General features: G+C 44.9%; 1 pseudogene across 1 annotated transcript; it reads right to left on the bottom strand.

Annotated features, from left to right (window-relative positions):
- Positions 1-21,745: 21,745 nt before the first annotated feature.
- On the bottom strand, positions 21,746-87,119 carry LOC308059593 (E3 ubiquitin-protein ligase rnf213-alpha-like; annotated as a pseudogene). Its single transcript, XR_013931967.1, has 69 exons — positions 86,363-87,119; positions 85,141-85,318; positions 83,958-84,040; positions 83,489-83,585; positions 82,899-83,026; positions 81,196-81,259; positions 80,557-80,596; positions 80,163-80,231; positions 79,873-80,049; positions 79,046-79,260; positions 78,034-78,326; positions 75,494-75,699; positions 74,456-74,629; positions 73,633-73,831; positions 72,693-72,757; positions 72,112-72,307; positions 71,593-71,712; positions 71,396-71,494; positions 71,052-71,180; positions 70,646-70,847; positions 69,669-69,848; positions 68,038-68,169; positions 67,144-67,721; positions 65,949-66,114; positions 65,537-65,754; positions 64,219-64,356; positions 63,513-63,692; positions 61,099-62,566; positions 60,078-60,271; positions 59,290-59,445; positions 54,787-58,353; positions 53,673-53,806; positions 53,433-53,528; positions 52,046-52,161; positions 49,092-49,220; positions 48,340-48,404; positions 47,740-47,884; positions 46,369-46,510; positions 45,974-46,147; positions 45,176-45,309; positions 44,807-44,964; positions 44,330-44,533; positions 42,979-43,175; positions 41,953-42,073; positions 41,436-41,536; positions 40,699-40,872; positions 39,996-40,171; positions 39,821-39,917; positions 39,624-39,738; positions 38,799-38,982; positions 37,410-37,612; positions 36,688-36,789; positions 36,265-36,480; positions 34,274-34,355; positions 33,848-33,882; positions 33,655-33,749; positions 33,128-33,278; positions 32,804-32,975; positions 32,552-32,643; positions 31,875-32,129; positions 31,536-31,662; positions 30,481-30,564; positions 30,060-30,228; positions 29,734-29,929; positions 26,906-26,983; positions 26,173-26,373; positions 25,889-25,978; positions 25,332-25,492; positions 21,746-23,982 (listed from the first exon to the last, which is right to left on the bottom strand). The product of XR_013931967.1 is annotated as an E3 ubiquitin-protein ligase rnf213-alpha-like (transcript).
- Between the last annotated feature and the right edge of the window lie 35,379 nt (positions 87,120-122,498).

The following is a 122,498-nucleotide window of genomic DNA, read 5'->3' as shown; positions in this document are numbered from 1 at the left end:
TGTCTGCTGTTACTCAGAGTGCATCACTTAAGTGCACCGAAAGTTTCAGCTTAGTTGTAGAATTTGCATCATGATGTGAATGGAGAGGTGGCAGAAATGGTTTGCCAGACATTGCAATGAGCACATCCCTTGGAAGCACATCTGCAGAAACTGATTCATTGACTCACTGAATTAAATCATGCTTTCAGCATTAAGCTGAAAACTGTTAAGCATTTAAAAGAGGTGCCTATTCACAGGTGCTGATAGAAAGAATATGGTCAACATCTTTTAAAAATGTACTATTATATTTGTGACAGGTTTCTGTCCCTTACACTTCATGAATTGTTAGCAAGTTTGACAGCATAGGAAGGCTTTGATCAAACCAGTCCAGTGCTTCAACATTGCCCCAAAATGGCAGACAGGAATTTCTGGAGAAAAATGAAACAATTTTCCTCCCTGTTTTGGGCCACAGTACGTGGGAGTGTAATTGCTGTTCCCACATCATTTTCAGCATTCTTCTGTTTGTAGTAACAGAACCTTTTTCACTTTCTCTCTCTTTTTTTTTTTTTTTTTAAATTAAAATCACAAAGGAGCCAATACTTCAAAGAGACAGTTGTTGGTAGGCATACCTTTTGTACAGGCTGATTAGGAGCCAGACTCTAGTTGCTGAGGTCGGTGCAAAGCCTCCCACTGAGCCTGGTGTCCTGCACTGGCACACGAACCTGAGCCCCAGCATCACCCGGGGTTGACCAGTGCCCCCTAACAGGCACCCACCACAGACACTCCGGCAGCTTTTTTGTTATTGACGACTTCAATCGTGGGGATGAACTTCCCAAACTCAACACATGCTGGCAGCATCTTATCTAGCAGGCAGACAAGATAACGGGTCTGTCTGCCTGCTAGGTCCAAGATAAGTTTTTTCTACTAATTTTCAAAATGCCTTACAGTAATTGTGCTTCTTCCCTTCTCTCCTCTGCCATTTCTTTGGTGAAATAATAGAGTCTGTAGCTGTCTGTTTGAAGAAAACACCTTCTCTGCTTCTGAAGACAAGCAGGCAGTACTTTTGGGATAACTTTCAATGTTAAACCCTAGTTTGCAGAAGCTTATGATTCACAGGATGCATTTAAATGCTACCCACTGTTCACCACCTCTCGCTGTTATACAATCTTTCAAATCTCGTAAACACTTCCAGGGCTTTGTCATGTTCTTTTTGTTCAGGTACGTGAACAGTCTTCTGTAGGTTAACATGTAATTGATATAGTTTGACTTTCATTGTACTGCAGATTTAAATCCCCACGGAGGACCCTAGTTTATCAGAGGTGAGAAGTCTTCCATTTGGGATAAAAGGGGCTCAGCTCAGTACAAACCACTCTAGAGCGAGGCTAAAGGCAAAAAAACCCCCACCCCTATTTTAATGAGAAACTAAAGCTGGGAATAAAGAAAAAGGTCTGTCATCAAGACTTTGAGGCAAATAATAGAAAAATCTCACTTCCAGGCCAGCAGACCCAGGCTGTTGCGGGAGAAAACAGTTTAATGGCAGAAAGGCAGCAAGCTGTCAGAGGGAGAAATTATCCTTTTAGTAGACCCCCTCTGCCAAGTGAGGACTCTGTACCCACTTGCATTGGAGATATTCCCTCTGGGACTGCTGTAGGGAATTTCTCTCCATGGATGGGAAGAAGCAAGTTAAAATGGAAGATATTTTGCTTGCCAAGCATATTGGTAATTGGGTTTGTGATGCCAGCTGGATGCAACAGTGCGAGATCTTGTAGACCTCTGCAGAGGCTTGTAGGGAGTAGCTGAATGGTGGTTTGCCTTTTCTCGTGGCTGTCTTTGCTGAAATGCTCCCAGTGCCAAGTGGCAGTGCAGAAAGACTGAAAATCAATCTCAGGTTGTGTTTTAGGAAATGAGGAAAAGAAATAATGCAGAGTTCATACTCATCATAAGCTTTTGAAAATCTGGGTTCTACATTTAGAAATGTTAGAAAGTGGTGTTCAAAACAGAAAAAGTCTGTGAGATTAATAAAGAACTGTGAGAAAGCAAAGAGGTGTAGCATCTGAAAAGGCACGTCATCTGGGGTGAAGGCATGAAAAAATCTACATCTTTGGATGAGTGGTAAAGACTGATAACCCAGGAGAGAAACAGTGATGATCAGTCTGAAGATCAAAGTTCTATTTAAACAAGGTGCATGTGCGTACGCACATACAAACACACACACAGAGGTAACTGTATCAAGGGGTATGTGCTTCCACTGCAAGCTGAAATCAGGGAATGGGTATGCTTGTTTTTAAATTTGGAAGCTGACATAGCAGACATCTCAGAATTGGAAAGGAAAAACTGATAATCATTGGGATATTGTGTCACCTAGGAAAAATGATTACCAAAAAAAAAAAAAAAAAAAAAAAAAGTGGCTGCCAGCTCTAACAGTAGTGCTATATGTTAAATAAGACATGCAGTCAAATCAGATAAATGTTGATCTCCAGGAGACAGTGTCCCCAGCATGTTGGTACACATGGGGTTTAGAGGTTGTTGAGATGAGCATCCTGCTGCGAGGGCTGCTCTCAGGTGGGTGCTGTGCTGGGCAGAGCCCGTCATGCCCCAGGCGTTCCAGGGCCATGGTGCAGAGGCCCCTGGTGCTGAGGTCTGGTGGGCCACAGCCCGATGCCTCAGGGCTCACAGGACACTCATGCTCATTAACGGACCCAGCTTATCCTCCAGCTGAAGGAGCAGTGGCAGGAAGCCACTGATTTGGGTATTTGGGACCCATTGGGCTGGCTGGTGGTGCGGTGCTCAGAAATACCATTTGGGCATCTTCCACAGGTTGAAACAGGAGTTTCAAACTCTGCTTGGGCGCAGAAGAGATGAGGACAGGGGACCAAAGTTACCTCCTCAGTGCTGAGGAAGCTGCAGTGGGAGGCAGAAGAGCTCAGGCTCCACTGACTTCCTTGCTGCAAGCTACAATGAATGCAAATCAGTCATCTCTCAATGAAAATTTTAAGAACAACTTAAAAAAACCCCAGATACATGATCCATTATTAAAATAAACCCATGAAAAATTAAAGTATGTTGTGACGAAAACTTTCAAAATGCGTTCTCTTATTTTGTGCAGCCTACATCATGAAGCTAAAAATGATACTTATATTTCAGTGTTACTATGGTTACTGATACTATTCTTCTGAGTCTTCAGAGGAAATGAATTGATTGTGTTAAGGAGGAGGCTGTATACAGGAGATAACCTTAGACCTTCATGATGGTTTCATTTATATTGTTCTGATTTCAAGCTTTCATGGCCTAATCTGCACCTAACTTAAGCAGCTGTAGTTTCATTTTTCTGTCTTTGTACAGACAAGTTTAAACTCTAACAGACAAAGTTGAAAGTTTTGGCCTGAACTCCCAATACACAGAATCTGTTCATTTTCTATTGCTTCCCAAAGCACTCCGTGAGCTAGCTGCATCGTTGAATGTCCTGGTAGACTTTCTTATTTGGTGAATGTCATATATTTAAGAATGCAGAAGGTATTTTTTGTAGTAAGGATGATCCTACAGCCAAAAATATTTGTTCTTTGAAGTCTTTTTCTGTCTCCTTTCTCCCAGCCCAACACTGACTCGTGTGCTATTTGCTGTGAACCACAGCACTGCGGGGTAGCTCAGACTGGGGGGGACCTCAGGAGGCTTCTGCTCCAACCTCCTGCTCACAGCACGGTCAGCTCTGAGGTCAGACCAGGCTGCTCAGGGCTTCATCCAGTTGCAGCTTGAAAACTTCTGAGGATGAAGTGTTTGTTCCCACCCCAAAACACCTCTGACTTCAGTGCACAGGAGAGACAAAAAGGCAGAAGAGGAGCCAAGTCACAAGGAGGGGATTAGGGCCATATGGAGAGCTGGTGACAAAGCCAGGAGCAAAGGCCTGAGCTCTGGTACTCAAGTCAAGTCAATAGAAGTCAACAAACTGTTCCATAAACACTGATTTTATGTAGTTTCCAATTTCTTCAGAAGCAACACAGCTGTGCAGCCTTCACTGCAGGCAGGCCTCTCCCTCGGGTGCTGTCTACTAGCGGCACATGCGGTCATGTGACAGTTAAGAAGACCATCTCATAGCTTTGAGGCCAAGAACCCTCAGGCATATTTAGCTTGTGCCTGTGCTGGGAGAGGCTGAATTCATTAAAGCAGACGTGGTTCTGCATTAATCTTCCTGCCTGGTTGTGCTGGATGGCATGGCTTGTGGCTGTTGGCACGTGATGGTGGAGCAATGCCCCCAGGGAAGAAAGATGAGAGATGCTCCTGCTTGGTAATAATGCCTTTCAGTGATGAACTGCAAGTGGTTTGAGGTGAGTGTGTGGATGATTTAAAATAAGGAGACATGCAGAACTGGCCTTCTTGTCAGTATGTTTGGTGTAACTGTGCTGTGCTGAGGACACTGATCTTAAGCTAACATGTTAGCTACGTTTGGAGCCTACTCAAGGCAGTTTAAAGCTAATACACATCTTGTCCTACAGTCTCACTAATGAGACCATTTGTTTCTCAGCTGGAGAAAGTGAAAGCATATGGAGTGATTTAAGACTAAGACAATACTGTAGGGACAGCTTAACTTTGTCTAAACCTAGTTTAGCTTAAATCAAATGGGTGGTGGTTTGAAATCACACACACAATGCCACAATGCTTGTGTTGTTTCCGTTAACTCTGTCTGGAAATCACTCCAGCTACATCAGGGCATCCCCTGGTATAATGAGGTCTCTCCTCAGATGAGTTACACTGACATACAGAAGCTATACAGTAATGGTCAATGCAGCACTAAACTGTCTGTAAACAAGCCTTAAGGCACAGCTGATTAAGATGGCCTGCTCAGGGATTTGCACTGGTTTAAGGAATTTGGTTTGTTAATTGAATTCCATTAAACTACAGAAAGTTTTGATTTTAGACAAGGCCTTGGGCCCTGATTTTCTGTTTGGACCTGTCATTAGCACTGGCTGAACTGCTTCTGGTGAACACTTCATTTGCAACAGCGCAGTGTTGGTCATCGCCAGACTGTTAGTATGACTCAATTTGCCAAATGGTTTCCCTGAAAAGCGGTTCCAGGGGCTGATGACGAGGTGGTCTCTTACTTGTGATCTCTGAGCTCACTAGGTACAGCACAACTCAGGGTAAGACCCAAGTTCACTGTGAATCATCTGTCTAAGGGGATGTGAACTGGTAACTCTTTGGCTGAGCAAAAAGGTGTTCTTCCTCTGCCTTGAGAGTCATGTGCCCTGGGCTCACCACAGTAACACCATTTCTTGTAGGATTTTTTCACTCAACAGCTTGGAGTATCCTGGTTGTGGCTGCTCCAAGACAAAGGAAAATTAGCGGGCAAGAGTGGGAAAGCAAGAGGAACATATTGGGTGAGGTCAGGAAACACAGATTTGTCAGTGCCCCTTCTGGAGACCGTGTTGGTTAGGTGGCTGTGCCTTGTCTAAGCGAAGACTGTGGGCTGTGCTGGCTCCTCCTTAGACATGAGGTGACACAGTAATCTGGACTGAAAAAGCCATAAAAAGGGGTTTTCTCTAGAAACTAATGTGAAGGTCTGGTATGGAGGGAAACCTGCGTGTTCTAACTTGTTGGGTCACCGTGTTCCCAATGCTGTTTGCTTGTGCCATGTTAAAAAAAACACAACCAAACAAAAACCTAGGAGCTTTGGACAACAGGGTAAGTCACTGTAACTGGGATGGGTGTGTGGTACAGAGCACAGCAGTTATTTCTGTGAATTGCATACTTACAAAAATGCCAGAAAGGACCTTTACACGGTGTAAAAGCAAACAAATCTAATGTAACTTAAGCTTTGTCTGAATGGTCCGTATTTTCTTAGAGTGCCAAATATGAGCAAAAAGAAATAACCCAGTGAATAAACTGCAGCACTTCTGAGGAAATGCTGCTGTGTGCTGGCTTCCTAATTCCTGCCCCGGGAGGTTTCACTGGCGGTGATGATGGTGCATCTTCTGAGGGTGTCAAAATGATCTGTGTCTCATGGGAGTAGCAGTTTGGGTGACTGACTACCTTTCGATTTTCCTCCTCAGCTGTGCTCTCTGCCTAAGTGACACCTTCCCAGGGCAGCACGTGTCCTGCGACACCTTGTGGTGATGGCACGGCTGCTTGCTGTCGGGAAAGAGATGTGATGCATCCCAGGCAACACAGCCCCTCTGAGCAGCCTGGCTCAGGGAGAAGGGAGCAGAGGGCTTCATCTGGGGAAAGGCTGTGTCACCTCTTGGCGTGGCATGCTTGTTTGGTGCAAAGTGGGAAATACCTGGCATGAAGTGGTTGATAACCATGTTTCATGTGCTTGCAGCTCTGAGGTGCTGCCAGGATGATGTGAAACCCTTTCCCTGCCCTGGAGACAGACCCTGTGTGAGGAGGGAGAGCCCTTCATTTCACTGGTTGAGGGAGAGATGGCGTTAAGATGCCAGGAGGTGTGTAGTGGGTGGACAGGTTGGGTGTCACCTCCTCACACAGCTGGTGCTGGCTTCCCCTGGGTCAAGGGCTGGACTGCACATGGGGCTGAGCTCCGCACCCTCAAGGGGGTTTGCGCTCTGCTGGCGTTGGGGCAAGGTGTACTTTTGGCCAAAGCATGTGGGTGCATCTGGGTGAGAAAATACGTCAGCACTTCCTCAGAAATTTTGCTAATCTGTGGTGGGTTTTTTTTTTGTTTGCTTTGTTTTTGGTTTTTGTTTGTTTTTTTTTTTTTTTTTTTTTTTTTTTTTGGGGTGTGTGTGTCTATTTGGCACCCTGTAAGAACACGTGCACCTGGCTGCACCCACATGCTGCTGCTGCTGCTGGGGGCACCCAGGGGTCCCTGTGCCTGCTGGTGGGGCAGGAGGGGTATTTCTGCAGCACTGCCTGTGGCTGAGCATATGCCACGGGCGGGCGGGTGGGTGCTCGGAGTGGGCATCTCCGGGCAAAGGGCCGGCAAGGTGGGTCCCCCTGCGGCCACGGTCGTCGTTCCCGCTGCTCAGCTGGGGGTCCCCTGTGCACCGGCAGGGCACCTCGCAGAACAAGCAGATTTGGCATCCAGCAGGGTGGCTTTTCCAGCGTTTAGGCCGGCACCGCCTAGCGGGCTGCCCGACTATTGCTGGCTGCCGGGGGGGCTCCCGTGCCGGCGCAGCCTTTCTACCAGCTGGTGGTGGAGGGCAGGCAGCGCTGCAGCACCGCCCGCACCCGCCGCCGGCCCCGGGGTGCTGGGGTCCGGCCCCGGGGTGCTGAGAGCCAGCCCTGGGGTGCTGGGGTCCGGCCCCGGGGTGTTGGGGTCCGGCCCCGGGGTGCTGGGGTCCGGCCCCGGGGGTGCTGGAAGCCAGCCCTGGGGTGCTGGGGTCCGGCCCCGGGGTGCTGGGGTCCGGCCCCGGGGTGCTGGGAGACAGCCCTGGGGTGCTGGGGTCCGGCCCCGGGGTGCTGGGGTCCGGCCCCGGGGTGCTGGGAGCCAGCCCTGGGGTGCTGTTGTCCAGCTCCGGGGGTGCTGGGGTCCAGCCCAGGGGCTTTGTGGCCTCAGACCCAGCTAATGGCCTCAGCACAAGCACTGCTCCCCAGCCTGCTGCAGGGCTCACTGCTCCTTGTATCCCGTATCCTCAGGGCGATTTTACTCCATCATTCAAACTGGCATAGGGCAATATTAACAATTCTCTCCATTTGTGCCCCCTTTTCCTTTTTTTTTTTTTTTTTTTTTTTTTGACCCTGGTGGCTTTCTAGTGCTGCTCTCAACTCACCCCATTCTCAGCCAGTATTTCGCTCAGGTTTTTAAGCTCTCCCCAGTCCCCAGAAGGCATGGAGAGGAGGAGAGGGAAAAGAAGAGGGAGATGGAGAGGAGAAACTGAAATTGTCGATGCTGATTGAAGTGCAGATGCTGCAGAAGGAAGGGGGGTGGTGGTGGTAAGTGCTGAATTCCAGAGGCCTGTCCCTGCAGAGGTGTTAGGCAAGATGTGGAATTGTAATTTCAGAGTCAAAGGACAGAAGAGGTGAAAATTACTCACTGAGAAAAAAAAATATATTTCTGAAAGGCCTGAGCTACAGAATGTTATTTTGAAGTTGTCTCTGCTTTGAGTGGATATTGGACTACATGACCAGCAGAGGTCCACTGCAGTCTAAATTATTCTGTGATTCTAGTTTTCCTCTGTGTCTGCATTTTAAAACAACAAAATTCTCCTTTGGTGATGTATAGTCTTTTGGGAATCGTATTACTGACATTAGCTTCATAAAAATGACCAGTTACTTGTCTAAAGTACTGACACATCCATCTGCAGTATGGGCACATTTCAAATGTTACTGGGGTCATCTCCCTGCCTTGGAATTACAAAATGTTTTCTGACAGCTTTGGAAGAGAAAGACTACACTGCAGGGTCCACCTATCAAATTAGGGCTTTGCACATTGGCTGCACTCTTGAAACTATATTTTGAGAATTAGATAAATTTATTTGCTGATCACAAAACTGACCCTGCACGGGCCAGAAATGAAATATTTTGTATTTGAGGGAGGACACAATGGATATTTCCCAGCTGTGCAGAGTTTGTAGCAGCAACATTATCCCGTATGAGCAGGAAGAAGATCTACAGATTTCCAGAAAGACAGCAAGTGTATGTTCCAGGAACGCTTAAACTGAGTAACAGTTGAATTTCCAAAGAAAAACTGCAAGGTCAGTTAGTGCCTTCTGCTCGCACAAGCAGCATGTAGAAGAAAGCCTTAATTAACTTTCGAAATCAGTTGGACTTGAGAGCACAAAGTGGGGGTGACATTGTTTGTCTTCCCTCCCTGCTGGAGAAGTGATCCTACCGGTGATTCTGTCCCCTAGCAGGGGTTCAGGGTTGCACACGGCTTTTTGAGGGTGCAGTGACCGAACAGCTATCAGTGCAGATGAGAGCTAACAGCAGCAGAGCTGGGCCATGTTGCTCAGTCCCGCTCTCCTCCCCTGTGCCCAGGAGTGTAAGGTTTACTGCTCCACCCCCCACTACCCACCCCCCACCCCCCCCCATTTCACAGCATGATTTGGAATAGCTGCATATGCTTAAGTTTACAGAGACATCAGAAAAAGGCACCATTGTGCTTATTCTGTGTAACCGAGACATATGAGGTGGAAGAAGGAAAAGAAACCCCAAGAGGAAGACCACATCTGCAGCTGTCTGCAGCATTACACAGCCATGGCACTCCCTGCTTACTAAAAGCACATTTTCCCTTCAGTAGTTTCCACATTATTAATGCTTAGGAGGACAAGGATGAGCTTTGCAGCAATTCATGTGATGTGGGACATGGCAGATGCCCAGATGTGAGACCACACTAAGCATCAAGGCAGGACCACACTGGACCCCTCAGCCCCACCAGCTCTGCCCTGTCTCCAGTGGCTGGATTTTCCTTGGGGTGAAATGTGTCCACCTCAGCATCACCCTGTGTGCCCCCCAGGGCAGAGCAGCTCCCTGAGAAGGTGGTCAGGGAAGGAGCTGGCGTGACATGGTAGCTGGCACCTGGTTCCCAGTGCCGGCAGTGACACGGGACACACAGCCGCACAGGTCATGATCCCACATCCTCTGTGGGCTGCTGAACAGAAAGCTGGAGAAGAAACAAAATTACTGAATTAAAAAAAGGAAACCCCCTCAAAGCAATATAAAGAAAAGGATTTGCACTCCCCCGTGCCTTCTAATATAGCCACGAAGTGGAGCAATTTTGCATATTTATACTTTTCTTCTACAGGCACCTGCTGAATATTTATTACTGTAACATCTCTTGTGCCTTTCTGTTCATAAACAGCTCAATACCAGTGATCTGAGCATTCATCACTTTAAACTGAAGCCAATAGCTACTGAAAGGAAGTGCTTATTCCACACAAGTTCCCCACATCATCCACACAAAGGGTGATTAAGGGACAACTGTAACTCAGGGGCTTAGAATATGATAATGATTCCTTGCCTTCGGGAATGAGCCATAACTATTACCTGCCTTGGAGTGACTTGATTGTTGCTGGTGGGTTTCAGACAAGCCACCTCCAAGTGCATATCATCTTTTCCTCCTAAGAGGGGAAGCATCTGTGTAGTTGAACACTGCATTTCACAGCTGGGCGTCCTGGAGCTCTGCTGGTCTGTAAAGTGTAAGGCAGTGCTCTGCAAATTAAGAACAAGGACTTTACGTGTTTGCATGTAGGCAAGGAAAGAAACCAAATTAATAGATATAAAAATAGTAAAAAAACTAGTAAATAAACATTCAAAGCTCAAGCTTACTTCACCCCCCCTCCCCCTCCATTTTTCATTGCAAATCAGAACTGCACAAAAAGGTCAATTTTCTCTCCAAAAGCAGCTGTGGTCTTGATAGAAAAACAACTTTATGCTCAGTCCTTTGCTTGGGCTTCATAGTTTTGTGAACATGCATCATTAAGCCTTTCTCTGTCAGATCTGCGGGATGGGGTATGCTGATGAAGACACCCATGGAGAATGTGCATGGAGTTGAAACTGGATACCTGCCCTGAGTTCCTGCTGATTCCCAGGGAGGCAGCGCCTGAATTCTAGAGGGGAGCTGGCCATGGGAGAGCTCCTTGCTCTGGTTCCTGCTGGCACAGCCCCCATGGGATGCTCATCCTGGTCACTCCTTCAGAGCTGTGACCTGCATTAGAGTGGGGCCTGTAATCCGGAAAACTCCATCTTGGCCAAATTTCTGTTGTCTCAGAATTCATTTGGCTTTTATTGGGGGTTGTTGTACTGGGTTTGCTTGTGTTTTATTTTCATACAGGATGGCGAGAGGAATCTCAATCCCAGGTGGCTGGGATTGAGGGGGAAATGCTGGATACTGGGACACACTGTTTCTGCAGCTCACAGAGGCATTAAGTCGGTTCAGCAGTGGGGACACATAACCCAGACCACCTCCAGTCACTTGCCAGCGGGGCACTGGTATGAGCACTGGGTCATGGTCGCTGCTGTAGTTTGTGGATGGGTGCTTCAGGTAGCAGGGATTTAGAGGAAGGTCTGGTACCACTGCTTTAACAGGAATGGTCCATGGCTGGCCCGGCAATGCCTTCAGCATCTTGTGGGAGAGACTGCTGGACCCTCACAGGGTGGCTGGATGGTGCAGCTGCCCCACTGCAGATGTGGTCCATGGCGGTGACATGGCTGTACCCATTTTGCTTAGAAGGGAGATGGAGGCAAGTGATAGCAGAGTGTCTTTCTGTGCTTCGGAAGGGATTGTCCAGTGGGATCCACAATGTGTTATTGCAGAAACAGAAACAGCGCACCAAGCTGTTAATTCTACCACTGTGTTCAGAAAAAATGGGATATGGTTTAAATATGATGTTCACCTTTTTCCCGGGTGCAGAACTGAGCCAGATGGGTGCAGTCTGTATTGACAAGAGCACTTGCTTTCTAAGAAGGAGTTTTGTTCATCTATCCATCTGCTTAGTATCCATGCAACAGTAAAACGGAGCAGCTTTTGCATATTTATACCCTTGTTCAGCCTGCAGCACTATGAGAACCAAATAACATGATCACAGGGATGTTTGCCCACTTAGAAACACTCCAGCAACCATAGCAGAGTAAATGTGAACTGAATGTTATAATTCAATTATTTTTAATCAATAGTAGAGCTTGGCAAATTCTGCGAAGAAGTACTAATCAGTGTTAGCTCAAACAAAAATTGTGCTTTTGCTTTGATGTTCACTCTCCTTTTTAATGGTGTTCTGAGAATGTGCATACAAATTGTTTGTGCTCAGCTGCATGCAAGTGTAGTGTGGAGAAGCTGTTCTCCAGAACGGAGGGTGGCCTTGTGATTAAAGTGCCATGACTCAGGAGTCTGGGAACAGGTACCTAGCTCTGTTGCAAACTTTGCTGGTGACCTTGAGCAAGTAATTTCAGGGAAGAGTTTTGGAGCATGTACTGGATCAGACACTTGCCCATCAGTTAGAATTTGGGTGCTGGATCCTACCTTGTGTCTTTGAAAATTTTTGCCCTATATGTATCTAAATAGATTCAATTCCCCTTGTGTAAAATTTGGATAATCATATTTCCTTCTTGTCATCTGTAATTTGTCTTGTCTACTTACACCATAGACTCTTGCCAGGCAGGGGCTGTCTCCACCTGTGCACTTCTGGGGCTCACAGAGCAACTCTGAGACCTCTGGAGCCACTGTTGCAGCGCAGAGTGAAAAATCTTTCCGAGGTTTCTGAAATGGCTGTCTTCAAAATCCTTTGATTTCCTTCTAGCCATGTGTCATTCTGGGCAGGGAGCAGAGAGCACAGGAGCATGCCCTGCTAGGTCTGTGTGATCCCTGTTGACTCCTCCCGGGCTTCGGGCTTCGGTGTCTAAGCACCACCTCCAGGCTATGCATCCACCATGGCTAGAAGGTCTGAAATCCTGGAGGTCCAGAAAGATCCAAACACCTGGCACAGAAGTTTTTTACCCCACTTAGACCCAGGAAGCAGCTCACACACTATATTGAAGAGGAAAGTACAAGACCAGGCTTAAGACAGGACAACCTTTGGCAGGGCGAGAGTGACTGTGAACAGCTCACCGACAGTGCAGAGATGGCCAGGGATAGTCTTGGGGCTTTTGAACCATTCCCATTAAGTGACAGATTAAAATGACTTATGTGGATAGTACCCAGACACAGGAAAGGGCTGTCTGAACCTGCTAAACCACTGGATAATGGCCACTACTGTGTAAATGGGCACCATGGCTAAATGGGCAGTGTCTTTTCTTCATGCTGCAGCAGGATACGTATAACACACCTTTGTATGTGCCCAAGGTACTTGCCCGTATACATGTTCAAAAGAGATTATGTTGGGCAGAGGCAAAGTGAACACAGAACAAAGTGAACACAGTAAAAAGAACAAAGTGTAGAGGCAGGAATGGCACATTTTTTGGAAACTCCTGTTTTCTTAAAAAGAAACCCAGGATTATCTGCCAATTCAAACAAAATCTGTAAACTCTCCTTTTCTCTGCAGGTTCAAAGGCCAGTGCAGGTCAAGGCTGAATTGAAGCATACGGGTTTCTTACAGCAACACATTCTCAGGCCAGATCTACCGGTCCCCAGGCAGGGGACCTGGGCTTCAAGACAGTGACCTCAATGCGGTTGTCACTTCTGCTGACTGCAGTTGCCATCCCCCCAGCTTGCCCTGTCTGGGCAGCATTTGGCACACGCAAAGACAGCCAGCGAGTAGGGCACACGCAGCTTTGCAAATTTCCATGCTGGGGTTTTCCCCCTAACCTTTGAGCTTGTAGTGATGGATGTCAACACCCTGCCCCTGCCTGCAGTGTCGCCTTTGTGTCTGTATTGCGTTTGCCTGGCAAGGTGTTGGTAGCAGGGTGGGCACAGGGCGGCTTTGGTGAGAAGCCGCTGAAGCTCCCCCACGCCCGATGGGGTCGGTGCCAGCCGGCTCCAGGACAGACCCACCGCTGGCCGAGGCCGAGCCCCCAGCGACGGCGGGAGCCCCCCGGGCTCGTGTGTTGAAGAAGGGGGAGAAGCTGCAGCGCAAGAGCCGCCGCGGCGAGCGGGGAGCGGGACCGTGTGAGCGCAGCAGCCCCGCAGCCCCGGGCGGTGCGGAGGGGCCGGGGGGCTCCGGGCGCCGCAGCAGCGGCTCCCCCAGCCCGCGGGGCAGCCCCGGCGGGGCAGGCCGTGCCCCCAGCCCACGGAGCCCGCGGGGAGCAGCTCCCCCCCGGAGCCGGGCTGCGGGCAGGGCCGGGGCAGGTGTTCTTAACGTTTGGGTTTATTTCTGGTTACCCTGCTCTGATCTGATTGGTAATAAACTGGACTGATTCGAGCCGAGCCAGTTCTGCCCGTGACAGTCACTGCAGAGCCATCTCTCCCTGCCCGTACCTCCACCCAGGAGCCTCTCCTTGTATTTTCTCTCCCCTGCCCAGCTGAGGAGGGAGCGATGGAGCGGCTTTGGTGGACATCGGGCGTCCAGCCAGGGTCAACCCACCACAGAGTCCTTGCCTGGCTCTGCTCCGTGGGTGACCCACAGCTGCTCCCTCCTGGGTGTGCCGTGGCCGCGGCAGCCGGAGCTGTGGCTGTGCAGGCACAAGGGCTGTATCAGACCTGGGCTTTGGGTGCAGGCATGGGCCATGGGTGCAGTTTGCCCTGGCTAGGAGTGAGGAGATGACAGCTGCAGTTGTGGACAGTTTGCAGCTCCCAGCATCTGCTCATGCATGCCATCACCATCTGATATCATTTGATTGTGGAAGCCACCCCCATGCATGGTATTAGGGCTTGGTACCATGTTGAGACTCATCCGGCACCTCTGCCTAATGTGCTGCAGCCACTGGCTGGGATAAAGGTTCCCGCAGGTCCGTGGGAGCCATCCTTGCCCAGCTCCCTCGTCCATGCAGGGCATGATGCTGCTCTGCTCCCAGGCCTGGAGCTGTGTCATGTGCTCTCTGCAGCAAGCTGGCAGCATGAACATCTGATGTGATGTTCGAGGAACTGTGACATGGTGGATGATGGTGCTGAAAGTCACATTAGCTGTTTGGGGTGTGTTTTTACAAAGACTGACAAGTGTTTCTTTACCTGACAGTGCAACCTTAGTGCTGGCGACATGAAGACATCAGCTGTGAATCTTTCTTTCCAGCTTGAACATATACAAATCAAAGTACACATAATGCAAAGCATTATACTACATAACAACTTCAGACATATAAAAGTGGGTTTCACTGATGTTTAACACTTGCCCTTCAGTGACAGCAATGTTCACATTTGTGTATTTTCTAGTAGATATGTAAAATATATATCTCACCTTGTTATAATCTATGCAAACGTCAGTAATCTATATAAACTGCAGTAGTTCGCAGTGTCAGGGGATGGCACCAGAACTGATTATCCATAGAGCAAGTTATTCTATTGTAAGTTAATTCATGTAGCAAAGCAAATATCTTATTCTAAGTTATTAGCTAATATTCCAGCCAACAAGGCACTATTTCTCTGTGATGTTTTGATTGCTTTTGTTCTTTATTTGCTCAATGTCCTTCAGTTCCATCTTTTTCCACTAGCAAACAAATTTTCTTTATATTTGGCATAAATAAGCAAGTAGTAATGCCAGGGTGACATTCTAGTGCAGCAGAAAGACAGCTACTGAAATCCTCATGTTTTCTAGGCATAGTCAGTCTCACCGCAGAGACCTTTTAATGTTGCTTCTTGATGCTTTGCTGCAGCTTGGACATGAAAAGAGATTTTTAATGGCTAGGGTGTTCAATACTATTTAAAGCTGGTGTCTTTAACTTTCTTTCCTGCTAAAAGAGATGTTGATTTAAAACTGATTAAGGATTAAGTTTATCATATACCAGCTAAGTTGTTCAGTTAATCATCTGCATTTGAACAATTATGTAAATTGCCTTGGGTAAGCCGTGATTACTAGACAGGTATAAATGTCCTCTAATAGCTATTTGTACTCTGAGATTGTTACTTCTGTCCCAATTAAATCATAGTGTTTTATTATTTATTACTCATCTGTCCTAGATTCTTTCCATACTTACACACTTGCTTGACAGGACTTACTGGAGCCAACAGCAATATCAGTAAGCTGAGCTGTTTCCCTTTGAGTTCTTGTCCCATGGTGGACCACCCTGTAACACTACCCAACAAAACTCATCAAGGTGGTTATTATGTTTTTGAGTGCATTTTCCCAAAGCTTGAACTAGGATTGATGAAATCTTTTTTTCCAAGATAGGTTTGCTCCTTGCAATGTTTGGTATTTCTGTGTGCTACACTGTAGGGCTGACAATTTCCATGGTTACAACTGGATCTTGCCCTTTCTGGGAAAGCCCCTGTGGGGATTCACTGAAACACTGGCACACAGCCTGCCCTCCTGCATTGCACTCGTTGTAGTTATGTGGTTTCCCAAGACTGCCACCTTTCCCACTCCCCCCCCCCCCCCCTTTTTTTTAAGTTGCACCCTAGCTGGATAGCTATCTTTTGATTTTTTAAAAATTATTTTTATTTTTACAATTTGTTTTATTTGAATATGGAGCTCTTGAATACTTAATATTTTTATCTGATAATCATCTGGTACTTCATTATCAATGCACTGGGACTGAGCGTCTTATTTCTTGGCCAGTCATTGCCATGTGAGAAGATCCATGTATGACAAGGACAGAAAATACACTATTAGAGTAACTGGAAGTTTTTTATCTCAGACTTTTCCTATGCTGCTGGCCATCTTTCCAAAGTCTTGCTTGAATATTCAGTTCACTCTGCCCATTGAGTCAGAGCTTTGGGAATGCCCTTTTATGTGAAATCATTGCTTGACTCCTAAAATGTTGTTCCATATTAGAGCAGCTGCTCTTCTCTGTGTACTCCATGGCTCTTAGGGCTGCAGACTTTGCTAGAGCATCCACTTTGTTACCTCAGTCCCCTTTTTCTATCTGATTTTTGGTGGGCTTTCACTTGTATTACTTGTTTATCACCATTTATTTTCCTTAGGGTTTGGGCCACTTGTTCCCAGAGGGTAACATGTAACTGTCCTGAACATGACCCTTTGTTTTCCCATGTTGGTAGTCAGACAGCTTGTCAAATCCATGAAAAAAGTAGTTTCTCTCAGTCCTCATTTTGTAGTATTTCTTTAGCAGCCCGAGTTTCAGCTGCTTGAACTGAGTGGAGGAGTGCTTTCATTTTTGTGTACGTTTTTATGCTTACCCAAATAGCTGCAGTGTTTTCCCTGATTTGTTAGGGCTGCTGTCTGCAGCACTAGCTGTGGTTTGCTACCTGCTGTTGTGAGCTCTTCTGGTGCTGTGCATTTGCTAGGTCTGTGCTGGGGGTGACTTCCCTTTGTCCCCTGGCTCGTACATGTTCCTCCACAGAGTGCGAGAGCTGGCTGCAGGGCTGTCAGAGCTCTTGCCCTGCACATAGTTTTTCCTTTTGCATCAAAGCTGCCCACACCTTGCCAGTGATGGGCTACTGAATATGCAACGGGTCTCCTATGCTGGGGTGTGCCAGCGCAGGAACCTGAGCAAAATCTTCCTTCAGCTGCCTTGGTGCCGTGCCTAGTCTGGGCCCCATGGTCACCATCTCTTCTCCTTGAGGGACATGGTCAGCATCCAGCTTTTGCCTGCTAACGTTGGAATAAAACTTCTGGAAAGCTAAATATTCTTTGCAAGGTCCATAATCCTGATACAATTTGGGTGTGTTGGGCTGCATGTGTGTATTTCAATGAATTCCACCTGTTGTTTATCAGCGACCTCTTGAGCTAAAATTATGCCCAGCTCTTTAAGTTCTCGCTGTACTAGTTGGATCTTTGGTCACCTAAACTGAAACGCAGTTTCCTCACCTGCAGAACTAGCTCTTAATTTGCTGTCATGGTTGCACAAGAGGGTCCATAGATCAAAATACCATGTACAGAATGTGCAACTGAAGTTTGGCTGTTTTCCAAGAACTCCACATTTACCATAACGCACACAGGGCAGGTTGCCAGAGCATTAGGATCCCTAAAGCACTGGCTGCACCGTCTGAAACAGTCCTAAAATCTGTGTTTCTACTTCATGTCCAATATAGGTCACGGCTGTGTTCATAAAACATATGAAACAGTCCTAAAATCTGTGTTTCTACTTCATGTCCAATATAGGTCACGGCTGCTTTGCTTGGTGGCTCTCTGGGCTCCCCAAGGGCATCTTGCATTGAGCCAGCTGAGGCTCCTACACCTGTTAGCTCTTTAGGACTATGTGTATTCGCTTTGTTGAGAACAGCGCTCTAGTTGCTGCTTGCCCCCTGTAAAGTTTGGATAGCTCTGGGCAGGACCAGCTGGAGGTTTTTAGGAGGTGGGCACCCCTAATGTGCAGAATTGGGTCTGTCTGGGTCAGGCCTTACAGTTTGTTCCTTTTACAGCTCTTGTTGTTTAGTTAATTCAGTTTGTTCTTAAAAGGCGCTGAAAGGTGACCCTCTCTGAGCATTTATGTTTTCTCCTTCAGTCCTCAGCTTTTTGACCTGTGAAAATCCCTAGTCCATCTCTGTCTCTGGTATTCCAGCAAAATCACTGGCCTTTGCCTCAGCTTTGAAATACTGGCTTTTCTCCATTAACTTTGTTTTCCGTGGAGCAGACAATTAGCAGCAAATGTTACTACTTGGAGTGTTTCACAGACCTTCTTCTTTCTCTTTACATTTTCTATCTGTGCCTGGTAAAATTGTTCTGCCTGAATGACTTTCCTCTTCAGCTAGAGCTGAGTCAAATGATGTTGATTTACGGGTTCAGTAATTGCCCTAGCAGCTGGTACCTATCCATCCGTCATTGCAGGTTTAATTTTGAACCTCAGCATTAGGTTGCTGTCTTCGTCCCTCCTGCGTGAAATCTGAACCTGTATTCAGTACCTGCTTTCTTGATTAAAAAAAAAACCTGCCTCTGGTCCTTCCTCAGCTCTCTTTTATTCCAAACTGAGCAGCTGCACCATGGTTAGGGAAAGCAGCAATGCCTCTACAGTCCTCTGCAGAAGGCCTGGTGTTCTCCCCCAGCTTCTTCCTCCAGTGCTGCTGATGCTGGGTTGAGGTTGGATGATGCTGCGGTGGGGTTATCATCACTCATGGCTGTTTGTGGGGCTCCTGCAAGTCCCACTACCACTGTACAGCAGTATCTACACAGGGTCCTAGCAACCATCATATAGCTCTGGCTCGTTCCAGGCCTTGACTCAGCTTGTCTCAAGCTTGCTCCTGTATCCCTTCACCAGCAGCTGTGTGCCAGTGGTGACAGGGGACATGAGAGGGGTCAGGGGTCCAGCACTTTGCTGAGGAACAGTCAGAGGGGAGGGGAGTAACCTGGTGGCTCCTCAAGATCCAGCCTGTGATCAGACCACACAGCCCCCTTCCCTGGCCCAGGGATCAATGTCTCACCCAGGAATCCCTCTCGGAGGGTTGCAGCCACAGCCTGCTGCTGCATGGCTCTTCCAAACACTCAGTCATCCTCTGGCAAATGCTGAGTCTCTCTTGCCATTGTCCTCACAGGTGCTTGTTGCTGATCTGGATGATGGTCTCAAGTTTCTGCTGTGTTAGCTCTTGTAAGCTCCATCCCATCCTGCCTGGCCTCACCCCACACCGGTGTGGATGGCAAGAACTTTGCTGCAGAGGCACAAGTGTTTCTGCCTCAGTTCCTTCAGCAATTCAGTTCCCTATTTTAATTCCATTTTCCCCTTTTCTAGACCTGCAATTTTCTCTCCAGGTCCTCACTTTACCACTTTTAGTGGACTAGTCAACGTAGCTGCAACTTTCCACAAAGCCCATAGCCAGCAACATTAATAAGTCTTGACTTTGGTGCGCTCCTAGCAGACTGTAAATGCTTTTCTTGCCTCCCCCGGGACACTTTTGCCTGTGCAGTTAACCGGCTGCCATGGCTGGGCTCATACTGTGTGACCCAGATCCTAAACTTCACTTTTTGATGTATATGTATATGTATATGTATACGCATACGCATACGCATACGTGTATGTATATGTGTATGTATAACACAGCATGCCAAAAGAGAGAGTCTGTCTTTCCCCCTGCAAGCAGTCTTCATTTGTGTCTCACTTGTGGTGCTTAGTACAGGAGCCCCAGTGAGATCTGAGCCTCCCCCCAGGGTCACTCTGTTTGGGCACCCTTCAGCATGTGCAAGGAGGTGCTGCAAGGACACGCACAGCTCCAAAGCACAAAGCTAGTATTTGCTGGCTACACACACAGGATAGCCAGGGCTTAACGAGCTGCCCAGCCGAGCACAGGCAGCTCACTGCCCCCGTACAGCACCGGCGCCTTTGCCAGCTGCACAGGCACCACCTCGGAGCGAGAAGAGTTGGTCTCTGCAGCCCCAGGGCACATCCTCAGTGGTGATGAGTTTCCTTATTTCAGGTCCCTGTTAGCTTCTTCAGGGTTTTATACCTTCCCGTGATGGGTTTTTCTTATGAACGCTTGAGCTGGTAGTGATGCCACCTCAACCACGTTACCTCTGTGCCTGTGGTGTCACCGTGTCCCCTTTCCTGGCTCTGCTCTACCCATGTCTCGTGGCTCCTGACAAATGCGCAACACTCGCAGCAGCCTGAGCTGCAGCTGCGCAGCCAGGAGGGCTGTGTCAGAGCTGGGCTTTGGGGCCTTGGGCTCAGGCCATTGGCCCCAAGGGGATAAGAAGGCGATGACTGGGATTGCAGACAGAGGTTTACATCCCCAGCTACTGCTGGAGACAGTTTCATCTGTGTATATAGGCTGGTACATCACTTTTGTAGCCATAAATCAAGCCCATCTGTATGATTTACTTTCTCCTCCTACTGTTTGTCTTTATTAAGTTAAATCAATCATCCCACTGCTCTGTGATTTATGGCTTTTTGTTTTGCTGTGAATGTGTCACAAAGTGAAAACTGGAAGTTTTGATGTATTGGTAAAACCAAGCTTGTCTGCCTAGGGTGAGATTGGAAGAATTTAGTTTCCTCTTGAGTGGATTCTGACAGATGATATAAATTTCCATCCTTTCCTCTTCTTCCTCTTCCTCCTCAACCCACACCTGGCTGCAAAGAAAGGCCTTGAAATAGGTGGTGGCCAAGGCTCATCTGTTTCCCAGTCTGTCATTTTGTCCTGGAACACCTTGACCTGCACCCTGCAGTACTGGCAGCACTTCAGGGATCTGTGGCAGCTCTGCATAAAGCCATGGATGGATGGATGGATGAAGGTGAAGAACTCAGCCCCATCCCAGGTTGCCCTGATGGCCTCCAACAGCTGAGTGTGGCTTGTACTGGCCATGGCCAACGGAGCATTCAATGACTCCAAGGATGGAGATGCCATCAGCTTGCTGTCTGGGCAACATTATGTGGTATGGTCAGTCTTTGTCTTCACCAAGGTTCATCCAAGGAAATTCTGGCCAATGTGGGAGACCTTGTGCTGGAAGGGAATGGAAAAGGAGTTTCCCATTCAAGCAGAGGGTGAAATGGCTGGCTAAATACCAAAGACATAGTCTGGGGAGCACTTCAGTCCAAATGCTGGCTTCTCCACCACCCGCTGTGCTCTCCACTCCAAACCTTTTGTGTTGAAGAAAAAGGCAGAGGGGCAGGTATGGCCCTACTACGGCCTTTTTCAGAAATGGGGACATCCTCTCTCCCCATCTCTCCCCATCGCATCTCAGTGATGAGCAGCTCCTATCACCCCTGTTCGCTCTGCTATGCCACAGGATATCTGTGGCCATAGGCCCTTAGAAATCCCTGTGAAGGGTTTACACCTCCTTAGACCTATTAAAAGCCCTTTTTTGCTGAGAGAAGGTCCACTGTGTGTCTCAATCACATTTCCTTGTCTTCTGTTCTTCCCAAGGGTGGAAAAGCAGCTACTCTCTAAGCCCAACTTTTGTCCTTTCAATTGGAGGCTTGTGAGGTAGTGGACTGAGATGGTAATGATGTTTATTAATTAAGCAAAACACACATCTACAAATCTTTTAATACCTTAACTACCTTATAAATGCACCCCTTTTTAGTAGCATAATTCACATTTGTGTCACTGCAAGTAATACAGAGTGATTAACCTATTGCTTATTATTAGTATTAGTACTGATACATAATTATATTACTCCCAAGAAATCTTACAAATCAAGCACTTTTTAACCTGCAAGTCTATTGCCTTTCTGCCTGCATTTAGGTAACAAGTCTATCCTTCCTTATAAGTTTATGCATCTTTACTGCACCCTCTCACACCAAGTCTTGTGGACCAGCCTGGTGGAGAGACCAGCATGTTCTCCAAGGGGGGTTCCCTCCAGCATCTCCCGTGGTGTTGGGTCCACAGCTCAGCTTCAGCATCCGCACTCCTTCCATCAGAAGCTTCTCACCCTTCTTTATTCTCTACCCAATCTTAAACCTCATTGCCCCTTTTTGCCCTTTTCCTGAATCCACATTTTTGCCTCCCTTGCACCTCTTTTTTGCCCTTCTGACTCCTCCCAAATAAACAGTCTAAGCTTAATCAGTCATTAGTCTCAACTCTGCTACATTCATACACAAATCCAGGGTTTCTGACACTGTCACTTGGCCATTTTAGGCCTATTATGGTATTACCGATACAATTCTTTAGATGAAGGATATCTTACGTTACAATACTCCCTTCTGACTGTGTGGTCCACACTGGTAGCATTTGATTTACATTTTTTTTGGGGGGGGGGGGGCAGAATTACTGCATTTTAGCCTTACCTACCTATGCTGATTAAGCAAAGTCTGTTTCTCATCTCAGGTGCACGGTTTGCATACCACAACAATGATATTTGTGCATTTTGTTCTTACATCCTATCTCTGTACTGGAACAGTTTTCAACACGCTTCCAGTTCCCATCAGAGGTCTTGGCCAGTTTTGGAGCCTGGAGCAGGGCCCCTGGCTCTCAATCCCCAGACCTATAGCAGACCTCACATCCAAGTCTCTACAGAGCTACTCCAAGAAGACATACTGTGGGAGAGCCCAGCTTGTTTATATCCACAGAAGCCTGGCTCATCTCCCTGTGTCATCCTCCACTGGCTTCGTGAAAGGAGATGAGCCAGTTATTCTACATTTTGCTGCTCAACTGCTAAGTTGCAGAGGGGAGAAGTGGAAGCCCAGGTTTTGCTTTGCACCAGTAGAAGGACCTGTCCTTTCCTTGCTCCATGAGCTTATAGCACCTAAACTTGTCTGAGCTTTACAGCCTGTGCTGTACGGTTGTGTGTTCTACCATGGCAATAGTTTTTGTGTGTGCACATGTGTATATATATTTATATATATAAACATATGCATGCATATATACATACACATCTATATTTTTGTGTATATATATATATGTACACACACACACATATATAGTGACTAACACTAGTAAAAAGTAGTTACTATATGCAGAATAAAATATGTATGACCCTAGAATAAAAATGCAAAGAGGAGTAAGAGCAGAGGCCTTGAAAATACAGGCACAAGACGATATTCGTAGCCCCAGGACTATAAATTACTCACCAACTGTCAATCACTCATCACCAGAGGAATTCAGTCTTGGGAACTGGGATTAATTTTGGGGATACCAAAGAAAACACAGTTGGGACCAATAAGGAAGCACAACATGTACTACTGGGTCAGGATGACCTGAAGACCTGATCTGGGCCAGCTGAAAGGGTGACTTATAATCTCTTTCAAAGTGAAGAGTCCCCAGATATGGGTATAAAATATGGCTCTTCACCACAGCTGTGAAGTGCATCATTACTGTGGATGTACCACTGCTGATCCATTCTGCAGTGCTGCAGCTGCTGTAGGTTTCTCGCTTTTCCTTTTATTTCTAGGTGTATTTTTGCTTACATTGCTTTTGCTGCCTTGAATATGCTATCAAAGCTATTAGGAAAAAGCACAAACACAGTACTAAGCATTAAAATGAGATTCCCTTTCCCTACCCCTTTCCAGTTGATTGGATTTTTTTTTTGGTAACCTGCTCTGAAACTTAAATGCAATAAATTGACAACAAACTGAATGGTTTATGGGGAAATTTTTGTCAGGGAGCAGCAGGCGTGGGGCTGTCCCACACAGGAAAGTGAGCTGGGAGAAGAGGGTGACCCAGGCAGAAGCAGGACAGTGTCCCCACCAACCTGGCACAGTTCCACAGAACATGGGCAGAACCAGGTTCTATTGACTGCCCAGTGATCACCAAACAAGGTGAGGTGATGAGACAGGTCCAAGGTCAATGCAGGAAGACTAGGGAGCAAATCAGGATTGTCAAGGCTGGACACCAGTGCACCTACAACATAGCTGAGGAGGGGACAGAAGGCCCAGGGCTGAGATTAAGTAGAGCTCCTGGACCAGTGGACAGTGGGTGTGTGGGTGGAAATCCTGCATGAGGTCTGTCAGGACAATTAAGGCACTCAGGGTGCTGAAAACTGGGTTGGAGAAGCTGCAGGTGAGTAAATTCCTGGAGGAGTTAGCCAGAGTTAGGTTGGTCATTCCTGGATGTAAATAGAGCTATGAAGTTTGCTGGTCCTCACAGCTGTCTTCCAGACGGAAACAACATCCTTCAGTAGCAGATTTGGACTCAAAGTGCCTGTCAGGTTTGCAATGGAGTCATCACCTTGCCTGTCTTCCAGGAACAATCTGAAAGTTTCTTTTAGCCTGTGGGTGAGACAGATCATAATTTTAAGTGTCTGAAAGACTGCTGGGTTTCCAAATACCCTGACCGTGGCAGGCAATGCCAGCAGTCAATGCCATTCTGCACTGGTACACCTTAGACGGCCTTGCAGCTGGAACCTGGGCAGTGTTCTCTGGGATATCTCCAGTGGTATCAGACAACAATGTGGGCAACTGTTGGTCAACATTGTCAACAGAACCCATAGGCTGTGGCCTCCTCAAAGCTGAGCTCTCTTGGCTTCGCTGGCTGCCTCTCCCATCTCAGGTATAACACAGCATGCCAAACCTATCTGCACTCATCTCGATATATGCCCAGCTCCCTCCTTCATGGGGTCTGTCATGCTGTCACTGTGGCGTTAGGAAACCTTCCTCATGCAAGAAACAGGGAAAGGGAGGTGGTGTGGCCATATGCTCACATTAGGGTTTCTCAGTGGTCTTGTATAGGGGGCACCTTTTTTGTTCCCTTACATGATCCCTCTTTTTTTTTCTCCCCAGGCGAAACACACACTGAACTGCATGAACAAGAATGTAGCTAGTCGGTTAATTTTTCTCTTCTGTGAAATCCCATCTGGAGGATTGTGCCTGATATTGTGCTCCAAGTGCAAGAAAAACATTGATCTTTTAAAGTGAGTTCAGTGGAGTGCAACCAGTATGATTAGAGGTCTGGAGCACAGAACATATGAAGAGAAGGTAGAGAACTGGGTTATTCAGTCTTCAGAGAAGGTAAAGGGAAACTCTAAATGCATCTTTAAGAACGTAGTGGGAAGGTTGCAAGAAGATTAAGCCAGACTCTTCTTGAACTGCCCAGTGAAAAGACAGGAATTAACAAACACAACATACAACAGTGGAAATCCTCACTAAATGCAAAAAAAAAAAAAAATAAAAAATTCTTCACATGGGTGATGCAGCCCTGGGACAATGCAGAGGACACAATGACACAACTGGACAAGTCCTTGAACAGTCTGCTGTAGCTTTGAACTCAGACCTTCCTGAATCAAAAGGGTAGACTATAGACTTCCAGAGGGCACCCCCAACCTCAGTCTCCATGACCATATGATTTTTAGTGGTTCTTTTGCTTCCCCATGACATGCCAGATGAATTGAAAGTACTGGGGTTTCTGAAGTATTTTACTCCCACTTCTCTTTACTTGGGCATCACAAAAAAACCTGATGGTGCTCATCACAGCTGCAGTAACTCCCACTTTTGGAAGGCATGGCCCTTCCCTCTGGCAAGTTTCAAGAGCCCACCTTAAAAAGGACTTCAAGACACCTTTCATCTGGGTCTAAGGAGTTGGTAACTACCTCAGGAACAAACCAAGAAAAATCTGCTCTTACTCCCACTGTGGATTAAAGCTATCCAGAGACACAACGATCATCTCATGGAGCTCAACGAGGAACAAGTCCAGGTTCACTGTTGAGAGTGCAGTAGTCAGAGCCTTCTCCATCTCTGCACTCAACTCCTCATGGTACTGCTCAGGAACCAGGCAGAAGGGATTCTGCAATGACAGACAACATCAGCAAGACGATGGCCAGGGACTCCCTGCAAAGACCATCTCGGGGCTACAACTGATGGAAGAGGTGGAACTGGAACCCTCTTTGTTCCTGACTCTTATGCCAGGGACACCAGAGACCACAGCACCGGCTGCTGATGTGACCCATGCCAGAAAGCACCACTGCTTCTAGCACAGAATCTTGTGGGCGACCGTTTTCCAAGGGTCTTACGTAATGTAAGTCACATAAGACTGCTGAATGGAAAGATACAAAACCCACAAAATATTCCTGTTATTTTCCTACCCATTTCCAAAGTTTTCCACAGAAAATCATCTTTGTAAAAATTTCTCTCCCTTCCCCTAGCTCTTGTGGACAGTTTTGTGAACTGAGCTCTCTTTCACCTGATTCATCTGCACCAACAGCACAGATCTCTTTGCTGACAATGTCTGCCACAGAGACAGGATGTGCTTCAGCTGAGTGTTCAGTACCACCTGGAGGAGGAGAAAACAGATGGACAACTAGTCAACCAGTTCCTGCTTGTCAGAAAGCCTCCATTGGCCATGTTCTGGGTTAGCTCACAAAAAAAGTGACTTAAAAGGTGGTGTCTTAATTCTTAGGGGAGGGTATGAAGGATGGAAACATTAATCCAGTTTCTGATTCAGTACAAGCAAAGCGCCTTGCTTACCGGCATGTCTCTGAACTGTTCTACACCTGCATCCATCTTCAGCTCATTTTTTACATACTCAGACAACTGACGCTTTGGGTCCTCACCGGTCACGGCCAGGAACTCGGCAGCCACTTTTAAGGTGGCAAGTGTTTGGGAAATAGCATTCACTGATCGGGCTTCTTCCATGATCTGTTTCAGCTGGTTCACACTTAGAGATTCCTATCAGGAGAAATATAGCCAGACTGTGACTCTGACACGTGAAGTCTGGGTCCAACAAGTGTGTCTGTACAGCAAAGTGACGGTATAAACTTTGGTACCAGTTCTGCCCTCTTATCAAAGGGAGAGTTAGGTACACCTGGGTGATGTCCAGTGTTTACGTGGGAAAGACACAGGCTGTACAAGGACATGGGTTCCCCAGCATAGTTGTAAGCAGGAACAATAACCTTGAAGCTGGTACTTGTACTGATCCACCATGCCAGTGCATGGTGTGCTGTGGTCACCATATCCCTTTGGTTTAGACACTTGCACAGATAACTCCACCTGAGCTGCCTGGATTCCCTTTAGAGCCAGCAAAGAAAATTGGCTCCTTATGAGGCTCCAGCCATCTGTCTGGTTTGGACTCAGACCTTTTTACACATCCTGCAGGTGCCATATTCTTTGTTGAGCTCTCTGTCCCTTGGGGTGGCTTATTAATAAGTATTACAAGGCAGAGGAAAGCTTGGATGGAAAAAATTGTAAGCTCTTTTTGTACCTGTGCCAGCTGTTCTCTCACTTTCATTTTTGTGTGCTGCAGAGTCTTCATGCTGTTCAGTGCAAAGGATGGAGCGGTCTGGAAAGCAAATGAATGGCTTTGAAGTATCACTTGGCACAGGCCAAACTGGAAACTTGTGACCATGCAGTAGGACACAGCTACCCATGCCTTGGGCTGCAGGGCCAGTGGCAGTGATAGCCTAGCATAGGAGGTATAGTGGAGGCAAAAGCAGGGAGGGGCTACCCAAGTGGAATATAGAGACACTACTTGGGCATGCAAGGGTGGAGTTAGGAAAGACAAAGCTCATCGGGAGCTGAAATTGCTGAGAGATGTGAAGGCCACCAAGAATGGCTTCTACATCACTATGTCATTAGCAAAAGGAAAACCAGATAAAAACTAGGTCCACTGCTCAACAAGGAACGGGACCTACTGACAAAGGGCATGGAAAAGGTACTCATTGAGATACTTGGTGCTTCCTTTGCCTCGTTTTTTACTTTAAATGTCTGGTTTCAGCCCTCTGTGTTTAATGGCAAAGTTTAAAGGCATGTCACAAAAAAAAGAGGAACAAATTAGGGACTACTGAGATAAGTTGCTGTTGTGGCATCCAAGTACCACAGAGCTCCTCACTCACTTCCCTCCATTCCTTACCCCCAGTGGGACAGCAAAAAAGGAAAATAAAAATAAAAGTGAGAAACAAGTTATATTAAAGGAAATCGCTCACCACCTCCCATGGGTAGACTGATGAACCTCTCTAAAACCCCTTTGTCTCCATTTTATTGCTGAGCATGACGTTATTTGCCATGGAATAATTCTTTGGTTAGTTTGGGTCATCTGCCTGGCTGTGGCCCCTCCCAACCTTTTGCACATCTCCAATCTATTCACTGAGGGGGAGCAGAATGAGAAATGGAGAAGGCTTTTGATGCTGTGCAAATACAGCTCAGCAATAGTTGAATCATTGGTGTGTTATCAGCACGTTTTGGTCACAAATCTAAAACACAGCACCATATGAGCTGCTATGATGAAAATTAACTCCATCTCAGCCAGACCCAGTGTAGCTGGATTTACACAGGCCCATGGAACCAGACAAATGCATCCAATGGTGCTGAGGGAGCTGGCTGATGTTGTTAAGATACTTCAGCAATAACTGACATGACATTTCAGCAAGTTTGTGGATGATACCAAATTGAGGAAAGGGGCTGATATGCTAGAGGGCATGGCTGCCATTTAGAGGGTTCTCAACATGCTGAAGAAATGGGCCAACAGGAACCTCATGAAGTTCAACAAAGACAAATGCAAAATCCTGCATCGGGGATGGAACAATCATATGCAACAGCACAGGCTGAGAGCAGACCAGCTCTGGAGCAGCTTTGCAGAAAAGACCTGTGTGTCCTGGTGGACAGGTTGAACAGGAGTCAGCAGTGTGCATTTATGGTGAAAAAAGTCACGTGCCCACCAGGCTATATTAGCAGGAGTGTGGCCAGCAGGACAAAAGAAATGATTTTTCCGATCTATTCATCATCTACCAGATTATGCTTGAGTACTGTTTCAAATTTGCGATTCTTCAGTACAAAAGTAATTGAAAAATTGAAGTGAGTCCAGCAGAGACAAAAAAGATGATTGAGGGGCTGCAGAACAGAATGCAGGGGATTGTTCACCCTGTAAAACAGAACTCTATGGGGAGATGCTAGTTGCTTATCCACTACTAACAGAGGGATTGCAGTGAAGACAATAAGGACAAGGGGCAGCCAGGGATCTCCTACTTAAGCATGCAGAAAACATTTTCACGGTGAGCACGTTAAAACATCAGAACAGAGGGGTAGAGAGGTGGTGAATCTCTGTCTTTGGAGATTTCCAAAATCCAACTGTACAACACCCTGAGCAATCTGCTTTTGCTTTGAAGTTAGCCTTATTTGGAGAAAACAATTGGACCAGAAACACCCCGAGGTCCCTCCAGCCAAACTATTTCAGTTTCTGTGTGACTGTATGTCAGTTTCTCTGTTATCTTACTCTACTTCTGGACAAGGATGTAGACCTGAATGACTATGTGACAGCCATGTTATAATGCCCTTGAATCCCTTTTTCCCACTTTCTTGTGGCCAGATTTTCACATTTCACACATCCAAACACCCAGTAGGCGCTTCCTCTGACATAGGAAATAGCTGGGGCAACCAGCAGTCATAGGAGAACCTCAGGTGAAGTTTACATAACTGCCTGAGAGTTATGGGAAGTTTTTTAAGGGGCTGAAAGGACTTAGGTACCTAAATACATTGCTGTCTTGCAAGCCTTAATTTTTGAGGTACGTATCTCTGGCCCACTTTTTCAGATGGGAATAATTATTTGCAGTTCTTGTCCCTTGAGAGCTTCCAGAGAAAAGCCAAAGGCTAATGTGGATAAGTGAAGATGAATAGCACGGAAGAAGGCTGGCTTCTCCGATACAGTTCAGAGACTCACATTAGACTCCAGCCCTATACTATGCCCAGGAACTCAACTCTCTTGAGTCTTTTTAGACTGTATCTGACTCCTTGTTTATAAGAAAATCCAGGCCAACCTCCCCTGCAGGCTTTGAATAGAAAAGCTCACAGTGCCTTTCATAGATAGCAACAAGATTTGCTGAGCACAGAATGTTTTTTGACCACACAGCTGTTAAAATCCGTGGAATGCAGATAGATATGGAGTGGTGGGCTGCCAAAGGTGCAAGCACCTTAATTTGTGTTTGCTCCAGCTCTGGAGAGGGGAGTACTAGGTGCTGGAAGTAAAATCCTACACTCTCTGCTGGCCTGGAGCACTGCAATTTGGCTTGTGCTGAAAGGGCATCGTGCTAAACTCACCTGAGCTTTGATGATAGGTTTCCCACTGATAAAACGTTGGATCACTTGCCGCTGCAATGCCTGGAAGTCAAAATGAGTTGTCTTGGTGCCATTTTCATCTATCACATACTGGGAGTTGGCCAGTGTTGCAATGATCAGATCATTCTCAGTTATCTTCAGCACTGAAGATGGTTTCACTTCTTCTGCAGAGATGGTCCTGGGAGAGAAGTTACCCTTTGCTGTTAAGGATAGCAGGTTGTTTCTTACCTCATGCCACTTTGCAGTCAGTGACACGTGCAGCTCTAGACAACTCCTGAATTGCTCCAGAGAAATGGTTTGAAATGTACCGTTGCTTTTCCTTTGTGATCTGTGTAGCTGTGTCCACACAACTGTTCTGGAGCTGTATGAGAAGGCTTGTCACAAGGTGACCGACAGAAAGTGGAGTTGGGAGGAGTTTCAGGACAGCAGTGCTGGCATTGATGTCCTTTGGCAAGAGGTCCAGGGGGACTCTGACATCTGTAACAAAATGGAGGGTTTCTCTTCTGCTAATGTGGTGTTAGGAAGAATTCTTCCCAGGGGAAAACTCTGGCTAGACTTTGTTAAAAGCTTTTCGAGGTTTTTTATATTAGGTTTTGTCATTTTGGAAGGCTTTTAGATTTGTTTTCAGCTAGAGGGTCAAAATAAAGTGAGCTCAGCAACTGGCATGGATTCCAGCCTTGATCAGTGGCTTAGAAAAGGGAAGTAACAATACCTGGGAAGTCAAAATACCTGAGCACAGTGGTTTCATTCTGATATTGCTCCAGACTTTCTGGATGGTTCCTATAGCTCGGCAAAAAGTTGAACGCTGGTCCTCTTCAGGCACAGATCAGGGAGAAAAACAGCAGTGTCAATGCATGCTCCCAAGAGAAAATAACTGAAAAAGGTTTAGTTTCCCTGAAAGATATAGCTTATAGTGTACAGCTGCTCAGTAAACTGTGTTAGGCTGCGCCTTGGTTGCCATTCACAGCTGTGGCTCCAAGCTTAACCAGAGTTACTTTTTTTCTAGCTCATATTATACCATTTATAACATACCTGGCATCCAGGGGGTACCGAATGCCAGTTCATGTACACCACGCTAATATACCTGCCTACAGTCTTAAAAACTTGTCTCGTGTATGTAGCCCATTCATGGGTGAAACAACAGGACAAATCTACAAGTTTCTCAAGTCCTGCTGGCTATACCTACTCTGAGGGTGGGAGGCAATCTGCCCAAGATGCGTTCCAATATTTCAGAGATCATTCCAGTATCTCAGAGTTCTCTAGCCTCTCCCTCAAACCCCAAAGATGGCCATAAAGATGGAGATGACTGACAGTCACACTGTGAACTTGTGTCAGGCTTTACTATCCCTGAGCAGCCTGATGTGGGGAATCCACCTCATCCCTTCTGCATGGGCCCAGGAGATACATGTAAGCTCACAACAGTGCCTGAGTTGTAAGAATTCCTGTCTCCTGGTCTCACAACTTATTGACTGGACTTCGGGATGACTTCTGTACTAATTTCCTTGCCTTGTGCTATGATCACTGGGCTGTTGACAGAACCTGGTTCTGTCAGTACCCTGGCCTTGTCCTGATGCTGCGGGACTGCACCCTGATTGCTGCCTGGTCTGTGCTATGGTCACCCTTAGGTTCTGGCTCATCTTCCTTTGGAGCAGTCTTGTGTTTGCTGGTCCCTCACAGCTTGCAACAGAAATCACAGGTCCTGCTATAACATCAGAGCAGAGCACGTGGGTGTTGAGGAGTAGTAGAGGCCAGTTTACTAGGATTAGAATATGTCCATGTCATACCTGAAAGTTCTAGAAACTGTTGTACTGAGTATGTTTCCCCAGCATGGCTGTTCTGGAAGAAGTGGATCAGAGCTTTCTGCAGACTGAAAATGTCAGGCAAGTGTTGAACATACTGGATGTTCTGGAGCTGGAAGGGAAAATGCAACATGACTTTGCTATCCACACACTTATCTGAGGAACCAGGATTGTGTCTGGCATTGTGTGGCATTCAGGAGAAGGGCACTGTGCTGGGAAAACCAGGGAAATGAGTCACCTTAGTGCCACACTGACACCAACAATGGTGAATCCACATGGTGCCTGTCTCTGATTTGAAAAAGGAGGAATGTTTCTACAACACACCTTAGACATGAGCTCCAGAAGAACAGGATAGCATTTTCCTTTGCCTTCTTGTTGTTCTTGCTGAAGGAGATGCATCAGGGTTTGGATGGACATCTTCTGTTCAAATCTCCACATGTAGGACAGGCCGATCAGTCCAAGGTTTGGCTGGTCTTCAAAAGGAGGAATCTCACCATAAGCTATTTGTAGGAGCAGGCTGGAGCCCTGAGGATCTCTTATCCTCTGCTGTTTGACAGAAGTAAGGCTCTGCTCCCAGGCCTGTGGAATTTGAAGGGTTGTTAGGAGCTGCTTTTTGTTACAAAAGTGTTTGGGAGAATTTACAAGTCTTCTCACGAGGGAAGATAATGGTGGCTCTGAAGAAAGGGAAGACACAGCAAAAACTTCATGATGAAAAATGAAGCTTGGACAAGAACAAAATTGCCCAAGAAGAAAACAAAAGGGTATTTTCTTGCCCTCCAAGGCAAAGAGCCATATTTTTTTTTTTAAAGGGGATTTGCATCAACATATAAAAAGCATCTCAAAAAGAGGTGATGAACCTGTTCATTGCATGTGGGAATGTCCTAGCTCATTGGATCACACCACATCAGAGCCTGTGTGGGCTCTGCAGTTGATAGTTGTACAACAAAGTGATAGTTAGTATATGGGATCCCTGAAAACACAGTGACTAGTCCCTCGCATACCTGGAAGAATGGCTGAGTCAGTGTTTTAAAGCAGGTTTCCCACTTCCTTCGGTCTTCTTGTCTAAGCAGAATATCGAAGGCCATGTTTTGCCCTGTAGGAATTGCAAAGCAAAATATGAACCCTCACCCAGTAGACACTGGAATCTGTAGAGAACAGCTGCAGTCATGGGATAAGAGTCACCAGTTCCAGTGGCCATGTGAAAACCAATCTGAGGTAAGCCTGTTCGTACCCTCCCATTGCATGGAATGTACCTTTAACTGTTGTACTGTTGCTCAAGTGCTGGAGAAACAGATGGACAGTCACTGTGGCATCCTCCATGTTTCTGCTAAGTGCCACTGCCAGGCATTCAATATCTTTTTCAAGGTGGTCCCAGAAGAATTTTGCCACATCCTTTGGCTTCTCTGTCATTAGACTTAGAATTGCCTGGAAGACGGTATGTTTTTTTAATTTAGCTCTCAAGAAAGATTCCTCCCAGAGTAGGGAAGAAACTATTCATCGTGTGGAAGCTGCAGGCTTAGTGGAGAGGACAGGCAGACAGGAGGTAAGGGAAGGAAATGAAGCAAGGGCTGTCGCACCTGTTTATCTGTATAGATCCCCAGCAGCATGGAACAATGCAGCAGAGCTCTTGCAAGACAGACAGAGGCAGGTGACAGGTCCCTCTCCAGTTCAATTCTCCGTATTGAAGGGCTTCCAAGGATGTATCCTTTTCCTGTTTTATCTTCCGTGCTGTGTTAAGGAAATGTAATTCAGTTTACACTCTCAGTGACTGGGCTCTTCTCATATAAGTTAACATTGGTGGAGGCTTTGCCAGCATTGGTTCAGAACAAACGTGAATGTGGCACGAGATGAGACTTTTGGAAGAAAAGAACTGCTGCGAAGAAATGCTCTTTCTAGCTGTTTCATGCCACTCACGCTTTCTTTCCTTTCTGTTCCCCCCAGCAGGTATTTCCAAGATTTCTTCCTGCAACTGGACCCTGGGTCACAAAGACCTTGCTCTGCCCACCTACAGTGTTTCCCCTGTGCCCAGAGTATAAAAAGAGGGTCAAGTGGCTGCAGCTCTGTTGATCTCTTTTGGGCTCTAGGCTGGAGAGCACCAACTTACATTTCCTTCCTCACAAAACCTCTCTCAGGTATGTGATTAATTCCTCCAATTTTGGCACCACATAGGCATTGTTTGACTTCCACAGGATTCCCACACTGTAGGTAAAGAAATGACAGCAGGGTAAGATGTAGGGCAAAAAACTTAACAGCAGACAGAAGATCCTCAGCATTACAAAAAACCAAAAGACACTTACGTTGGTGATGATCCAGTATGATCCGCACTGACAAACTGTGTATGAAAAGGAATTAATCAGTCAATTTTCTTCCAATTACCAAATCATTTGTGATATAAGCACAGCCAGAAATTCACTGGGAGGGCAACAGACCAGGCTCCTCGCAAGTAAGACCTTCTTCCCATCTACTGGGATCTGGTCTCACAACATAGTTCTCACAAGAATTTGCTATAAATGGGCCTGGAGTTGCTGCAACCAAAAGGAGATTGGTAAAGCACTCAACAGCAGCACAGAGGTAGCTTTGAAGAAAGGCACCCTTCCCTCCATCCACCTGTTCCTTCTTTCCCTTCAATCCCTGGCCAGTCTATCTCATGGCACATTTATAGCATGTTGCCTGTGTCTGCCATCCATATAGCTGGACAGAAGCAAAATTTCCTCAGCACTTACCCCAAGGTGTATCATATTGACCAATTTTCCAGTTCTTCTGATCAAAAAGCAGGTCTTCAGGCATGGTGGGAAGGTAGGACCCCTTAGAAAGGAAACACAGGTGTAAAGAAAAAGTTGAGAAATTATATAACAATTTTCCTAGTTCACTTGTCATCTACTGGAGAAATAATTTCTGGAGATAAAAACATTAGGTACAAATGAGTACATGAAAAAGCTTGACAGAGACATAGACCAAGGGACATAGCATTATATCAACTGGAGATACATTGGGGATAGCTGGGTTTACAAGAACAGCAACACGCAAGTTAACATCTTCATCACTTCTTTGGTATCTGCCTAACAAACTGAGGATTCAGGGTGAAAGAAGATAACCTGATACCGTCTCCCACAACATCCTTATAGGTAAGTTCATGAAGTGTGGACTAGAGGGAACAGTGCGGTGGATTGAGAACTGGCTGAGTGGCAGAGCACAGAGAGTTGTGGTCAACAGCACGGAGTCTCGCTGGAGGCCTGTAGCCAGCGGTGTTCCCCAGGGGTCAGTGCTGGTTCCATCCCTGTTCAACTTATTCATCAATGACCTGGATGAAGGGACAGAGTGTGCCCTCAGCAAGGTGCTGATGATGCAAAACTGGGAGGAGTGGCTGATGCACCAGAAGGCTGCGCTGCCATTCAGCGAGACCTGGACAGGCTGGAGAGCTGGGTGGGGAGGGACCTCATGGAGTTCAACAAAGGCAAGTGTAGGGTCCTGCACCCCGGGGGGAACAACCCCATGTACCAGGACAGGCAAGGGGCTGACCTGCTGGAAAAAAAGTTCTGAAGAGAAGGACCAGGGAGTTCTGGTGGGCAGCAAGTTGCCCATGAGCCAGCAGTGTGCCGTGGTGGCCAAGAAGGCCAGTGGGACCCTGGGGGGCATCAGGAGGAGCGTGGCCAGCAGGTTGAGGGAGGTGATCCTCCCCTCTGCTCTGTCCTGGTGAGGCCCCATCTGGAGTGCTGTGCCCAGCGCTGGGCTCCCCAGTTCAAGGGAGACAGGGAACTACTGGGGATGGTCCAGCAGAGGGCTGCAAAGCTGATGAGGGGACTGGAGCATCTCCCTTATGGGGAAAGGCTGAGAGAGCTGGTCCTGGTTAGCCTGGGGAGGAGAAGACCGAGAGGGATCCTGTCAATGCATACAAGTATCTTAAGGGTGGGTGTCAAGAGGATGGGACCAGGCTCTTCACAGTGGTGCCCAGCGACAGGACAAGGAGCAATGGGCACAAACTGCAACATGGGAAGTTCCACCTGAATAAGAGGAAGAGCTGCTTTACCTTGAGGGTGACAAGCGAGCACTGGAACAGGCTGGCCAGAGAGGTTATAAAGTCTCCTTCTCTGGAGATTTTCAAACCTCACCTGGACGTGATTCTGGGCAACCTGCCCTAGGAGAACTTGCTTATTTGACAGGGGAATTGGACTAGATTATCTCCAGTGGTCCCTTCCAACTCTGACCGTTCTGTGATTCTGAAACCTGGACACTGCCATTGTCTTCACAGCCAAGAGATGTGCAATGCATATCTCAGTTGCTTTCTGCACTCCTCAAATAACAGGAATAATTTGTCCATCATTAGATGCAAAGTGGGGTATAGTCTAGTAAAAAGTTTATCTTACCTGACAGCTGGCATGTTTGTGGTCTAGAATGAAAATATTTGGGCTACAATTTGAGTCATATAAGCTCAATCAACAGCTGATATTTGTCTGGCCTCTAGGCTCCCTTAGATTCAACCAGAGAGAGATGGGCATCACCAGCAATTTGCATCCCTTGCTTTCAGTACAGATAGTGATGAACAGTCTCAGTTTGCTCCTGGTGGACTGTCGGGAAGGGAGCAGAACTACAAGGCTCCATACGTGACCTAAACCAAATCTGGCTGTAAGCTGACAGAGCTGGTTGTGTAAAAGCGGGCCCAGCCCAATGATGTTATCATGAAGGGAAGTATCTGTATTCCCACATCTTGACTTACCTTTACCACATGAGGCTTAAAGCAGATATTCCTGAAAAGTTGAGTGAGGGGACTTTGGGATAAGGCCAGAGTAAATGCAGTGTGAAAGACCACCTCCATCAAGACATTGTTTTTGTGTCTGCACAGAGCATCCATGATTTTCTTCATCTTTTTTTCCAGAGTCTCTTCTGGGAGCATTGGTGTTTGGAGGATGTTTTCCATTTGTTTTATGACAGGCTAGAAAACAAATTGAAAAAAAAACAACCCAGATGGAATCTAAGGAGTCCCATAAGGCATCTCTTCATGAGGTACCCACTGGTAGGGTTAAAAAGTGGGGTTTTTTTATATAAATGTGATGATCCTTGTCTCCAACTCAGGAAGAAATTCCTATAGCTTTCTACAAACACCCCATAGAAATCTGTGGGAGACACAATGGATACTCACCACCAGTCTCTGGACTTCCTGGAGATCTTTGTTATTTATTTGACTTTTTGCTCTGTCCAGCACTGATAACATCAGTGTTATATTTGACCAGGTACTCATATGCTGTGAAACACAGATGTAAGTTACATTATTATAATGAAGATACCACCAGCATGTAGAAGGTTATCTCAAGCTCACTGAAGCATTCAGATGGACCCCTCACAAATGATCATGTTATTTTTATGTTATGAATATTACAAACTGGTTTTGCATTTTCTAAAATTTGTATTTGTATCATGGGGGCAAGCTCGGGGTGCTGCAGAGATACGGAGTCTGAAATCTGTTCTGCCTGAATTTTACTGTGCAATTGTTCCATTTCTGCAGTCTTTCAAATACACGAATAGTCACATGCTACGCAGGTTTGAAGGAGGAATGAATTGTCCTCTAGAGGAGGTTTTATCTCTCCTCAGATTGGAAGAAAGACTCTAAGAAGATATTTTTCATTACTTGAACTGAATGAAAATGATTTTTCATTACTTAATGAAAAATTACTTGAGTGTTTCCTATCTCATTGTCTCTGATAAGGTACACAGGCTACAACGCAAGATACATTTCATCAGGCAGGGCTCAAGTTAGCCAGCTGTACACCCTCAGAGCTGGCTGCAAAGAAAGCCTGGGTGCATCTGCATGCCTGGATCGCACAACTTCAGTGACCTGCAGATGGGCTTTCAGAAGACACTCACCTGTGAAATTTCAACCCCTCTAGGTAAAATCCATTTTTCTGCCTGAAGAATCTCCTGCATTGGCATGAAACCGTAGTTGTTATGGAGATTTTTAATGAGGAATATTTGAGGCCATGGTGTCTGTGCATTTACCACCAGCTTCTTCATTGCATTCACCAGGTCTTGGTCCTCTTGCTTGTTCCCACCAGGAGATCTGTTTGGATCTGAAGGTACAAGTGAGATTTCCTATTAAGCTCACTCCCATGCAGTTGTACTTCATAGAACCTTTTTGCAAACACATAGGTTGCAACAACACTTTTTCCCCAAGAGTAGAAATATGGCCTGCAACCATAGTATCTTGGGCTTCTCAATACCTACAGCATGCAGGGAAGTAGAATACTGGGCAGTGAATATGAGGACTGAATGGCCCACTGTTTTTTTGTGCTTATAGGTTCTTGGTCAGGTAATCTTCTCTAGCATCTATCTTAGGTCAGAGAGGAAAGCTCTCAAGGCTGTCCAGAAGATAGAAAGCAATCTCATGGATCTATTCCAGGTAGCTGAGAAAAGTGGGAATCCTCTGGCCTATTTTACATCTTGGCCTTATAAAGGGTCTCCTCTTACCTCCGTTGATTATATGGGTTGAGGTAAGATTGTGCCAGTCTCTTCACTCAGACTTGAACACTCTTCAAAGCTGACAAAGATCTAAGGAAGTGACTCAACAGAGTTTAAAGTGCAATACAGTCACTTCTAAACCAAGAGACTCACGTGTTCAGTGTGAACTCCATAGATTCTGCATGTCATTCTCAACAGACTAATGGGAGAAGGGAGTCTTAGCACATGCACCTACCTGTAGCCACTTAAACGATTATCTTGATACACTGCTGCACACCACCCCTTAAGTCTGGTGAACTACTTATTCAGGGGAAATGACAATGTTCAGATAAATTTATTTTAACGCTGACCAAAACCTGGATGTTTCAATACTGAGAAAATAATCCAGTAAAAAGAAAATGGTTTCAGAGGGAATCAACAAGTTCTAGGTAACATATATGTTTTGGGTGTAACATACACATCTTTGGATGCGATCTATTTATATAAAAATGTAGCTAGATTAACCCTATTCAGTTTCAATATTGCCAAAAAATAGTTTTATAGTGTCAGACTAAGAGGGTAAAAAAATTATCTAGATCTAAAAGAAATAAATTAGGCCTTTTGATCCTGAATCACCTCTTGAAAAATCATCTGTTAAAACCCTTAAATTTAGACAAAACTTACTTTTTTCTTTTCTTTTCTTTTTTTTTTTCTTCCCCCAGAAGGAACCTCCTATACTAGTGAATGTTTGGCTTGTTCTAAACCTGCTTATAAGAAAACAAAAATCTCATGCTCTCTGTGGCTAGCAGAAGGACTCACCGCAGAGCACCTGTCTGCCAAGCACAGTGGCCACATGGCTGATGGAGAACCGGAGGCGGGCTATGAACTGGAGGGTGTCAATTTTTGAGAGCCTGCATGAGCAGAAAGCAGAAAGGTCTGCAGTAGAGAGGTACCTTTCAGCAAGCTGGCTGGCATCATCTTGGGAGGAAGGATACATACAATCCTGTTCAACAGAAAGAGAGAGGGAAACTTAAGAGTCCAAAGCTGCCATAGGTTCTGAATAATCCCTTCTTCTTTCCCAAGCCTTTTCACCAGGTGCAGACTTATTTCTGCTGTGATGTTGTACCATGTGAATCTCAAGTCCGTAGCAACGCTCTGCTTTACAGGTGGGGTATTTTTCATCACCTTTGAGGGTAACCCCAACTCTGCTTCCCTGGCAGGAGAGGACTGCCTCCTCTCTTGCTTCACTTGGTGGAGAATCATATGTTGAACAGGTGTGCTTGTGCATATCAGTAGTGCTTCAGTTCAAAGTGGAGAAGAGACCAGGGACAGTTCTGCTCAGAGTGTCACTTATGCTGCAGGGAGGCTCTTGTGGCTTACAAATCAGGCCAGGGCACCCCTGGACTTCAAGAGCCACAGCTCCAAAATTCAGACTGTACACTGGACCTTATTAACTCAGGCCTGGATTCTTCCACACTACACTTAGGCACAGAACCAAGGCGGGTCAGCAGCCTGTTCCAGACAGCCTGAGGAGCCAGGGGGGGGAAAGATAGAGGAAGAGTATGATCTGCAAAGGGCAGGACAGGGAGTAAGGGTTAATTTGAGTATGGATTCCAAGAACAACTCAAAGATACTTGCACTTACCTCCAGACAATGCACCACCATGAAGTAGAAATAGTTCCAGTTAATTTTGTTGAAAGTTATCTTTTTCTCCATCTCAGAAAGGTATTTTTCCAGGTGAACCTTTATGTTGTTGAACCTATGACAAAAAAAGACAGCATGTGAGCATCTGTGTAGCCTGTGTGGCTCAGTGGTCAGGCCAGGACCTAGCTCATGCTAACCCATGTCGCAGAAGCAGTTTCAAGAGGGAGGACTTGATTGTTGGACTGGTGTCAATGCACTCTTCAAAGGGTGACAGCTCACTTTTTGACTTGCACACTAAAAATGAAGGATGACATTAATTATTTTTCTTCAGTACAAGATCAGATCAGGGTGCTAGTGAAATCAGGCTCTTACCCCTTTTTACTGCCTGGTGCTCAGGGCTGGATGGCTTGCAGGCCACAAACTGGATCAGTTGAGTAATGACTTCTGGGGATGGTATGCCTCTGTCTCCCAAGATAGAAGTGGTGACAAACTCCACAAAGAAGGAGTTACATTTCCTCCGGAATTTGTTGTGAGATGCAACAGCTTCCCTGTAGGAAAGAAAAAAATCAAGATCTACCATGAAACACCAACAAAACAAAGAAACAACTTGTCTTTTCTGATTCTCTGTATGTGACCAGATGATCAGGTACACCTAGACTGTGGAGAAGAAATAATTTTTTTAAATAGAGAGGGGAATTAGCCCCCAGAAAACCCACTAACAGCATTTTTCCTTGAATACTGAGGACAAACTTTCTCCTTCCTTGTACTCTCCCTTTCTCCTACTTCCACTCAAGATAGCTACAGAACAAAGGCAAATGAAGTCTCATGTAGTATGTATGCCTGGATAGACCACCTGTTGAGATGGAAGCAAAAGGGCTGGAACTGAATCCAGATCTCTTCATGTGAATCCTTTCAGCACCAAGGGCTTGCTACAGGTGGTGAATAATGACTTTTCCATGGAGCTCATGTGTTAATGATGTTTGTGTAGCCTCTTTTCTGGTAACTATTTCCATATTTTATACAAAGTGTAGAGACTGACACAACAAAACTAGTTGTTTTACAGGTTGCAGGATACCTTGTGGCCACTGTAGCAGTGGGTGTGTAATCTTCTGGGAAGTTAGCCTTGCAGATCTTACAGTGCTTGCTGCTCCACTCACGAATGCACTGCGAGCAGAAAATGTGTCCACAGGGCAGCTCTGCCGGGTCAGTGATCTCCAGTAGACAGCTCTTGCAGTCCTTCACACCCTTCCTGAAAGATGTCACCAAAGGAAGATACAGCTCAGGGCTGATTTTACACTGGTGCCAGACCTGAGACTGGGCATGGGATTCTCATGCCCAATGTTTGCCATGGGCATCAAAACTGAATTGCAACTTTTAACTAGCCTTACTGGTGAGCACAGAATAGGGGCAACATCTGATAGTTCATTAAGGGGATGGCTCCACCAAGGACCATCCCACCTAAGAGATGTGGCCTGACATACTAAGGCTTGGCTGGGTGAGGGGGCTGGGCCTTATTCACAGTCTAACTAGTGAGTACCTTCAGTTACACCGTGTTCAATTCCAGGGTTGTCTCTGACACCAGCCAGACACAACACCGCATGGAAAAGGCTTTGCTCCATGGTCGCCTGAGGTTGGGCATTACATGCCTTGGCATTAGTAGTCTCCAGGGGGATCCCTTGGCCTGAGGAGATTAATCTCCATTGGCTAGTGACAATCTTACCCCACCCCTTACAAAAAATCATTTTTTGTCCCCAGAAAGAGCTTTTTTGTTGTTGTTGTTTGGGTTGTTTGTTTGTTTTGGCTTGGACTTACACAAGGTACACAATGTCAGCTTTTTCATTGCATTTCTTGAGCACTTCTGTCACCAAATTCAAAGTTTCTGCTGGCTCAAAATTTTGTGTTTTAGTCAGGCGCTGTAGGAAAGAAAGGATGGTAAAAGCTCAATGAAAACATCTTCCTGGCATATGAAAAAAGACCAATATGTAATGTCAGCACCACATTACATAATAAACCACCAAAATCAAACAGGCCTACAAAGTGTCTTTCCTCATGTAATGTCAGGGATAATTGGCCTGAAATATGTCTTAAGCTTTCAAGGAAACCTTCCTTTACATAAAATTCTGATTTTGGGGGGGCTTTCATGATGATTCTGAAATCTCAGTGTTTTTTGCACTGGGTGGTGCTTCCGCCCTCTTTGCATCCTCTTCCTATTTCTATGCCCTCTCTCAAGCTGGAATCAGAGTAATCCCTGGAAGATAAGGCTCCTTTCAAACTCTGCTTGTCTCCAAGGCTATAAATTGTCCAGGCAAGCACTACACTGAGCACGTACATTCCACATGAAGATGAAATGGTTCCCAAGAAGTCTCAGAAGCTTCTCATCTATTTCTGTCTCATTGTGCAGCATGTGGTCAAAGAACATGTAGACAATGTTGGTGCAGGTCCACTCATGTCTGGAAAACACACACACACACACAAATGCCAAACAAAGATTCAAGACTTGCCAGAGAAAGCCACAGGTGACCTCCTCTACTGTTGGTTAATGGTGTAATTTTCAGCAGGAGGCTGGCCTACAGACTTCTGAGGTCCCTTCCAACCAATGTTTCTATGACAGGTCTTGGGTACTGTGAAATGATTTCAGGACACAAGAACTCCTGGGCTTGCTTTGGTAGACTAAACCAAGCAAAGAGAGAAAAAAATGGCATGGTCCTGTCTACCTCATTTGTTGGAGTGTCTCCAGAACCAAACTTCTTGAATCATTACTGGGTTTTGTCTATGGAGATACCTACACTACTACAGCAAATATCCTGGGCATGAGAAAGCACGAAGTCAGATGTTCAGGAAAACAGGTCTTACTGTTTAAGAATGCTGGGTGCATGGCCATGATTAAAATGTGTAGTTCTTAACACAGCTTTTTTGGAGTGATTTTGCCAATGCTTTTGTGATAATCAGACAACAGAATGAGCAAAGGATTAGAAATGAGCCAAGAGTTTCAGGGATCTTAAGGTTCTCAAACTAACTATTATGGCTTCCCAAGGAAAGGATAGATTAAGCTCACAGTGCAAACAACCAGCTCATGGAAGAGGTGAGATAAGGCCCTATATATTTGCATGAAACCTTTCAATTAATTGAAACACTGGATTAGGAACTCCAGGGAAAAAGGGTAGATTATGTGAAATCTTTCTCCACAGATTGTATTTTTGAGCTTCAAGCATTTTAGTTTTCAAACCTTCCGGTGAGAGTTGACAGAATCTTTAGCAGATACACTGAGACAATTTGAAGAAAAAAAGTTTTGCTTGTCTGAAAGAGAACCTCTTACTTGAAAGACGAAGATATGTCTGTTGAGGGTTGGACTTACAACACACTCCTCAGGAGCTCCCTTTTCTTCTCGTGAAGATTAAGCTGGTAATTGTCAATACTGATCTGTTCCATCCAGGGCATAATGGACTTGACCCTTCTAAGCCATTCTGTACAGGCTTCAAATGACCGAAGATTACCTGTGGGCTGCACCTTCTTCAGGAGAATGTTCAAGGTGTCAAGAGTGATAAACTGAAACTACATTTAGAGAGAGAGAGAAAAAATCCAGCTTTTATAGCTGACCTGGTCCCATTGCACCTTGGTGAAAAAAAAAAAAAAAGCTTTGGAGGCTGTGATGGAGAATTCTCTGAAACTCTACCTTGGTGTACACAGCAACAAATACCATAGCAGGAATTTATTAGGTAAGGATGTGAGAAGAGTACAGAAACTGTAATTGTACCATAGTGTGTCTTGATCACTGTTTGAATACTGGGAGCAGAGCACGGCTTTCCCTCCACAGGGAAACTTTCAGCTCTAAGCTTGTTGCCTTCAGTTCCCTTGACTTTCAGGAGGGAGAAACAGATACCTCCAAAGAACAGTTCTTCCATTTCACAGAGAGATGTTTAAGATTATTGAAGCAATTGTTCTTTGGAAAGACAGATATTTAGGTGGAATCCAGTTGCCCTATTGTAGGTCTCTGCTGTCAGTTGAAATGCCTTTGGTTGTCTGAGACATCTACACACAGCTGGTGTATAGGGCCTACAAGACCTACAGGAGATCCATGCCCTACTGCAGCAGGAGCTGGAGGCCAGGGAGTATCTTAAATGTCAGTAGATGCCTACTTTTGGGCAACTGGACTGCACCTCTCCATCCAGTTGTGAGTCACTCTCCACTGTCTCTGTAGCCCATGTTTTCACTAACAATCATAGGTGATCAAATGACCATTGCAAATGCAGGCACATCCCTGTAGACATGTAAGCTACAGTGTCTGAATCCAGACATGGACCCCATGCCAGAATTTAAATACTGTGACCATCACCTATAACATCTGACTGTCTAAGGAGAGATGAATGTCATACCCAGGATAACACAAGCAAAAGGATGTGTAATGTTTTTCTACATAATGCTGATTAAATTATAGACATTTTGAAAACAAAAAAGTATAAATGGAATTAAGAAATGGTTAGAGGAGGATGAAGGACAGGTCCTTTGGTAGGTAATGAGCTGGATATGGCCACTAACTCAGAAACTCCCTAAGACTTACTGGAAGCTGGAAAATACTTCCAAGGAAAGATCTCCTGAAGTCTTATTTTTCTCTTACACACTTTCACTGAGTGTTTGCTAGTAACCATAGGCAGAAACAGGCTGTGCCACTTTGCTCTGCAAAACACCAGCTGTTCCCTTTTGCTCACCATTTCTGGCGGGTCCTTCTCATACATTTTTTGCAGGTCACTTGTTACAGTCTCATCAATTTTTACCAAGTCAACAAAGAGTTGATACTCCTCTCGTAGGTAGAAATACTCCATATGAAGCCAAATGGGGGAGAAGCTTATCTTCCTCTGCCCCACAGAGGAGCAGAGCTGTTTTGCATTCACTAGGAGAGCTTTTGACAGAATCTGCAGATAAAATAAAAGGTGTTATTTCTGCTCCAAACAAACAGCAGGGGACTGAGCATGGTGTTCAGCATTGTTGAAGCAGTCCAGTGAAGCTTCTCCATTAAAAATATTTTTCTCAAGGTGGAATTAAGACTGAGCACCAACAGTTGTTGGGAAGCGTGCAGAACAGGAGAAGCTATTTTTTCCCCCAGGTTCTTGGAACCATAGATATCTGTAGTCCTGTGACTCAAGCCAGTGACTTTTAAAGCTTATACCCCACCAGACCGCGTTTACCTCATAGACAGAATGATCTTGCCCAGGAAAAGTCATCCTTAGAAAGTCATTGGTATAACACTGCATCATCTCTGGATTACTGCCATCTGGCATCAACACATCCTTGATCAGTGATTGGAAAAATTCAGCTGGTTCCTTCATAGGTATTTTAGGATGACCTAGAGGAAAGGACAGAGATGTCAGGTAACCAGAAAATAGAAGTTGACGGGAAACTAGGAGTGCAGAACAGATATTTTAGGCCATTATGGTTGTGTGGGGAACAGAACTGCTACGGTTGCTCCTATCACAACCTTTGGCTATTACGGGAAATTTTGGAGATCACCTTCCCTGGGTTAAAGAACAACACCTGTTTGAAAAGTCTGATGTTACCTCTCGTATTATAGACTTTCTCCCATAGTTCCTCCAGGTAGGCCTTCAGAACCCAGCTGAATGGGAACTGGCAAAACATGGATGTGTTGGGGTCTTCAGTCATTGACAACACCGAAATCTTAGCATCTTGTTTCCTTAAACAGTATAGAATGAAGCAAACATGTAATATGTTCTGTGTATACTGAACTGAAGCATCACAGAGAAATTTCTGACTGCCACTAGTATATGTTCTGCTTAAAAGGTTAAAAAGTACAGAAAAATATTTTGTAAAAACCAGCAACAGTGAAAACAAGGCACGACCAGAAAAAAATGCTGTCACTGGGAGTTGAAGGCTAAAAAACATTGCAGCAGGGGAAAGGCAAACGAGTCAGACACCTGTCTTGTGTCTGCCACAGCTACTGTTCAGAATAAGATGACTGATCAATTGAAATGTGATAGTTGGACACTAGGTACATTGTATGCTGGGGAAGGGATTCATCTGCTCTTGCCTTAGGGAACTCAAATTCAAGTTGCTAAAATCTGGACCTACTGTTTCTGAGTTTACTCTGTGTTAATCGCTATTCCAAGGAACTGGAGTTCCTTGCTAATGTTCCTGAGTTGCTGAAGGTTTAAGAGAACTGGAAAGTTCTGACTCCAAAATCATGACCCAAAAGACTTATCATAGATAAGTTATGAGCTGTGTGAGCTTATCTTAACTTCAGACTTGTTTTACCATTTCTTTCTGTAGAGGGCTGGATTATGAAAGCAGGTTTTAATTCCACTAATGTACATACTGTATTTCCCCACCAAGTCTCTTACTTGCTGGTGTATTTAAAACTCAAGAATGAGTCCTCTGCGAACATCTGAAGCCACAGTTCTGAGAATGGAGACAGTGGAAAGAGATGATCCAGGTTGTTGTTTGCATCCACCACTGCGAGAATTTGAGCAAACAGATTTGCCACAATGTCTTCTAAATGCATCCACAGAGCATGCCTGGAAGTGATAACGTGGCCTGTTAAGTGCTTTCCTTGTACCTGACCAATCCTCTATTCATCAGAAACTCACATCTACTTCTGTATACTAGATAGCAAAATCCCTCCTAATTGTCATATCTGAGCCCCATTAAATATTGTGCTTCACACACCACAGCTTTTTTAATGCTCTCAGAAACAGACGTGTTAGAAATTTGGAAAGAGCTGCACAGGTAAAAGTACCTGAATGAAGTTTCTTCAAGGATGAACTCACTGGAGACAGCTCTGCGGAAGACCCACTCCCCTGGCTCAAAGCTTATTTTCTCACGCTCTTCTAGGAGGTGGCAAATTCTCTTTTTCAGCACATTCATAAAACAACTAGAAACTAATTATAAAACAATGTTTATTAAAACATTTGAATGAAAGACGTTTCCATGCAAAGTTTTCAGTCAACATAACGCCAGTCATAGAAAGCGACCACTATGAAAGTTCTTGGTTTTCTTCCACAATAAAATCCAGTGCTTTATATTCTACTCTAGCCTCTTCCCTTTCCTCTTTATTTTCAGTGAGTTGATTTTGGGGGCAACGTTTATTGAACACGTGCCATTTTTGATGGAGGAAAGAAAATCCACTTCTCTCTTTAAAAATAATTGTGTGATTTAGGTTCTATGGTGTATAAACACTCTGATATTCATATTGATATGGAGAAATGTTTAGTATTGTATGTCACAAGAATAGTCACAGTACTGCAGAAGGGTTGGCATCCTGTTCCTATCTGTATGACACTGATGACACTGTTATCAATATAAAATAAAACTGATGGTTTTGCTTCACCACAAGCAAAATTCATCCTGTATTGTGCTGAGGAATGAAGGTGTCATTATGCAATCACAAGAAAATATCTTTTCCTAAGGGAAATTTTCTTATAATCAAAATTTAGTACAGAATAAATTCTGCCTTAGCCATGTGACCATAAGGACTTTCCAGACCCACCACATCTTTGAAGTGGCAACATGGTGTCTTTTCTTTTTCAGTTGTTAACAAACATCCTAGGCTCCTGACAGGAACATATTGCTCAAAGAGCAAGTCGTGCACCACAGTGACAAAGTCTTTCAATGTGCAGGAAAGAATAATTTCCAAATGCATCTACAAGGATTTTGGTTCTTGTTTTCTGTTGAAACCAGACCCTTTCCATTTTGCTGAAGCCATAGTTTTCTATGAAGACACCACATCACCTGCACAAATAATTTGTATCAATTCTATGTAGGAATCACTTGGGTCACTTTGGACTCCGAAATAGTCATGGGAGTATAAAGTGGCTTCTGCCTCAGATGTTTCTACCAAGTTTTCCATCAAAGGTCATGTGAAAAGCTGGATGTTCCAGTGCAAACTCTGAGAACACACAACTTGGGGTGCATAGAGAGAAGAAGAGGCTCTAGGCAAACCTAGTCCTTTCTTCTTTGGGATCTCCCCACATATTGTCATAGACAAGCATCAGGACAGATCATTAAACCACTCATTTCATTCCCCCTGTTCATGGTTTTCAATACGCAAGATGCAGCCTTGCAGAAATAAAAATAACCCAACCCACGCTGGGCCTTCGTTTGTACTCACGTGTAGTTCTACCATGATCCTGGAAAAGTAAGTTGTAAATGATCGTGATTCTCTTAACGGCACGCCGACTATTGTCTGTCTTGTCTTCCAACTGAATCACAGCTTTCTGGATGCTCTCTTTGATCATAGAGTCCATGCTGAGGAACTATGAATGGAGAAGCTTGGACGTTATTGTATTGCCTAACACTCCATTGCATTTGCTCTGTCAATTCCTACTTAACTTGACACAATAGACTCCCAGGTATATGTCTACTTCACCATCCCATCCCTAGTAAATCAATCCCAATACTACACAGAAGTGACAAAAGCCCTGCAAGGGATGGAGAAATGGGGACAGTGATTTCATGCTTTTTCAAAGTCCACAGAAGGCTTAAATGTGCCTCCTCTGTCCTTGTATTTGTCTGTTATAGGTGGGGATCACTTCACCCTCATTGTGTGACCCACAAAGACCTGCAACTACTTTTTCCTGTAGCCAATGTACTATCTAAACCAGGGACCAGCATAACGGAATCCCTAAATGCCTGGGAAAGCTATTGCTTCTTAAACCAGTTCATGTGTAATGTCAGGCAGCTGAAATGAGAAAAAAGAAACGAAGCATACATTTCCTTCTGTAGAAAGACTGGACTTGGCTGGATCTTCAAGAGCAGCAGATTCCTCTGGAAGACCTGAAATCACAATCATTCATAAGACGCCTTTGTAAAAAATGTCAAAACCTGACAAAGAGGTGCCTCTACCCAAAGGAAGCGTTTGGAATCTGTTAACAATTAACAAAGGGTTGCAAAGCTGTCAACCTCATAAATTTCAGCCTGGGCTTTGTCCCCTCTGGGAAGAATTGCCCAGTAACCAGATCTCAGCTTTGGCTGGCACCCCATAGGAAGTGCGGGTGTAGCAGGACAGGAAGTGCAGTTCCTCCCCAAAAGCTCCTGCCTCCCCTCGTCCATACATCCTGGAAACAATGGCAGGGATGTATTAAGTTGCCTTTGAACTCAACAGATCAGGAATATTTAGTGGCTTTATTTGTGCAAGGTGAGCAGAAAGGCTTGCTGGAAATCACAGCAAAGCAAGTGTGTGTCTGCTGTCTGCTGAATGCACAGCACTACAGCCAATTTGCTATTGTAACTGAAGAACTAGCTTAGGTACCCTGATACCCTACGCTCACAGCTTTCAGACCAGGAATGAAAAATGCAGTGCTGTGAGGACTTCAGAAACAGCAAGTACAGTACGTCCTGCTGAGACTCAGAGGCAGTGCCCACTTGATCTAGCTGAACTTAAAGCTGTAGAAGGAGCAAATGGGACACAGAAGAAAGGACACAGACGTGCAGGTAGCAGGTTAAAAGCAAGTGGCTCATTACCTGTTAGGCTATGCCCCTGGCAAGCCTTGTTGAAAATCTCAGCAACAGTCATTTTGGCAAGATCTCCTGGGTTCGCTGTAAAGTTGTCTGAGGGCATCAGATCATCCAAGTGGATTGACATCCATTCACCTGGGGAGACAGTAAACATGACAGAAATAGTAGTACCAGACATAACTGCTGTGAACAGTTGACCTGCTTTCCTTGGTGTATCACATACATCCAGAAAAATCAAGAAACTTTGGCTGCCCTGCCCTACCAGCAGCCTAGATAATAAGATATCGAGAGATGGAAGATTTATCATGTCCTGTTTCTTTTGTGCTCTGAGGGAGGACATGATTCTCATATCATTCTCTTTCTCCCTTTCCATCTTCCCAGTGCTAATGTGCACAGGTGCCTTAACATTCTCACCCATTAACTACGGAAGAAAACGATCCTATAACCCAAAAGGTGTTTGACCACATAAAGAAGTTTTTTCTTATGTTTGAATGGAATTTCTTTATTTCAGTTTGTGCTCATTGACTCTTATTTTGTCATAGGACACCACAGAAGCATCTAGCTCCATCTTCTTTACATCCTCCCGTCATGCATGTATACACAGTGATAAGATCCCACAAGCCTTCTCTTCTCCAAGCTGAACTGTCCCAGCTCTCTCAGTCTCTCCTCATATGAAAGATGCTCCAGTCCCTTAAACATCTTCATGATCTTTTACTCGGCTTCCTCCAGTATGTCCATGTCTTTTATACTGGGAGACACAGAAATGGACGCAGTAGTACAGGTGTGGTCTCACCAGTACTGAGTAGTGGGGAAGGATCACCTTCCTTGAACTGTTGGAAGCACTTTGCCTAATGAAGGCTATGTTGGCTGCCTTTGCCAAAAGGACACATTGGTAGCTCATGTTAAACTTGAAGTCCATCAGGACCACCAGGTTCTTCTCTATGAAGCCACTTTCAAGCTGGTCAGCACCCAGCCTGTACTGGTGCCTGGAGTTATTCCTCAGTGTATGTAGGACTTTGCACTTCCCTCTATTGAACTTCATGATGTTCCTATCAGCCCATTTGTCCAGCTTGTCCAGATGCCTTTGGATGGCAGCATGATCCTTTGGTGTATTAGCCACTCCTCCCAGTTTTGTATCATCAGCAAACTTATTGAAGGTATACTCTGTCCTGTCATCCGAGTCATTAATGAAGATGTTAAACAGTACTGGTCCTAGTATCTATTCTTGAGGTAACACTACTAGTGACTGGCCTCCACCTGGACTTCGTGCCGTTGAGCAAAACCTCCTATGTGCAGCAGTTGAGAGCTACTTGCCCATATTTCATTAGTTTGTCAGTGAGGATGTTACAGAAGACAATGTGAAACCCCTTTCTAAAGTCAAGATAAACACTGTCTACCATTCTCTCCTCATCCACCAAGCCAGTCATCTCATCATAGAAAGCTATCAGGTTGCTCAGACTTGATCTGTCATTCATAAATCCATGCTGACTTACCGCTTTCCATGTGTCTGGAAAAGGTTTCCAGAATCTCTAAGCATGTGGAGAAAAAGACGGTTACCAGGAGTAGTCAACATGGATTCACCAAGGGGAAGTCATGCCCGACCAACCTGATAGCCTTCTATGATGGAATGACTGGCTGGGTAGACAAGGGGAGAGTAGTGGATGTTCTCTATCTTGACCTCAGCGAGGCTTTTGACACTGCCTCCCATAGCATCCTCGTAGGTAAGCTCAGGAATGTGGGTGAAAGTGTGTGGACAGTGAAGTGGATTGTGAACTGGCCGAATGGCAGAGCACAGAGAGTTGTGAACAACAGCACGGAGTCTCACTGGAGGCCTATAGCCAGCGGTGTTCCCCAGGGGTCAGTGCTGGGTCCAGCCCTGTTCAACTTATTCATCAATGACCTGGATGAAGGGACAGTGCACCCTCAGCAAGGTTGCTGATGATACAAAACTGGGAGGAGTGGCTGATGCACCAGAAGGTTCCGCTGCCATTCAGCGAGACCCGGACAGGCTGGAGAGCTGGACGGGGAGGAACCTCATGGAGTTCAACAAAGGCAAGTGTAGGGTCCTGCACCCCGGGGGGAACAACCCCATGCACCAGTACAGGCAAGGGGCTGACCTGCTGGAAAAAAGTTCTGAAGAGAAGGACCAGGGAGTTCTGGTGGGCAGCAAGTTGCCCATGAGCCAGCAGTGTGCCGTGGTGGCCAAGAAGCCCAGTGGAACCCTGGGGGGCATCAGGAGGAGCGTGGCCAGCAGGTTGAGGGAGGTGATCCTCCCCTCTGCTCTGCCCTGGTGAGGCCCCATCTGGAGTGCTGTGCCCAGCGCTGGGCTCCCCAGTTCAAGGGAGACAGGGAACTACTGGAGAGGGCCCAGTGGAGGGCTGCAAAGCTGATGAGGGGACTGGAGCATCTCCCTTATGGGGAAAGGCTGAGAGAGCTGGGCCTGGTTAGCCTGGGGAGGAGAAGACCGAGAGGGATCCTATCAATGCATACAAGTATCTTAAGGGTGGGTGTCAAGAGGATGGGACCAGGCTCTTCACAGTGGTGCCCAGTAACAGGACAAGGAGCAACGGGCACAAACTGCAACATGGGAAGGTCCACCTGAATATGAGGAAGAGCTGCTTTACCTTGAGGGTGACAAGCGAGCACTGGAACAGGCTGGCCAGAGAGGTTATAAAGTCTCCTTCTCTGGAGATTTTCAAACCCCACCTGGACGTGATTCTGTGCAACTTGCTCTAGGTAAACCTGCTTTTAGCATAGGTTTGGACTAGATTATCTCCAGTGGTCCCTTCCAACCCCAAACATTCTGTGATTCTGTGATTATTTGCTGCATCATCTTTCTTTCAGGGATCAGTGTGAGGCTATCTGGTCTGTAGTTTCCTGCATCCTTCTTCTTGCCCTTGCACAACCTCTCCTTTCCCTCCCACTTTCTCCCTGGACCCAAATAACAAATGGAACCTTACCACTGTCAAATGCCAGGTAGCTGCAGCCTCCCAGAACTCGTGGAACTTGAGTGGCCAGCACAACATGTGATGGGCCTGTGCCTGTCGATTTCCTTCTCTCATCTATGATACAGTACCTAGAAAGAGAACAGAGAGGCTAAAAAGTCCATTCTCTCTGTCAGTTGGGCAGAGAGTCTCCCGAAGTCACCCCCTGCCTTTCCAGGGCTCTGACAGAGCTTTAGGAAAGACCAACAGCTTGAGGTGTGACTGCGCTGTAGTGGCAAGGCCAAGAGCCAAGGATGGTGCTGGCTACTTCAAGAGCCATGCTCATATATGGCTCCTACAACCTCTCTAAACAATGATTCAGCCACATGCCTCAGCAAGCTCTTTCATGATGAATTTCACTTACTGCTGAATATCAAATCTTTATTTTAATCTAGATTTGTTTTATTGTATGTATGGGTCTCTGCCCAATCATATATTTTTTCAAGCAGTCACAGGAATAACATTAACAATATCTTCCACAAACATACAGACAAATTAGACAACAAAAGCCACAACACAGACCAATCCAGGACTTGCAGGGAAATGAGCCAAAACCTAGTATAGCTTTCCTAGAATCAGGAGCAGAAAAGTTCAAGTACCTCTCTAGAAAAGCACAAATCCACCGAGAATACAGCATTTCAGGAGACAACATGCACGTTAGCTGAGATGGTGAAGAAAGGATATGAACGGCAAATGCAGGAGAGTAAGAAAGAGGGTAAGAGGGATCATATTGAGAGAGGCTGTGTCTGGTTGGGGGACAATGTCATTAATGTACTTCAACAGCTTGAGACCAACTTCATATAATACTACTGTCAATGACTTCAGCATTCACTGGTGCCCAGGAGGGTTTAAGTCTTCTGAAGGCCCTGTGTCCTATCAGCCAGCCCTGAGAAGTGTCTTGGTTCCCTAGGATGTCTCAAATGGCACCAGATATCAGTTTAAGTCCTTTGGTTTGATGAATAAAAGGAAAAAAGTTATTTTGTGTTAGGCCCTGTTTGGAGTAGCTTGTGCTGTGTATGTCAACTGTGATGGGGGAAGGTGGTTTTAATGTGGGAAGGATGTATAAAGCATGTTTCCAGAATGAAGAAGATGCTTTTTTAGACAAATTAAAGCTGAGATGTTAGGGATGCTTTATCTTAACATCTTAACAAACACAGGCTTGGAGATTTAAGCTACAGAACATAGGCATGAGTGTGCACACACAGATACACGCATAAAGATATGTGAGAACATCTGCAATGACTCTACTGAACAAGTAAACCAATCCTATATCCCATGGCTATTTGGCTACTGCATCTTCCCTTACCTTTGCATCTGACTAAGGAAATACAGAAGGAGAGAAGAAAGAAGTAAGGATGCTTACTTGGCACAAGCTAGAAGCCTTTGGCTGCTCTGCGGCTCATCAAAGTGAAACTGGACGAGGAGGAATTTTCCTTCTGACGATTGTGCAAAAAAATTACTGCAGACAATGAAATAGTCTGTTATTACTTTATTCATAAAACCATATCTATTCTTCACTCTCCCTGACGCCCCTCAGCCCCTTTCCCCAAAACACCAATCTATAATGGCAACAAAGAAAGGTGAGAAGTAAATATTTCCTCACCTGAGTTCCTTCCGGAAAGAGTATTCGGTGTCAAACTGGCTTAGGAAGAGGCAGTAGATTTTATTTTGAAGTTTAAGTGCCTTCCTTATCTTTTCTAAATCTCTCCCATTTAGAAGTCTTGCATGTGTAGAAACCTGCCGTGAAAGGGAAATAAATTCCAGGGAAATACCGTGTAGTTGTTGTATTACTATCCCTAACAGGTGGGAAAATTGAAGTGATCCCCTTCTGGATCTTTTCCAGTGCTTCCTAAAGTCAAGACTCAGAAATGTGCCCTGCTTACAGGGAAGAAGTTTGTGAATATAGTCAATAACCAGAAAAGCCCTGATTCCTCATGCCACAAGACTTAGACTTCAGCTTCATCCTTAGGAATGACTCAGATGCTGATAAGACACTGACTCCAAAGGAATCCTGCTGGAAGATGTGCGTGAGCGCTGCAAGCCTTGAGGGTGGAAGAGCCTATCCATGCAAAATTAGGGGGCTAGCATGATGGTATCCACATGTGACTCTACTGGGCTGACTCTCCCAAGGCTGTGGGCTTCTAGTACTGTAGATTCTGTCTGGGGATTCAGCTGCTACCCTTTTAGGGAGCACAGGTTCATGAGCTCCTGTGATAGTCACTGGAGAACTGATCAGGATGCTTTCTGTGGCATGCACAACTGAAAATAGATGTCAGGGGGCAGCGGACTTGATCCACAACCTGCAGAATTTCAAGAACTACCTAAAGTCTTGCTGGAGGCTTGCTGAGATCCCCACAGCATCACCAGTGATGTTTGTCACTTGTCTGCAGGCAATGAATGATGCCCTGGATATCTTAGCCTTGAACCTCCAAAGCCTTCAGAGTTAGGAGCTGGCATCCACTCTCTGTTTGCTAACAGATTCACCACACCTGGCTCAAGAGGAGAAACAGAGCCTACCCTGACTGCAGAGGACCACAATGCAGAAGCCAGACACATGTATGATACAACTGACAGAGCAGGGACCAAAGAGGACAGGCAGAAGCCCGTCACTGTTCAGCAATGGAATTTATCCAGTGTCTTAATGGAGGTTGTATGGCAGCCTTCCTCATCTGGAAAATAAAGACTACTCTCACTGCTTTACAGTGAAGCACACATACCTGTAGGCAGAGCCCAGCAGTTGTCTCTTTCCTTGGATGCCAGTTAACTGCCTCTTCCAAAACATTAGCAAGGCTGTTGTGCTTCTGCTCTTTGAAGTACAAGTCTTGGATCTTCTCAGCATCATCCAGAAGGGAGTATTTAAGGCGCAGGATGGAGTCAGGGGTTGCACACTGAACAAGTTTCCTTTTGGCAATAGAGAGTGCTGACTCTTCATAGGGCTCAAGGACATCCCAGGACCTGCCCTGAGTGCTCTCCAAAGCAACAGTTGCAGTCGTGTCATTGCTGAAGCCGATGAAGACATCCTGTTCCTTGGGGCTGGGCTTGGCGGACAAAACATTGGTGAACTTGCTGCTGTCCATGGAGACAAACATCTTGGTCCAGGTCTGCAGGTCCTGCTTCAGCTGTTGCTGCTGCCAGTTTAGGATGGTGTTCATATCCAAGTAGTGCTTCTCCAGACGGTTCAGCAGTGGTGTGGGGAACTGGGCATAGACTACATTCTTTTCCTCTATCACAATGAGTCTGAACTCATCCTTCACACGGCTTTTCACTCTGTGAGTGCCAAGACCCAGGTCCACATAGTAATTTCCCCCCACGGTAACGAAGCACTGGTTGAGTGCATCGTAAAGGCTCTCATAAAGGTTGTGTATATTTAAAAGAATAACAGGCCTGCCTATCTCCATACAGATCTTCAGTCTGCTGACAGACCGGCATACCTGGGAATAATCTTGGTCCTGTGGAAAACCAGAGCCAAATATGATTTCACAGTTCTCAGTATCTATAAGCTGTGTCATCTGGATGATGTGGAAAGCTGCACGGTTGGTTGTCAGCAGCAGGAGGTATCGAGACATGAGTCCTGCCTGCTGTTTGCCCATATTTTCCTTCAGTAAATGAAGTGTGTGGCTGGTTTCCAAGTCAGGGGGCAGATACACCTCACTGATGCAGTTTCGGAAGAGCTCAACAGGATTGATAAAATCAGAGCCTCCAAAGTTTCTCTGAATGGCCTTTATAATAATCTCCTCTTGAGGGATGCACTTCTTGTCCTGGGTGTAGGACAGTATCATTTTGATCAAGCTGTAGAAATCACGGAGCCCAAAGAACTCATTTTTTTGTGTTTTTAGCACCTTGCAGTAGAATTCTGCCAGTGAAGGGAACAAATTCTCAATGCTTTCAAGGTGGGGCCATGCAGAGCAGATTCCCTTTGCAGTTTTAACGAGCTCTTCTTTGCTAGGGTCAGTCCGAAATACAAGAAGACCCCTGTTCATTTTGGCAGGGTCTAGGGCCCAGTTTGAAATGCCCACAAATCCAACTTTCTGGTAAGCTTCTGGGTTTTCATCATCAACACTTCCATCTTCAAGAAGAGGATGCAGTGTCTTCAGTGGCATCTCTGTTGAGTCTTCTGCAAGACCAATCTCATTCAGGAGGACCACGGATGCAAACTCATGCAGATTCTTCCCCTTCTGGAACTGTGCACATTGTCGGAAAGTGGAGATGATCCCTTCTGGCTTTGAATGGGGGCTGCACTGAAAAGACACCAGCTGGATCTCCTTGAATCTTTTGAACAACTGGCTTTTGGACAGCCTGCCCTGCATGGCATCCACTGCAATGGTTTTAGACAGGGATTTTGAGCTTCCTGGCTTCCCAACCAGAAAGAGTGGAACTCATAAGTCCATGCATAGAACTGTCATGAAGATGTTTTCCCTCAGAGCATCATTACGGGCTGTTGCCTCAGGAATAGAGAGGTTATCAAGAAATACCTCTTGGCAAAGCTCAATCTCTTGCTGCAGCTGGGATGCAGGGACAGAAAAACATTTTGCGACCTCCTCCAGGTAATCTTTGCGGTTCTCCAAAGATACATAATAGCAAGCTCCTACTGAAAGGACCAAGGCCCTTTCTGCATCATTTAAGATTGGCTTCTGTTTCTTTTCATACTTCTTCTCATCAATCTTCGGAAATAGCAGGTCTCTCAAATTATAAAACCACAGTGCGATGTTCATGCAGCGCTCTATATCCCGAAGACTTGCAATTCTGCAGTCATCTTTATTCTTCCTAAGGAACTTTTGAGAGGCTGAAATGACACTGGTAAAGATGTCCAAATTTCCAAAGGCAATCTTGGTTTTCATGGTGGATTTTACAATCTCTCTGATGTACAGGTTCCGTGTATTTTCATTCAGCTCCCCAAAATCCCAGACCAGAGGCAGTAAGCTAGGTGGAAGGGGCTTGACCCGATACACCAGCTGCCGCAAAGGAATAGAGCCCAGTTTCTCCAGTGTGTCTTCACTCCGGACTGGGTACCCCAGGCCAGCTTTTTCAAGTTTCTCTATGGTTTCCTTTGTGTGCCTTTTGTAAGGGTTGCAAGCAGCTACTACTTTTAAACAGTCAGTGATAACCTCTCCATTTACACTGTGATCACACAGCACCTCTTTGATCGCAAAGATAGCTTCTGATGTGTTGGCTTCATCAAAAAAGAGTACAGTGTCAACTTTGTGCCTCTCTTCATTGATGAGTGCCAGTTCAATTGCCTTCTTAACCTTCTTGTGGATGGTCTTGGAGGTAGTGCCACCATGGACGCGTACCACCACCATGTTCTGCATGTCTCTGCCTGCCCTTTGCAGGTTGCACATGAACTGCACAAGCTTTGTCTTCCCACAGCCTGTTTCGCCCATGATGATTACAGGGATCCCACACTGGAACCGCAGGTGAATGGCAAGCATCTTCATGGTGTTGTCCAGTGTCAGCTGGTATGATTCATCTGGATCCTGGGTGCAGCTCACACCAAAAACTCTGCAGAGGGTCTCCAGCTGCATTGTTCTAGGCAAGTCTTCAAACTTCTTATTGAAAGGAACATTCTGGGCTTTCAAGGTATGGTATAAATTACCTTTGATAACATTACTTTCTAAAACAGCCTGAGAATGGGCATCAATAGCATCCAAGTTATTGTTGATGTGGAAACCTAAGAACTCCATGGAGTGATTGTCTGCATGGAAGAATATATAGGGGTGGCACTCTTGTTCCCATTTTCGTCTTAGCTGGTACTGTCTCATAATGCTGTTTTCCTCATCATCATTTCCTACACTTGACACACTTTCATCAGAGATATCAAGAGAGGGTACAGCAAAGTCCTTGGACATGGTGATCATGAACTTTACCACAAATGTTTTAAACCCCTGGAAATCTTTTCCGACTGCTGGGCTACAGAAAACTGATTTCTCACACTTCCTTAGCTGGAAGTTTAGGAAATGAGTGAAGTTGCTAAGCTCAGTCCAGGAAGGGTTGTGCCTCCCACAGAACTCCAGTAAGATCTTCAGGCACTCTTTCTCTGTCCCTTCAGTCCTCTCAGGGATGAAAAGGAAACTGTCAAGGTTTTCCTCCCTTTTATACCTCCTGAGGTACTGGTAAGACCTTTGGAAAGCTTCACTCTTTAACATGTCTCGATCGAAGTATTCCTCTTTCATTTCAGAAAGACAACCACAGCTGGGGTGTTCCAGCAGGTCAAGTACCTGCGTTGGTGATACACATTTCACTGTAGGAAAAAGATCCAGGAACTTTTCTTCTGTTTCATTGGACACCTAAAAGAAAGTCAGTAAGGCATGCACACATTACAATGAGGACAGTTGCCCAGCCTTCTGCAAGAGTTTTTTATTCTGTACATAAATAGGTCAGGAAGCTAGGAAAAGCGTATGTAGGTCAAATTTGTCCAAGCCTCCATGCATGCTCCCAGGTGGATATATACCAGCCTGCCCATAACCTGTGAGGTCCTGGTGCTGCGTGGATGCCCAATGATAAGCTAGAATTGGGCAAGCATGATTATTTCCACCCATCAAATGATCTGCCGAACAGATAGGTTTCAGCACGGGGTGCTCTCCACCTTCATCTGCTTTCTCTAATATAGTAGGCCACAATAGCTTTCCTTTCCAATTACTTGGCCAGACTCACCTTGCAGCTGTGTCAACCGGCCAAAGGGGGCACATACAGCCCCCTTTAGCAAGGACCCTCACAGGTTTATGACCCATACCATGAAGAATCACTCCCTTTTCATTTGTTCTGAGCTGGTGTTGTTAATGCTGTTTGATGCTACTGGTTCTTGTGTTGGAAGAGATGGTGGATGCTTGCTCCCCACTCACCCTCTCCTGGCCACTCATAATGTTCTTTCTCCATCATATCCCTAATTTCCTCTTTTTGGGTGTCCTCCCTAATTTCTCATATAAGAGACTTCCATTATTTTTTGAACATGTGGGATGTCTATATTGCACCAGGAATTAACTGAAAAAAAGCCCCAAACCCTGCACAGTGCCTTACATTTCCTTTCTGGACTAGGCACATGCTGGAGCTGCTTGTTTCTGTATAGATAAGCCATTACTCCATTGGAGAGACAGACGCTAAATTATGCATAGTCTTAAAAGTGACTTCGGATTTAGCGGTTTTACCACAGCTGCAGACATAGTTATGTTAACATCCTCCCTTACTGTTCCTCTGAGCTGAGCACACCACTCCCAAAGCAGTACCTCTTGTTCCCTTGTCCTGATAACACCTCTCCCTTTTGCCAGGTACTCAATCAAGTAAAGATGAGAGGATTTACACTTCCAGACCAAGCCGTTGGGACTCTGGATGTGTCTTAAGATGCACAGCTCAATAAGCAATCGGTAGAGACCTCTTGACACCTGCCAGGGAAGAAACATTTGCAAATTGGTGAAGGAAATATCTATCAAAACACACTTATTCTACTACCACAGCAGGTAGTAGTACCTGTCGCCAGGCTACAGCTTTGCTCCAACTCTTGTGCAGGACTGCTATTCTAGCAACACTGAGACAGTTGTAACTGTTAATATGATGGGATGCTTGGTGCTCTGACCTTCTGAGGTAGAAATAGGTTGTGTGGATTCACCCTCTGCCCTAAGCCCGCTACCTTTTGTTTAAATAAAAGTACCAGACTGGATGTGAGATGGAGCTTCCTGTGTATGGGGGCTTCTGTGTCTGATCACTTGGTTTGAATTCAGCCATCCTCCAGTGCCCTACACTCTGATTGGTACACTGTAAGAGGAAAGATTGTTTTTATGAAATGGGACCCACATCATACAGCTTCTGCACCTGTGGGCATGGAACAAGGCAAATGCAGGCACCTGAGCTTCCAAACTGTATCTAGAACTCTTGCTCACTTTAAATTTTAAGCACCTGTTCCTACTACTGTACGTGAGAATAAGCCAGCACAAGAGGCTGCACAAATACCCTCTTCTATAAAAGCTTATGAGATCTTGGACACTCCATGTTCAGCCACCAAGACAAAGACTCTTACCACTGGTGACACATCAATATGGAAGACAATGGGCCGAGTCTCAGTTGGGATTTCCTCAACAGAGAGTAGCTCCTCCAGAAGGAACTGGAAATCAATCTCTGACTCCAGCAGCCTAATGGTTTTGTGAACCACTGGTAAATCACAAAGCTGGGCATGGATCTTTTGGAGGGTGTTGTTCACGAAGTGAGACTTCCCTAAGGAACAGAAGCAGAAGAGACGGCCAAGATTCACCATCAGAGTCAGTCTCTCCCTTTCCTGTGCACAGTACAGTCTTGTTCCAGGCATCTGAACTCCCTTCAAACTGAGTAACCATCTCTCAACAATCTCTTTCCAACAATACCTGGGACCAGATCCCAGTCACATGAAGGACATCTTCCAAGTCTATGCTCACAATTTCAGCAGTATGGCCCATTGCAAGATCAAACTCATGCCCCCACTGCAGCCCCATTGAGGTTACTAGTACAGACATAGCCAGAAGGCCTGGATCCTGACCAACTTACCTTAGATGTGCCCTATAAAATATCAGAAAAGTTCACTGTCTAAAGAGACATGTCTTGAAAGGTTTCAGAAATGGTAGGAAGCATGGCACACCTTGCTGAGACTTGCAAAGGGCCTACAGAACACTTGTCCCATTCTGGAATGGCAGATGGACGCTAGCTGGGCTAGCCTAAGGTCCTTCAGAAGACATCCAGGCTTATTCAGGCAACTGACTCCTGTCTCTATGGTCTAGCTTATCCTAAGGAGACAGTCTTGTTTCTTGCTCTTTCCCAGAGTCTCACACCATTATTTTTTTCTCTTTAAATTGGACAACTGTAGCTCCCTCAAAGTTCATGTTTTCTAGACTGCATTGTCATTCCCCAGTCACCTGGAGTCTTTCCAGGTGGCCTAAAACCTCTCTTGAAATTCACTACCCAAAACTAAGCATATGTGAGGAGAGTAGAGGGCTTTCAGTTGTATGCCATGGTCCTCTCAAAGCTTCCTGGTTTGAGACATGACTTACAGTAGGGTTACTAACACCTACCCATTCCTGCTTGATCTGAAATGATGAACTTCACATTCTGCTGATAGGGCTCTTCGAAGGCCTGAGCCATGGGGGCTGTCCCACAAGGCACTTTGAGATGTGTGCTCAAGTATGTCTGGATTTCTGTCTTAGAGTAGCACGGGATAGTAACTTTGTAGGTGTTGAAGGCTGTGATAACGTAAGAGTTGTGAGCTTTGGCATCGCAAAAGATAATGAACCTGAACTCAGGGACTGTAGAAGATTGCAGCAGGCGGAAGAAGTGGGTCTCCAGTTGTTTGGAAGCTTTGTACGCTAATTTCTCAGCACTTAGCAAGCAGTAGATTTTCTGGTTTTGAGAATCAGATTAAAGAGCTCTCCTAACAATCAGCTCCACTTCTTCCTCCTCTGTGTCAGGTGTGCACACCAGAACCTCATCATATGTTGGGACAGGTGCTGTCTCTGTGTGTCTGTAAACGGAGAGCATGTAGAGCAACATTTCCTCTTCTTTACACATGATGAGAGAAGGTTTCCTGGCTTCAAGGCCTACTGGTAAACTTCTCTTGATACATGTAGTTTCAAGAGCTGCTAATTGCTTCAGTGTTTCTCCAAAAACGTCCAGGCTGATGTATTTGTCTGATACAAGTTCAGGGTATTTCTCCCAGTAAGCTTTCCAGAGCAGACACACCTTGTCACAGATGAATTGCAAACTCTCAAAGAAGGTGATCAGTTCACCTTCTGCAAGGGTGTTAAAAGATTCCTTGTTGACATCTATGTTCCTATTTTTAAATTTCCTTGACTTCTGCAGAAAGGCTTCTCTCTGCTCATCATATAATTTGCTCAGATTTTCAACCAATTCCTTGTCATCACCTTGTTGAAAGGCAAAACTCATGAGGTTCTGCTCTGTAACATCAGAGTTTGAAAGGCAGCTCTGCAGCGCTGCCTTTGCCACTGCTGTATCGTAGCCAGATTCAGCCAGGCTTTTGATGAGCTGGGGAAAACGAACGACATAGTTATGCCAGGTAACAGATATTTCTCCTGCTGATGTGTTGACAGAGTCAAGTGGAGTCATGAGGGCTTGTTCCAGGGCTTTTCTAATATCTTCTGCTTCAATATCACGCTTTATGACAGAAAGCATATTAAGAACCTGTGGCTCTATCACACTATTATGGGCTTTGGCCAGTTGGCCACATAAATAGAAGAGCTGAGGTGAAGTGAACAGGTTGAGATGATAGTAGGTGTCCCTTTGAGTCTCCAGATATTTCTTCCATTCTACCAGGCAGTACTCCATTGCTTTGCAAAGCCCATCTAGCTCCTCCAGGACGGGTCTGGTGCTCTGAACAAGGGTGCCAGTAATTCTAAATTCTGTGTAAACTTGTACTTTGTGTTGGGGATTGCAGTAGATGTCAGCCTTCCAGTCTATGAAGAGGATATTGCCAGCTCTGAGAAGATGCAGGTACAGCTTTGCAACCATTTGAACTTTTTCCAGGATCTATAACATGCCACAGACAAAACATGGAAATGGATTATCATGTATTTTCAACAACTACTGAATACTTTTCACATTACATTTTCTTCCAAAGATCTAGTAAAACCTGATAAAAAAAAGAAAGAAAAAAAGAAAAAAAAAAGGAAAAAAAAAGGGAAAAAAAAAGGAAAAATTGGCTCAATTTTTATACTTCTTCCCAGGATATATTTGTTGGCCAAGGAAATGCTCTAGAAGCGCGTGTTTTCCCGGAAGACTTCTACTACTGTTCAAAAATATCTTTTCCATAGTAACGTGCACATGCCTACAGGGGGAAGGAGGTCCATAGAGGAAGGACAGCTCCATTGTCTCAGGTAGCAAGCAAATCCCACCCCTAAAGATTATAATGAGCTGTATCCCACCCACTGAATCACCACCTTCAAGATATTTGGCCCTTGTGAGGTTTCTTCATCTCTGACTGAAGTACTGCACTGCCTACAATTGATCAGAGAGCAAGCAGTTGGAGTGTGTCCTCAGGTATTTAAGAGAACACCTCACTTCAAACACCTGAATAAACAGCTTGTATAAGAAATAAGAAAAAGCCATTTTTTGTATGTGAAGCATCTTGCTTGGGGTGGGTGCGCACCTTGGGGTGACCTCCATCACACTCCTGGAGTCTCCTGTTTCTCTTTATTCACTGCAGCAGGAGCTTAGATAGCTTGCTTGGATGGAGATACCCACATCGTTAACATGCAGAATGAGGCCAAGACCTCAGAAAGTCAGAGTTCCACACAGTCCACCATCAGCTTGCAAGGCTGTAATTATAATTTGCCTTACACACAAGATCGGTACCTCTGTTCCTGAAGAGTCAGAGCTGAAGGCCAAGGATGTCTCCATGAAATAATTTTAGCAAAACTCCCCAAGCCTTATGGGCTGTTTTCCAAGCACATATTGGTGTTGCATTGTGGCTTACCTCCAGGAAGCGGTTTGCCTCCTCTCCGCCTTGCTCAGCTTTTGTGGTGACCAACATAAGCTTGTTCTGAAGCTCTATGAGCTGAGCCAGACTGTATCCTTTAGCCTTCTGATCTGTCTGAGATGCTTCCTCTGTGGCATCCTTCAGTAATAGCACTGAAACACAGTCCTCAAGGGTAGCCTAGAAAGCAGGTAACAGGATCAGCCTCGTTCTGCCTCTTTTCTGTGTAATTCCCCATCCTTGTGCAATGGCCCTTTAAGAATGGTAGTAGTACATTCTTGCATATCACAGCCAAACATTAAATTTTCCTGTGTCTTAAGATGTGTATCATTCCTTCCCTCTTCTGTTGTGCAGGGCTCACTCTTTCAGGGAGTGCTGCAAGCACCATTTTCCTTGAAAAATGGAGTTGGCTGTTCTCATTTTAAATCTTTCCTTTTCCTTTTTTTACTTTCTCAGTGAGCAGATAAGTTATTTTTTGCATTAAAATATTGCTTCTTTTCCTCCCTGGGGATAAAAAAAGTCTGTTTTGCCTTGAAAACAACCAAGGATTAATGGAAAATGTGACACAAGGTTGTGCTTCTTTCAAACCTTACTAGAGATCTATTTGCTATCTGACATACTCCTTGGAAATGAATTTCAAGGATATTAATGTCTTTAGGCAGAAACAACCCACTGGAAAGCACTCTTCAGTGTGGAGAACCATTACCTTGAATTTTTGAGGTGCTGAGATGATAAAAATCCCTCTGTTGTTTATGTCTCTGGCTTGAGAGATTGAGGAACGTTCTATAGAGCCATAAGAATCATGAACCATCTGTATCCACTCTCTGTTATCACAAGAATCTTTCTGTTAAAAAATAAAAAGCAACACAAAAAACTTCACAACAGAATGAAAGCTAATACCTATTTGTCAGCTCTGTAAGAACGATTTTGGTAAGAATGGGTTTTTTTTTGTGCCTGCTGCACCTGAAAGAGACAAAGCATAGCTGTTGCACCCAAATCTGCATCTACCTGATAAGCTTTCCGAAAGCCAAAGCCAGTGAATAAGTATTTTGTGAAGCTGCTGTTCTTTGCCAGTCTTTAGGCAATTTGGAGGAAGGGAGTCAGTTAAATGGTACCCCGAGTAGGATGTTAGAGTTTCTGTGGAGAGGATTATGCAAGACAGTGCTAGACTAGACTTTCCCAAAATACAGAGCATTGGATTCACTGTATTCTGCACATGACACCTAATGGGTTTCCTCCATTTGCCCTCACAGAGACATGTGAGGTCTTTTAAGGTGTCCTTACTGAACTTCAGTCCCAAACAGCATAGATTTATGTCCTGGTTTCAGCTGGGATAGAGTTAATTTTCTTCTTAGTACAGTGACGTGTTTTGGCTATGATGTGAGAAAAATGTTGGGGTTTAGTTGTTGCTGGTTGATGTTTGTACTAAGTCAAGGACTTTTCAGTTCCTTGGGCCCTGCCAGCCAGAGGGCTGGAGGGGCACGGGACATTGGGAGGGGACACAGCCAGGACAGCTGACCCAAGCTGGCCAAAGAGGTATTCCATACCATATGACATCATGCTGAGTGTATAAACTGGGGGAAGAAGGGGGAAGGTGGGTGACATCTGACATTATGGCGTTTGTCTTCCCGAGTAACCGTTACCCATGATGGAGCCCTGCTCTCCTGGGGGTGGCTGAGCACCTGCCCGCCCAGGGAAGTGGGGAATGAATTCCTTGCTTTGCTTTGCTTGTGTGCACGGCTTTTGCTTTACCTATTAAATTGTTCTTATCTCAACCCTTGAGTTTTACATCCCTTTCCAATCCTCCTCCCCACCCCTCTGGGTGAGGGGGGGTAAGCGGGTGGCTGCGTGGGGCTTGGTTGCTGGCCGGGGTTAAACCATGACAATTTCTCATAAATTTTACGTCATATTTGCTATGCCCACTTGGATGTCTTGACTCCCCCAGGGCATGGCACCAGACTTTGGCAATTAATTCCTCTAGTACAAGTGCGAGTAATTTTGGAACAAGGGATTTGTAGACTCACCAGCTTCTTGGGCAGATTATGGTCTTTTGCAGTGGCTTCACTGATGAATGACAGGGCTGCAGAGAAATGTTCAAATCCAGATGTGGGTCCCAGGTCAAATATGATGGGTGCTGAAGCAGCCACGGCATCACGGAAGAACTGCACTTTGTCAATATCTATGTCATTTTCACCTGCATAAATTGAGGCCAGCTCCACAAATGCAGGGATTTCCGTTTTGTCTGTAAATAATAAAGAAAAAAGAAAAAAAGATAAAATCAAAATCCGAAACGCATAGTTGAGGAGCTTCATAGTTGAGGAGTTCACATTGTTGATTAATACAATGCCTCTGGCTGTTGTGACAAGTAGGGATTAACTGATCCCTTTCTATTATGGCTCTTATCTGATGACTCTATTACATTCCAGTATAACTCACCTTTTATTATGGTTTTGATCAAGGAGACAAAGCCTTTCCTTGTGCATTCAAGAAGTTCCCTCAAAAAATCCAGCACCGCTTCTGGAAGGTTGCTCAAACTATTTTTCACATTCATTAAGTCCTGGGTCATACAATCAAGTGTCTTATTCCTAAATTCCACCTCTTCCTGCAAAAAAACCCCAAGACATACTGATGTTTGTCCCTTGGTAAGAGAAGAGGGAAACTAACCTCTGCCTCCACCCCACACATCAAAGTTTCATCAGCCACTCAGGGTCTTTTCCAAAGGGCCAGCTCCCCAGGGACTTCTGTTGCTCTCATCCAATCTATGTAATAGACCCAGTCTGGTTATTTCAGTACAAGTCCATGCAGCAGAGGCACAGAGTTATGATATAAAACTTGTCTGACATCTGCATTGAAGTCCTGATCACTAAAAGGACCTTTCCACAAAATTTAAAAGGTCTGCTCAAATTTTAAATTTCTGGGGAAACCTGTACGAAACATGGAAAGCTATCCAGAGTACAAAATGTTACAGAGTATCTATCTGCTCCTTGGGAGTTACACTTGCAGTGCCCCATCATTGCTACCATAATAACAAGGTTATGAAAATATAACATTTTAGCTTTTACAGGACTGGAGCAATCAGAATTGGAAATCTGCAATAAAGAACATGTGGAAGCCAAAGGAAGAATTGCTGGTGTTGGTGGAGAATATTTGGTTGGGATCTGTTATTTAACTCCTGGAGTTTCTAATTCCTGGTTCTGCCAGAAACTTTCCATGGAGGTTGGGGAAAAGAATACTTACCTGTCTATTCCAAATCACTTGATACGGATCCCTTGATGCAGAATTTGGGTGCTGATGCACAGATGCCTGCATCCATCCACCTCGCACAGTTGCCTCAGATGCCTTTGGGCATCTTTAATGGCACTGGGAACTCATTTGTGGACAAGCAGGAGTCTGACTAGGGGTGAGCTGAATCACATTCCTGACTCCACTTACTCCACTATAAAGGTGCCAGGCTAAAAGGGACACTGCTACAACAGTGACATCTATATCCCAGAAGAAAAATTCCATCCACTGTGTCCTGTATGATTTAGTTAAAAGTTAAGACACAAAAGCGGAGGTCCCCCATTCAGACCTGCCAACACAGAAGCCACAAGAGCACTCAGTATAAGATATTCATGTGTGTCCTACTTACGTATTTTGTTAAGTCGTCGAGAATCTGAAAATTTCCATTAAACTTAAGTGTCTTCCGCAGTTCATCAATCATCTTGGCAGTGCTCACCACTGTAGACAGGGTCAGGTAGGTTTTAATTTTCTCAACTGCAGCATCTACCCAGGCAGCTTTTCCACTCCCTTTCCCTTCACTCATCTCCATAATTCTAAACTCCTTTGCAAGTTGACTCTCATTTGTTAACTGCTTCTCCAAATGGCTCTGCAAATTCCCAAGGGTGATGGAAAAGTCTTTGAGGGCCAGATAGGTACCCTGAAAGTCTGCAGCAGCTGGCTTATAAATATTTTCTTGCACATCTTCTATCAAGAGAATTTTCTCTTCAGGGATTCTGGCTTTGATTTCTTCTGCTTTTTGCTTCCAAAGTCTTTGAAAATAATTGCTTTCCTTTAAGATATGAATTTTTTTCATCATGTCACTGTATTTAGAAAGGAAGTGCAATTCAGGAGCTTTCTTCTTGCCATTGTTAGAAAATCTGCTTACAGACATCTGATCCTTAAAACATCCTCTTTTTCTGATGCTTTTCTTCACAGCTCTTCTATCCACTAAATAAGATGGAAACAAGAAAAATTCAGTCCATTTCTCCAGCTAGAAAGACACTTGCTCTCAAAGCATGGAAATATTTTGAACCTGACTGCAACACCAAAGCGGCAGGGGTGTGGGCGTGTGTGGCAGGGGGAGATGTGTATTTGTCTTTGTGGCAAAGTTATTGGGTAAAAACTGAATCCAAGATCAACACCAAAACAAACAAGGGGTAAAATCTCCTGGAGGATTTGCTACCAGGTCTTTATTTCAGGAGACAGGTTCCCATTCAAAAACCATATAGGCAGTCCAATCCTCTCAAATAGAATGGTATGGTACCTCTTATCACATCCCCTATGCTGTTGCATAGATGTAGAAATGAGAGTCTCTGCTGCTTCTGCTCTTCCAGTTGCGCATATTCCTCCTTTCTGACTTCCAGCACTGTTGCTATACAGCTGGAGACAGAGGAATCTGAGGAAAGAAACAAACAAAACCACCCATGCCCAGACCTCCAGATATAAAGGATTTTTGAGAAAATCATTTGGAGAGAGAGAAGAGCTTCTAGAAACATAACCATTGCTGTTAAAAAAAAAACAAACACAAGCTTGAGTTTGCACAAAGGCAGTGTCGCTGGATCTAAAAGCAGCAGTATCAATCCGGAGCTGTTCTGATGTGACCACTGCCAAAGCCTAAAACACATGGATAAAGATTATTATTGCAGAAGAATTTGAAAGAAATTTCTTCCAGGTTTTGTAAAATTTACTTGATTTATTTTGAAACTGGCCTGTGATCTTGAAGGTTATTCTGTAATCAGCATAAATAACAACAGAAAAATAAAACCTAAATCCACTAAACTAAACTGAGTGGTGTGGTTGACATGCCTGAGGGATGAGTTGCCATCCCGAGGGACCTGGACGAGTTCAAAATGTGAACCTCATGAGGTTCAGCAAGGCCAAGTGCAAGGTCCTGCACCTGGGTTGGGGCAACCCCTGGTATCAGTGAAGGCTGGGGGATGAAAAGATTGAGAGCAGCTTTGCAGAGGACTTAGGAGTACTGTCAGATGAAAAGCTGGACGTGACCAGGCAATGTGTGCTTTCGGCCCAGAAAGTCAACTGTGACCTGGGTTGCATCAAAAGAAGTCTGGCCAGCAGGTTGAGGGAGGTGATTCTGCCCATCTTTTCACTCTGGTGAGACCTCACCTTGGAGTACTGTGTTCAGCTCTGGAGTCCTTAGCTCAGGAAAGACATGGAGTAGCCCCACAAAAATGATTAGAGGCCTGGAGCACCTCTCCTATGAAGACAACCTGAGAGACTTGGGGTGGTTCAGTCTGGAGGAGAGAAGGCTCCAGGGAGACTTTATAGAAGCCTTTTAATACTTGGATGGGTCTTGGGGACAGACTATTTAGTAGGGCCTGTTGTGATAGGACAAGAGGTAATCGTTTTAAACTAAAAGAGAGTAGATTCAGTCTAGATGTAAGGAAGACATTTTTTACAATGAGGGTGGTGAACCACTGGAACAGGTTGCCCAGAGAGCTGGTAGATGCCCTGTCTTGGGAAACATTCAAGGTCAGGTTGGACGGGCTCTGAGCAGCCTGATCTAGTTGAAGATGTCCAGGCTTATTGCAGGAGGGTTGAACTAGATGACCTTTAAAGGTCCCATCCAACCCAACCTTCTGTGATTCTAACACCACAAATAGAATTCTCTAAATAAATCATAAGAACACTTCAATATTTTAATTGCTATCCATTGTACAGAGAAGAGCGTGGCTTTCTGTCCTTCTAAAAATCTTGCCTATATTCAGCTTTCATATTTTTTGCCTTTGTGTTTGTTCTCTTGCAGATAATTTTTTGGTTTCTTTGTATTTTATATACTTTTGCAATGGATATATTTTCTATTTGCCCCATTGCATGGGAAAACACACCACATGGAACTACCGTTTGGGGAAATAAATTTGGAAACTGTGAGCTTACCACAGATGCACAGTATATTCTGAAATTGCTCTTGATGCTGCAAGATGATGGACAGTACATTGCAGGAGATGTCTCCTGAGAAAACTTGGTGCTTCAGATTGTAGAAGAAATCAGAAAACTGGGAAAGCAGGATTTTTACTTTTTCACTGATCTGACTTTGAAGCTTGTGCTCTGATTTTTCTGTAAAATAGATGAAATCTAGTGATAGAGCAGTGATTTCAAAAGAAGCAGTTTCCCCACTAGATTCCTTTTTAACATACATCCCCAAGATGAGCTAGCAGCTTCACAGCACCCCACCTCCAAGGCATGAATAGCAAGGGGATCTGTTATAGCCACCTTTGCGAACCGGACAGATTTGGTTGTTTTCCACTTAGGTGGCCAACACCAGCATTTGGCAAAAATGTTGCATTTTTCTTAGTCAGTGTAAAATAGCATTTTTCAATTGTTTCAGGTACATGGAAAACAAAATGTGTCTTTTGAGGACTCTGGCCTAGATTTGGTTATAAACCTCCTTCATGTCTGAGACAAACCTCTGGGGTGTTTCAAAATTAACATTTCTGTTACTTTTTTTCATTGTCAGAGAGTAATTTATTTTAATACCCATATTTTTATTTAGAAAATGAAACACCTCCCATGAATGTGCAACAAAACACCATTTCAACTGCAAAAAGAAACTGAGATTCTTCTTAGTTTCTGAAATGAAACATAATTTTTCCAGGATACGTGATTATTTTGCCTCTTCCATTTTGCATTGCCAATAAACTTGGCAGATCTCTGAACAGAGCTACTGAAGCCTCATATTCCTTTCTAGCAAAAGAAAGAACTTGATCAGAAACTACACCCAGGTCCATGGTTGAACTTTTGTTTGGTGTGGGATTTTAGTGAAACATGCATCAGATGTTGCTTGGCTCTCAGAGCCCACCAAAGCTCACTTCTAAAACAAGAATTTTAAAAAAGCCATTCTGTGGGAAACTCACTGACAGCATAGAGGACATCACAGGTCACAGGAGAGCTGAGCGTCTCTGTGAGAACTGCTTCTCTGGTGTCAACAAAGCTTACATTTTCCAGCATGCTCATCTTGTCTGAGAATATTTTCTCAGCAACAGCAGAAAGCACTTTCCTAGCCGTTGACCTGTCTCTCTTGAGGACTTCGGAAGCCAGTTTTCCTAAGATGGGCTCCTGTAAGGACAAGAAATTTATCCTCTTAGTTGTAAATAAGCTTTGCAGAACCTGTACCTTTACAGAAAATTCCTCTCCCACTCCATTAACCCACTGCAGGCCAAATGATTACAGCTAGCAAGGTAGGTCAGCTCGGTGTGACAGTAGGTAGAGACTCCCAGCTGTGCAAGAAGGGATATTGCTATTTAGAGGGAAACTCCATACCTCACTTTTCATAAAGTGTTTAATATTTTGAATGACACAATCTGTAAAGCAGCTCTCCAGATTTGTATTCCAACACTTGTCCTTCTTCATGAATTCCAAGTAGAGGTCCAGACGTTTTCTGTTATCTACCTGCAAGAAGGAAATACTTAAGCTGCATTTTTTTTCTGGGGCCTTGCCAAATATCATTGGGTTCTCACAGTGCAGGAGGCTTCTACACTAGCAAGGAGCTGACTGCTTCAGCCCTCATCATCCAAACACTGACTGGGACAAAACAGAGCATCCTGGGATCAGGAGAAGTCTGAGCATCACCCCTTCCTGCTTGGAGTTAAGTAACCATAACTTACTTTCTCCAGCCAACTTTCTACCATGCTGTATATCAGGCTTTGCCATTTCTGAGTCCATTCCACACAGAGGATCTTAAATGAGAACAGCTCATGGCACACCTGTGGCAAAAAAAGCAAAGCTGATCACCTGGGCCTCAGGGTATAGATAGACCTTTCAGGGTGGGTGATTATCCCTTCTGTGGGTTCTTGCTACTCACATTGACAGTTTCCAGGAGCTGTTTATTTCCCATGAGTGGTCTGAACAAGGATTTTCCCAGCCACTCCTTGATGTAACCTGCATACTCATTGAACCTTTCTGAGATAAACTGCTGAAATTCCTTGGAAAATAAAATAAATAGAAAAAAAAAAAAAAAAAAGAGAGAGAATTGGCAAGGAGAGCCAGATTTTCACTCTAGCTTTTGATTCTTAACTACTGCGTACAGAGTGAAAATGAAGTTCTTCCCATAACTATCAAGGGTCTCCAAGAAAAAAAATGGCTGGCAGACTTTGAGATACTACCATCTTTCTTTGCACCTCTCTGTTCATGCACACCCTCCTCATTTGCACCAGCACAAATTCCGACAGTGTTAGAATAAGTAACTGAGAAAGGTAGCTACATACTCTGCTGTCACTCCAAGAGTTGGGCATGCCTGAATGAAGCAAACCTGAAATCCTGGCCCTTCTCATGAAAAGATATGGGTATGTGTCTTCATGAAAGCTATGGGTGTTGGTTTTACCTGATTTTCTTGCAACACATCTGATTTTTCAGCAAACATGTCAAGTATCCGTAGCAGTGACATTATCAAGCTAATAGGCATTGCATAACTGTGCTTTAAGGAAAATAAAAGCAACGCGTAAGTTGAATTCAGACATGGCAAGATATCCTCCTCATGTGTGGGCTTCATCAGCTGCTTGGAACCCTGTGGCAGGCACCTGTGGACAGAGGAAAGCACAGTACACTCCTTGCCTAATTCTAATAGCATTTGAATAACAGTCAACACAAACTTAAGGTTAACTGTCTATTTGCTGGACAATGCTACGCAGTCTCTGCCAACCACAGCCACTTATGTGTCTGAATTTGGAGCTGAATCCCACAAGGTGAGGTGGAGGTAGACTGTTTGACAGGACAAGTTCCCCGGTGAAACTCCTTCCCATATACTCTTCAGCCCCAGAAGGGTTTAAAAGATTGTGACATACAACTAACAAAGAAAATTACTACAACCTCCCTTGTTCTGCTCAACTGCAAGTATAGCCATTCCTTCTCACCTCCTCTACAGACCTGTCCCAGTATTTCTCCTCTTAAAAGGTTAGCACTTACAAGTCCTTGAACCAGAATGCCATCCTTTCAGCAATGTTGTCCACAACTCCATTCAAATCCTTTTCCTGAATAGAGGGTAAAAACATACACTGAAAACAACTGTGAAAACACCTCTATTCCTATAGCTGAGGTGGTATCCTATGAAAACTGGTAAGTGTGGGACCTTATGAGAATTTTTTTTCTGCCCAAAAGCCCAGTACTTCCAGATGGAAAGGCAGATCTAGCTGCTATTAAAACAATTGCTTTAGATCCCACAGAAGCCACATGTCTCCAAGGTCTTTGAAGTTTGGAGGATGGTGTGGGAGTGCTTAGATCAGATTTTTTCAAGTGCAAATTAGAGCGTGTTGGGCGTAAATCCTATAATAAGCATAAAAAAGTAGATTTTAAGTGGAATTCCTCTCCAGGGCCTCAGAGGATGCTACAACAGCCTAGTCAAAACATAAGTGAGAATGGCAGGAAGTAGGATCCCACAAACAAACTAAATTTTGATTTAAAAATAATCATTCCCCTCAAAATGCAAGTTAGATCTTTAACTTCCTTCTTTCATCCTTTCCAGCTTTAAACAAAGTTTCAATGGCTTGATCTCCACAGAGTTCATTTTGCATGCTGCTTTTGGGGACAGGATATAAAAATGGCTTAAAGTTTCTAATTAAAATTCACTCAATACAGCATTTGCTAGCCATTTTTCCAATGAGGCCAAAAACCAGTGAGATCCCCTTGCCATTTCTCTGTTGCCACTTCTCTCAAAACATGGGTATTGTATTGAGCTCTTATTCCAGGGTCCTATGATTCAACCCTTTTGGATTTGTTGAAAATTTCTTCAGGAGCCAAGGAGGCTTTCTGGCTCACCTGTAAAAAATTGCACAACTTTCCATAGCCTAGGAAAGAAACAGTAACAAGAAATCGATCTATTACTGTGTATGTTGTCTGATTGCCTTACATGCACTTGGGATGGTTTAGACACGATGTTAACAATGCGTTGGTACACAGTATCCAGGAAGAGCTGAGGTGGAACCTTGATTTGGAGCAGGGAGTCCTTGGTGAATTTCTCCAGTGCCAACATCTCCAAGACTGTCTTTGCCAGAGGAAAGCAGTTTTCAATGAATGACTTGTGAATCTCTATCATCGCCATGACTTTCCTATGAAAATGGACCATCAGCAGCAGATGAATTTTGGAGTATCAGGAAGCACTTTGTGCTGTCTTATGTTTTCCTGCAGCTGGCAAACATGGCACTGGGCTTAAAGAATAGGTTGCTGGATGCTGAATGGGATATCTGGGATTTTATAGCAAGTGAATTTACACAGTAAGACTATTTTTTTTTTTTTTTGAGGCTTTTAAAGAAGGAAGTCTGTGTTTGAAACTTGTGTGAGTGCACATATATGCCTTTGCTCCCTGTACAGTTTGCCTGCAGATAGGATATTTTGGGGTCAATCCACCTTTCTCCCTGTGAAACAACACCTAAATGAGGATCAAGGGATAGTTCTCTCCCTAAAGCCACTCACAACAAGCTGTCTGAATGAGACTGCACAGTCCTCAGCTTAGTCTTCCCCTTCCTCCATTCACCTTCAAACACCCTCCTCATCTAGTCAAGAGCCCAGGACAGGAGTAGGATGTGTGAGAAAGGCAAAGGCTTGTATTCCAGGGAAGAAACACAAATTTTCTGGTGGTTAGAAGTACACAAGCAAAAGCAATGCAAAAATACTTCAATTGTAGAACAGCTTATTTCCCTGATCCAGCCTTGATGGATCCCTTTCAAACCTACCTCTGCTTCTCTTCATCATTTCTCAGCTGCAACAAATGTTGTAAGGGAATGGTTTGTGAAAAAAAGGTATCCTCTGTCTTCTCTGTGATTGCGTATAACAATGGAATCAGCCAAATCCACAAGGTGTCATTTTTATTACTTAAGCAAATTCCCTTCACAGATGAAACGTATTTGCTGAAAAGAAAATCACCAAAAATCTCCGTCAGTGGTCAGAGCTCCCATAAACACTTCTTACGATGTTTCCTAAGAACCTTTCCCCTTGACCCAATGGCATTCATCTTGCCAACATGTAGTTGCATGAAGATGTGTGAAAAAAAGCAAGAGCTTGCTTCTAGAAGCCTTATCAGCAGACATTCATGTACAACAAATGAATCCCACCCAGCTTTCCCGTAACAATCTCCCTCCGTAAGTTGTATGTAGCAAAGGAAAATCAAAAGAACTCAAATTCTATAGGTTATATCAAAACAGCATGACAGAATATAGTAATCTTTGGTCTAATATCTCCATTTTTGTAAGGCTCAATCCAACTGTCTATGCAGAAGTGTTTAATTCTCTTTGAGGTGTCTGGGACATCTAAGGTAGACCTGCAGGGTTTTCAGATATGAACCAGAACTTCTGGGAGATAAAAATCCTTTCCAATTGCCAAGCAGGTGCCTTGATGAGATAGCTAATGGCACCTAAAGCAACACAGATGCCCACCTGAGTCTTGTATCTCCAAAGTTTATAACAAAAGCCCAGACACCTACAGATGTGCATAAATGTAAGGGTCTGAATCTCAAACCAAAGAGATTGCCTGCCAAATACAGGACCTGCAGCTCTCCTTCCATTGGAGACCTGGCAGAGGGGACAGGCTTCACAGGTTTTGGCAGCCAGTGGCAGAAATACAGCTAGGAAGCACTGAAGTGAAGGGGAAAGTGTTGGGGAATGACATTCTACCTCTGTCTTCACATAATTTCTTCATAGAGGAAATGGACCAATCAACTGAATGGCTACAGAAGGATCTGTAACTCAAGAAAGTAGGATGGCACTTTTAATTACCTCTTTCCTTTCAGGTACTTGAATTTGTCTTGAAACGGGCCGATGCCCTGGAAGAGTTTTTCAATCTTGATGATTACTTCTTTGCTTAGTGGGATTTTATAATGAAATGAAGTGTGTAAGGCAAAAAGCAGCCCATCATCTTTATGCTCCTCTGTCTCCAGCAATTCAAGGATCTTGTCCATGAACTTTATCATGTTACCATGCAACTGGAAAATGAGAATAAGGAGAGTTTCACCAAGACTGACAAGACAGTTTTACTTGAAGAGCTAGGAAGGGTTCAGGAAGGAGGATGGAAGATGGAAGTTGCTAAGAAACATTATCTGGAGGCAAAAGCCTTGCAGTTAGACCACTTAATTAAAGACAGGTTCCTGCCTTTGCAACAGCTAAGAAATTTCTCAGCTTCCATAGTGTCCTACTGCCCAAGGAGAATGTTCTCCTGGCTGTCAGAAGTTGACCAAGCAGATCTTGTGTGCTGAATCCACTCCGGCACTAGGACCATACTAGCCACCTGTTCTAGGATGCTCAAGTTCTACCACAGATGAAGTATAGGCAAACAGATTTTCAGTCTCCCAGCTGAGCTGGCAAATCAAAGGTAATAAAAAGGAATAATGGAGATTCGTTCAGAGGTCTAGCTTAGTATAGGAGTATAACATAACTCCATGACTGAGAAACCCAAAGGGCAGATAAACACTTTCACCTAAACACAGATGCAGCACCCGTCACTCAACTCCTCTCACTAAGATTTCCCTGTGGGTGACTTGCAAGGCATTGTTCTACATCCTGAGTAGCCCAGGTGTATTTCAAACTTTCCACTGTGTGTGACCTCTTAGGATACATCCACAGTGTAAGACAATATCAGCACCTAGTTGACTGTAACCTAGGCACCTAGTTCTCTTCTGGATATACCCTGCTGACTCCCTCTGAGGCAAGCCCCAGACTATGCCAGGTGGATGTGGCACCTCAGCTCATGAACAGCACTAGTGGGTTTTGCCTGGCCAACAGCCCAACACCCACAAGGCTTCTCACCAAATCTCCTCTTGTGGGCCAGGGTGAAAACACAAGGGAGGTGAGAAGAGTCATGAACAGAGGATGACAGTTAAATAGGGAAAGCAAAAGCTGTGCACGTAAGCAAAGCAAAAAGAAAAAATAATATGCTACTTCTCATTGGCATGAAGATTTCTAGCTCCTTTCTGGGTGGCAGGGTCTCAGCATGCGTAACAGTTGCTTGGAAAGACAAAAGCTATAACTATGAACATCCCTGCTTCCTCATCAGTCTCACCTATTGTTGCTGAGGACAACATCATATGATATGGAATACCCCTTTGGTCAGTTTGGGTCAGCTGTCTTGCTTATGTCCCCTCCCAGCCTCTTCTCCACCACCAGCATACTTACTGTGGGGAGTGGGCAGAATGAGGAAGCCTAGACGCTGTACAAGCACTGTTCAGCAGTAGCCAAAACATTCATGTTATCAACACTCTTCCAGCTTTTAGCCACAAATGCAAGGCACGGCACCATATGCTATGAAGAAAGTTAACTCCATCCCATCCAGACCTAGTACCATCTCAGCTAGAAGCCATGCTGGGATGGGAGGAGACATCAGTGGTCTCTGTTAGCCATGGAGATTTTGGCTTTTTATTGTATTTGCAGGGAAGGGATTCACTTCCATGAACAATGAGAATATTGACTTCGAACTTTTTTCCAGGATTCCCACTCCATCCATGGCAAGAGATGGATGTGCCTAGGGAAAAATCCCACCTGTCCACCTTAGGATAAGACAAACAGCTTCCCCTTTGTCCCTTGCAGATCAGTCTCTGCTGGTAATCAAGGGAACTGGGGAGGGGGAGCTTGCTCAGATGGACCTGTTCACACTGAAAGTGGTTCTCATCCCAGGAAAGTAAAACCCTGAAAGAAGCAGTTTCAGCCCAGACAGGATCCATCATTGTAGTTGATAAGGACTGGTAGGCCATTCCTCTGACTGAACATCAGTGCCTACTGAATGGTTGACTCTCTCTCCAGTCCTTCAATGACTCTATTGACTACTTTTCAGCACCTACAACAGGAGCTAAGAAATTCATCATGTATGCACCCAGTTATTTTTTAGTATGCCAATTTCATTTTAGGTGTCTGCTTCCTTAAAATGCATCCTACCCTTCGTTCATACCCCTGAGAAAAAAGTCAAATTGGACTCTAATTTTAGACTTTAAAATCAGATATTGAAGTCAGAACATAACTACATGTAATTTTTTTTTTCCATGCAGGATTCTCAAAAACAGGGTAGTATTTCCATGGATCAGCCTCAAAGCTAGTTCTACAAATGACACCATTTGGGTCTGATTCCAATAGAAGATCTCCTTTGACCTCACCAGGCTTTGGGTCCAACCCCAAAATTGGAAAAAGCAATGAAAATAAGGTCCAGCCTTTTGATGTTCTCTGGCTGTGGTTCAGAATCCTACATGGAATTAGAGGTAGCTGCAGAAATTTCTCTTCATGAGTCTGTCTACCTGAGAGCTACTTGCTACTTTGGCTTGGTGTATACTTACCACTTGCTCAGTAAGATCAGTTGGAAAATACGGTTTGCCTTTCACAGCATCCCCAACATAAATTTTGAAGGTCTCTGTGTAGATCTTCAGTTTTCTTTCTATAGTCTTAAAGTTATTCTGGAGCCTGATGGGCCAGAGAAATTCATCTGCAAGGTATTCTATAATACTGAAGTTGACTGACTTCTGAGGCAATGTATTTGAAGACCAAAGTTTGAAGGAAGACAAGTATTTGAAGCAACTTTTTTTCTCCTCGTGAAAATAGCACTTCATGTTTTCAAAAATGGTCCATGTCCCTGGGGAGGAAATCAAGGTTTGTGAATGAACCTTCAAACCTATAAAGGGTTAGTCTTAAACTGACTCTGAGCTAATGATACCAATTGCTTTATATGAATGCCAAGCCCAGCTGAGCCATAACTGAGCCACTGATGCACAGAACTCACCGTGCTTATTCATCCCTAGATATCTCACCTGTACTTTAGATCTAGAGTCTGGTGTGCACAGCCCGTGGTTGATTCTATTGCCCTAACAATACGTGCCTACTTTTTCAGTTATCCTGGCATATTCAAAACATCAGATCTCACACTGGTCCTCCAGCTCACCTGCACCCTTCTGGAATGGCAACTGAAGGCCTGATGGTAAATGCAAAGGTATTCAAGGCTTCGTTACACACTCTTTGCCCAACAATGAAAAGCCTGAATTTATTCTGGGAAAAAGCTAAATAACTTAAGCACTCCTTGCAGAATAGTTTGTGTTTGTGTTACATAAAGAATCAGTTTGTGTGTTAAATAAAAAGCCTATAAGCCTATCAATATCAATAAATTGTGTTAAATAAAAAGCCTATAAGCCTATGTATCAAAAATCCCCACAATAACAATGTTTCCATTGTAGGAAGCAGGGGCTGCCCTACTGCAAAGCAAAAGAAGGGAGCGTTCAAGTTCACCTGCTGCCTGCAAGGATTTGTTGGTCATATTTCACTCTTACAGTCTGCCTTTGAAGAAAGTATAACACTTACCATCTGCTTTGATCTCTTCCTTGGGAATGTTAATGACTCGATGTAATTGACTCTCAATATTGTTGGAGTCCATTTTATATATATGCTCTAAATCACATAATCTCATCTCATGGTCAGTTGAGTGCACTTGGTTAAGGATAGCATATTTATAAAAAATTGGTCCTTTCTGTAGGTCAGAAATGGGGATTATTGCTTGGCCCACAATCAGGTTTTTTCTAGAACAGAATAAAGAAGAAGATGAATTAGTTACTATGCCATAAGAAGCTTCCTTCAGGTTCAATCCCAGATGGCCTTTAGCTGTACAAGTCAGTTCACACAGCAAGAATGAGCAACCAACATTCACATTCAAAATGCAAAGTTCAACAAAATGCTTCTGGCCTTTGTAATGGCAGACAAAAACTTGATAATCTGACCTGAGCTTGAAGGTTTGTCAGACAGGAAAGAAATAAAAATAATTGGTAAGACATCTTGACGTGAACAACCCTGGTCCTAGTTTTCTAAAAAGAATGGGAAATACATCTAGAGATATTCCTGTTGAGTGCTGCAACTGTACCAGAACTGAGGTCTCGACTCACTCCATTTTCTCTCATGCAAGTCACCTGATGACATTTGAAAAGCTCTGTAACGTTTTAGACCTCTGTGAAGAACTGGCAGATCTGATGCAGGACCTACAGAGGTTAGACTTAATGCTGTAACTCGTTTATACAGATACCTACATTTAGGTGCCTTTGTCTGGAGCTGAAGGCCAGGGTGGGACCCTAAATCTGGAGTGAGCTATATGCTTTTGAAAAGTGTGGCATCAACATACATTTAGGTATGATTTTTACCTTTCTTTCAGAAGAGCAATTTCCTGGTATTGCCCAGGTTGCTTGTAAAAAGCAACACAGACTTTGGATGAATTTTCAGAAAACCTGGATTTTTTTGACATTACAGCAACAAACTCTAGGGTCATTGTTTCTTCCGTTCGAAGTCTTTCATTGGACAGATAGGGATTCTCCAGGCAGCTGTTGGAAGGGAAAGAAATAATGTAAGGTCCACATCAAGATGCCTTCCACCACTCTGTCGCCATCTTCACCTGATCCACCTCAGGACTTCAGGGCATCATTCAAACACTCACATGCATTTCTCCCAGCCTCTGGCTGCAGCTCTGGGAAGAGGAGTGTCTTCTGCATAATTTCGTCCAGTCCTGGAAATATCCTGATTACCATAAAGTATTTACAGTGGTCCCTGCTGCTTACATGCAAGTATCAACCTATTGTATGAATAACTCAGATACAGACAGCATGCTGTAGACCAAGAGGCATTGCAGAGACCAACTCCTGTCCTGCAGAGCCTCTACTTGTCTCCATCTCCATCTGCTGATTGAGGAAGGAGTTTAAGGGTGGAGTAGCCTTACAGTACTAAAGCTAACCCCCTCCTAAAGACAGCTCTTTTCTCAGCAAGCACCCAGATCTCAAGCTCCTTGAGGTCTGATGGGAAACCCCACAGCATAAGTCTCCACATCAACAAACCTGCTCTTGGGTCCTAGGTTTTCTTTGCTTTCATGTTCATCTGCAAGGGAGGAGAATGTTTGGGTTAACATCATCAGAAGATGCACCAGGCTGAGAAAAACTAGAAGATAGTTGCATACTGGGAATGGGAGAGAAGCTCTTGTAGTTAAAATCCTCACAGCTTGGGTATGGTCCTCTGGGTCTTTGAACCAAAAATCTCAGCCCACTTGTGTGACCTCCCACCTATCTTGCCAAGCTCCACCAATGCTTGGTACAGCTTTGTACTGGGGATAGTGACATGGAGCAATCTGTTCTGCTGGGGGTGAGAGTGAGGGCAAAGAATGGGCCTAAGGACAACAGTTAGCACACCCCACATTGGTGGAGTTATGGATGGGAACAATGGGTGGAAGGACAGCATGTACAATTATACTGAACAATCAGCTTTGAGGCTTCTCTTATCAATTGTCTTTTGCCACGGGTAGTTCATGACAGCAAGCCAAGTACCTCTAGGCATTCTAACAATCTAACAATCATGTGGCATTGCCAGGAGCCTTTGACTCCCAGCCAGGACCTGCACACTCAGGCCTGCTCTTCACAGTAGTTTGCATCACATTCACATTAGAGCAGAGATGGCAATGCTAAAAAACACTCATCAGTTACCTCTTCTGTTACAGATTTCTTGCTCTACCAGTTCCTCTCTCCTCTGGTGATCCACGATCTCGTTCTTGCAAAAATAAAGTTTTAAAATTAAAGAAAAAGAGAACTCCAGCATTGATTCAAACACCGAAGTCCAAACAACACAAGAGGCACAGGGCATGGGATGGTGCAGAGCTGAAGCCATTCAGCCTTTCTGCCAGTGTTTCTTTTTGTCGTTTCTGCTTTGCATGCAGCAAATTATGAGTGTGAAGAGAAGAGCTGCATCTCAGCGTAACTGCAATTGAACTCAAGGTGTCACCTTGCAAACTCCATGCTAGTGACAGTGCTACCCTGCATGCTATAGGGGAGGGAAATACAGCCTCCACCCATTGTCCTCAGAGGTCCCCATGGAGTTCAGCCATGACTGAGTTTTCTCTTTAACAGTTACAGTGTTATTCCCACTCAGAAGCCATTCTGAGTTCCTTGAATGCTGGGGGTCCTTGATTTCTGATAGCTCCACTTGACTGGAACTGGCATTCAAATAATGCTTGCCCTGTGAGCTCAGACACAGCAGACTGCTGCTGGTATGCTGGGACTTGTTGGGCATGGGTCTTTTCCTGGAGTGGAATTGCTGGGCCACAGCAAGGAGAAGAATATGTGTACTAATGGCCATAATTAGTCTCCCTGCTGTGGGCTGTATCAGCCCAGGCTTCCGTGAGTGCCAAAGGACTTTTGGAAGAACTCTAGCATTTGAGGCAATGTTAAAGCAAAGCAAGGTTGTGGCCTGGCCAGGGAATAACTTCTCCTGAAGCAGGCAAGAAAAAGATATAAACAGTGTAAGGCCTAATATTGTTTGTCTCAGGAATACTGGCAGCACAGAAATTCCAGCCTCTCAGAATATTTTAGCCTAATCCAGTAATGCCCAAATGTTCACACAAAGTTCTGAAATTTGAAGGTGTACTTACACTCAGAGTTTTTACCCTGCTTCTACATGGCAATAAATCAATACAATCTGTTAGACCAGAACTTTTATAGTTTGGTAGTGGGCTTGATCAATGAAGAAAAATTCAGTGGGAAATCTAAATTTTCAAGCAAAGATTTTACTTTTTATGTGAGAAAAATTAAACAGCCTTTCAGCAGAAATTATCTTTCTCCAAACTGCTTTCTCATGATGGATTCGTTCCATGGGAAAAAAAATAGGCCAGACCTCAAACTTTAGATTTTTGTTTGTTTTATATGGGTGAAGAAAAAGCAGAAAGACACCTGATTTCATTTGTCATGATGGTGGTTAAAAAGAAGGCAAAGTCAAAGTAGTTCTCAGAACTACCCTGAAGACATAAAACAACTGGATATTGAATGGACATGGCCATATGGAAATCTCTTCAGAGTACAAGCTGCTCTGTAGTATTGTCAGAGCCATCCTTTTGTTTCTGCTTCTTCCACCCAAAAGCATTCCCAGAGCCCTGTGCTGGGGCATGGCATCCCTTTGGAATCACTAGCTTGGAAGAACAAGCAAGGATGATACTCAGGCTTCTTAACGGGGCCTTTTTAGTGAGACAGGAAGCAGCATATAACTTGTTTAGCATTAAATATCTCAGTTTAAGGGTTTCAGTCACCAGTGAAATGTCTTAGGTAAAGCACAATTTTCTCACCGCATGACTTCTGTAACAAGTTTTTTGGCCTGAGTATATTCATTGGACATCAGTGATAGCCAATTAAAAACTCACCTCGTTAGCTCTGACAGAGGTGTCATCTGTGGACTGGGAGAATGACTTCTGTTGAGAATGATGATCTCCCAAGAGTTCTGCACTTGCTGTGTGTACCTGGAGTTTCTCTTCCTCTGCAGCATTTGGAGCTGAGCACAAAGTGAGATCAAGGTTTCCACCTGGTCCCATTGCTGGTGCCTGCCCTTCCCTTTGTGACCCAAAGCCACCAGCTGGCCAGCAGAGGGGCACACAGGAAGCCTTAGGGCCTGAAACACTGATTGCAGGAACCTGCAGACTAACTTGTCAGAGAACTGGGTAGAGCAAAGATCATCCAGGAGAGGTCTCAGCCAGGCCACTTTTTAGGGGTGCTCCCTTCAAAGGGCAAATCCCAGGGCTGGCCCCATCTTTTGTCTCACAGGCTCACTTCTTAGGAGCCAGGAAGTGAACCAATGATGCTGCAACACAGGCAGTGAGGGGAGCAGCAGGAAGGTAATATATAGGAGAGAGCAGGAATGCCCTTCTACTCCTTAAGATTGAATACTGACCTTCTTTTTGCCTCAGTTTTCCTAACCTTTTCTGCTTCATCAAGATATTTCCCAGTCACGCTGTACCTGAATTGGTGGGCAGTATCTTCCAGGACTTGCTGTCATATTCGGTTGAGGGCTCGCTTCTCACCAATCCCAGAGATGAAGTGGTATCGCAGCTTTCCTTTGGGAATATTTTAAAAATCAGGATACATTCTTCAAAGAAGATTATGGAGGACTGGGTTTCACAGGGAAGGACTATGAATTCCAGCTCTGGGGATCTAATGCATGTGGTTGTCTCATTCGTAACTACTTTCCCTTGCCAGCCAGCTGTCGTTAAGACAGTCTACAACCTGCAAGTATCCACTCATATTGCCAGCTTCTCTGTGGGACAGCAAATAGGGTGAAGCTCAGGTCATATGGGATGGATGGAATCCCTGGATTCCCCTGCAGCTCCAGACCCTGGCTAAGTGATGCTTATAAATTATGTAACTTGGCCACCCTGGACCTAGAGAAGCAGAGTTCCCACCTCAGCGTTCGGTCCTATAGCTTATACCTGGGGTGCAAGCATGGTAGCTGTCAGATGGTCTGTGCCGAGAGGTTGCTGCTTGTTGCTTTTCAGTTCTGCAGATTTCATTCCTGGTGCAAGAAAATGCATGTATTGAGCACAGTGTCTATCTTTACCATATCTGCTACAATAATACCAAGCCCTCTCACTTTGCTCCTAATAATGAAGGAGCATCAACTGTTTTCAGAATGTTCCCCTTTTCCAATTTGAATCTGCTGAAAGGTCTGGGCTGAGCCAGCAGTCAGAGCGCCCAGCTTTCCACCCTAGCGAGTGGGCTCATCTGAGCCAGCTGAAAGCTGGAATATCTAATCCAAGCCAGTTATCTAGATTTAGTAGAGACAAGTTAACAATAGTGCAGTGAAGGAAAATGTCATTGAAAAGGGTAAAAGAGAAGCACATGGAAAAGACGACGAGTAGATCTCATTTTGGGCAGGGCTTACACCAAGTTTTATGAAGTCAGGAAGCTCTCGATTCCCGCTGCTGAATTTCAGCCACATTTCTGGCCCTTCCAAGGAAAATCACCCCGAACCAAACTTGCCTGTGTCTACATTGTGTGGTAAGAGCAGATTGTGCCTGCAATGTGGTGCTCATCCAGCCGTCCCACCTGCTGACAGCACTGTAAAATCGCACGCATCAGCACTGCTCCTCCCTATTGTTTGGGACCAGCATAGAAATGTAAAGGCAGGGTCTGTGTCCCCACTGGGGACAAAGTTAGTTACAGGGCCTTTAACGCAAGTTGTGGCATCTTTTGCTTCTAGTTCTGCAGGCTCCGTGACAAAATCCCCGGGGGGTAAGAGACCGGCTGTCACATAACATGACGTGCTGCTTCTTGCAGACAACCTTTCTTTGGGCCTAGGGAGACTGAAGGGAGTTCACCATCTTTTTCTTTTTACCAAGCGAATCAGCTTTTTTTTTTCTTTTTTTTTTTTTTTTTCCTGGTAGCACTGATGGGAGATTAGCGTTATATACATTTTCTTAAAAATAATGCTCAGGTATTTTAAACATAGGATAAAATTCACCCTCCATTACAGGAGCTGGAAGCCTTCAATAGGCTTTCATTGTTTTACTGGGCTTTTCCTTACTGTATAAAGAAGCAAGCTGCTAGATTATAAACACCGGGGTCGGTTGGTGGCTGTTTTACATAATCTCCACCCACAACATTTCCTGTTACCTTCTTTATCATGTAGCAGGTCACTGCTGCCTTCCTCTGTGGAAGGAGGAACAGGATAAGGGTTCTCTTTGTTTTCGCCCTCTCTGTCACCCTCTACACCCTCCATTGCAGTAGCTCAGACCGGGGCAGACAAGGAGAAAACTTCAGCAATGAGACTTGCAGCTTCAGAGCTAAAGATCTAAAGGAAAGGTTAAAAGAACATAAAGATCAGCCTGAGAATGCCAGGTCTGGTCATTTTATCTCCCCCATCCCTACCCCTGCCCCATGCAGTGAGGCAGAGAACCTCATCTAGTGGTTGCAGCCTCACTCATTTCAAATCCGTCTTCAAGCCATGTAGGGGTTTGTCAGCGCCTCTGAGAATGTTCCGGAGCATGGAAAAATCAGGTGTTTTTTACACCCTTTCCTGGAAACGTGACTTCATGGATGCATTTTAAGGAACCTCTATGGACTGAGACTTTCTATATGAGCAGAGTTCATCTCAGTCCAGCTCTAATTTGTGAAAGCAAAACAAAAAAAAGCTGAAGTTTCTGTCCTGGAGACTCTGTGCCCTGCTTCACACTTTTTCTGGTGTCCTCCCCTCCCTCATCCCTGATACTGCGCTCAGCCATACTGCACATTGCTCAGCTCTTTCTCTCTCTAGCTTGGTCTCTAAAAGCTTTACACCTGTTCAGTACCTTTCCCATGCTTGCACTTATGTTTTTTTCCTCTGAAACAGCAAAACTAGAAAACAGTTCAAAATTATTTTTTCTCCTTTCCTGCCAAGTATTTCTCCTGAGATGCAGGAATGGGCAAGCAAAGCACAATTTGAACAGGGCTGTAAACCCTCCTGCCTCTGCTTCAGGTGCATGGGGAGACCCAGTGCCCTGTTCTGGCCTGGCCACGAGCTGGGACAGGGGAAACTGGGGCAGGGTCAGCCCCCCTTGCCCTCACCCAGATGGGGAGGCTTTCTTGGCCCCATGGGTGCCCAGGCAGCCTGTGGATCTGAGGCTGGAAGTGGCAGCTCGGAGGCAGCTGAGGCTCTGCAGGGTGAGCCCCAGGGCCAAGTGAGGCAGGAGAGAGTGGATGAAGCCCCAGGAGAGATGTGGGGCTCCCTGGAGACCCTGCCAGGGGAAAGCACCCACAGAAATATCCCCCAAAAGCCTCCTGCTTCTCTTGGGTTTAAAGTCTGTAAAAGGTCTGTGCAAAAGCCTTGGGAGTCCCCAGGCCCAGAGCCAGCCCCTACCTTGTGCTGTGGCCACCTCAGGTGCATCTCCCCACCGGACTGGGCTGTCGCAGCCTCTTATACCCACCTGGGTCTGCCAGCTGCCATTTCTCGGTAATCATTGGAAAGTGAAAGAAATTATCCAAGACGCGTCGGCGCCTTGTTTGTTTCCTTCTTGTCGCAGGGTGGAGGTGGAATTTCCTCAGCAAGAACAAAAGTTAGGATCTGCAGGGGTGTGAGAGCCCTGCTGGGGTGTGTGGCCATCCTGCCATGCCATGGGACAGCCCTGGCCTCCCCTGGCACCGGTGACATCTGGGGGTGCCTTGGCCCCATAGATGCCACCCACTCCCACATTCCTTGGGTTCCCCAGTGATTCCACTGGTGTCTTTGCCCCACAGATCCTCCATGGTCCTGAGGATCCTTACCCCAAGGTATTCCCCCACCCCATGTGCATATCCCTCTGTGCCCCAGGGATCTTCGGGGTGTCTCAGCTCTACAAATACTCTGGTGTCTCCAGGGACCTGGGGGCTTTCTCCCCCTCACCCCTCTCCAGCTCTGGCTGTCCTCAGGATCAAGAGATCTCTGCCGCATGTCCTGTGTAGTCTTTCTACACAAGTCCCCAGATATACTTGATGAGTCTTAGTCCCATAGGTTCCCTCATGGTCCATGGTCCCTCAGCCTCCCCCTGGCCCAATGGATGTTCTAGATCAGGGTCCTCAAACTACGGCCCATGGGCCAGATACGGCCCCCCAGGGTCCTAAATCCAGCCCCTAGTATTTACAGACCCCCCCCCCCTCGCAAGCCGGGGGTTGAGGGGGAAACCAAGCAGCCGCAGATGACTGCCTGCCACTTCATCTGCGCACCGGCCCCCTGGTTAAAAAGTTTGAGGACCCCTGTTCTAGATCCTAGCCATGACCTTCTGTCCTTGTACATGGGGCTGAAAGCCAGAGGTCAATGCTCCACTACCCAGCACAGTGGAGCAGTCCCAGGTGAAGAACATGGCCAAGGCCACCAGCAAAGCTGCCATCAGGAGGGCAGTAGACCCTGGGGCTGCTCAGGGGAGATGCTTTGACTGCTGGGAAGGAGTCTTGATCTGCAGTGTCCCCTGCATATACTTTGAGGTCCTTTCCTCGAGACCTGGCCTCCTCACCCACCATCCATGCCCCAGTCATTGCAGTACAAGTTTTACTTCATTCCCTCTTCCATGACTCAGGAAGAAATAAAAGAAAGTTTGTCAATATCTGAGAGAATAGCAGGCAAATTAAATATGAGGCATTTGTAAATTCAGGAGAGCATAATGGTAGCTGGACCTTGTCTGTCCAGGAGGAGCACCCTACCCATAGAAAGCATGTTCAGATCAAGAGAAGGAACAATGGACTGAAAGATCAGCACAACAATAAGACTGCTGCTTCAGCAACTATGGGGACGCTGACACATCAACAAACCAAGATGTGCAAACAAGACCAAGAGGACTGCAGCCTGTGGGCAAGAAGCGACTGTCCAGCACTTGCTCCCACCTTGCACAATAACAGAGATGTTGAGCTGTCAAGCAGCGAGCATCTTCCCCGCTGCAGCCTTACCCAGCCCTGCAGAACAGGCAAACTGTCACAGCCCCCAGCTCGACTCATGCTTTGCCCCAGAGCACTGACAGCTTGGACAGGATGATTGGTCTCCATGCTGTGCTCCTCAGGCTTTGCCCCCAGCCTGGGGACTCCTCTGCACTTCTGAGCTTCGTGCCCCTGTGTGGAGTGGCTGGTGACCAGCCCCAGGACCAAGGTGGTGAAAGGCACGTGCAGAGCTGGCTGCTGAGACCCACTCCTGGTCCCAGGACTCATAGATGCCCTGTGGTAGAACAACCACTTCTGATACCTTCTGCCAGAATGGGATCTTCTGTACCTGCCAGCCAATCTCAGAGGAAAGGCATCTCTAGGCTCTTTAGGAAACGCACAGAGGAGCTCCCAGTTTGTCACTGAAAACAGCTCATAAGAAAGAGAGTTGAAAAGCTGCCAGCATTGACTTCCCCTCCCATATTTGCTACTTTACACAGCTGCAAGGGTAAGTGAAAAAGAATGCTGAGCTTGAAGCAAAACCAGAGCATTATAATGTTCTCTTCAAACACATGTCTGTGTTACTCTATTGAAGCTCTTGCTTGGTTTACCTTTTAGGGTTAACATTTTTCTAAAGCTTGTATTTAGATCTTATTCTTCTTCCCCCGCCCTTTTTTTTTTTTTAAGAAGCCAACCAACCAGCTCATCAAAAGAAGACGCTGGAAAAGCAAAATTCCCCTGTAGAATTTTCAGGGTTTGAAGCCCTAAATCCTGTTGAGAACCACAGAAATCAGCATTAAAATACATAATTTTAAACAAGCCGCTTGCACCAAGGGATTCTGCAAGCATAGCAGCAGATATTACAGGATATATTTTGGCTGTTTCCTTATCAAAAAGGAAAGATAAAACCTGGTTCTGTAACATTAACTACACTGTCTCATAGAGCATTGTCTCTGTTAATTTTAAATGGGTATTTGCTTTACCACATGAATGTTATTTCATCAATGTACCAAATATTAAGAAGAGTAAAATACTCCAAGTTATTGTGTTAAAATCCATCTCACTGTTCCAAGTAGCACATATGGTAGCCTATGAGAATATCGGCTGAATGACGTGTAATCTTTATGTCATTTTTATTTACCCAAATCGTTCTTGCCCGAGTAATCCTGTTGTGTGTGTGTTTACGTGACAAGGGTCAGGTAAGAAGAGCTCTTCTGGTGGGGTTTTCAAGTAGTAAAGTTTAGTCCTGGTGAAGGGCTAAAGTAAGTACTTACAAGAAGTCTGAACCCCTGGAGCTGAAAGAGATTAAGTAGTTTGTCATTTTATCTTCTGATTTTGTTAGGAGCTGCCACTTTATTTTAGCATCAAAAGCAATACTGTGGTGAATGGTTTCTGTGGCAATGTGTCATGGTTTAACCCTGGCCAGCAATTAAGCACCACACAGCTGCTCACTCTCTCCCTCTGTGTGGAGATGGGGGAGAGAATCAGAAGAGTAAAACTGAGAAAGCTCATGGGTTGAGATAAAAGAATTTTAATAGGTAAAGCAAAAAACACATGCACAAGCAAAAAAGAATTCACTCATTACTTCCCGTTGGCAGGCTGGTGCTCAGCCATCACCAGGAAAGCAGGGCTCCATCACATGTAGCACCATAACTCCAAACATCCCCCCCCCTCCTCCTTCTTCCTTTGGCTTTTATTGCCAAGCATGATGCCATGTGGTATTGATATCCCTTTGGTCAGTTGGGGTCACTGTCCTGGCTGTGTCACCTCCCAGCTTCTCGTGCCGCCGCCCCCCTCCCCCCTGCTGGTGGGGTGGGGTGAGAGGCAGGAAAGGCCTTGGCTCTGTGTAAATGCTGCTCAGCAGTAACAAAAACATTTCTGCTTTATCAACACTGTTCTCAGCACAAATCCAAAACATAGACCCATAAAAGTTACTATGAAGAAAAGTAACTCTACCCCAGCCAAAACAAGCACATTCTTCACCCCTTATTCCATATCATATACATCATCCTTAGGTCCCATGTTATCCAATAAATCCTCATTAACCAGAACCACCCTCCCCAGCCTTTGATATAATACACAGATAGTCCCCTAGTCCATGGAACAGCCCTGTAAAGTGTCCACTGAGTTCATGTAGTCCATGACTTTGGGCTCTATCTGTTACGGTGGCCACTTAGCACAGGAGAGGTGATGTGCTGCATGGACTTACTGGGCACCAAAGACAGCTCAGGTCAGGTCACTGCTGCACTTGCACTGCTTCTTGTAAGACTTGTCCTCTATTGGTTCAGGTGGTTCCTACAAGTCAAATATTGTAGCTCAAATAATGGGTTACAGCAATTTAAAGGTATTTCCATTATAATCTCCCTTTGAACCAGACCATCACTTTTAACTTTGCAATGAACTTCTCCCCTTGTCCCTGCTCCAGCTTGGGCTTATCCACAGACTGCAACCCCTTAGAGTTGTATGTGCTCCAAGTGGAGCCTTATCTGTGAGCCACAGTCTCTCCAGGGGTGTACCTGCTGCAGCATAGACTCACGCACAGCCACAGATGCTTTGAGGTGTATTTGCTCCAGTGCAGACTGATCCTTGGGCCACAATCCCTTCAGAGGTATACCTGCTGCGGCACAGACATAACTGGCTACAAACACACTGATGCGGACTGTCGCAGTACTCTCAAAACTAGCCAGCTGCAACAAGGCTTTTACCACCCCATACCAGGTTAACTTCAATAAGTAGTTCTCAGACCTTGCCCCGGCACAACCACTAAACCCCCACAAGGTTTCAGAAGTTCATCTACTGTCCGTGCTGTTTCTTAATCCTCTTCAGGTCAGTCCACCCTGCTTCTTGCCTCTGCTGCATCTGTATTCTTTCTTCTCCAGACTCCTCTTCCAGCCAGCCTCTCCTCATCCGGGCATCCTTCTTCCCCAGGGGTTATCCCTGTCTCTCCTGCATGCAGGATACTCTATCTCCTCCCTCTGCTTCTTCCAGGCCTCTCTTCACCTCTTCCATACCCCTTAGAGCTATGTAACCACTTCACAGAACCAGCCACAGCTGCACATTATCCACATCAGCCAACCCGCCACCCCTGAAGCCAGCCCACAGCTGTATATTACCAATGTTAATTAACCCAGCTTCATTCCTCTATAATTCCTCTACAATTCATCTACAGTGGACCTGCTTTGGTGTGGACTTATCCATGGCCACGGATGCTTCGGGGTGTCCTGCTTCCTTGTGGACTCATCCACAGGTCACAGTCCCTTTGCCTTGAGTTCACACTGGAGTTCCAGCCTGTCCAGTATGGCAGCACAGAAACAGCTGCAATGTCCTGGTCACCTGCCAGCCCAGCTGCATTGCCACTGCTGTCATTAAAATGTTCCCAGACACAGCAGAGTAAGATGATGAGCAATACACCAGTACTGCAAGCAGTGAAAGCAAAAAGCAGCTTCTAACAAGTGTTAAACTGAAATATACAAAGAGCAAGCAAGCCCCATAGCAAGCACAGGAGCCTGCCAATAGCTAAACAGCAATAACAGCTATAAATTTGATCTGGCACATTCCAATCAAATCTGTCATTATCTTGAACCCCTCGAGCCCCCCACTGAGCACCAAAAAGGACTGTCGTGTTTTAACCCCAGCTGGCAACTAAGCACCATGCAGCCACTGGCACACTTCCTGCACCCCCCCGCCCCAATCCCCCCGCCCCGTGTCGGGATGGAGGAGAGAATCAGAAGGGTAAAGGGGAGAAAACTAGTGGGGTGAGATAAAGACGGTTTAATAGGTAAAGCAAAACTTAACACCGTCCCAGCCAAAATGAGCATGCAATAGATACAGATGAACTGACTGAAATAGCACAGTTTCTTGAAGTGGGGGTTTTGGTAGGTGCCAGCCCTTCAAAGATTTTCAGCTCTGCAGAACTACAAGTAGAAGAAACTAGCTGCTTGAGAGGCCCATATTCAATGTAAGTGAATGAATTGCAGATGGGATGATATATGCAGCAGCTAGTTCTTTACCAAGAAAAGATTAAAGTGATTTTGCTTGTTAGAAAAATATCCCTCCTGAAGACATGATGTTTCTATAAAGTTACAATGCTTGGACTTATTTAGGAGGTTGGTTTTGGGTAGCAACCGAGTGCAAGCTTTAAACTGTAAAGTAATATTACTATAATGTCAAAAAGTGCTGAAGCTGGTACGATATATGTGGGAGACACAGTTAACCTGTAAAATTCAGATACTGTGGTGCAGAAAGAAAAACTAGATCAGGAAAGGCTTGAAAAAAATGAATATGTAAAGGTGAAAATGTATCTGTAGAAAGTGTATGTATGCTTTGATATGTTTCTAAATCTTCCCTTTAGCTTGCTACTGCAATTAGAATCTTAACTTTGCCATGCCATATTAGAACGCTAAAGAGTACTATCATGCCATGGCAGGTCATGAGCTAAAGTTGGTCTTGTGGCTATATTTTATCCCTTGATGGAGAGCAAATGCTTTGACTTGGTAATGAAAGGTATTAACTCATCTCTGTGTTCACCTTCTGTTGTGTAAACACAGGACCATCCAAAAGAAAATTTGAGAGAGTGTAACAGGACAGAAATAACACAAAATACCTTGCCTAAACTTCCTGTAAAGCTTAACTTCTGCTCTTTTGAATAGCCCAGCTCTTATCTCATGCACCACAGACATCTTAAATATTCCCTGTCCTCACCAGTCAGGAGTTGCATTCTCAGGCTCCTCTTATTCCCACCTGTCTTGAGGAGTCGCTAGAGCCAAGTGCTCTGCTTCCTTCCCTTTTCCTTCACTGCTGGCGATTACAGTCAGTTTCATACCTAAATAGCATTGAGGATCTGGCCCCAAATCCCCAGATGCCTTGTGAAAATGAGTTTTGAAGCTGTTGTTCAAGACACTGAAACATGCAGCAGAGGATAACCTTTCATTTTCCTCATAAAAAAATCAATTTCTTCTTGATTTGGTGTGAGTGTAGACTGCAAATTCATCGTGCTTTAAATTGTGAGTTTGGAGTTCTGGAAAATCTGATACTCCTTTTTTGATCCCTGAGTTGGCTGATTTTGTTTCATCCCCCCCCCCCCCCCCCCCCCCGTTTTTTGGTCTTTTTTACTTTATCTGTTCTTACTTCAGAGAGGCTTAGTCCTGTTGCATTTTCTGGGGAATGCATGTTCTGGAGTAGTAATGCTGCCTAATGTCTGTACGGAAGCTTAAGGAAACCCAAACATTTGCATCTGAGATGTATGAGGCTCCTGATCTAGGGACTATTTTTATCACAGTGCTGCTTCCATAATCATTTTCCTAAACTATTAAGAGAGAGAAATAATCATTAGAAATGACTCTCAGGCACCTGGGGAAAAAAAAAACCAAACCCCAAAACACTTTGTAAGGCACAAAATTTGTTTTAAATAAAAGGAAATGCTGCCATGGCAATACTGTGATTAAAATGACATGAAAAGGCTTTAATGAACATCAGAGACATCATACGTGTCTCTTGCTTTAATGACCACTGATTAATTATCAAATGGAGCTTATGCTGAATGTTATTCGGGCAAATTAGAAATTCTGCCTCAGGCCATCAGACACTGTACTCCTGGCTGCATGAAACAGATATGTGCTAAACAATTACAGGATCTGATTCAAAATGGTGAAAGCTAGCCAAAACAGCTGCAGTTGCTTGCTTTGTAAATCACCCCAGGGCCTTCATCCGCAGGAAGAAATTACAGGTTTGCAATTGTCCCACAGCACAGCTGTATCATAGGTTGTGTGAGAGTTAGGTGGTAGGCACAGAGAACACATTTTTATTCTAGTCTCTTGCCTCCTGTGGATAAGGTTAGAAGATGGAGCTAAACATCTCTGCATCTGGTTTGTGGCACCTCATTTTTCAGAGACTAAAAGCACACACAGGTAATGCAGTAGCACATACACTCATGTGCGGTCAAAATCTATTTAATTGATTGCTGCTTTTGAAAAAGTCTTGGACAGAGAGCTCAGGGACAACTTTAATGAGCAGGTGGTGTTTGTCCTGAGCCCCCTGAACAAGCAAGATATGAGCAGAACCATCCAGACAATAAATATTGTGTGCAGCTATGTCATGACGGCAATTCCACCACACTTGGGTCCCTGGCCAACACTCCACCATGTGTGTATCTTACAAATTATGAGACAGTGCACATCTGCACTTAGCCTAAACTTAAAAAATTACATACACTAGATAGGTAAACTGGTTTTGGTTTTCACTGAGTATAAAGGTGGGCAAGTTCTGGGACTGGGCCAGAAGCCTCACCTACAGGTGGATGCACTGAGAGACTCCTGGTGCCACCTGCAATGGGGCTTGCATGAAGTGGTAATTGGTGATGTATCCTTTGCTTAGTCTCTGTAATGCTTTGCAGTAATGATTTCATGCTTTTCTCCTATTGCTCTTTCATCATATTGTGCATAATAACTAGTACTGAATCCTTTTATCATATTGTATGCTATTTTCCTTTATTATATTGCTATATAAACAACTGCATTTGTTCTTATAGCTGATTTGGAATTAATTTTTTCTTGGTATCCAGTCAATCAGCAAAACATTTGCGTGCACTAAGACACCTCTCAAGCAGGACAAGAGCTCAAACAGAGACTTAGGCACTGGTTCTGAAAGATCTTGTGCAGGCTGCGCTATGCAGTTTTCATAGCTTTTTCTGAAGCTTACTCAATTGTCAGTATTTTCCCTCCTCATTCTTCACTGACATCATGCTTTGCGACACTTCCTAATGTTGTGCAAAATATTCAGAATGAAATCAGCAAAATTCATATGCCAAATTTAGGTGCAACTTATTTGCATGTACAGAGACCCAGGAGCTATGCTTGGCCTATAGCCACGTAGATTTTTCCTCATTCCCATAAAACTTACAGGAGCTTCAAGTTCTAAGTCTGCAACCCATTTTTTAGCCCTGTGAATATCAGTACAAGCTCTTCTGTTTTCTCTAGCATGCACTTATAATGAGCAATAACCTTTAATCTTATTTTCAGTGGGCAGAGTTCAAACTGTGGTTCTGTTCTCCCAAGTATTTCAGCAAAGGTTGTTGTCTCAGTGTGGCGTGCTCCCTTGGTTGCAGCTCATCAGTGATCTTTCCTTCATAGGAAAGAGAAATAAGCTCTTAACTCCTTTATGTAATTAAAGTCTCTGATAAATCATTTTGGCATATTAAGAATAGATCAGGAGAGCAGTGAAACTTTTCCCCCTTAATTATAGTCTGAATTATTCCGTCTCTGCACCTATCATTGACCAATGTGCCTTTTCTTTCCCTTAGGGCATTTTCAGTGTAGTCTCTGTGAGACGATCTTTTTCTCATGGCAAAAAACAATATCTTTGCAAAGAGCAGGTCCCTTTGAGGGTGCATGGGCTATGTTTGTGTTATTATACTTTCCTTTTGTCATTCAGATTTACAGCACAGTTAATATTTCTCCATGGTTAATCTTATGTGACTGCCCAAATCTGTGCTCCTGACACTGCTTTTCCCTGAAGAAGAGAGCAAGTGGTTATTGCTGGTGCTGCCCAGCTCAGGTCCTTCCAGCAGCGTTAATCAGAGCTATGCAGCTGGTCCATAGGTAGTTCAGGAGCTGCTCACCTTGTTTGTAGTCAGGCTCACATACAAATAACAGATTTGACTGTTGCCTGATGTTGCACTTTGTTGATGGAGATTCCCCTACCTAGCAAACTACTCACTCACAGATAGCATCGCTTCTGCCACAACTGGGTAGGTGGCATGACTTACCCTGCCATGGTAACCTCCCAGCCCAGAGTGATCTTCTCCTGAGAGGCATACAATGCTCCTGATCCTGACCCATCCAGGGTCTACTAGGTCTCTAGTGCCACTGGGTAGATAATAGTGCATCCCCTTTAGTAATTTTCATCCAGTGGTTTCAGACTGGGCAAGTGGAATGTTCTGTTAGCCCAAAGGCTCAGTGCATTTTTCTGCAGGCAGGCATTAGCCTGCACAGACACAGATAGTGCTATCTTCCTCCTGCAGGTTGCCAGCAATGAGCAAGAGCTTGCTGACAAAGGCTGACAAGCAACTTACAGTTACTAAGGACCAAGGCTTTCCTCATATGAGCACTTCAGAAGTTTCATACAGGCACCTTATCCAAATGTTATCAGCACTTCAGAAAGCATTGCTGAAAACCCCTGTCTGCACCTCAGTCTGATGTACAGTCACAGGACAGTAGAGCAAGATCTTCTTTGTCACAAGCAACCACTACAATCCAGCCCACACCTTTTTTGTGCCTGTGATACCTGATCACCTCAATTAATTTAATTTGTCTCTGTGAAGGTTATTTATCACTTAATGCAAGTTATCCTCAGGTGCATTGCAGGGGTACTCCTGTATTTTGCTGTTAAATACTTGTTTATTTATATAATGTTGCTAATAAAGGGAGGGAAATCTCATTTAGGTACCGGACTAAAAAGCCAGGTGTTTTGCCCTATTTACCTTCACTAACTCCTGTCTTCACAACTATGGAGTCATGAAAGGTTTTGGTTGTTACTACCATAAGCTTTTTACTAAGACCTAGATGTTTAACAAGGTAATGAAAAAAATAGTCCTGAGTATTCCTGGTGTGCTGGTTTTAGCTGGGATAAGGTTAAATTTCTTCATGGTAGCTTGTATGGGTCTATGTTTTAAATTTGTGATGAAAATAGTGTTGTAATACAGGGACGTGCTTATACAGAGTCAAGGCCCTTTCGGTTTCATCTGCTGCCCCACCAGTGAGTAGTCTGGGGTTGCACAAGAAGATGGGTGGGGATGCAGCTGGGACAACTGAACAAATTTATATTCCATATCATACGGCGTCATGCTCGGCAATAAAAGCTGAGGGAAGAAGGAGGAGGGGGGGGATGTTTGGTGTTACAGTGTTACATGTGATGGAGCCTGGCTTTCTTGGTGATGGCTGAGCACCTGCCTGCCAATGGGAAGCGGTGAAGAACTTGTTTTGCTTTGCTTGCACATGTGGCTTTTACTTTACTTATTAAACTGTCTTTATCTCAACCTATGGTTTTTCTCATCTTTACCCTTTCTCTTGTCTCCCTCACCCTGGTGCAGGGGGTAGTGAGCGAGCAGCTTAGTTGCCGAGCTGCCTACTGGGGTTAAACTATGGTATCTGGACACCTAGCTTAGGTAGCATGGCTTCCCCTTTTCCCTCAGATTTTTATCAAAGCTTCCTTCTGTCAGAGGATCTGTTTGTTGCCAGGGTCAACAAAGAGAGATGAAGTAGCCATAATAATTCTTTTATTTGAAGTAGCTGGGGATACCAATCTAGTGTTGGCTCAGCATGCTGAATGGGCAGGGCTGATTCCTGATCCGGTCTCTGCACACTTATGGGCATAAATAAATGAGGATTTCTGTCTATAGCTGTTAACAAACTCTGAGTCCAATGTATAATCACTTCAGCTTTTAACAGCACAGGTGGATGTAGAGCTGGTGGCTACTAACATGCAAGCAGAATTGTAGACTGTGGAGAATGCTTGAAAGATGTAAATTGTCACAGCACTCTTCAGACTATCAAGCTGCAGCAAGGTCTTTTACCATCTCATACCAACATACTCTTCATGCCAGTTCCTCCGCTGCCTTCTCCTCGTCTCACCTCATCCAGGACGTGTGTTCTTTCTTCTCTTCCTTGGCTGCCCAACAACTTAACAGAACCAGCCGCCTGCATCTTATCTACATTGGCCAACCCGCTGCCCCTGAAGCCAGCCCACAGTTGTATATTATCAATGATAATTAAGTCAGCTTCATTTCTCTACAGTAAATGATCATTTAGCGGTATCTCTTGCCATGTTGCAGGCCTTTGTGTGGCCCATGCGGTGACAGAGCATTCCATAAAGCTGTAGATTTTCTGGACTGTGGTTTCACTGTAACACACAGCAGGGAAATAAATGTTCTGTGCTTTGGACAGGTATAAAGCAGCAGAGGACAACTGTGCCAGATAGTGGGTTAAGATCAGCAGTGAATGGTTCACAGCTGAAGCTTGTACTTTTTTAACCAACACAGGCTGGCAAGTAGTAGCTTCCTTTGCAGCATGATTAACGTTAGCTTTCCCGAGTGCAGCCACTGAGGTGTGTGACCCTGTGGCGAGCATCACCATCGCTGGGCAGGGCGTTCAGCCAAGTTTTTCTTATGCACAGGGCAGAAGACTGTCTTCAGTAACACTTGATTCCTGAGCGATATGCTTCAATGAAGGTGAGTTTGACTCCAAAATCTGTCCTGAAATAGCTTTAAACCAGCATTTGACCTACATAAAAATAAGCTACTCTGACAATATCTTTAGGACTCTAAATGTATTCAGATTTTTGTAACTAAAAAAAATCTCCAGAACATGAAAATATATGTAAAGCTATTACTTTACAAGTGCATTGATCAGGTTAGCTCAGCAAGTTTTATTCCAAAACTCTTTTTCCATGTGTCAAAAGGCAATAGAGACCTCTGTAGCTATAAGAAACTGAGAAAATAATAAAAAAACCCCCAACAATGCTTTGAATATCCTGTTTTTCTACATCATTTCTGTAGTCTGTAGTGTTTATGCTTTAATTTTTGTTCACTGCTACTTTTTAATCTTGGTTTTATGCCAATAAGGCCATGTCTTTCTCTTCTCAGAGGGAGCTACTGCTGTTTGGCTGTGGTTTTTGGGTAAGATTTATTCTGGCAGTCAGTGACCTTTCCTTTTCTCCCTATTGATTGTCTGGAAGGCTCGGCCTGATAAGGTGAAAATAGCTACAGTGTTTTATTGTTTCTAGTATCTGTTTATTTGTCCAGTTATGCAATGCACTTACAGACTGTCTGTCTGATTGATTTATTTCTCTTTTGTGCTGTTGCTGGCATCCTTCTGGGCAATGGGACTAGAACCGGACTTCCTGAAGCTGCGAGTTTATGTCAGTGTCCACGCATTAACAAACTGCATGTAAGGCTTTTGAGTCAAAACCATCCCCTGTAACCCATGGCTGTCTGTTTGCCCAGAGTTTTTGACTGCAAATCTAGGCTTATACAAGCTGTCAGACTGCCAGCTGGCAGTGCAGTGAGTTACTGCTGAGGTAGGCTTGTGTCAAGGTAGCATAAATGAAAAAGGGAAAATGTATTGTAAAACATAGTAAACGAGCCATTCTAACTTCTTTAACACTATGCAACAACCTCTAAAAGAGCAAAGTGGACACAGGACATTGTTCTGTGAAGGCCTAGGGAAGAGACTCAGCTAACTGGATGGAGCGGAAATCTATGGTCAAAGTGTGAATGAATAGGGGAGACCGTATGTTGCCTTGGAAATCCAAGAATAAACCAGTTACCACAATTCCAGAAGCCACAACATGTTTTTTCACCTCTGGAGCTAACTTGGGACAGCTGATCCATGTGGGCAGCATGAACCCTTTGACCAGAGGTGAGTGAAGGTGAGATATGGCCTGTCACAGGGTAACGGGCCAGTCAAACACTGTCGTACAGCATGGTCAGCCACAGTCCCTAGAATTTAGGAGTGGATGACAGCCACTGGAAGAGCAGAGACCCATGCATAACAAGGGAAAAGGAAGATGGGGAATAGTTAGGTTTGGGATCTGGGGAACAGGTAGTACTAAGCTTAGAGATGCTCATGGTTCTCTCTTAGGTCAGATGTCTTTTCTCATGCTTTTAGGCAAGAAGTTATCAAGTGATCCTTTAAGAAAGAGTAAGCTTTCTTCTAGTGACTCAGTCACCATGATACTCTGAAACATATGTATATGCACTGACTCACATCTCTTATCTGTCTCATATCGATAAACACTAACAACGCAAAGGTCTGGATGGTCTGCATGGAGGTACCCTGTTACTCCTCTTGGCTGAAACTGCATATGAAGGTAATTTACCACAGTGGGGTAACATTGCATCTGGGGTGACTGATCCACAGAATCATTCTAAAAGAGGTAGATGACAATATTCCCTTAATGGTTGGGACCAGGAACCTTGAAACACTCAAGGAAAAAAAATTCCTCTGCCTCTTAGCACTAATCAAGAGGTGCCTAGTTCTGTCAGATAAAGTAGAAGTCATGGTGTCTGTGCAAGAAGCTGGTTTAGGATCACAGTTCAACCAATGAAATCCAAGCAAGGGCAACTCAAGCACGGGACTTCTGAAAAATGGAGAAGAAACCTACTGGGATGGTTTTCTGGTTCGTAAGGAAAGTTATGGCTTCTTGATCGAAACACCTGTACTTAGGAAGAAGCCAAAGGTGGAGCTAAGGGTGCAAACTACTTAGCAAAGTTAGTGACAAGTGGACAATCTGTATCCAGAAGACCTGCAAGTGCAGTAGAATGTTCAGGTGGAGAAGAGGAAGCTTGTATCTGGACAGGTGGATGGCTTCATCTGTTAGAACTGAGGAAGTGTAATATGAAAGAACTAAGAAAAAGGGAATGAGGAGGTCTTCAGAAGGTAAGAGCAATAGCCTTTAACATTGGAACTACCCTAATTCAGAGCTGCAGTTCCACTGAGTTTCAGAAGAATCCCCACCTTCACAACTGCTTGGGTATTTTCTCATGCTCTCCTATATACACCCCTTCTTAACAAGGGTAACATATAATATATTGTATTTGGTCTGTGGCCTTATTTCAGCAGCTTTGGTTTCCAGTACTGGTGACAGTGCACTTGGCTCTTTTCTCTGATAGATGAAATGCAGAGCTGTTGCACCAAAATCAGACTAAGTACCACTGAGAAAGGACACAGTCCTGTGATGCCCTCTTTGACACTTCTTCCTTAAGACATCTGTGTACTTATTTCTGTTAGTTTTGGCTGGGATACAGTTTATTTTCTTCATAGTAGCTAGTATAGGGATATGCTTTGGACTTATCATGATGGTGGTGAGGCACTGGAGCAGGTTGCCCAGAGCAGCTGTGGCTGCCCCATCCCTGGCAGCGCTCAAGGCCAGGCTGGATGGGGCTGTGAGCAGCCTGGTCTGGTGGAAGGTGTCCCTGCCCGTGGCAGGGAATTTGGAACTAGATGTTCTTTAAGGTCCCTTCAAACACAAACCATTCTATGATTTTTGCTGAAAACGGTGTTGATAATGTAGAGATGTTTTAGTTACTGCTGAGCAGTGCTTACACTGAGCCAAGGCCTTTTCTGCCTCTAACCCCACCCCACTAGCGAGTGGGCTGGGGGGGCACAAGGAGCTGGGAGGGGACCCAGCTGGGACAGCTGACCCAAACCGACCACAGGGAAGTTCCATAACATATGGCATCATGCTTGGCAATAAAAGCTGAGGGAAGAAGAAGGGGGGGCGGGGGTTAAAGTTAACAGCATTTGTCTTCCCAAATAACCTTTACGTGTGATGGAGCCCTGCTTTCCTGAAGATGGCTGAACACCTGCCTGCCAATGGGAAGTGGTGAATGAATTAACTTTTTTGCTTTGCCTGCACATGTGGCTTTTGCTTTACCTATTAAACTGTCCTTATTTCAGCCCTTGTTTTCTCAGTTTTGCCCTTCTGATTCTCTCTCCCATCCTGATGCAGAGGGAGTGAGTGAGTGGCTGTGTGGGGCTTAGTTGCTGGCTGGGGTTAAACCATGACACTGTCCCCACAAGACTTGTCTGTCAAGGTCAAAACAACACTGAGGTAGAAAATTCCTCACTTCCTCACTGGATATAAATCTGAAGCCAAACTAACTTCCCAGGCTCAACGCAGTCTGAGAGGCATGGGTCATGGTGTAGCACAGTTCGATTCGGAGAGAAGTGAATTGGCATAGCAACCTACACAATGCTGCCAACTTCAAAAAGGAGACAAACCCCTCAGGTATCTACCAAAAATATATATAATCCATCTAAGATAGAAATATGTGTTGTGCTGAGACAGGTTCACATTTAGAGGGGACTGGTCCATTTTGGACCCTTGTCAGTGTCATCCACACCTGATTTGGTGGCAAGTTACAGGTTATCATTAAGCCATTCTTCTCTTTTCTTATGGAGATGTTATCTTTTTTTTTTTTTTTTTTTCATAGCGTGACTTGGACTCTACCTAGTGCAAGGAACTTATATATTGATAATTGCCTTAAACATTGCTTAGTGCACAAATTCGAGAGGAACTGGAATGAGCTGTTGCCACAAAAAGTGGTTCTGCTCAGATTGGAGAGGAAGTGGAACAAGCTGTTGCATAACTTGGTAACCACAAGGATGTGATGTAGGATGTAAAGTTTTTAGGTTCCACAAAAGCGAGATCTAGCTAGCTCTTCCTGGAAGAAATGATTGTGGTAACATCTGGCAACTGCTCATGTGCACAGCAAGGGTTACCTAAACCCCTCACAGCCGCTGATGAAGACTCCCTTCGACCACTGACCACTGCTCACATGTTGAGCTTACACAGACTACACCCACCCTCACTTTGTATGTAAATGAGGTGTCCTCTTGAAAGCATAAAACTTGAACTGATGAAAGCTTGGGTGGGACCCCCCCACCAAGGCACCTGGGGGTGATGAGGACCAACAGGACATCATTTGATCCATGTGTGGTGGTATCTTCACCCTCTCTCCCTCTTCACACACCACCACCACCACTCTCCCCTCCCCTTTCTTTTTATTGAATAGTTCTCACATCTAGGTAACAAAATGTGGCATGGGACTAGCTCATCCGGTTAAAGTAACTGCCATTGAGCTATTGTATCTAACCACATGCCTTCTATTTTGTATTAATAAGTCAAGAAACTAGTTGGTTGGTGTCATTTCACCTTAATTCAGTCCAAGGGTATCATGACCTTGGTTGCTGGTCCCAAGGGGAGTGAGTTTGTCCTAAACAGCTCCTTTTGGGTTGTGACACCGATTAACAGTTTTTGTGTAAAGAGGTCATAACATATTTTTCACACAGGTGTTTTTGCAACCAATATTCGTACAGTTACACTTCATGTCTGCAGCCCCATGCTTCCCCCTGTTCAGTTAACTGAATGCCACCCCCCAGAGTGAGATATGCTCTTTGCACAACTAAAAGAATGAAGCTAGGACTCTCACTCTGCATTGCCGAGGTGATGCTTTCCATTTTCCTTCAGTTTGAATCTGTAACAATGTATGCGCTGCAGGTGCTGGAAATGTTCATAGAATTAGGCCAGGCTGAATTTAAGGATAAGCCATCAAGATGGGCATGGCTTCCATACCAGAAGTCCTGAGTGTATTTCCTGCAGACTTCTGAACTTTTAGCTTTTCCTGTCAATATGGGTCCTAAGATCCATTCAACACATGAGAACACCAGCTGGTGTCCCCCATAGTCACTCTCCTCACACTTAGGAAAGTGTTAGAGAAAAGATGAGCCTTTTGATGAAGAGAAATGAAGCAGGCTGGAAAATGCTCCTGCTTAAAGCGCATCTCTGGCTGGTACATGAGAGAGGTGGTCACTAAAGACTGTAGAAAGACACATGACCTTTTAAAACATTTTAGCCCATCTGAAAGGCATATCAGTTATTGAGAATGGAACGTAACTGTTAATGTTTGGCAATGTGTGGACTTTTAATACCTTACAGGTTCTGCACAAGGTGCCCAGTTCCTTCATTCCTCACCATCTCTTGCACCAGTGGTGTGCTGCTCACAGTGTAATGAGTCCATCAGCTACATGGAAATGGGAAGACATAGGGGGAGAGGCCACAGTGCTCAGTCAAGGAATGTGCCTGGTGGCAGGGACCTACACAGAGGACATCCCTACAATGTGGCATCCTCAACGTGGAGACCTTTGCCTAAGACACGGGACCGGGCACACATGTGAATTCATCATGTGTCACCATATTCCTGTGTGTAGTGGCTGCGCTCCAGCCAGGCAGCCCAATGCATAATGTTTCACACAGAGGAGACTAACTTGAGAGATCCCTGGTTACTGCAGATACTAAATACCTAGACGACCACCCATATGCATTTTCATGCCAATCGATCTCAACCAGCATCTGAAATTTTTTAAAAAATCCTCATCTCCTGGTTCTTCCCTACACTTCGGTCACAACACTGGCAGTGCCATCAGGGCTGCAGAACATGCTCCAGAGGCACCATCGGCCGAGACTTCTCAAGCAGGTGCTTTTGCAGTGCCACTTCCAGTCTGTCAACACCGGGTGGCACCAACGACATAAAGAATCAGGGCCACGTCTCCAGCCTTTCCTTCTTCAAAAGCAGCTGTGATCCTGGGAGAGGTGAGGTCCTACCGGTTTATTTGTTTATAGTCTTGACGCAGCGACTGTAAGAAAAACATTATCGTAGCACGAGGCCTCAGGTAATGGTAGCATTAGGAGCAGGTGAGGATATAAGATAGGAAGAAGTGTTTGTAAAGTTTGATTACTTCCACTGTGGAACTGTTTCAGCTTAAAAAATCCCCACCTGTGACAAAGGTGTTTGGGTTGTGTTTTTTTTAATCTTGTCATGAATAAACCCTCTCCTCAGGCACAGAAAAAAAGAGACAGAAAAGCAGTGGAGAGGTAGGGCCAGTCCTAGGTTCTGTGCCAGTGTTGGCCATGTCTAAGAGACAGCTGGAGCTGGGAGTGGCCCTTGCGGATCTCCTGTTCCTTCCATCATCAGCTGCATTGCCCTGTGTACCAGCCAGCAAAGCAGGACCGGAGCAAGAGGCAGAGCCCCTCCATCAGCAAGTTGTTCTTTCTCACATCTCATCTAACATGGAATGCTAATGGCATTACTCCAGCAGATAAGACCAAGTTCTTCCGGAAGAATATCTGCATACCATTTTTTTTTTTTTTTGTGGGGGAGCTTAGAGGCAGAAGTTTCTAGACGGTGAACTGGAGGAATGCCATGTGTTCATTATTGATTTCTAATTGCTGGCTATGATAAATTCCAAAAGTGTAGCAACATGGAGCAGAAAGTCACGGAGGAGCTGCCATCTTACAGGGTGCTTTGCATGCCTTCCTTAACATCTGTCATTTGTGACCGATGCCACTGAACGCAGTTATCCAATAAGATGCCAAACTGTCAGCATTTCATTAAAATATGCTGCAGGGAGTAGTTCAGTAAACTGTTTAGCATGCCAAACGCATAGTATGTGCCAATATATTTATTGTATAGTGTTCTTAAGAGCTGCAAGCCTCTATTCATTGCGAGTAATCAATTCCATTTTCATATGCAGTGGACCTTGACCCCTGCTCTGCACTCACATTGCAACAATCTAATTTTTTCAAGGGACAATCAGAGTAAGTTGATGCAGTACCTCTACCAGGAACTTTGGCAGTAAGCTTTGTTGATATTCTGGGCTAAAAAAGCTCTACAGATCTCTGCACACTGTGGGAAGGATCTAAAAATACATAATAAAAGCATTATTAGTATAGCATGCAACAAGGTGAGGAGTACATGCTGCTCAACAGAAATAAAGTCTTGACAATGTAAAAGCCACAAAGCCAAATAAAGTAATTCAGCAACAACAGTATTAAGATCAGCCTTATTGCAATATGAAATAAAGGACAGTTATGTTTTTAGTGGAGCTGAAAGAATCTACCCCAGTGGCTGGTTATTAATAGTTCAAGGAGACCTTCAGTCCCCTGTTCAACCTTTGGATTGCCTCATTAGACCCTGTCTGTTTCTGGGACATGCAAATCCCATGTGTCAAAAAGCACTGGTCCTCATATACTCAGTGACCTTTCTCATCTCTCATATCCCTTCTTTCCTTTCTGCCTGATTACCCCAAAGTGCCAGCAGTGACTCTGTTCCCAGGCAATTACTTGTTGGGCAGCTCTCCCTCAGCTGAAATAGGGTCTCTCCTCTGATACTGAAAGCTAGGCAGCATTTTGTTAAGCCAGGACTTGTGTGCGTGTTCAGCAACCCTCCATGACCTCTCTCCATGGGAAGCCTGGCTTCTGAACCATGGGGTTTTCATCTTCGCTTGATATAAAGTGCTGCCAATTAGTTGTAGTCAAATCCTGAGGCCAGCAAAGGGGCATCAGTGTGTTCCTGAGCCTCATGCCTCCAACCCTTTCCACCTCTGGCAGTGGGCTCCAGCACTCCATTGCCTGTATCTCTTGCTAGGACAGACAGAAAATGTCTGCAATACCACGTATCTCTTTAAATCCTAAAATGCCACTCTGGCTCTATAGCAACACTAATAGGCATCATCTGTTTTTATTTTATGGCTGGGAGGCTCACAATGTCCCTACTGCAGTGTTCTGCAGCTACAGTTGAACAGTTCAAGCCTAGAATTGAGTCTGAGATACAATCCCATGTTACACCTCTGTTGAGCATCCTGGCTGGTGTCAGAAACAGTGTGGCCAGCAGGGCCAGGGCAGTGACCGCCCCTGTACTGGGCACTGGTGAGGCCGCACCTCGAACCCTGGGGTCAGTGTCGGGCCCCTCGCTGCAGGAGGGACGTCGAGGTGCTGTAGCAAAAGAAGGGCAATGAAACTGGTGAAGGGTCTGGAGCACAGGTCCTGTGAGGAGTGACTGAGGGAACTGGGGGTGTTCAGCCTGGAGTGGAGGAGGCTGAGGGGAGACCTTATCACACTCTACAACTACCTGAAAGGAGGTTGTAGCATGATGGGGATCAGTGTCTTCTCCTGAGTAAGAAGCAGCAGGACAAGAGGACATGGTGTCAAGTTGTGGTGGTGGAGGTTTAGATTGGATATTAGGAGAAAATTCTTCACCAAAAGGTTGTCAAGCATTGGAACAGGCTGCCCAGGGAGATGGCTGAGTCATCCTCCCTGGAGGTATTTGAATGACATGGAGATGTGTTGCTTAGGGACATGGTTTAGTGGTGGACTTGGCAGAGCTAGGTTGACTGTGGGACTCAATGATTTTAAAGGACTTTTCCAGTCTAAACAAATCATATTCTGTTCTATTCTGTTCTGTTCTATACTATTCCATTCTATTCTCCCAGACCATGTTCCTGGGGGCTTTGTTTCAGAGCTCAGTAAGATCTATAGAGAGCTTTACGACCTTGAAATTCAGGCTGTGTATTAGGATTCCAGAAGAGGATGTAGAAACCCAGCTCTAAGCTTCAAAAATGAATAAAATGGGACATGAAGAAGCCACCAACAAACTGAGACTTGCAGAGATTGTGCATACATACAAACATCCTCATAAAATCAGACATGAGTTTTTCCCCAAAATGAGTATCTCCTCAGGATGAGCTTGCTGAAGGGGAAGGTATGGGGAGGAGTGGAAACAAAGAAGGGAGAAAACGTGGGAATAAATTCAATTTAAGTGTGCACAGAAGGAGCAAGGAGTCTCGTAAACATATCCAAGGTGATAAAAGACAGCTGAAGCAAAGAGCTTTTAAAGATGTGAAAACCACCTGCTCTGGCAAGCAGAGCTGAAGATAAATAAAGACTTATGATCTGGGTGAGACAGTTTGCTGCATGCTTGTTCATCCCAGCGCTGCTGTCTTTTTCCGTCAGGCAAATGGGCTGGTTTGTTGCGGTAGAAATGATAGTGACCTGGAGTACTACCTGGAAAACAGCTCCTGTGCTGCTGCATAGCCCTGATGTATATGGAGTAAAAGGTGTTCTTTAATTATACACAGGGCTCAAACCACACAGATTGTGTGCACCAGGTCAGATGCTCACAGTGTTTACTGCTTTGCCCATGTTTACAACATCCAAGCCCAAACTGCAGGTTTTTATTATGGCCTTTCTCCCTCTTCTGCCCCTACATTTTGCACTGGCCTGGACCTGCAGCTGGAGGACACATGACAGTGGTACCTTGTAGGGCAGCAGGCACCAGGGACCCTTCCCCGAGCTGAGAGTGCAGGCCCAGACCTCAATTGTTTGGGGGAAGGACGATATTTGAGCGGTCAGTTCATATTACAGTCTTAATCACAGCAGAAACATAATGAATAAATTCTTCTCATTCTGCATTATGTCAATAATTTTCTGGGCTGTGTCAGCTCTTCTGTGGGTGAGAGCTTATTTTAATCACTTGAGAGAGGATCTGACTGACAGAGATCTGCTGAATATAGGACTGCATAGTTTCAGAAAGCTGTTTTTCAGAGCAAAGTTTTCAGACTTTATTTCCAGCTGCTGTTTTGTCTCATACCTTCAATACAGCGGACATGACAAGGAGTCAGTGCCTGGAGAAGTAACGGCTGCATCAGACTAAGAATGCATTTGAAGGGCTACATTTACTTCACACATATTACAGGACCACAGTGAGACTTTGGTCATAAACTTTCTGGACATTTTTTAACAGGGGAATTGATGCTTGGCCGTTACATTTAACTGGTAAATTTTTGCTATTAACCATAGAGCCTGTTCGAGCAATAGGTTGCTTATAATCATGCTGTTTACTGGAGTATCAATGACACTATATAACACACAGTTCCCATGTCTTTATACAGTAATATGTTCCTTCTTTCTTTTCTTTCCTCCTCTCCTCCCTCCCTCTCTTTCTTCCTTCTCTCCTCCCTCCCGCCCTCCCTTCCTTCTTTCCTCCCTCCCTTCCTTCTTTCCCTGTTCCCTCTCTCCCTCTGCCTCTGTGGTGTGCTGACACAGGTGCCAGTTGCTGAGGACCATGGTGAGCTGACCGATTTTGTGACTTCAGCTTCATTTTAAGTGCTGCTACTGGAACGGCATCCAGACTGCTGATACACTCTCCTTCCTTTCTAAACTGCTTTCCCCATTAGCAGTGGCTATGGTTGCCAGCTGGCTATGGTGCAGTCAGAAGGGGAAAAGCAATCACGGTGCAACCGGGAACGCCTCCATTTCTTGTTTCACACTTGCAGCAACACTGGTCCCAGAAGAGAAGACAGGGTCTAGCAACTTATTTGACTTTGTTACCTACAGATTCGGGCAAGACTTGGAAATGTATAAAAATTTTAGCAAAAAAAAAAGAAGAAAGGGGCCATGCTTGTGCGGTGAGACTTTATGGCATACCCCTTGTCCCACTGTTTTTTTAATTAGTTTTGCTTCTACCCAGCAAGGAGGGTAATGAAAGCCTCTTTCTCTCTGGTTTTCTGGTGTTGTTTCTTTTTTTTTTCTTTTTCTTTTTTTTTTCTTTTTTTCTGACTGTGGCTATCGTCTGTGCAGGAAACATTTGTTATGCTCTTTTTTTTTTTTTTTTTTTTTCCACTACTACATTTTTTGTAGCTCTTTCCAGTTTCACAGGCTTTGACTTTTTTTCTAGTGGGTCAGCTATAATTTTCATGGCCTGGGAAGAGAGATGTGGGAGAAGAACACAACTGGCCCTGGTGGGGCTGGTAGGGGTGTGTAGTGCGGGACAGTGTCAGAAACTCTGGCTTCTCTGGTCCAGCCAGCCAGTCCTGCATGACATTTTTTTTGCCACCTAGCAAATTTCCAATAACTTGCACTGAATATATTTACAGGCAGGTAAGCCAGGGAGGCAGAGACAGCATTTATCAGGTGCCAGCTAGCAAACTCTGCCACCTTTGCTAGTAAATTGAGGAGCTACTTGCTGTATTAGGAAAAGATATATACAGAGAACCTATTAATAGCCTTATCTCTGGTCTACAGTGAAGCAGTATGAAATGCTCAGGCTTCTACCCAAACTGCAAAATGCTTTTTGGCTTAAGCAGACCACAGGGCAGAAAACCAGTTTCATGCAATCTCCTAATGCAATGTAACTCTGCAACTGTCCACTGAAGCTCCAGGTGATAAAGATTGCTCCTGAGCACATCCATCAGTCTCTGCGTTGCCTGACATTGTTGTCCTTGTCCAAGCAATGGCTGTTCCAGTCTCATTGGTTTTCTCCCTACATCACAGGTTGTAGGATATAGCTGTTCCCCAGGAGGTGGGTTTTGCCCTCTTACTGACAGACACTGCCGATGCCCTTCCCTGACCAAAACCTCCTTCCTACCTGCTTTGTATTCCAGTTCAATCACCAGTGTTAGTGGCACTAAATGCTGTCTAGCCATCCATCACAAGACATTGAGGACATCCATTATGATATGATTCATTTGAGCAATCTATGTTCATTATTAATCTTCCCTTACTGCAGGCTAAAGTAACCCTGGCTTGTAAGGTCTCTGTCTTTTCAAAGCTGGCTTTACTATAATTGTGTTTTCTGCTGTATCTGCTTGCTTGCTTGCTTCTTAGTGCTTTTGAGGGTATTGTCCCTTTTCTGAAATAACTTCTGAACTGTGCCATTCATCCTGGGAAATGTTTATTTGGGATAAATATGCAGTCAATCACTGCTGTACTCTAAGCTTCTGAAAGTCCGCTTTGGAATGTAGCTCATCCCTTCACCGAGCTGAAGGGGTTAAATACATAAATCTTCTTTCCTAAATTCTTGCTCTCCTGCCACCAAAAAATGGGAATTTGGATCTTTAAAAGAACAGGGACAGTCTGTCTGTAGTTTTTCAAGGTTGTGTTAAGTGTTCAGCTAAACAAATTCCACCTGGTTTCCCCACTGACCATCCAGATGCTGCCAGCTGCACAACACTCTTGAATGCATTTTTGCACCCTTGCAGGTTACCCTTTCTTCAAGGCTGGTTCCTTTTTTCCCCTCAGATACAGCAAGAGATTTCATGAGACTGAATCATATGTGTGCCCAGCCAGTGCTCTGAGGAAGGATAAAGTGCAGGAAGCCTCTGTTTCCAGCCCAAATATTGTTACTAAGGAAGAGACAACAAAAATAGGTGATGGTACTCCAAGAATGTGACAAGGAGATGGGCTGACCCTAGGCAACACATGGGACCCCTTTTTGAGTCAAGGATGCCAAATCCTGGTCACTGACTGGGATCCCCAGTTGCACCCTAGCAGTAATGGAGAACGAATATGCCACCCAACTGTCCTGGGTCTGTTACCAAGCCCTGCATGCTTCCTCACCAGCAAGGAAGACACATTCACGCAGAACCTCTCAGACCTGCTGAAGTGAAATGGCTCTGGGACCCTCAGCTCAAACCACATTCCCCTTTCCAGAACACAACAACTCTAAATCATGCTCCTAAATAGTTACAGCAAGGGATGCGCAAGCCCACGTAATTTTGTGATTTTTTAGGAAAAAACTTTGCATTATCTTTTTGCTTAAAGCAGGGTGGAATAGCCAAAGGCTAGTGCATTCTGTTGTATCCAGAATTAAACACTTCAGCACTGGCTTGATTTAGCTGCTGACAACTGACTTATAAATGTGGCCAAATGTCAATAAGCAGTAATATCTTTATGGGGCATTTATATTCTGTATGGGGAGAACTTGGAAAAAGATCTTGATAACCAGTGATCCCGAGTAATTCAATAACTGTATGACTTGTTTTGGTTATTGAGAGCTAGGTTGTCCCCTCCCTGCAATGCAGAATCAGCGCTGTGGCATTTTTATCCACCCAGGAGCAGAAGGACCATGAGCTCCCTTTGCCTCCATTGCACTGAAAGCAACTGCATTTTACATTTGATGAGGTGCAAGCTGCAACAGGACTGAAAGCAAAGGAGCTGGGAATAAAAGGCAAGTATCTCTCAGGAGAAAAGGCAGAGGGAATACAGAGATAACTTCTGCTGGGCTGCTCTGATGCTCCTCTCCCCAACAGTGCCATTTCTAATCACGACACACTCTGCATGCTCACAGTACTTTCCTCACCGACAATTTCATTCAGGCTGTCAAATTAGCCAGGAGAGGCAGCGTGGGTAAATAAATAGCAACCAGACTGCTTGGTAAGTCTTTGCTTCCTTTCCTATCCTTGTCATCTTTGTTTCTGGGGTACTGCCTGTGTTCCAGATGCTTATTTAGGCATCTGTAACTCACATCCATAAGATTGCCACCACAAGGTACAGTTTTTCACACAACATAGCCATGCATGTGAACATGCTGCCATTCAGGTCAGCACTGTCCCCAGCCACCACCTTTGCACACCAAGTCTTCACAGGGAACTTGAGAGGTCATCTGGTTCATCGTCCCACCCCAGGCAAATTGTTCTTCATTATCTTGGACTACATATGTGCAGAGTGTAACGTAGGGGAAAGCTGGTCTGGATTGGACCCAATGGATGCTGGCCCCAGAAGTGGTGAACAATAATAACAAGAATACGGTCCACATGTCAGGGTTAAATAATCAGAAGAGAATATTTGGTTTCTATTACTGTGTAGGTCAAGTTGTAGATTTAGGTATATAAACTTTGGCACTCTGAAAGTCATGGTTGTAAAAACCAAGAATGAGCACGGCAGCTACCCCTTTTCAACTACTGCAACTTCAATCTTTTAAAAAGAAAAAAAAAAACTTAAAAAAAAAAGAAAAAGAAAAGAAAAATTGTAGCTTGAATATGACACAGCATTTAGTGGTTTTCTTTCCCTTTTCAGTTGATTAAGTGGCCTCGTCTATTAAAATCCTCTTGATACGACAATGAGAGCTATTAGCAACTCATGAGAATCTGTGGTTGGTAAACAGAATTACAACTCTGAGAAGAAATACTGCAGCTACCATACAGCAAGTGGCATGGCAGTAGAAGTAGCTAAAAATAGTGTATTACTCTAGAAGATGAATTCCTAGAAGACAATCAGGGAAGCTGTCACAACATGATTGAGGTCATCTTCGAGTGATACCTGCAGAAAGACAGTAATATATCACCTGTACAGCTGTAAAATCTGTAAGCAGCTTTATTGCATTAAATATGCTCTGACATGAGCTCTACAAATGCCCTGTTTACAGTAGGCAGAGTGTGCCCTCTGTGCGTGACCAATGTCCCAGTTTGGAAAGGTTCCCCTTGTCTTCCATGGATGGTTGTCATCCATTCAAAAGGCAATAAGCCTCCCCTTATTCTAGTGCCGGCTCCCTCACATACTTAAATCCTCTTTTGTCTGGTTCAGTTGGTGATGAGACCATGCCTTCCAGATGACGGTATCTGTAGCACACACACAGCCCCCTCCACCTTGAGAATGCTGAAATCAACCCAAATGCCAGAGATGCTCTTTAAAATATTAATTACACAAATATTTTACAAATAGTTTTCTAGCTGTGAATAATAAGCTGGTAGTGCCTGGGAGAGGCATACAATTTGCATCCTCCCTTTCCATATGAGCTGTTTTGCTGTGACTTCCAGATGCCAAATAAATTATTAATCAAGTCTGAAAAATATACTGGAGCCTTCTTTCCTGAGAGGAAGGGTGATGCTAATCAGCGAATGGATTTGACGTGTAAGTCACATTTCCATTAAATAGCTGATGAATGTCTTTCACCACCACTTTATTGTGATCACCTCTCTAACTTGGAACATGTTGCAGGTGTGCACTAATTTCTCCTATTTCAGTGCCATTACTGGTGATGTACACTTGCCCAGTGTGGGCACAGTGAGGCACGTGGACACAGTCTGTAGGGCAGATGGCAGGACTGCACAGCACAGCATGCTGGTGGGGCATTAGAAAGCACAGGAGAAAGATCCTGTGGGTCTTTGTATTTTGGGCTGGGGTTTTTGGTGGTTTTTTTTGTTGTTTTTGGTGTTGTTTTTTTTTTTTTTTTTTTTTTTTAATTTGAGCTGTGATTAATGGCAGTGTCAGACACCACAAATGGAAGGATGCAGTTTGTGAATACCCTTGCATTGACTTCAGAACAAGGTGGTAGAGAAAAGGATAAATTTCTCCTATTTTCATTGCTTTTTCCCAGCTTCCTTTTGCAGTGTCACAGGCACTTGATCAATGTATTTCTTTCTTAGCACAGGGCAGAGAACACAGATTAGGAGACAACACAGAATAGACAGATCAGTTGGACTCTTAATACATGCCCTCAGTTAGCTGAGGGCTCTCATTTTCAAAAGAAGTGGACTCCAAGAGCCTTGCCATGTAAGCAAATCCACGAGGAAAGGGTGAAGACAGTGGTCAACCAAGTGATCTTTTCAAAATCTCACCTAAAACAAGGACAATTTGCATGCCTTGCTTTCCAGCTAGAGCCTAATACAGAAAAAAAAAACCCAAACAAACATTATTGTGTCTCAGGAACTATTGGGTTTTGGGCCATATCTTGTATATAAAAGCTCAGGCCTTTAAAACCCAGCTGAGAGAACTGATGGTAGGTGCTGCTAAACACAAATTGGCCTTTGGTGGTCTCCAGAAGCATGACCCTGGAGTTCCTCTGCTGCTATTCCAGCATCAAGGGAGCAAAGGCTGTAGGAGTTGTGCATAGATCACTCTTCTCTGGTACAGAGAGGGAGACAGGAAGAAACCAAATGCTTTCCCTGCTGATTCTGCTGCTACTTTCTTTTTAAACACATGTAGATTAATCTTTAAGTGTCCAGTTCTACCCCGAGTATTTTATATCAATAGGAATACATTAGTGCAACCAGAACGCACACCAGCCAGCCTACAAATACATTCATACACAACACATCTTGAGCTGCATAATACTATTTCTTCACTCTTCTGTATGTCCCCAGCTCCCAGTATGTCAGAATCACCTCTAGGCATCCTGCTTGGTGATAATAAATCAGGCTCAGCTGCATGATCTAGAGCCAATGAGCATCCTTGGTACATATGTTGTTGCCAGCCCATCCTCTTTAATCTAAGGGTTCCCATGTGTGTGTGTGTATTTGTAGTGCCTCGTTTCCTAATGAAATGAGTCCCAGCAAAACAGTACCGATTAATTTTCCTGCCCCTTTTTCCAGTTGGAGCATGGTATAATGCACCTTTCTTCAGTGTGAACTACACCTCATTGTGTTATGTTCTGTGTAAAAGCAAGTACGAAAAGCCTGTCTCAAATAAATAACAACCTATGTATAAATTAAGAGGCAACACATGGCAGAGCAAACCAGCAATATCAGGCTGTCAGGAAGAGGTCTTGGTGCACGGCTGCATGCTCATTGTCAAGATTTCTGTGGCATAACAGCAAAAGAGAAATTTATACAATTTATTGTTTACAGCATAAATATAAATACTTGGTGGTGGCGAAAGAACCCCAGAGACCTTGTAAACTAAATCACACTGAAAAACACCCTCCATGAAGGCCATAAGTTGGCAAAAGCTTATGCCATGTATTCTGATCCTTTTCTTTAAACAGAAAAATATCTTCCTAATTAATGATTGATGGTATTAATATAACAAAAGACTTTTATGTCTTCAAACTCGGTTCTGCTCAGAAGGCATTGATACATAGGAGTATATATCCAGACCATTTTTACAGTGAGTGAAAACACCAAATCTTTCTCTTTCACAAGAGTGTCTGCTGGTTTGATCATTAGTCCCATGAAGTAGCCAAGCAGTTTGAGCCAGTTCCTAGCAAAAGAAGAAATATCAGAAGCAAGGCCACATACATCAGTGGAAGACAAATGAAAATGGAAAATTTGGGGGTTGCCTTGCTCTTTCTCTCCCCCTCCCCCCCCCCCCCCCCCCCCCCCGTTTTTTTTGTTTTTGTTTTCCACAGACTTTATTTCAGGGAAGTGAGAAAGAGAAGATTTCATCCCGCAAACAGAAGACATCACTGGTACTTGCAAAGATGCTGTGGGTCACAGCAGCTGATGGGCCATTCCCTTCAGGAAGTACAAGAGGAGCTGAACACAGGGAAGGCTCTTCATCCTGTATTCGTGTCTGCTGTACGTCACGTTTGCTATGGGCATATCATGTTTTGTATAATCCCCCGCAATCTTTCAAGAGATACTATTCTTTATCACAGAAGACATAAGGGACATCCATTTTTCATGTGATCAGAAGCACAAAAACATAATTCAAAATGGATCATGACAAGCTATTAATCCTAGCATGTAATTCAAAGTTTTGTTTTGTTTAGGTGATTAATTTACTTATGTTACACAGTGTACAGGTATTATAACCAATGGGTTCTCTCTCCTGAAATATCCTTTTATAATCATCATATTTTCTAAGAACTCTAGATCAACACATATGACATGTAAAGGTGCTTCCAGAGAGAGACAGAGGGAGAGACTTCTTGAACAGAAACTTCTTGGCCATTCCAATTTCATGGAATATGACACTCCAAAAAGCTGATCCTTGAACCTGATCAAGAATGTTAAAATTATTTAAAAAAAAAAAAAAAAGAGAGAATTGAAAAAAAGAGACAAATTGAGGTTTTTAAGTATCTCAAAGGCCAGGAAGTGAATCTCAAAAACAGGACTTGATGTGAGCTTGAAAAGGCTCTGGTTACGTGCTGACCTTGCTGACAAACAAGCAAGACAAAAGTTGCAAGGTGCAACATTGGCATTTTGTTATGATTACTTTTATTTTGTATAGTATAAAACAATTCTGAGAAATATTCTGTTAAATAGCAGCATAATAGTAAGGAAATACTTCCTATAACTCCTCACACAAACAAAGAATAGTGTTGTAGAAACTGCAAAGAAAATATGCGGCAGCATTTTTCAGAACAGCTGGTTTTGCAAGAATTTAACTACAAAAGCAGTACATGGGGATGAATTTATTAGGATGACTTAGGGGGTCTTAAACCTCAGCTACTACCTTTTCCTTCCCTCTCTCCACTAACACTGCTTGCCAGCATGAGCGTGCTGTGGACCAGGGCACATGGGCAGCCCTCCTCCCTTTCAGTGGCTCTCAGTGCTCATGATAAATGTGCTTTGGCCCACTGAAGCAAATGGGAAAACTCTCATTTCAAGGTGATTTGGACTGAGTCCCTTAACTATCTTTGCAACAGAGTTCTGCTTGACGAGGCTCATAAGGAAAAGGTATCTATTACTGTCTCTCTGCTCTTACCTGTTGAGCCAAATTCCAACAATGCATAGATGCACACCCTTGGAAGTCTCCATATGCAAGTTTTACAAGGAAATGCAGTCCTGTGTGCTCCACAGACTTGCCTAGTTGCCTACAGGTTTTGAGCAGAACTGATTCAGATCTAAACTGAAGGCTCCCTCTATGCCTATTAATCACCTTTCCTCTCACAGTGTTTTTGCAGCTGCCACCACATATACTTCTTGGGCACCAATCCACTGTTTTGCACCTCCCAAAGTCATTCCGTAATCACTAGTGCTGATTTTTTTTTTTCCTAGGTAGTAGGACAAATCTTCTAGGGCAGCTATAAAAGATAACTAAGTTACTTACATAATTATCTTAACACTTCACTACACTCTCAGTCAGTTGACTACTGGTTTAGATTGCAATGATACTTTAGTAATATTCAGCTCAATCAGTTTTCTGCCCAAGATAGTTTGTATCTTTCAATAGACAAAAAAAAAAAAAAAGAAGAAGCCACTGTAATCATCTATTCTGATTCCTGCAGAAGGCTCTGGGTTGAGACCTGAGCCCCAAAAGTACTACACCATATCCTGTACAAAACTATCCTGTGTTTGCAGTGACAGGTAACTTAACTGCAAGCCTTGGGAAGTTGCTCTAATGTTACCCAGGAGAGTGGCTAAGATGAGATGGTTTTATGTGAAAAAAATCCTTTTGAATTTGTAATTACTATGTTATTTGAAACATCCGTAAAAAGATAAAAGGGAAGCATTCACATGCATGGGGAGTAGCATATGAAGAAGGCAGGTTTCCTTTTATATCCCTATTACTGTGTTTGATCCTCTCCAGCTTCTCTAATTGCCCTCTGTGCGATTATCTTCAGCACAATACAACGTTTTTTAAGTCAGTGCAGACTAAAACTGTATTGTAATACAGTGGCTGCTTTGTCTTGAGTAGATCCTTATTAAATTTTTGGTCAGGAGCAGTGCTATTTGGTAAATAATATAAACCCACAACAGGTTTGCTCAAAGCAAGTAAAGCCTCAGGGTGACTGAGGTGTAAGAAACGTCTCTGAATGAACAATTCTAATGGAGGAGGCATTTAAATAATTAACATCCTTTTGATAGGATTTTCCTGCTGCAGTGGAAGAAAGGATAAACAGTTAGCAACTGAAATGCTCTTTCTTCTTGCCTGATCTGTCCCTGAGTGTATGAATTAATGGGCTTTATTCCAGGAGGGGATCCACACTCAGGCTACTGTCATAGCTGAAGGAGACCTTCCTTTATGAAGGAGGAGGAAAGGGAGATAAAGGGGGCCATAGGTCCTGTGCACAAGAGGCCGTGGGCTGAGCTGGGCTGTCATCCTGCTGCTTACTGTCTCCTTGGTGCTGAGGCAGAAGTGGCAGTGGAGCGTGAGGCTGTGCCCAGCAGGACTGCTGCGGGCAGAGGGAACCCGTGCAGGCAGCTACCACCACTGAGGATGGAGTGACACTCTTCACTGGGGTGGGCTTACTCTTTTCTGGGTAAAAAACTGGCTGGCTGGCCGAGCCCAAAGAGTGGTGGTGAATGGAGTTAGATCTGCTCAGTGGCCACTCACAAGTGGTGTTCCCCAGGGCTCAGGACTGGGGCCAGACATTAAGCTGGGGGAGCACTGATCTGCTGGAGGGCAGGAGGCTCTGCAGAGGGGTCTGGGCAGGCCGGGCCGATGGGCCGAGGCCAGCGGTGTGAGGTTCAACCAGGCTCAGTGCCGGGCCCTGCCCGTGGGTCACACCAGCCCCAGGCAGCGCTACAGGCTGGGGCAGGGGGCTGGGAACTGCCCGGTGGGAAAGGGCCTGGGGGTGCTGGCTGACAGCCGGCTGGGCATGAGCCCCCCGTGTGCCCAGGTGGCCAAGGGGCCAGCAGCGTCCTGGCTGGTGTCAGAAACAGTGTGGCCAGCAGGGCCAGGGCAGTGACCGCCCCTGTACTGGGCACTGGTGAGGCCGCACCTCGAACCCTGGGGTCAGTGTCGGGCCCCTCGCTGCAGGAGGGACGTCGAGGGGCTGGAGCGTGTCCAGGGAAGGGCAGCGGGGCTGGGGAAGGGGCTGGGGCACAAGTCCTGTGAGGAGCAGCTGGGGGAGCTGGGGGTGTTCAGCCTGGAGAGGAGGAGGCTGAGGGGAGACCTTATCGCTCTGAATGGGGAGTGTAGACAGGTGGGGGTCAGTCTCTTCTCCCACATAACAAGTGACAGGACAAGAGGAAACGGCCTCAAGTTCTGCCAAGGGAAATTCAGATTTGATATTAGGAAGAATTCTTCACTGAAAGTGTTGTCAAGCATTGGAACGGGCTATCCAGGGCGTCGGTGGAGTTGTTGTCCCTGGAGGTATTCAAAAGATATGGAGATGTGGCTCTTGGGGACATGGTTTAGTGGTGGACCTGGCAGTCCTGGATTAACAGTTGGACTTGATGACCTTAAAATTCTTTTCCAACCTAAATGATTCTATGATTGTATCATTCTATGACATCACAGAACTTTCACCAGCTGTGAGCTGACGCCTGCCTGTGCCAGCCTTAGCGCTGCGCCCCCGCTGCAGTGCTTGCAGACCATCCCTGGGCAATTCGTGTCTTCCAGGAGCGAGGCTAGGGTGAGGACTGAAGGCCGTTCAGACAGAACAATAAACCAGATGGAAATGAAAAGAAGGGAGAGGTAGATGGATGGCTCAGCTGCACTGTGAACATGCTTCACAAAACTTACCCAGTGCAACTGATAGTAACAGGCAGCAGCAGCAGGCTCCAGTGCCAGCCTGCCTACCTAGGCATTGCGATGCACATGGGAGTTAGTCAAACATCTGCTGCAGAAGGCCACACACGTTCAACAGTGTTCCATTAAGTAAATAGGAGGTATCCATCCCCTTTAAATCAAATTGTGTGAAACAGTACAATATCATCCAAAAATAGGATAAACACAAAATCTGTCTACTGAAATGTCTTCTGCTTGATTTGAAATGGGGGGAGGAGCAGTAGGCTGTGCAGCACATGCCTTTTGTTTCAGAGACCTGCAGAAAAAACATCCCATGACCCATTTATATAAATCAAGCCACATGGCAATACCCAGAATTTTCTCCTAATACTGTTAATTAAGAAACTGTTTTGACCATTCATTGGGTACCACTTCAGAAAATAATCCTCATCTCTTATAAATGCCAAGCTGAGGACTATTAATATCTTCAGTTTACTGTTGCTACCTAACTCAATTTCATGCTTATCATTTGCTTTTGGGGATTTGCTAAAAAAAAAAAAAAAAAAAAAAAAATTCAGGAAAAGAACAAAGTATATTAAGGCACATGGTGGGGAATAAGGCTAAGAAAACATAATAAAGAGTATTGATGAGAAATGCAGACCACGTATGTGTTTGCAGTCAAATGTCCAGCAGTACATAACTGAATGGTAGTTCTGGTTTCTTTAATACTGCATTTAGAGCAGTCATTACAGAAAAGCAAACGCATGCACAAACATGTTCTTCCACAACTTCAAAGAGGATGTCCTGAGCAAAAATGAATGGAAGTCTATTTTGTTTTCTGTGAAATCTAGAAGACTGTAAATCTGGAAGGGGAAAGTTTGTTTGAGCATCTTCCAGCAGAGGGCTATATGTAGCTCAGCGCCACCCAAGAGACCTTCATATGATTATGACTGAATTCTGCCCAAAAGTGTTAGGGAAGAAACAGGACCAAGGTCTAAAGACCCAGAAAGTATGGCCACACATGGCTGTGGGCAAGGAAAGGATGATGGGTGGGCTCAATTCTGGGGAGGACGAGGAAGGCAAGGGAAGAAGGTAGATTTCCATGCCAGGGAGGAGATACGAAAAGGGAGGAGACAGAGGTGTCAAGTGGGACCTCAGGAGGTCACACAGCCCCTTTTGCACAGCAAAGAAGAGAGTAGAGGTCAGCAGTCAGTGAACAGGCAAAACAGAGTTTTGTGGCACAGAGACTAGTTGCCCAATGGACAGGGTAGGACGGGCTGCAGAGTTTCACTGCAGTGGTTGGTGCGGGCAAATTCACCAAGCTCCCCCCTTGGCAGAATTGTGGAGGTGCTCACAAAGTGCAGTCTTTGCAGAATGGCCTGGTTAAAAGCAGCTGTTAAGATAGAAAGTGAGTGCATACAGCATGGGGGAGCAGAATACCCAAAACTGCCATCACTTGCCTAAAACTGATCATGTTAAAGAAGACATCAGCAACGAGCTGGATTGAACAGTGACCAGGGAATTAGAAAGAATTCAAAACAATGAAGGAGTCAGCTTAAGAAGGCTTATGTGTGAAGTACAAAAATTTGTAACATTGGGGAGAGTCCTTGGAGTGGGAACAGCAGCAGTCAAAAGTTGGTGTGACAGTGCCAGAAGCACCACCAGCATCCCAGCCTCTGCTGAGGCTGGGCAGAGCAGCTGCCCTGTTGGACACCATGTGAGGCCGACATCCAACTAGTGTTGTCAACATGGGTTCACAAAAGGAAGGTCCTGTTTAACTAATTTGATGTGATAAAGATCATGACCTTCTATGATAAGGTCACCTGCTTAGTGGGTGAAGGGAAGGTGCTGGATATAGTTTTTCTGAATTTTGGTAAGGCTTTTGATACCATCCCTCACAACATCCTTCTCAACAAGCTGTCTGACTGTGGGATGAGCGCATTCACAGTACGCTGGATGAAGAACTGGCTGAAAGGCAGAACTCAAAGAGTTGTAGTGAATGGGGTTATATGTGGCTGGCGATCAGTCAGCAGCGCTGTTCCTCAGGGCTCAGTTCTAGAGCCAGTTCTGTTCAACATATTTGTAAACTATCTGGATGCAGGAGTTGAATGCACCATTAGCAAGTTTGCTGATGATACCAAACTGGGAGGTGCTGTTGACTCTCTTGAGGGACCAGATCCCTTGCAGAGGGATCTAGATAGACTAGAGCATTAGGCGATGATTAATGGGGTGACATTAACAAGTTGGAATGATGGGTTCCGCACCTAGGATGGAGTAACGCTGGGCACAAGTACGGATTGGGAGAGGAGTGGCTGGAGAGCAGCCCTGCAGGGGGTGATCTGCGGGTGCTGGTCAGCAGCAGGCTCAACACGAGTCAGCTGTGTGCCCCGGCAGCCAAGGGGGCAAACTGCACCCTGGGGTGCATCAAACACACTATGACCAGCTGGTCAAAAGAGATGACAATCCTGCTGGATTCAGCACTGGTGCAGCCTCACCTTGAGTACTGCGTGCAGTGCTGGGCCCCACAACTTCAGAAGGGTGTGAAGGTCCTTGAATGCCTCCAGAGAAGGGCAACAAAGCTGGTGAAAAGGCGGGAGGGAATGTCCTATGAGAGCGACTAAGGACTTTGTGCTTGTCTAGTTTGGAGAAAAGGGGGCTGAGGGGCGGCCTCATTGCTCTGTACAGCTTCCTGAGGAGGGGAAGGGGAGAGGGAGGCTCTGAGCTCTTCTCCCCCACGTCCAGTGACAGGACACATGGGAATGGTTCAAAGCTGCACCAGGGGAGGTTCAGACTGGACATTGGGAAGCATTTCTTTACCAAAAGGGTAGTCAAACACTGGAACAAGCTTCCTAGAGAGGTGGTTGAGGCCCCAAAGCTGTGACTGTTTAGAAGGCATTTGGTATCATGCTTTATATATTAGTATCATGCTTTAGCTTTTGGTCAGCCCTGAATTGGTCAGGCAGCTGGACTAGATGATCGTTGCAGGTCCCTTTTAACTGAAATAGTTTATTCTGTTCTGTTCTAGTGGGGTGACAGCATGGACTGTCGCAGTGGAGACACACATCTGGAGTGCCTGTGTGTTAGCCTGGAGGGACCTTTGTCACTGGTGTGTGCATGGGGAGCATCCACATCTCACAGGAGGGGTGTGAGAGCAGGGGAGCCCCCTAGGAGGGGGGTGAGTGCTGGTGGCCCACATGGCCTCTGTGATGGTGGTGTGCACATAAATGTGCACGCTCTGGGATTAGAGCTTTGGGATATCAGTTATGAAGGCTATTTTGAAATGTGTAGGTGTTTATTAATATTTCATAGGCATCTAGTGCTGTGGTTCATCTGTCATATTACTGATATTGATCCTGCAAGTACAGTTCACTGATTACTAGCTA

This window comes from Falco punctatus, assembly GCF_963210335.1.
Source record: "Falco punctatus genome assembly, chromosome: 2".
Classification (NCBI taxonomy): Eukaryota; Metazoa; Chordata; class Aves; order Falconiformes; family Falconidae; genus Falco; species Falco punctatus.
Note: the sequence above shows the minus strand (reverse complement) of the source record. Positions and strands in the feature narration are given on the sequence as shown.